This window comes from Sylvia atricapilla, chromosome 1 (assembly GCF_009819655.1).
Source record: "Sylvia atricapilla isolate bSylAtr1 chromosome 1, bSylAtr1.pri, whole genome shotgun sequence".
Classification (NCBI taxonomy): Eukaryota; Metazoa; Chordata; class Aves; order Passeriformes; family Sylviidae; genus Sylvia; species Sylvia atricapilla.
The window spans coordinates 91,146,166-91,287,888 of record NC_089140.1 but is presented as its reverse complement, the minus strand read 5'-3'; the positions used below and the strand labels follow the sequence as shown (position 1 = coordinate 91,287,888).

Below are 141,723 nucleotides of genomic sequence, written 5' to 3'. Positions count from 1 at the left end.
ACTTGCTTTTCATTCCACATGACAGTAAATGTAATAACCTTTTCTGGAGGCAATAGGAAGGTGCATGTCTGTGCAATGGTGAGAACTTTCTGACAGCATTGCTGAGCTCTCATTTTCAACTAGTTTTACACAATTCTCATTTCTAAGACTTATGTGCATAACGACATAGCAGTAGAATAAATCTAATGTAGTCAAGCAAGAAAGCTTTCTCTATGCTCTTCATCATTATACAGTCTCTGCTACATTGACAACCACAGCATAAAGTTCATTTCTTGAAGGTTACAAACAGCTAACCTATTCATACAGACTTTCTGTTGATAGGTCTGGTATTCTTAGGGGATACATGTTTTAAAACAGGGCCAGGGGCCATTCTTTGCCTTCATGAGGACAGATGACTGTGGGAGCTGGGTGACCGGGGACCGTGAGCAGGTTGACTTTGGTCGACAATGAAGTGGGCATTAATCTAAGAACATGGGGAATGAGATGCTAGGAAGGAGAACATCTGGTTAGGTTATGGCAAGAAGAATGGATTTATGAGAATGGTTAGGTTAATGTAGTTGCACCACAAAAGGTTATGTTCTGAGTTCTTGTGCATGATTGGTTAACAACATTTTACATATGTGGTAATGCAATGTTCATTGGTTCACTGTCTGGGCTAAAGTCTATATATTGGTATGTTTGCCCCATTGTTTGGTCTTTTGAGGTTGCCCCATAGTGTGTTCAGCTTATGTTCTTTGTTGGCTCAGGCTATTATTAAAGTTATTTTCCGGGCTTACTTGATCATTCCCATCCCTATTTCAGTTGCCACCCTGGCTGGTCCGGTTCGTGTCACATTGCCAGTGACAGATGACACAACATGCTTCATCTCCAGATGACTCTCTCTGCTTCCCCTAAACAGAGTGGCTTTGTCTGAACTGCCATTGAAGGATTTGGCACAACTGGAATCCTGTGCTCTGTTTTGGGCCCCTCACTACACCAAGGACACTGAGGTGCTGTAGCATGTCCAGAGAAGGGTAATGAAGCTGGGGGAGGATCTGGAGTCTAATGATGAGTGGCTGAGGGAGCTGGGGGTATTTAGCTTGGAGAAGAAGAGGCTCAGGGGGGACCTTATCACTTGTCTACAACTCCCTGAAAGGAGGATGTAGCCTGGTGAGGGCTGGCCTCTTCTCTAAAGAGACAGAAGTAGGACAAGAAGAAATGGCCTCAAGCTGGACCAGGGAAAGTTTAGACTGGATACTAGGAAAAATTTTTTCACCAAAAGGGTGGTCAAGCACTGGAACAGGCTGTCCAGGGAAGTGATGGAGTCACCATCCCTAGAAGTGTTCTAAAGACACGTGGATGTGGCACTTTGGCCCATGGTTTAGTGGTGGACTTGGCAGCGCTGGATTAACAGTTGGATCCAATATTACAGGTCCTTTTCAACCTAAATGATTTTGCTGTTCTATGGTTACTTCCAATGCTTCATGTTGAATACTTAGCATTTATTTATGCAATGGTATTTCCTCTAATTTTTGATTGAATTTCTGTTACTTTGAAAGAACGTGAATCAGGTTGGGATGAAATTTTGCATTTCAGTGTTTGTTTCAGTTCATGAGTCGTCCCAAAACAAAGCTGCCTTTCTAGTATTGGTCTCATGATGGTGCTGCAAGGTGTTGTGGTTTAAGGCTGAACACGTCTCACTTCATCTGCAGTCCAGTCACACTCCAAAAAGGCCAGTAACAAGAATTCAAGCTTGAATTTAGCTATCACACTCTGCATATCATCCAATGCCTTAGCCTGGGCTCCAAGTGTTGGATGTTGTCAAGTAGGGGCTCAAATGTTGGCTTCATCTTAGGTTTATGTATGTCCTCTCAAAGATACATGGAAACACTGAAAAAGAATCCATTCAAACATGTTCAGGAATTGTGACAGTTGGTTCAGCGGCGCTTCAGTAGTAGATAAGACCTTGTTGCTTTTTTGCACTTTCAGTAGTAACACAGGATTGTGCAGGGGCTGGGTCTACCCAAGTAGGTTTCCACAGCATGGGACACACTGGTTGTCATTGAGCTGCTGAAACCACCTCTAAGAGGTCTTTGCAAACAAGCAAAACAAGCATTAATTAGATAAGCCATTAGAGGCTGGAGAGGCAAAAGCCATTCCCTCATTTCTGTCCTAACTGATCCTAAGCATACTGATGTCATTGAAAGTCTTTATATTGGTATTCAGTGAACTTTGGATTAGATCTTGGCTATAGTTCAGTTATGGCAGACAGTAATGACATTATACTTCTGTGATGATGTCATATTATTATGCAATATTGTAAACATAATGTAATAGCAGTGAATGCTGTTTGCACTTTCAATCTAAGTGTATATATAACAAACACTGCATCTGGTCCACCCTGCTTTCTCTCATATACATAATATTCCCATGCCATAACAGTAAAACTTTGCAATTCCCTTTAAAACCTGCTGGACTTTTTGACTCCATTACATTTATCAGAAATGAAGTGTTCATGTTGTCTGCAGTGTTCATGTTGCCTTTGACAATTTTAAATATTGTGCTTCCACATTTTGTGTTCTGCTTTGTTATTTTCTCAATGTTCACTACGTCTTACTTTACAGTATTTGATATATAGAACCTGCTCAATATTCCTCTTTTAAAATTCTTATTATATACAGGTTTCTCTCCTCTCCCACATTCAGTCTTAATTTTCATCACTGCTGTCAAGCTTGTAAAAAAAATAATATATATATAATACAAACCAAGGATAGAGACTGCAGATACAGTGTAGCAATATAACAAGTTGCACTTTGAATGTACTTTCTTAGGTAGATTTAAACCCAAAGGGATTTTCATCTGCTTAACCCCTGTGAAGTATGACAATATGTATTGTAGTTCATGGTTATGGTCCAGCATTGCTTTCTGCCCCTCATATATTAAGGCAGATCACATATTACTGTTGAAAACGTAGGTATGTTATGCCATGTGCTCTAAAACCTTCACACTTATACTCACCAGCCCCACTGAAGAATGTGCAGGAGATGCTTTTCTTCCACTACCTCAACTACGAAGTCCTAAAATTGTCTCTCCTATGCTGCTGCTCTCACCAGAACAGAAAAAATAGAGTAGATTGCCCCTTCCTGTTGGCACTGCAGCTGCCTTTAGAGGAAGAAGGCTGTGTAAAGCAGTGCAGGAAAAAGTAGGTAGGAAAGAAGACAGAGAATGCTGTGCTGTGAAAGATGTAGGATGAACTTAATCTTTGGCTTAAGCCTCTAACATCATCTTATCTTCTTAGAAAACACTGCAGTTGACTCTACAGGGAGTACACTACTGCACTGAACTTCTCCACAACTCACTGCTTGGCCCAGTAGTGTGTGGCATAATTGAAGGAAAAGACTACTAGAACTGGCAGAAGTAGAAAATAATCCTTCCAGCATCTCAAATGCATTTATGCTCCAACTTCTAGTAAAGGAAAATATAAGGAATCATGGCTGAAGCAACAGGATCATCTCTCCACCGTGGAGGATGCTAGAACAAATTCAAATTAGGAACTGTTCATTTTGCTCACCTTTCCAGCAGTGCATAGGAAAAGGAAGATGTTAAATCTAGTCTCTCAGTCAGTGAAGGCACAGTTCAGGGACTGGTCACAGGTCACAGGCTTATGCTCAGTTTTCCTTGATGATACTCAGGCACTGCATCTGCTGCAGGCAAAGAAAATTGTATTTCTAAAAGCTACCACTGTTAATCTCTTCTTAGAAAAGTTCATTAAAATAACCCTCATTAATCTTTTAATGAACTCCTTTAGAAGTTTTCAAATAGAACATGTATCTTCTGCAAGAATTTATCTCTAGTATGTGGTCAGGGTCAGTTGTATAATTTGGCTTTTCTTTACTTTAAAAATGTTATGCTTCTCTTTAGTTTTCTTACTATCTTTATTATCATATCTGCTGACTTAATTTTTATGTATAGTTTTAAAGAAAAGAAGTAACAGGTATATAATTCAGATATTTCATTCTACATTGGATATATTTGTCTTTTGGGTCTCCCTGTAATTTTAATAAGTTTGGGGGTGAAAACTACACTCCTCAAATTTCATTAGAATTATGATATTGCAGGAAGTGTTAGTAGACTTATCTCTGTCAAATGATGTAATAGAAGTTATTTTTTGGATTATTTTTCAATTCACAGTGTTTTTACAGAGCTGTGTTCAGAAGACACAATTAGATAAATACATTTCTTCTGATATGCTACAAAAACTTGATATTATTCAGTTTCTGCTCAAATGAAATGCAAAATCCTTCTCAGTGACTATTAAGGAATTAGATGGTTTATTTTTTACTCTCACAGCATCTGTCATTCCTTTCTTCATATAATTGATAGAATTGATGGGGTAAAATCAGCTGTTCTTCAGCAAAATTTTTTTCCTGCTTAGAAGAGGAGAATATGGGTAACTTGTAACTGTTATTATTTTTTTTTCTAGTAATCACAGAGTGAATTGGTACTTAAGTCAAACACATACCCATAACATCAGCAGCCCATTGGCAGATCCTAACAGGCAGCAAATTAACTGACAGAGGGATAACTATGTTCAACCAGTATTAATGGATAAGGATTAATTAATATGTAGGTCAATATAGCACGTGCAATTTTTAGCAATGCCAACTTTTAGCGTGTCAGGGGAAAAAAAGGGTAAAAAATCCTGTAGCACTGGATGGCTGCCCCAAGGGAGCCACTAAGAAAAAACAAATAACTCCAGAAGGGAAAACAAACAGACTGAGCCTTAGAAGAGCTCATGGAAAGAAATCTGACTGCTTCACACAGAGGTAGAAACACCTTGCTTTGCAGTATAGTTCTTCCATGAAGACAGAAATTATAGAGATCTTTTGCCTGGTCAAGAGTTCTTGTGTGCTGGGGAAATCTTCTGCTTGTCCATGGCCATCAGGCAATAGGTCTTAAACTGACAGGTTTGTTAGCCTCATAACTAGAGAAACAAGAATGCTCATGTAAAGAGATAGATAGTGAATGTTTCCTCTTTGGATTTATGAGCCTTTTCAAGAAAAGGAGAAAAAATACTATATGCTCACCTGAAAAGTCACTTGTCAAATCTCAGAATCATAATGGGCTTGCTCACTTGGATATTGTGGATTATTTAACTGCTGGTTTGTTCTGTGTGGGGGTATATATATATATGGATATGGATATAGACATAGATACATATATAGATACAAATACATTTATAAATATATGCATGTGTGCTATTCATATGGGCAGCACTACAGGTGTAGTTAAAGATGTTTCCTACATCCGAGGAAAAGTGCAAAAGATCCATTTGACATATCCTTTGAAATGGAAGGGAGAGGAGATTCTGCCACGGACTACTCCAAATGGTCAGGTTAAAGGGCTTACTTACCAAGCAACTTCTCAAACTTCTTATTAATGATATGTGCTAGGAGGGCTTTTTATATTAATACTAGGACTAAAGTGTTCTCAACAGCTCAGTTTTTAAGCACATACCACAACTGTGATGTGACTTACTAGGAACAGCTGTTGCTACTACTCTAATGTGACTGCTTTTCTCCACAAAGCTTGTGAAGCCATAGTTGCATTTGTGACACTGTGACAAGAAACAAAGAATGTTTGTTTCACATAAATCAAATTTTATTTAGATATTTACAATACCTGGTCAAATGTCTAGCTAAGGTGGCACACATTAAAAACCAAAACAAAGTAATAACCATTTGGAAATATAGTCTTTATTCTTATTTCATAACTTTCTTAGCCCAGGTAACTATTTGAAGTTCTCAATTATATCATTTTAGATTGTATCTGGACAACAACCTGAAAATCATAATTTGGTTTCCATTTCATTTGGTCACACATATGAAGCATATGTGAAAGAATAACCATTTTGACTGTTGTAAAACAGGAATAGTTTAAAAATGCTTTAATTAATTCTTAAGTATTTCACAAAAGATCTTACTTTCCTTGGTGTAGATTTACAAATCCTTAGTTTATGGGTGAGTCCAGTGTACTTGATGAATTTATATGATCCATTACTACCTATTCAAGTCCTGAAAAAGGAAGTTCTCTAGAACAGTGTTCTACATTACAATAAAAAATCATACAAACAAGCATGCCTCTGAACTTTATTGTTACTGGGCAGAATCTGCTATCAGAATGCTAAAATGCATTTATAAATAATGCATGAAATTGCCTCATTTGAACTATTTCCAGACTTCCAATGCTGTCAGAGTGAGTCCAACAGTCTCCCACTCAGTTCTTTTGGATATTTCACACAAGGAAGGTTTAATGCTTTAAGACAGAGTTTGCTTATTTGATGTATTTGGCGTTAAATGCCACTTGGTTTTAGAAGCATGAGTCAGCAACACGCTGAATACTCAACTCAAGCATCCTACAGAGTTCACAACACATGGTTAAAACCCCAGACAAAGAGCACAACCATTGCTGCTCCCTGTGAGCTCACTGTCATGAAGCAGAGCTACTCCTTTGAAATGTTCGGTGGCCTTTGCCATGAGACCTCCTGACATTCCCTTCCAGGTCACAGTAAACCAGGACTCAGGAAGCTGCAGACTGTTCCTGCTCTGCAGGGTCAAACAGGTACATGGAGGCTTAAAGGCATGAGTGTGGTATTTTTCTGATTTTTTTGATATTTGACTTTTCAATTCAATTGTCCTCTCACACCATTATCTCAGTACAATTTAAAATTTGCATTGCAGCAATACTCAGAGGAACCAAGTACCTTTGTAACCTCATTGTATTAGGCACTGTCTGAAAGCTTATGAATATACATTTCAGGTCTGTAATCTTAGGGAAGAAGTGACTAGGATATAGATTACATGTAGACCATATTATGCTAAATGTATGCATTTGCTTCCTAGGCACTTTCTTATTTTCCCTTTCACAGAACATTATTCCTCAGCACTGAATTTCAATCCAGTATATGTGCAGAAGTTCCAATTTTTTAGTTTCATGGGCTATCAAGATCCATTATTCCTGGAAAATTACCCATGTTTTTCAAAGGAAAAGTAGGATATTTTTCAATTATTTTTCAAAATTTTCAATTATTTTTCAAAATTTATTAAGGACCTGGCATTTTTAAGCAATTTATAGTGCAAATTGTATTTTCCCGAAAGATACATTCCTCAATAAACTTCTTGATCTGGGTCAATTCTCCTCATACTCTAATGGGTGCTCAGGACTCTACAATATTAAGAATAAATTAGTAGATCAAAGTCCAGTGACTCTGCTTCAGCATTACTCAACAGTCTGTTAAGCCAAGTGATGCCTCTGCCTGTGATCTCCAAGGCAGCCTATATTCCTCAACCTGTCTTTAATCTAGATTAACTTCCACTGAAAACCAACAGAGACTAAATATAACAAGCAAAGGTCTCGTTACTGCATTTGTCCAAGGGAATAGAAGTTGAACATCAGAGACAATCTATTTCCTCTGTCATGCACTGTCTTCTCTAGGGCACCTTTTCATTTGTGCAGCTTCAATGATGACTCTTTTCAACACCTTATTTTCTGGTTTGTGATATACCATCCTCATCCACAGGTTTCCTCTTTTGGCCCCCATTTAAATTACTTTCTCACAATTTTTATTCTCTAACAATAGTTTTGTCTTCTCTCAGGTTCCACATCTTTATCTGACAAACCCTTAAATTCAACACAAACAAAAGCTGAACTCAGCATCCTTCCCCTAAAACTCTTTCCCCCACTTCCTATTCTCTGTATCTAATGAAAGGGTCACATTTTTGCTTTAGAAATCATATAGGTGAAACTCAGTTGGGGCCAAAACCAATAAACAGAGATGTTATCGACTTGCATAGGAATTATCAGCTCCAAATAAGACATACTACCAAAGACACATACTATGAAAACATGGTAAGGATGAGTTGAGGGCAAAGAGTTAGGAGTTAAACTTTTCTGCCCATTTCACTAAAGCACAGAGCCCAGGGAGAGCTGAGAAGGGAGAGCTGAGAAGGAAGAGCAGGGAAGCTGCCCCATAGCTCTCCTGAGGTACCTCCAAGACACGGAATGTGGCTAGTCCTGGTTTACAAACTACTGGCCTCTGGAAGGTGAGAGGTGACCTCCTGATGCCTGCCAGCCCACTTCTGATAATTTAACCAATCTCTTGAGCTGAGTCAGCTATGAAGTACGGCTGGTGGAGATGCCTTTTGCCCATCTAGAATGACACTGGTCATTTTTCGATGCCTCAGAAACTCCTCCTGCGGTACCAGTCTTCTACTCTCACCACACAATTTTGAGTGTCCCAGCAGTGTTGGTGACCAGCCCCAGGAGCAGCCTTGGAGGCCTCCCTGTTCTGCCTGAGTTCCTGAATCTGAATGCCAGCTTCAGTCCCCTCGTTTAGTGTCACCAGCAAACTAGAGAGCCAAGCACTCCATTGCCTCCTCCATGTATTCAGTGGCACCCCATGACCAACCCCTGGGGTACTGCCATTCCAAGGGCACTACAATCCCTTCTCCACTCTCTTTGGGGATCTTTTGGCCATCAGCTGGCCCCATCAGTGTCTTGTGGCAGGGATTTCCAAGGGTAGAGCCAGCCCCTCAGCTGGGGTGGCACAAATGGCTGAGAAGAGGGAAGAAGCAATTTTCCCTGCCCTGCTGGCTCCCACCTTGTGCACAGCTGGCTGCTGCCTTTTCCACAAGGCACCTGGATCGGCTGGCTGAGCCTGGGGGAGTTCAGGTGTACTGCACCATGGGCACATGCTTCCCCTTCTGTGTTACACATCTTGTGTTGACAGCTAGATAGAAATGCTAAAGCCTTTGAAAAAATATGAAGAACTGAAAGAATCCTGGTAAACATAAGTAATGAAAAATGTAGGGTGAAACCCACAGGAGATAAATAAGACAGCCATCAGTTATGGGGCTTTAGGAGGTACACCCATCCCACACTCGTTAGCCTGAGGGTACACCTATACCCTGCTAGTCTGAGTGAGAAATCCAACACACCAGATTGCATCTACAGAGGTGCTAATTCATGTCTGGTTTCCTAGTTCACTCTTTCATGCAAACACATTAGTCCTAGCTGTTGTTTCCTCTGCCTCCCTGGTACTGGTGGAGTTCACCAGTTCAGGGTCTCAACTCAGATATGGGTAAAAAACTGAAGAGACAAAAACAACGAGGCTGACTCAGGAAAGAGGAGGATCTGAACTTTTACCCATCAGATCAGAAATTCCATGTAACACCTATATAATCTGGCTTACTAAAATGTCTCCAAATCTTAAACATTTACATGAAAAATTTAGCTCTGATAAATCAAAATTTCTAATGAAAAGAGCTTATGATTGTAAATACAATCCAGCCTTTCTTCACTGATTCCTGATGAGATTCTATGGCTCGCAGTGTTTTCATCTTAATGTTCCATTAAATTAATGGGTTAGTAGCCACCCCAGCTCCGTTACAGAGTAAAGTGCAGTCAGCAAACAGCTACACTCCTGTGTCACTTTGTGGAACTCCTAAGCAACTCACAAAGCCAAAAACAAAGTTGTATGAAATCCAGAAACGAAGCAATAGCTGTACCACAAATCCACTAAAGGCATAATGCTATTTACCATGAAGATGGCTCCCACAGTCAGTGGCAGTACAGAATACCAAGTGACCAAACCACCCCTACCTCTGGCTTGTATCCTTGTGGAGGCTGCTGCAGATATTGCCACTGAGTTGATCCCTGTAAGTGTATACAGAACAAAGGGGAGCTCTCCAAAGGAGCTTTTTCAGGGTGTCCTGTAGAAGATGACATGTCTCTCTCAATCTGAACCTATTTGTCTGGGGCAAGTTTCAAGGGCTGTTTGTATTCTGCCTGAATTCACAGTACAGTAGCCGTGGTGTAAACAGTAAAGCAGCATGTGACACCTGCCTGAAAGAGTTCACACTCTAGCCTTCAAAAATTTAAATAGCCCCCCAAAAATTTAAAGAAATTTAGAGTAAGTTAGGCTGCTGCAAAAAAAAACCCTGTAAGACATCACTCCTTTTTAATAACAGAGACAGAAACATAACCAATACTGGCCCTTAAAGTGATTTCCATGATTTTGACTCAGTGATTCTCACCCTGATCACAGCATGAGAAGACGATTGTGCCTACAGCCCTCCTCTCTGTCCTGAAAGAATCATGTTTGAAATGTTTAGTATAAGGAAATTGAAGTGCAAGCATTTTCTTCATATTAATATTATTTAAAAGAGTAATTGGTAATGTTAGTGATGGTTTTCCCCTTTAATTAGCAATGTATAATGCAACTTTAACGACAGTTTAATTACATTATGAAAGCAGAAGGTATTTTCTGAAAGCTCTTGAAGTTTTTTTCTCTTGCTCCTAGGGAATTAATCCCATTAGTATTAATGGTTTATCTGCTTCAAATCCTCATATATTATGAAGACTGAGCTAAAAGTTTAACTATTCTTAAAAATTGTAATGCTGGTAAATTAGACATGTTCTACTAATCTTAGAGACATTAAAATGGAAAAAGATGTATGGATTTTCAATGTGGTTTTGGCTGTGTGAGAGAAACTGGACTTTTATTTATCTTAAGAAACATTATAGTAATGTAGATGATCAATTTTATCAAACTGAAAATAGGTAGTATATCACTCTCTGGGAAGATTTTGACATTGACAGAGAACTCCACTTTCCTGCTCAGAAAAGAAGGTGTGAAAGCATTCTTATTTACACTCTTCAAGAAAATGAGCTGTTTCTTCTCCCCTTGCCTGCAACAGGAAAGTTTCTTCATCTTAGCTCCTTTGAGTTTAGTTTAGATTGTCACATGTACAGTATTCTCTTTCAGGGAGGTGTCAAAGAAGTGGCTTTTGATCCCTGTCATGAAAGAAGCAATTCACTTCTCAAAGTAGCTGTTTCAGGCTGTCATCTTAGGCAGATACATTTATTTGGTTATACATAGGTCCTGGTTCCAACTAATCTGTGGGCTAGAGATGCACATATACAGAAAAAAAAAGTCCAACAAAAAATAATGAATTTCTGATGCAACTATCTAGCTTTCAAAAACAGCACAAAAGGTAGGAAACGAGGTCTTAAAATTCATTCTAAGCTAACCTGCCTCAGGCATCCACAGCGGGCTATAACCAGGCCACTAGCAAACCTGTTACATCCCCTCAGAGGAGAAATTTTAGAGTAAACACCAGAGGCAAACATCAGCAACAGAGAGTGGGAAATGAAACTCTAGTGAAAGTTTCATTTTCCTTTAAATGTACAATATGCAAATGGATGTTTTGAGTGTGAGTATATTTGCATTCTGAGTCCAAAGTTGTTGTGGTTTAAAAACAAACCAAGTAAGAGGCTCTAAGTCAGCAATAAAATTTAATGAGAAGAAAAGGAAAATAAAATAGAATAAAATAAAATAAATACAAAAAGAAAAACCAGTGACAGAGTCAGAATACAACCTGATCAGGGTGATGGAAACAGTCCAGACGAGGTGGTCTTCTTGAAACAGAAATCTTGTAGAAAGGTCTGGTATCTCCGGTCCTCTGGGAATCCAGTGGAAGAGGGCTGCTTCTACTGTCCCAAATCCCAGCTTATATCCAGGTGAGAATGCTTGGCTCTTCCCCATGGGCGGAGCATCTCACAATGGGATGATGAGTCATGGAAGAGAGCCTTAATGGCCCATTAAAGAGAGAGATAACGCCCGGAGGGAGTTATCTCTGAGTCATGCAAAAGGCATTGATGGGCCATTAACTGAAGATGGTGATAGAATACACCCTAAACTACAACCCAGGACAATCCACCCCTTATTCTATTACCATCTACAACATGCCTAAATCAATACATTCTTACAGATGAATGCATATATACATACAGAATGAAACCTTACACACTGCTCTCACTTAAAATTAAGTCTCCCTGTGGTACACAACGGGTTTCTCCATCTTTCTGCATTACCCACCAAGTGTAGCCAGGTCCTTGAGCAAAGACAATCCCATGGACGGGTCTGCCTTTGCCTGAAGTGGGATTAATCCAAACACTCTTTCCTAAAATGCCCTTCATGTGTACCACAGGTACTTTGTCTCCATCCACTGTGTGTAAGGGTTCAGACTGGGCAGGACCACCTCGATTGACAGACCCTCGGGTGTTAACTATCCATGTGGCTTTGGCTAAGTTTAGTTCCCAATTCTTGAAGGTTCCCCCACCAAGTGCCTTCAGGGCAGTCTTTAATAGTCCGTTGCACCGTTCAACTTTCCCGGCAGCTGGTGCATGATAAGGAATGTGGTATATCCATTCAATACCATGTTCTCTAGCCCAGGTGTTTATAAGGTTGTTCTTGAAATGGGTCCCATTGTCCGACTCAATTCTCTCAGGGGTGCCGTGTCTCCACAGGATTTGTTTTTCAAGGCCCAGGATGGTGTTCCGGGCAGTGGCATGAGGCACAGGGTGGGTTTCCAGCCATCCAGTGGTGACTTCCACCATGGTCAGCACGTACCGCTTTCCTTGGCGTGTTTGGGGAAGGGTGATATAGTCAATTTGCCAGGCTTCCCCGTACCTGTACTTCAGCCATCGTCCACCATACCACAGAGGCTTCATTCGCTTGGCCTGTTTGATTGCGGCGCAGGTTTCACAGCTGTGGATGACCTGTGAGATGCTGTCCATAGTAAGGTCCACCCCTCGGTCACGGGCCCATCGATATGTTGCATCTCTTCCCTGATGACCAGAGGCATCATGGGCCCAACGAGCTAGGAATAATTCTCCCTTGTGCTGCCAATCTAGATCCACTTGTGATATTTTCACCTTGGCAGCTTTGTCTACCTGCTCGTTGTTGCGATGCTCCTCATTAGCCCGGCTTTTGGGTATATGCGCATCCACATGTCGAACCTTCACGGTCAGCCTCTCTACTCGGGCGGCGATGTCTTGCCAAATGTCAGCGGCCCAGATGGGTTTTCCTCTGCGCTGCCAATTGGCCTTTTTCCAGCGATTCAGCCATCCCCACAGAGCATTAGCTACCATCCATGAGTCAGTGTAGAGATAAAGCCTCGGCCACTTTTCTCGTTCAGCAATTTCCAAAGCCAGCTGGACAGCTTTAAGCTCTGCAACTTGACTCGATCCACCTTGTCCCTCGGTAGCTTGTGCAACTTGTCGTGTGGGGCTCCATGCTGCAGCTTTCCATTTCCGGTTAGCTCCTACAATTCGGCAGGAGCCATCAGTGAACAGAGCATATCGTCTTTCAGTCTCCGGTAGCTCATTATATGGTGGGGCTTCCTCAGCGCGTGTTACTTGCTTTTCTTCTTCTTCTTCTTCAGACGATAATCCAAAAGTTTCACCTTCCGGCCAGTTCGTTATAACTTCCAGAATCCCAGGGCGATTTGGGTTTCCAATGCGGGCGCGCTGTGTAATGAGGGCAATCCATTTGCTCCATGTGGTATCGGTGGCATGATGTGTGGAAGGAACCTTTCCTTTAAACATCCACCCCAGCACTGGCAGTCGGGGTGCCAAAAGCAGCTGTGTTTCAGTGCCAATCACTTCTGAGGCGACTTGAACTCCTTCATAGGCAGCCAAGATCTCCTTCTCTGTGGGAGTGTAGTTGGCTTTGGAGCCTCTGTAACTTCTGCTCCAGAATCCCAATGGTCGGCCTCGAGTCTCCCCAGGCACCTTCTGCCAAAGGCTCCAAGACAAACCATTGTTTCCAGCTGCGGAGTAAAGCACATTCCTCACATCTGGTCCCGTCCTGACGGGGCCCAGGGCTACTGCATGAGCAATCTCTTGCTTGATCTGAACAAAAGCTTGTTGCTGTTCAGGCCCCCAGTGGAAATCATTCTTCTTGCGGGTCACCAAGTAGAGAGGGCTCACGATCTGACTGTACTCAGGAATGTGCATCCTCCAAAAGCCTATGGCACCTAGGAAAGCTTGTGTTTCCTTTTTGTTGGTAGGTGCGGACATGGCTGTGATCTTGTTGATTATCTCTGTGGGGATTTGGCGACGACCATCCTGCCATTTGACCCCCAAGAACTGGATTTCTTGAGCTGGTCCCTTAACCTTGCTTCTTTTAATGGCAAAACCAGCTTTCAGCAGAATTTGGATAATTTCTTCTCCTTTCTTGAAGACCTCCTCTGGTGTATTCCCCCATATGATGATGTCGTCAATGTACTGCAGATGCTCTGGAGCCTCACCCTTTTCCAGTGCAGCCTGGATCAGTCCATGGCAGATGGTGGGGCTGTGTTTCCACCCCTGGGGCAGTCGGTTCCAGGTGTACTGCACGCCCCTCCAGGTGAAGGCAAACTGAGGTCTGCACTCCGCTGCCAAAGGAATGGAGAAGAAGGCGTTGGCGATATCAATGGTTGCATACCACTTTGCTGCTTTGGACTCCAGCTCGTACTGAAGCTCTAACATGTCTGGCACAGCAGCGCTCAGTGGTGGCGTGACTTCATTCAGACCACGGTAATCCACTGTCAGTCTCCATTCTCCACTGGACTTACGCACCGGCCAAATCGGGCTGTTGAAAGGTGAACGGGCCTTACTGACCACCCCTTGGCTTTCCAGTTTGCGGATCATCTCATGTATGGGGATCACAGAGTCTCTGTCTGTGCGGTATTGCCGACGGTGTACTGTTGCTGTGGCAATTGGTACTTCTTGTTCTTCTACTTTCAGCAGTCCCACAGCAGAGGGGTCATCTGAGAGACCAGGCAAGGTATTCAATTGTCTGATGCCTTCTTTCATCACTGCGGCTATCCCAAAAGCCCAACGATATCCTTTTGGATCTTTGAAATATCCATTCCTGAGATAGTCTATGCCGAGGATGCATGGGGCCTCTGGGCCAGTTGCGATGGGGTGTTTCTGCCACTCCTTCCCAGTTAAACTCACTTCGGCCTCTAATACAGTCAGTTCCTGGGACCCTCCTGTTACTCCTGTAATAGAAATGGATTCTGTTCCTACATACCTTGATGGCATCATGGTACATTGGGCCCCAGTGTCAACCAATGCCGTATATCTTTGTGGGTCAGATGTGCCAGGCCATCGGATCCACACAGTCCAGTAGATCCGATTGTCCCTTTCCTCTTCCTGGCTAGAGGCAGGGCCCCCCTATTCCTGGTCATCGCATACGTTGTTCTCTTCCTGTAAATGAGTTGCTGAGGTTCCTTCAAGAGGATCAGTCATATCATCATTCCTGTAACGTCTGGAGTTCTGTGCACGAGAGACCGGAGCAACACTGATTCTAGATGAGCTTTTTGTTGTAGGCATTTCTCTTTTCAGTTCACGTACCCGGGCTGCTAAGGAGGAGGTAGGTTTTCCATCCCACTTCATATCTTCTCCATGCTCCCGAAGAAAAGACCAAAGGTTACCTCGGGGTGTGTATCCTCTCTCCCTGGCTGGGGGACGCCTGCTCCTAATCGCCGAGACTCTCGTCGGCTCTGGTGAAATATCGTAAATTTCTTCCTTAAGTTCTTTTTTCAGTTTCTGATGGCCTTCTTCAATTAAGTTCCTGACTTGCTCAGCCAGTCTTGTTTCCACAGATGAGACATGGGCACGAACTGGGGCGGTGACAGTGTCCTCGTAAATCCTTAGTTTATTAGCCAGGACACCCACCTTGTCCTCACCTTCTCTCCATTGCAGTGTTGCCAGGTAACGTGAGTACATTTCTGGTCCAAGCCGTGCAAATCTCAACCACATCCGTGATGTGCACTGGACATCATCTGGGCTCTTAGGAAATCTCTCATCTTCTGCAAAAATGATCTCCAGCACAGCCAATTCCCTTAGGCATCGGATACCTTGTTCTATTGTGTTCCATTTTCCTTGGTGCACTAGGAGGTCTTCTTTACAAAGGTATCTGTCTTTCACACTTGTTAGCAGTCGCTGCCAGAGGCTGAGAGTTTCTTGGGTTTTTCCAATTCCCTGGTCAATGACCACATCGCGGGACAGTGATCCCAGTTGCCTGGCCTCAGTTCCATCCAGAATGGTGTCATTGGCTGCAGCATCCCAGATGCGGAGCAGCCAGGTGAGGATGGACTCGTTGGTCTGACGGGTGAATTCCCTTCGCAGGTCACGCAGTTCACCCAGAGATAGAGAGCGGGTGATGATCTCTGTCTCTGTCTCTTCAGCTGAGTGCGAAGGTCCTGCTCCATCCTCGTCAGTCGCTATGCGGACTGATTTGCTCCTTGATTTCTTCTTCTGAGTGGTGGCAACTGCTACTGGTTTAGGCTGTTCCGGTTCAGTGACGGTTTGTGTGGAGATGCTGACAGCACTTTTGGTTCCTTTTTCCTCTGTGAGAGTCTGTGTAGTCGTCGATGTTATTGCTTTGCTTCTTTTTACCTCTTCTACTTCTTTAAGAACATGCTCCAACACACCATGTAGTGTTTTGATTCTAAGCATGGTGCGGGCCGTACAGAGAAAACCAAGCAAGACTAACAAGAACATCATGCTGTCCTTGGCATCCAGAGGGTACTCAATATTTTCAAAAACTGCTGTGTCCTTCCTGAAAAGCTGGAAAAAATCATTCTTTACTCCTCCCCACAGGGGCTGGGTGAGATTGTTGAGGCTCCAGACGTAGCATCCTAGACTAGAACAAGAATACAAAACTGGGTATATATTCTGAATAATGTTCATTGCCTCAGATTTTATCAAGCAATTGACATAATAGACCAGTAAAGCAATTTTAGTACCATATCCTGGTCTATGCAGGAGCATTAATGCCGGCAGATAGTGCCCCACGTTTGGAAAAATATAGAGAGATAGGTATAAGACACATGTAAGCATGTTGGGCATCATAACAGACAGGTGTCCTCAATAAGATTGTAATTTCTGACTTTTCTTATTGCCTCTGCCCCACGTTGGGCGCCAAAAATATGTTGTGGTTTAAAAACAAACCAAGTAAGAGGCTCTAAGTCAGCAATAAAATTTAATGAGAAGAAAAGGAAAATAAAATAGAATAAAATAAAATAAATACAAAAAGAAAAACCAGTGACAGAGTCAGAATACAACCTGATCAGGGTGATGGAAACAGTCCAGACGAGGTGGTCTTCTTGAAACAGAAATCTTGTAGAAAGGTCTGGTATCTCCGGTCCTCTGGGAATCCAGTGGAAGAGGGCTGCTTCTACTGTCCCAAATCCCAGCTTATATCCAGGTGAGAATGCTTGGCTCTTCCCCATGGGCGGAGCATCTCACAATGGGATGATGAGTCATGGAAGAGAGCCTTAATGGCCCATTAAAGAGAGAGATAACGCCCGGAGGGAGTTATCTCTGAGTCATGCAAAAGGCATTGATGGGCCATTAACTGAAGATGGTGATAGAATACACCCTAAACTACAACCCAGGACAAAAGTTTAGGCACAAACATTGAGTTGTAGAAGCAGAGGAGTAAAGAAACAAATACCACAACTTTCTCAGACAAAAACTGTGGAGTTAGCCTATCTTGGATCCCCTGGCTGAGATCAGCTAATATTAAGAGGAAACAGGGTACCTGGTGGAAGACACTCTGGGTTTAACTGAGAATGAGAAGTTCCTAAAACATTTATTTTTTTAATGAGATTGATTCAAATGAGTGGTTTCCTACCAGAAACCTTTTTTCCTTTTTAAAAAACAAGTTTTACAAAGGAAGCTCAAAGAGCTCCATTGTTTGTGCATGCAAGGGGAAAAGTACAACTAGAGAGACATTTATCCAAAACAAACTTTCCCTCAATTTGTCTAGATACACTTGAAGAACAATTGCAACAAATATGAATTTGTATTTAGTGGAATGGTAGACTTTGACAAAAGTTCAGAAAACAGGACTGATGTTTTTTTCATGCAGTCAGGATTCCCTTCAAATTTCTGATCCCACTTAGAGGAGTCTCTGTCATAAACAATGTTGGAAGCTGCAGCAAGAAATCTGAGTAAACTCTGGTGACACCTTTCCTACTGAGCACTACAGTAAAACTGACTATGAATTAGGTGGGAAATAGCCTCAACAGAAGAGAGGTCTTCAAATCAAGCATGTAGTGAGCAATGACTTTCTAGTGGAATCTCAGCCAACTTGTAAGGCAGGAAGTTCTTACAAACCTTTTCCCTCATTTCTGAGTGCAGAAATCATCTTGATTATTTTTGAGCAGAATACTTTAACTTACTGACCCTGGTGAACGTGTAACTGGGACACTCAGGCAAAGTGGGGTTACAGGGAGATTTAAAGCACTGTAGGACAAGCAGCTCTTGCAGAGTAATCAGTTTGGTACCTGCTTTCTGTGAGCACTTCTGAATAATGCCAGTTTATGGATGCCTAGGAGAGGCACTCAGAAGAACTGACCTTTCCCCCTATAATTTCTTTGAGACCTCAGGGGACAGCCCTGAAGGTAATTTGCAATTTTCCTGCTGCCAAGAATGTCTTCAGAAATGCTGCAGTATACATCCAGGGAGCCTCAAGGCTATAATGATTTAGAATAACTCAAGGTTTGTGACACATTTTTGTTTAAAATCTTTTAAGCCAAGTCTTCATCAGCTTTGAACGTTTCTAATTTACAACCTACATCACTATCCAATGAGTAAAAAGATGAAAAATGAAATGTACATGGGATTTATGAACTCTTAGGTAGTACAATAGTTTTCATCAATAAATAGTGGAAAACCCTTTACTATACATATTCAGAACTATACTGAAGAAAAAATCTAAGGATTAAATTTCATGACATACAGAGTTGATCTTTTCAATTTTTCTGTAACTTGATTAATACACATTCCCTGCTATTACCTTATATATTTTACTTTTTTTCCTGTACTTATCATTCTGCCTGTGCTTATACTAATCAAGGCCGTAACTATCCATAAGGGCCTCTAAATAATTAGGGTGGATAGTTAAAGCTTCAACGAATTCAAAGCAACTGAAACCTAGAGCAACTACTCTGCAATTTGATTGCAGCAAAAACCATACAGGATGTATACAAATGAGGTACCTTACCAGATTACCTTCTTATAAGTCATGGGAGCACTAAAATAAAACTTGACTGTAAACCTAACACTGCTGATTTATACACAGATGTGATGAAAAGACAAAATAAGCCAACTAAAGTATCAGCTGAGTATATTTAATACTTACAGACAACACTGCAATCATAACTGAGTAAACTTTTTTTTTTTTTTTTTTTTTTTTTTTTTTTTTTTTTTTTTTTGGTGGTGGTGGCAAAGAATAAAAAACCTTCTAGAATAGCAAATGCAATACAAGATGATTTTCCTTAAGTATCAGATATATATTAGCTAAGATTCAAAGCATAAGGCATATAAACCCCTATGACATAATTAAAAACAAAAGCAGATCTAGCACTGAAAACAATCAAGAGGATTTTATTTTTAACACCAACAAAAAACTTAATCAGGTTTCTATTCATTTGTGAAAAGCTCACACTCTCAGGCAATCTCCTGGCTTCTATGAACCACACTTTTGAACAAAATTCAGCCAAAAAAGGTGCCTGGACAAACCATCAGTTGCAATGCTGAATTCAAGCAAGAAATATAGAAAATTTCTCATATGCAGTACTGAGCTGCAAAAAAGAATGACTAAATTAATACCAGTTCTTATTTGACTCTTATGAATACAGCTTCTTGGTATTTTTATTACAATAGACCATTTATCACTTGCTTTCCTTGTACTGCTTAAAAACTCTTACTTCTAATTTACTAGTACGGTTACTTGAAGATATATATCTTCTTGTCTTTAATCTTTTGAGAAATCCCCTCAACAGATTGTCATCCTTCCACAGCTGGGACTCGTAATCATTGTACCTTATTGCAATGAGATAAAACCAAGGCAGGCAATATTGGTTTTACAGATATTGGAATATGGGGGGAAGAACAGAATCAGATTCACAAGAGTACTAACATTTTGTATTTGTATTTAGAAGCCTTATTTTCTGCGAAAGCAGGAAGTGGCTGGTGTTGAACTTCAGTCAGATATGAGAACATATTCACAAGCACTAAGAACTATAAAGAATGTGGGTTGTAAGATCTGAGTCACCTCTTCAGACTTTATTCCACTTGTACTGATATTGCCCACGTAACACTGGAATTAATTATTCTAATTTTTTCAATTCTTCATGTAAAATTTCCTTATGATTCTATCTTGTCTCCACTGTTACTTTACAAACACCTAATGATTATTTAACCTTTCCTCCTTCACAATCCAGATTTAGTCAAAGCAACTGACTAATGTTTCTGAATACTTACTGTTTTCTTACTGAAAGCACTACAAAACTTAAAGTCAGTATTGACTAAAAGCAACATTCCTACTCCAGCCAGGGTCGACCCTCACCATTTACCAGAACATCAAGCACATGCACAGTTTCCTTTCCAATTTAACCTTTTGAGAATGTCAAAGAATACCCAATACTTCTCCTTGAGTTACATTTCAGAAATTAGCTTTTGAAAAGAGTTCACTGAAGCAACTAATCCTTGGAAGTTCAAACGTCAATGTTCTAAAGGCTCCCTTGGTCTCCTGTTTTTTTCTTAGTCTCGGTCAAAGCTAAACAGAGATGGTCAATCAAATGCCTGCTTAACTTTTACATTAAAGATAAAAATAAAAGATGAAGGATCTTTAGTACTTCAAGGTCTGGAAACTGAACCAACAAAAAACCTAGGAAAAAGTCAACTGGGTTTTTAGTTTAGTGAATGAGATAAAGTTGGTCATATTATGATAAATGCTGAATTTCAAGAGACATTTTCAAATAATAAGACCTATTAAAATGTGCAGTATCTTATGTGTAGGAAGAAAAATCTTCACCAGTGTAATTAAACCTTGACTAATGTGGAGAAAATGATGTCTGTAGATGCAGAAAGATAATATCACTTCCTCAGATTCCTATGCGAATTAATTCATGTCTTTCAAGTATGTTTAAAAATCCCAATATATACAACCTGGAAAAAGCATAAATCAAAGCACAAATGACATGAATTTAGTTAGAAGTTTATATTAATCTGGCTGAAGTTTATATTTTTCTTAGTTATCAAAACTGCTACAAAATCTGTTCTGATACACCACTGGTAAAGAGAAATGCATGGTTATTTAAATTAAATTTCTGTAAAATAAACTTAATTATTGTAATATATTTCTTGAATCTTTGAGAAGATGAAATGGGTGAAAAACAAGTCTCTAAAAATGTTCAAGGAAATTATGATTTTTTTTTTATAGTTGTAAACAGCATCTTTTAAGTACAGGAAACATCCTGGACAAGAATACGAGTAGCTCTTCTATGAGAAACAGCTCTTGGCACTGAGTTGCTGGAGAAGCATGAAGTTGTCACAAGCTGTCTGGAGACCAATACTCTCTCCTGCAAAGTTATGACCACATGTGTGCAGAAGTACACATTTCACTTCAGCACATCAACGTTTTTGAAACTCTCAGCCCAAAGAAGTAGAGAAGGGCATATCTGCATTTCCAAATGCACCTCACTGGGTCATTCCTATTGAACTCTATCAATTAAGTGTCCATGCTGCTTGAGCCTTTCGAAAAATAACTCACTGCACCACTTTCAATCTCTCTGTGTCCAAAAGTAATTGGCAATTTATCCATAATCAACTCTGTAGGCCAGAGTACATGCTTCTAAATGACAATTACAAACTTTAATTAAATAAAACCGAAAATTATTTGGTGACCTCAAATGTGACGTTTCAGAGAAGAAAAATAGGTTAAATATATGAGATAATAAAGCACCAGTGCAGAAGACAAGCTACATCTTTTTGGAAGTGTCTTTATAAATAATGAAGTTAATTGTTAGGAGCAAGAAAGGATTTCTCAAATAGTGAGCTTTTGGCCAAGAGTTAAGAATTTTTGTAACAGGAAACTGGGTTTAGCTCATTCATTAACTTACAAAAAAATTGTGCAGCTTTTGTGACACATTGAATCTGCTTAAGTAAGGGTTTAGACTAGTTTCAAATTGCTTTGGTTTGAAAATAGTTTAGATATGAAAAATGTTCAAACATATTCTTACCAATATAATCTGTGACAAAAGGAGTTTTTTATCTGTTCACATTTCACAGAACTTTTTTGCGATCTTTTGCTGCTCTGTAAAGCTGCTTCTGGGACTCAAAATGCTACATAAATTCATCTTACACTTTACATTATCTCAATCATCGTTTTAGCAGTTCTGTCTCCCAGAACTATGCTTACTACATTCATGGTGTTTAATTCTGTGCTGTGTTACTGCACAGCTCCTGGTCTGGTGTGTGATTCACTGGTGAATGATTCTGACCCTGGTTTCAAGCCTGGCTGCTGCACTCACAAGAGTTAATCTGCAGAGCTCCCCTGCCAGTCAGCTTCAGCTACTCTACAGTGATCTGGCGTGTTAAATACATTCAGGACAAGAAATGAGCCCCTACTGCTATGACAGCTCCATGGTTTTCTGACATCTTCACAATGATTATGAAAAATCAAATCCTGTAATTCAGAAAATCGGCTCCATATTCAAGTTACTGCAAGTTTATTGACCAAAATTGTGTAACACTCTCAGATAGAAATTTTTGGCTGTGATGCATGCACTGACTGGTGTAACTCAGATTTCTTTAAATGTCAGATTGATTTATAATAGCTTGCTATCTCCTTTAATCTTTTTTTCTGGTTTTTTGGGTTTTTTTGTTGTTTTTTTTTTTTTTTTTCCATCAGCAGACTTATCTTCTTAGCATTGGAGGAATAAACATTAGTGGAATATAAACTTGGAGATCTGCAGAGGTTAATAATATCATTAGTTTAAAATGGGAAATTAAATTTGTAGATGTTCTGGAGTCCTACAATGCCTAGTTATTACATCCACAAAAAGGTTTCCAAGCCATGCCAGACTGACTTTGGGTTTTTTCCTTTTTTAAAAGGTTACTTATATCTGACCAGTCTTGTTTTAGTGGGCCGAACAGCCAAGGCCAAGGATCTCTAAGTAATGCTTGCCTTCTGTAACTTCACAAGTAGCTTGTGTATCTGTCTAGATGTTTTCTTGCTCAAGCTCATGTATATTTTTTGTGAACCAAGAGATATTTTTATTAATAGGCAGAATCAAAGGCACAGATCATACCAAAGACAAAAAGTTGAGGTACAGAATGAATTCATTACTTGATGAGTTCCTGTTCCCTGAAGGCTTTCTAAACAGGAAAAAATTCTTTTGGTTCATGATCCATTCAGACTTTAAACTCTGCATAGAATGATGACTTAGGATGGCTTCCTGATATGCACACTGAGCTCAGATGTCAAGGGTTTTGGCAGGAAGTGCAAAACTCTAATCTGTACAATATACATTATGTGGGAAAAATTATGACTCCTGACAATTTGAAATTCTGCCAATGCTATAGAAATTTTTATAATGGCACTAAAAGACACCTTTCTAACTCAAAGACTCTTTCTTGCCAAGCTCCCAAAATATGCTGCTAATCATGATGGAAGTGGAGCTGTTAAAAGTTATAACCATTTTATTTTATTACAGAAAGCACTAGACAAACTGTGTTAGAGGCTGCTACTCCTTCTATCATAATGCCTATATGGTAATGAAATAATCATCTCAAGCAATTACTTCAAAAAACATTCTTGCAAATTTTGACTATATGGTTCTAAAAAGCTATCTATACTGAAGACTGAAAATGCAGTGCTCACACTTAGTTTGATAAGTTACCAAAGACTTACAAGCTTCTGACAGGCTGGAATTTTTCTTTTTCTGGGAACAAAAATGGGGCATCATCTTTGTAGCCACCATTTAAGTACTGGAATGTGGTGGTGAGATCCCTCCAAGTCATCTTGTCTCCAGGGAGTGACTAACTCCAGTATTTCCTGAGTGGTCAGGTTCTCCAATCCTTTGGTCATTTTCCTGGCCCTCCTTCAGACTCTCTCCTGTCAGTCCATGTGTGTCTTGAACTGTGGGGACCAGAACTGAACACAGTATTCCAGGTGTAGCCTGATGTGTGCTGCGTAATCGACCATGTGAATTTTACAGGTTGGTATGATCATTATTAATGAAAACCTTTATTGCTGGGGCTTCAAACCCTACTTTTAATTATATAAAAATTAAGGAAAATGCAAACAATCCACTGATCGTTTAAATTAGTGGATTTTAGGCTCAAGTAAAGAGCTTTGGGAAGACAGGCTATGCGTCAAAGGAAACAGTAAACCATGCCATTTTTAAGACACAAATCCTGCAGTTTATATAAAAATTTACTGAGAGAAAATGTCCCCAGAATTGAGAGTTGCAGATCTGGATCCATGCACACCATAAGCAAAACTACCTTGGGAGCAGAAAAGATAGAAAGGAAGAGAATGACGCTTTGTCCCTTTTGGAGTATGAAGTGTTAAAACCATCAACCTTTCTATATAGAGACATCATAAATTACACCGTTGTAACAGCAGCAAAGGGACTGATGTTTTTAGGAGATAGATAACTCTCATCCATGAGATAACTCTTAGCCATGTTTTTCCTATAACTGTAGAGAAGAAGCTTTCAGTCAAAATAACCACTGCAAATGTGGTTAAATACACCACAGATAAAGTGCTTTTAGAAGATTTATTTGCAAGAAAAAAAACCCCGGAGTTTTAGATATTAACAACGGAGACCTACTAAAGCTTCCACAAGATTACAGTATCCAAAATACTAAAGACTGGCAGTAGCGTTTTTTTCACTTCTTTGATGCACAATATGTGTCCTTTTTGCCCACTGTTCAGAAACAAACCTTCCAGTCTATAGAATTTATTACTATCTTAGCATTTTTAAAGCTCTCAAACCCAGCAACTTTTAAAGCTGCTTTTCTGGTTTTGCTTGCTACTTATCTGTTTCCAAGGAAGATGGTAGAGTTGCTTAAACTCTCCTCTTGTCAGTTCCTAATGATAAGCTTTTGCCTTGTTAAAATGTTTGCATACATATTCTTCAAAAATTATTATTTTTCCACAAAAAGGACCCTAAATATAAAAATGTTGTGTCCGGAGCCTGTAAAATTTAGTTTTTGAAAATAAAGCTCAAAACATCTGCAGAGAGATAGAAGGAAGAGAGAGAGAGCTTAAAATACTGCATTCTAAAAATTAAAAGACCTTGCCAGTAATGAACACTGACAGTAAACTGAATGATATGATGATTTTGCAGCTGCATTCTCAGCTGTCCATAATTAGAATAAATACTACACATATATAGAACAATAATTATTGAGAATCTGTCGCAACATTGTGCCTCAGCTTCCAGTGAACAATGTCTATCCTACATGGACTTGGAGGATATGCATTCAGGCACAAAATCATCACCACAAAAAAGTGAAAATTAACATCTTAAATTAAGAGCTGCTTCATGATTAACAATGTTATTTACAGTAGGATTTGGAAAGCTAGGGTACCCCATAAATAATAGTCTATTCAAAAATGCCATTTGGTTGCCATTATACTATTAGCAACAGTTTTCTTCCTCTTCCACTCAGTAACAACATTGTGTATTACTTTATTTTAGCAAGTTTAAGAAAGACTAATGTCCAGAACCTGCTGTTGTGTGAGTTAGGCAACCAAATACAACAGGTAACTGAGTGGCTACCATGGAACAAAAGTTAAGGACACATATGCCTGTTTACAAAAAACTTGTTCAGAGGACTATGGAGCAAAATTGTGTAGGGCTTTAGGGCCCAGGAAGACTTTAGAAGGTGCCAGACTTTAGAAGTCAGGTTAATTTCAGATTCTCCACTTATTTATTTTATGTTAAGTAAATGATCCAATCCATCTCTTCAACTACTCGGCAAGAGACAAGTTTTGGACAAGTTCTGGGACTACCACCCTCCCTACCCTAGGTTTGATTCCTGACTAAGGCACAAGATAAACTTCTGCTGGCAGAAGGCACAAAGTCAACACTAGGGCTCCTGTTATTTTGATGCTTGAGCAATTTTCCAGTAATAACGATTCAGCGGTTAAACCCTTGCAGCTCACAAAGGTGACAGGAAGATCTTACCTAGAGTCAAGAGGATACTGACATATAACTAATACCTCTACATATTAACTCATATCTCTATATCTTCAATCAAATCATCCCAAGCAATATGCACATACGTATGTATGACTGCTTGCTTACATATTTGACTGTTCAAATTGCTTCAGCTCCCAAACCCACTGAGCATAGCTTGTAGTGCCTGAAATGGGCTGTCTACATAGAAGAGTTTAGTTTTAATCTTTGTGTGTGACCTTGTGGACAGATGCAAGCATAATGACATATGACATAATGACATAGACACACATAGACATAGACGGGACCGCAAACATCTGAACTAATAAGCTCTTCAAGAAGTCTGAAGAGACAAGTTCTGACTTAGATTGCTAACGTGGTCCCTGGCTCATTGACTAGAGTGGCCATGTGTGCTGTTTACTCAGAAAGCAGAGAGCTTGTTTGTATCTACCATCCATACATCAAAACAACTCAGATAAAGAAACACAGGATCACAGAATATCCTGAGCTGGAAGGGATCCACAAGGATCACCGAAGTCTGATCCCTGACAAAAGAAGACAACCATTACATCAAAAATCACACCATCTTTGTATAAGGAGCATAAAGTAGGTATAATAGAAGACTGGAATATGCAGGTCACAAGACAAAGTGACGAAGGAAATCTCTGCATAGAAAATAATACAGCAAACATTGCTCTATATGCAGTATTAGATGTTTCTGCATTTTGAGTCTATCTTTCTCTAGGAGCCTTCTCTGGCTTCTGAGTGCAGAGCTAGAGATTGTGGAGATTTTATCATGAGTCCAGAAATACATGATAAAGTGTGAAATATGGTCCAGAAATATCTGGTGTTCAACTTTGAGTTATTTGAAAAAGACTACTTTGAGTTTCCAGGCTCATGTTTGCAAAAAAATCCCTGAAAGCAGAGGTTGCTGAATCATCTGATATCAGAAGCCAAATTTTATTTTTACTTTAATCTTAAAAGTATGGAGACTTTTAGTCACTCAGGTCAGTTTTCAGCATTAGGCTCACTGTTTTTTAACAATTATGATTAGTAATATTTGTCCTTCTCTTTTCCATGCTCATTTCTGGAATACTAAAGTGCATGTGAATCAAGTTTTCTTTTTTTCCCCTGGAACTGAAAGCATTAGCAACGTATTTTGAAGACACTAACACTGATACTCATTTCCAAAGACATTAAATAAGCACTACCTTCAGGTTTTAAAATAAACACCAAAAAACAAAGTTCCATATGGAGTCATGAATTCACAACAGGTAGATATTAAGATTTTAATACCAAACACACACATTAAATGTAAATTCTTACATGTCTCCATTCCTCTCTATGATTTAAGCTGTAACTGCTTAGGAGACATAGCGCACAGAATACCTAAAGGCTTTTCTGATCCACCAAATTTGCGTTGGCAGTGTAAGAAATGAGATCATGAAAACACACCTTTCTCCTTTTCTCACAAATTACACTGTTAGTTAAAACATTCTCCCTGGAGGACAGGTCTTCTCTCACTTCAGGTCTCACTTTTGCTCCATTCTTTCACCAACCTCTAAAAGTTTGTACGAGTTAATTCTTGGGCATTGGGTTGGTGGTTTTCACCCCTCATCTCAGTGAAAAATCAGACTTAATAGTGCTGCACTAAATAAGTACACACTCCCATTCCATCAGGGACACCCACCCAGGACTGGCTCCAGCTGATGGAATAGGCAATGTTTGTCATGTATCTGTGGTGTCCAACCCCAACATCTGATCTCTGCATTTGGTGAATGAAGCAGACTGCATGCACCATCCTTTCTCAGGACACCACTTAGGAGGGGATTATTTCCAGGAGGCTCAGAGACTACAGTCAAATTGTAGCCATATGCTGCACCATTTTTTTTTTTTTCTTCCCTGGTTAAAACATTCCAGTGACATTCAGTAGAAAATAAACATTCCTCAGCTGTGGAGGAGGGTGAAGAGATATGGTCACTGGGTCAATGATTCTACAATACTCATTTTCTGGATGCTCACTTGCTACCTGATTTACAGACAAGCCAAAAACCTCACACGGGACCGTTTACCATCAGTGCAAATTTTTCCTTTTAAGAACTTAGTCAGAAAAAGATTACAAGGTTGGTGCCTAGACTATATTGCAGCAAGGGTAAAAATCCTTTTTTTCCTGATTGTTACCAACACAGCAGCACTGCAGGAGTTCTCACTGTTGATAATATTGTGGAGCAAAATCAGTGGAAAAACTCAGCACAGAAAAAATTGCAAAGACTTGAACTGAAATTCTTACATACAGAGGAGGATTATTTTTGGCTGTCACTCATGCTCTATTCCAAATTTTGTTTCTCTGTTTTGCCTTTGCACAGACATCTTAAAAGCATAGGAGAATTATTATCAGTACAGAGTTTTGTTACTTTTTGAAGGTTAAAAACGTTAATACATTTTAGTAGCTTTGTGTGATTGACTGAGATCTGTGAATAGCACCATCCAGTTATACAGTTGTAACTGTATTACTTTGGAATTTTGTGAAGAAGCTTGCTCCCAAGCTGAAGGAAGAGAAACAGGACAGGCAACTGCCCTCACAAGAGGAAAGTTCAAAAGTGAGTAGGATGAGAAACATGAGAAAGCTAAAACCTGGAAATTTCCTTATGTACCAAACAGAAGAGAGCACTGAACTGCCCACACCTCACAGCAGAACATGAAGTGTAACAACTCAGAGAATCCCAGTGATTGAACCCAGACAAACTGTAACATGTTAAGTAAAGCATCAGCACCCACTTTGCAGGGCTAAAGAAAAACCATTCAAGGCATTAAAGGACAGGCTGCTGTTTTTCCTGGAAAATATTGTTAAGAACTAAACCAGCAAGCACAGCGGAAAGCAAAGGAAAATGTACAGAATTGACAGCTATGACATCAAAAGTACCTGTGTACTTGAACATTTCAGGCAAACAGAATTGTATCTAAAAAGTTTAAGTTAGGAGACATACTTTTAGCAACAGCTCTCAGGCCATAGGATCACCTGAAACAAGGCAGAATGAAAAAGAGAGTACAGCACAGCATTTAGTGTGCTGTCAGTGCCCAATAACAGATACACTACTTACTGAGCTGTGGGTTTGTTGTCATTGTCTGGCAGCAAGATCATTTGTTTTAATGACCTTCTGCCATCATGTGAAAGCAATAGCTCTTTTGATTGGTCTTGTGGTAAAATTAAAGGCTAATTGGTATTCTACTGACAATATACAGTAGGTGCCTCATTGTGCTGCTGACAAGATCTGATGGATGCTGCTTCAGGTTCAAAGGAAATTAGTTTGATAGGAAAAAAACCTGGCCGTGTCGCGTTTTCAAGTTATCTACTAGTGTTCTGTTTCACAAGAGATATTATACCGTCCAAATTTAACACATACTGGCCAGAAGAAAACATGACAATAATGCTGAATATTATTGTGGCATCTGTCGGCTGTATGAGGTTACTTTTGTATCATAGTTTCGAAACAAGCACACCACCAGGCAGCAGCAATTTAACAAGAGTTGAGGACATCAGCATAACAGTTTATCAAAACAGACAAATCTTGAGACCAACAACAAGTCTCTTACTGTTAGAAATGTTAAAGAAGTCCTGAAGAGTAGAGTTGGGCTGCTGGATATTTAGAAGCCCTACACATGCCAAGTAGTTACAGAGGAGTAGCTTATCTGAAGTGTTGTAGGTGCTACATGCAATTTTAGAGTTTATCTGGTTAGGTACAATTAGTACAACACACTTTGGACACTATCTGTTCTGCAGAATGCAAACAAGCAGCTGTGGCATGTCCCAAGAGCTACCCAACACACACGATGCTATTTCTTTCCAGAAAGTGCCAGAGAGAAAGACAGCAATACTTGTAATGTAGAGATTTTGCAGTAAACAACTCTACCCGTGAGCCAGCCTTTGTGTCAGAACAGGTTTACTTCTTACATTGCCTTAATGGCATTCATCAAACATTTACTGGTCAGAACTCCAGGTTACATTAAAGACAGGCATTTAAAATGGCATGGGAACACTGGATCTGGACTGAAGAATATAAATAAGCAGGCTTGGATTCTGATATGCTGAGTACTCATTAGCTTCAGTGATTTCAAAGGCATTTGGGCTTGAAAACTTACATTTAAACTTGGGATTAGGAAGACAACTTCCCAAATGCATGCCTTCCAATTATCTTCTCTATTCAGCAGAGAACCTAAAATACAGCAAAAATTGCAGTGCTCATACATGCTTTTTGAATCTAGCTTTTAACCGCCCTTTGCCAAGTAACATGAACTCCAAAAATTTATTCCAACAGTACAGCAAGCAGCTATGCCTTCCATTATTACAATCCATTTTCAAAATACACAAACTAAAGTGGCGTCACTTTTCCGCTAGGACAAAGCAAAGCAGGGTAGAAAAAAAGAAGCAGGCTGCATCAAAGGGAAGGGTGGCCAGCCATAAATCCAGTCCTGTGTTCAGCCCAAATAAAAGAGCCACAACAGAGGTCATCCTAGTGCAACATCCCTTTTACAGGACACTGCACCCAAAACTGGAGGGAATATGCTGCTACCACAAACATCACTCTTCATCACGAATTTTCTCATTGCAAGTGAGTGTTGCATTGTTGGCTCAGGTAAAAAAGTGAAGGCAATGAGTATTGAAAAGCCCAGTGCTAACCCAGTGAAGTTGGCAGCCCACCTTTGCTGACTGAGCCAGGGCATTAGAGATTCAGGATTCTATTTACACAGTCAAATGTGTAAAAAAAACGAACAAATGAGGAACCTATTGCTTCTGTGTTTTTTAAATGTAACTTTTTCTAAATAAGCAGAAAGTTGCTGATTAAATAATTGCTACCCTTGTATTTTAGGCACACATGAAACATTCACACTCTATCACACAGAATCTCTTTGGCAACTTCTAGAACTAAATAAAAGCTCTAAGCACCAGATAATAACTGTACTCAGACACTTTAACTATTATATTTCTATGGCACAAAGGAACAGAATCTCCATCCTGGGATACCTTTTAATTATGTAGTAAAATCTCCAGTGAAGATATATAATAACTTATGCTACTGAAAAGCATGCCATGCATGAATAAATGCAGTTAATCTCTTCCTTCAGCATCTTCCAGTCAGTGGCACCTACAGGAATGTATAAAATTTTTGCATATTATTGTATGGTGTACATATAACCTTGCTATATAACAAAGTGCATTTTTTCTGCAATTCTGAATAGATTTCTCTGGAGTGTTTATATATTTTTTTTTCTTACTCATTTTATCCATATTCTTTTCTAGTATACTTTGCTGCTGCTAACACTCTTTTCCTGAAAACTCAGCCTTTCTGTATCTGAGACCTAATGGCACCACAATGCTCAAACAACAATAATTCCTAGAGTTCACCAAACTTCACTACCCAGTAGAGGCCAGGCTGTTGCTGCTCTGGATCCCTCAGCAGTGAGGCTGACAGGTTTCCTCAAAAAAATGGTGGAAGTGCACAGTACCCACACAGATCCAGTCACACAGACACACCGACCAAAACCCAGCCCTCACACGATCACAAACAGCACCGGCACCCACATCCTGTTCCTCCATCTGGCTGATTAGGATGAAAGCCTGTGAGCAAGGAATGCATACATGGATAGAATACAGATCCCCCCAGCAGCTGCTCTTAGACACTCCATCTGTCTAGTTCCTAGCTGCTGGATCTTCTAGTGCCTCCAGTTGCTGGCACCTGGACATAAAAGCCTCTGAGGCCCAGAGCCCCACAGGCTGCTGGCTCCCAGACCCACTGGAGCTTGTGCACACAGGCACACACTGACATGCACCCTGTGGCTCTCTCCAGTCTTAGTCAATCTGTACCCAGCTTCTGAATTCCGTGGCCTGACACTTGCCTCACGTACAAACAGGCTCTTCTCTCACAGCCTCATCCCCTAATTCCATGGGTCCTTCCAACAGCTGGCTTGGACCTCCAGCCTAATGTTCATTAGTAATTAATTACACACTCTGATGTACACACCCACGTACTCCAATCTTTTCAGTTGCTGTCACTTCAGAGACACAGACACCTATTACATACTTATGGCCACCTGTCCAGTTGCTGGCACTCAGACCTCCACATATTTGTCTTTTCAGCTGCTGGTATCACAAGCAAAGGTCCCTGTAACTCCTGGTGTCCCCTCCAGCCACTGGCACTAATTTATCCATCCACACAGAACAGACAGATCCTCATCCACAAAGTTACCAATGGAATTCAGGAACAAGGCTGGAAAAGCAGCAGAGCATGTTCAACTACTTGCCAGCAGCCTTGCAACCAGCTCTTAATGTTACCTCTTCCCTATCTTCTCGTCTTTGTCCCTTCTCAACTCACCTTGATCCTTCCCCTAAACATTTCATAATAAGCCTTGCACAATCCCAAGAATCTCTGTCCCTGCATCCCATAATGACCTCAATATCCCTCTCAGGATGATGGGACATCTGTAGCGATCCAGACAGCTTCTTCCATTAAACTTGTCCGGTGAATTTCACACTTGGTCCCAAGGCCGATCCTTCTCCTTTGACAGTCCCAGATGCAGATGAGTGCTTTTCCCTTGCACTTACCCAGTGATTGGTCACTGGAGTTTCCCCTCAAGTCACTGCTCCTCTGTGCTCACGGCAATGAGCCTCTGATAACCCCGCACACAGCTTATGCCACGACACTTCTCTGTTATATTGTTACATTATCAAGCAGAGCTTAACAGTTTACAAATTATTTTCAATACTGATATTCTACATGCATCGTAAGCACGAAGAAGACAAAATACAATCAAAATTACTGAACATAAAAATTGCAGCAGACCTAAACTGCAAAATTTTTGGTTTATAAGTATCTGTGATCACATATTCAAATCCCTAGAGAGCTTTTCCACGGACTTCAATAACTGACAGATCAGGCTAAAGGCAAAAGATGCTCTGCAGGGAGAAATAACATAACTTTAATATTTTATTTCTATTCTTTACTATTTCAATCATTTCAGGGCTTATTCTTCAGAAATTATTTGCAAGCAGGTCATGTCTCTAGCCACGATTTTTAAGAAAACTGATGAGACAAGTCAAAGCCCCACCCTGGTAGTTAGCACTTCCTCAGACATCTGTGCAGCTAAGCACAGCACAAAAGGATCCAATGCTCTTGCTGTGAAGCTTCCAGATAATTATCTCTTCAGCTAAAACCTTTCTGTTTCAGAGAGGTCTTCAGAAAAGAATTTGTTGACATGAGAATGAGCCACTAAAAAAAGACAGGAGCACAGGAAAAGGTCATGGTGATTCTTACATAAGGAATTCTGTACTGCCATATATTCATATATTTTTTTTACTTAAGAAATTACTGTTATGTATTTATGCTAATTAAAAAAAAACCCCAACAAACCAAAACTCAGCTTGTAGGCTGCAGAAAATCTGTAGCCATTTGGGAGACATAGCCAGTAATGGCAATTCTTTTTCTTCCAGACAGAATTCTAAGGATTTTGAAAACCACCATAGAATGCACACACAAACAATTTGTTGTTCAGCATGGTGCCGAAAAGAAGAACTTATTGGAACCATAACAGCTGATTCCTGATTCAGGGATTTCTTTACAATTGTGAAGTGCAATTAGAATTAAAGGATCACTGGAGATTTTAAAGAAAGATATGGGAGTTTTGTGTGAGATTTCAGCTGTCCAGAAATTGTATGGTAACAACTTCGCCATTCAAAATAAAATATTTTAATTTTCAGAGTTTTCATTTATTTTATAAAACATCTTATATCTCTGATCACATAGCTGTTCTCAATAAAAAGTTAAAAGGCAAGAATTTTAAAAATTTTCAAAATCTCAAGAAACTTTCAGGGGTAGAAGCTTAGAAGGACCACAGAAGGGTGGTTCTCAGCATCATCTTCAGGCCCTATCATTCCCTATCATTGCCTCCATTAAGTTCATAATGTTGAGCTCACACAACACAGCTGTGATAAAGCCCTGCTAAGAAACTGGAACTACCAGCTCCTTACTGGTTCCCAACTGGTAAGTCTTAAGGCATTTGCATTGGCACACACTCAGCACAGCAATCAAGAAATTTCTGGGCAACACCGAGATGTGGTATTATTTCTCAAGCTTTTCCACTTCCATTCTCTTCTTCCTCCGTTTTCCATGCTGAAAAGGCTGTCACCTCCTAAAAACAAACAAACAGACAAACAGACACCCCGCCCGTCCCCCCATCCCCCCCGCCCGCCCAAATCCCAATAAAGATGATCTTTCCAATTCCAAACATACCCTTTTTGTAACGGGGTCCTGGAGCTACAGGGTATAGTTAAGACGCAGCTCCATGATGGAGTAAGACAGCAATCAAGCTGCTTCCTTTGGTTTGCTCTCCACCACCTCTCTAATTAATGCTTCCCATTTGTCCATGGGCCATACATTCATTGAGCCATCCACAAGGGTGACCAAGACCTTTGTTCTATGCAATCACAACTGCTCCAGAGCCCACAGCCGGACATGTGTTCAGGCTAAAACACTAAATAACAGAATGGGAAAAAAATTAAATACTTTAATTTTACCATGAGATAAACATACTGACATCAGTTCAGGCAAAATAGACCTGACCTCAAGTTTTACTGCAAATAAGTGTTTTAGGTGAATTGTTTTTACTGTAATGGATTCTCATTTTTTTTGCCTAGCTGATGTGTGTGTACTACTCAAATTAAATAAAAAGATAGCACTGAAGACCAGTTCTGTGCAACCAAAGCTCTGATACTCGGGTTTGTAAATGACCTTGACAAGACGAGAGGGAAAACTCCAGATTTGACACAATGAAACAAGAGGCTAGAAAAAGAAGCTGCATCATGTAGCAGCTGTAATTTTGAAAGATTAAAAAGAGAAAAAGAGAAAACAATCCACAAACAAATGCTAAACATCAGCATCTTAGGCATAAATGTTGTGTTACTGAAATAATAGAAAGGCATCTGGTAAATAGTATGCATGTAAAATGAATTAGCATTAAACAAAAAAATCCAAACACACTAACCCCACCCACTCCTGCATTTATAGCCTCCCGCCCTTCCTTCGGGGGTAAAAAAAAAAAAAAAAAAAAAAAAAAAAAAAAAAAAAAAAAGAGTAGGGTTGAATGACACAGAGGTTTTTTTCAATACTTCAAAAGTGAGTGCATGGAACAAATCTATAACCTTCTGATGTGTTGCTCTCTATTTCTGGAGCTGTTCACAATGCATACTCCCCTTCTGTCCTTCAGTCAGCTGAACTCATGAACAAAGAGGTTTAATTCAGTCAGCGAGTGGGAGGTATTAGACATAAAGAAGAGACATCTGTCACCTCCTGACTGGTGAGCAAGGTGGCACTGTCAGCAGTGCAGGCAGCGGGAGAAAGATGGCTGAGAATGGTTTGGATGTTAAGTTTAAGTCACTGTCATAACACTCAGAAGTCATCAGTAAAGCCAGACACTAAGGGCAGGAATCAGTACTGCCTTCACACTCCAGCAAGCTGGAAAACCTTGGCAACTGATCACACAAGAGAGGCCGAATTCCAGAGGCAGCAGGCATGGGTAAGTACAACTGCACCCACTTTACCAGCAACATTAATCATGCGGTGATAGAGAGAAAAACTCTGGGAATGTTGGAGAAAGAAACAGGAGGTGTAAGAGAGCCTGTGCCTGGGACTCAGACTGGTGAAGCTCATGACCAGTTAATTAGTATAGCAAAGCAACATTTGAAAAATGCATTAGGTTTTTCAGAAGAAAGCAACATGCTTTTAGCAAGTTTCAAGCCTTTCCCCATGGTGATCTCAGTCCTTTCTTACTGCCTCTTGATCCACTCGTGCACAGAGTGATTCTTCTGCCAGATCATTAATTATAATGACAGGTCTGACCAAAGAGCGCTCACCGCAAACACTTGTGGATGCCGTGGAACCCCGACATTGGACGTGAATCGCCATTTACCCGCACCCTTTGCTCACAAGCGGCCAGCCCAACCCCGGCCCTGGCTTGCCCACACACGCACTCTTTTCCAGACCGGGAGTCCTCGTACAAAAAACCCTTTCCCAGCCTCCGAGGAATGCTGCCACACCCAGCGGCATCGCCCAAACCACCGCCGCCAGCCCGGAACGACTCGTGTTTTCTGAGGGGAAAAGACCTCTCTGACTCTCATCCTTTTAACTCTTTGGCGATTATTCACACCTCCCACGAAACACTAAATCCGAACTTCAGTGTTTTCTGAAACAAGGAGTCTCTCGGGGTCCGGCCTTTCACCCGGGCCACCTCCTTGCTGCTGACCCTGTCCCGGGCCCCGGACCGGAGCAGTGGAGGCGATGGGGCCATGCGGTGATGGAGGCGGCGGTGAAGGCGGCCCCGGGGCCGGTGGAAGCGATGGAGGCTGTGAAGGCGGCCCCGGGGGCGGTAGGGTAGGTGGGGCCGGTGGCGGCGGAGCCGATGGAAGCGATGGAGGCTGTGAAGGCGGCCCCGGGGGCGGCTCCGGGCGCCGTCGAGGCCGCGGCCGCCCGGGCCCCACGTGAGGCGGCCCCTCCTCCCCGGAGCCGGCGCGCGGCGGCCGCCGTACCCGGAAAAGGAAAGGAGAGGGAAGGGCCGGGAAGCGAAGGGAAGCGAAGGGGCGCGGCGCGGCCGGCGCGGGCGGGCAGCGGCGGCGGCGGTGCGGATGAGGCCGGCCGGGCGGCGGGAGAGGTAACCTCGGGCTTCTTTTCCTCCCCCTCCTCACCCCTCTCCCTGCGGCGGCCGCTCGTGGCGCGGCGTGAGCCGGGCCCCGCCACAGCCACCGCGCTCGGGGCCGCTCCGCCCGGGCGGGGGCCGTGGGCTCCGAGCGGCTCCTGCGGGACACAGAGGGACACAGAGGGACAGGTTGGGAGGGACCACGGTGGAGCGTCTGGTGCAGCCGCCCTGCTCCCGCAGGGTCATCCCAGAGCACGTGGCGCAGGATTGCGGCCGGACGATTCTTGAGTGTCTGCGGTGAGGGAGACTCCACAGCCTCTCTGGACAGTCTGTTCCAGTGCTCGGTCACCCGCATAGTAAAGCTCTTCCTCATATTCCGGGGCCGCTCCCTGTGCGTCACTTTCTGCCCGTTGCCTCTTGTCCCGTTGCTGGGCACCACCGAGAAAATCCCGGATCCATCCTCTTGGCGCTCCTCCTTCAAATACTTACAGACAATGACGAGGTTCCCTCGTAGCCATCTCTTTCCAGCGGCGGTGCGGGGTTTTTCAGGCTGACTAGTGTTTTTGGAAAGGGAGGTTCTCCATGTCTGTCTCCCTGGAAAAGAGCTGAGGCAGCATAGCCCTGCGCACGGTCTCCATAGCAGTTAATTCGCTGCCCTGCTGGAGTATTTATGGAATGAAACACACAAGCGCTCACACCTATGAGCATCTGGTCCACAGCAATAGTCTGCCCGCCCAGTGAAAGGAACCGTGTGACACTAATGTTAAAACAAAGACAGAACGTGACAGCATAAAAAACCAAATTTTTGTGGAGTGCTGGAAACACTTGCCCTGCTGGTTTGCCAAAACCTCGGGGAAATCCAGTGATGAAGGGTTGGGAGTTTCGATTTTTTAAGCAGGAACGTGTAATTTATACGGCTTATTCATTGCTAAGAGAGAAATTACAGGGCTTCTTTTAAGCACGTGAAAACCCTAACCTAGAACTTAGTTGATGCGCCCTTGAGGGCTCTAATTGTCTAGCCCGTATTAGCAGTGACTCAGGCTGAGCTAAACAAAGCCGAACTGGCACCTGGGGAGGTATTCGTGGTCAGTGACCTCACTGTCGTATTCAGCTTCTTCTGTTGCCCGAGGCAATACATCTGGGAGAAGTGCTGAATGTGTAAGAAATATAAATTTCTCTTGCTGCATTGGTACTTCGAGCAGGGTTTGGTTTTGTTTGTTGTGTTTTTTTTTTTTTTTGTTTAAGTAAATTATGGTTGCGTGTTACAGAGGACAGTGTGATTGGTTTTGTGCAAACTATTTAAATCTTCCTTTTTTTTCCAGATTATTTTCACTACTGAAAAGGAACTGCCATGGAGAGTACGGTATCAGTTATTTTCCTTGTATCGTTTTCCATACTACTGTGTGAAAGTTATCACCGAGTGGAGACAGCTACTGTTGTGCATACATCCGAGAGAGCTTTTCCAGAAAAGACAGTGGGAGTTAATACTGACTTGGCAGGACTAATACAGAAGTTGCACCTTCAAGAACTTTTTAATCGTTATGGAGAAAACAACTCTCTGTCAATCGATGGGTTTAGAAAACTGCTACAGAACATAGGTATAGATAAGATGAAAAGGATTAAAATAAGCCACGATCACGATCATGAGCACACTCATGACCACCATGACCATGACCACCATGACCATGACCATCATGACCATGATCACCACGACCACGACCATGATCATCACTCTCGTCATAATCACGTTTCATTGGGTAAAAGCTCTGAGAAGACTGCCTGTCCAAGCCACGAATCCGATGCCGGCAAAGAGCACAGGAGCAGCCACGCAAAGGAGCCTCACAAAGCTGAGGCCGTGGAGCGGCAGCAGAACTTTGTGCGCAGCAAGAACGCGGTTCACGAGATCACGGCGTCCGTCGTCGCTGCTGCCGCGGGCGGCCACGCCGAGCTCCAGAGCCTGCAGCCCGGAGAAGTCAGGACTGTTGTCCGTGTGGGAGCGGCTGGCCCTGCGGCTGGGAATGCCACAGGGGCCCGCAATGCCACCTGGTTCAGTGCCACAAAGGGAAACGAGTCTCGTGCTGCTCCGAAGGAACTGGAGAGAGGGAGCTACCTCTATTCTAAACTGAAAAAACAAAACACTCAGGAGGTGAGGCTGGTTCTGTTGTGTTCTCAGGAATCCAGATCCACCACGAATGCTGCCATGGCTTATTTTTCAGGTGCTTATTGTTTACCTGGACGCAGATTTTGTGGTGTAACAATACCCATAGCCAAACACATGCAAACAACTTTCCTTGGAAATTAACATTTTGAGGGAATATGGTGTTATGTTCATAAGTTCAGAGGAAAATTAGGTATAAACATACACTTGGTTTATTGCATTTATGATTTATATATTAAACTTATTACATATTAAACTGTTTCTAAACCTGAAAATCATCTACAGTTTTAAACTTGCAATTCTGCCTTAAATCAGGAATCTGTCTTGTTTTCCTATTAATAGAGTGAAAGTTAAAAAATCCATTTAAGGTACTGTGATTCTTATCAAAGCTGTCTCACACTGTGATAGTGTAGAACCATCCTCCTCTTAACACCTTCCCCTCTCCATCTAACAACTGCGTATAAAAGACAACTCTAAAAAAATGTCACGTGTTACTTCTAAACAGTATAAAATTAGCACTGATAAAAAGTATAGTTGTGTTGTAGACGTTTTTCTTAAACAGTCAGATCCTTTTCCATTAAAGGCTTTAAAGAGCAAGCAGGATCTTAATGTTTGCAGCCATGCCAGGTAACTCTGAGTGGGTGTTGTGTGGCATGTGATGGGGGTGCTGAATTCACAAGTTGTTGCTGTGTTCTGCACTGTTGAAGCAGAAGTGCTGCTCTTCTCTAAACCCACTGAGACTGCGTGTAGGCTGTACAGTGGGGAGCTATTTACTCGAGGGAGTGTATGTACAACATGCTCTGTACATGACATTCCAGAGCACTCACTGCTACAAAGAGGTGTTTGACCTTGTTAATGCTTCCTTAGGTGGCCTTTAAAACCGACTGAAAAGTATTAGGCTTTTTCTATTTGTACATCAAAGCATTTGACCTGTTTGTGCTGAGAATGAGTAATAATTAAATGTCATCTACTCAGACTCTCAAACTAGCTTTCTGGAGCAGGATGGAGGGAAAGTAAATTTTTTACTAAATGGGTTTGTCACTAGTTTTTGAGTTGTGTTGATATAGCTGCTTTCATGGGATGCCACTGCATTTCAAGTAGGATGAGATGTGCAGACCTTTTAAGATGTATTGTGGTATTTTGATTCTGGTTAATTTTCAACATGTCTCTTTCCACAGTGCTCCAACGCGTCCAAACTGATGCAGTCTCATGGAATAGGCACTCAAGTCTTGTTGACTGCTACAGAATTTAGTTATCTCTGCCCTGCTCTTATTAATCAGATCGATGGCAAATACTGCATAGTCCATGCTACTAGTGAAAAAGCTGAAACTCCTCCAAAAAGTTACTCTCTGCAAATAGGTAGGCTGGAGGTGTTTTTTTTTTTTTTTTGTAACATCAGAGCTTAATGGAGAATTGTTATATTGGTTATAAATCCAAGAGACCTATTTCATAGTTGTAAGAAGTGTCATTTTCTTTTGGCACTTCACCAAGGTTATAGAGAGAAATCTTTGTGGCAAATCTTTTGTTAACATCTGATTAATTGAATAATCAGGCGTGTTTGCTAACAGAAATATTAAGCAAACAAAATCATATACCTCTGTTACTTATTGTTGTTACTATTTTTTTTTGCCAGCTTGGATTGGTGGCTTTATATCCATCTCTGTCATCAGTTTTCTTTCCTTGCTGGGTGTTATATTGGTACCACTGATGAATCGAGTATTTTTCAAATTTCTTCTGAGTTTCCTTGTGGCATTGGCTGTGGGGACCTTGAGTGGAGATGCCTTCTTACACCTCCTTCCACATGTAAGTAATAATTACTGTTTCATTCATTATCTCAAAGTACAGAGCTTGACAGCTGTATGTATTAGTGCCCTATGAGTTCATACCCATTTGATGAGTCATTTCTCAACCCTGTTATGCAGGTTGTTTGATGGAAAGGTTTTCCATTTGGAGCATCTGTATTATTCATTTCACAGTCTTTAGAAGTTGAAGAGCTTCATAGCATTATCCTACTCTCTATTTCTGTCCTTAGTCATGTGCTGCCACATCCCCTTATTGTTCCTTGAACACAAGAATTTTGCATAAATTTTCTTAGTGGTTTATTGCAGTGCTGCCCCCCCCCCCCCCCCCCCCCCGTTTTTTTTTTTCTTTTTTCTTTTCCCAGTTTAATGGACTTTAGAGATAGTTGACTATTCATTTAAAATTTAAATCAGTGAGCAATTTCCACTATGTTTTGTTACAAGCTACTTACGTTGATGGCTTACCCATTGTGATTTTATTTTGTTTTTGTTACCAGAATCTATCATTTTGGAATCCTGGGGAAAATTCTACTTGCTAAATTTTGGAATTGCTGTTATGTAATAAGGAATATGGGAATATGATTGTTAAATTTCTGCCTTTCTCGAAGTTCTTGAACAGACGTTCTCCTCTCACTACCCTCCCAAAAGTAACTTGTTCTTGCTTTCAAATAAAATGGATAAAAATGACTGCAGATTCAGTGGTTTCCCAGTCCTGCCTGTAATCCACCAGGTGTTTTTTTCTCCCTTTCAGTTAATTTTGCATTTGCTGTGTGAGGTTATGTAAATCAAAACACGTGAATGTGATGTGAATGAGATGTGCGTAAAGATTTTTTATTTCTGAACAAACCAGTATCCAATAAGGAGAGGGAAAGTTTCAGACTTTCTTTAAAGAAGGAAATTACAGCCAACTTCCTTGTAGAAAAAGTTGTTTGACGTCTGTGAGTTTTCTTAGATGGGGAGCTAACTGGTGTGCAGGCTGTGACCACTGCTTGAAATGTGGTTTCCTTGGTGGTGTCAGGAGTCTGTGTGGGGCCAGCTGTACACCTTGGATTAAGCAGTGTCCCTGCAGCTTCTGTGTGTGGGCCAATGCTAGCCCTCTTCTGTCCTTGCAACGTTTCTTCCTATCAACAAATTTCCAATCAACTGATTCCTTTATAATTGTTTAACTCTGTAAGCAGAGCATTTGTTGAGTCTGGACTCTAGACATGAAAAAAATGATGTGAAGAATACTTTCTGTGTTTCTTACATTACAGTTCTTTTGAATATAAAGACCTTCCCCTTTGAATATATGACGTTCCCCTTTTTGTTCTCCCGTTAGTCGCATGGAAACCATCACCATCACCATGAAAAGCCTCTGCTTGATCAAAAAAGCTCTATGTACAAACACCTTGTTTTTCCAAGTACAGAGGAGAGTGCTTACCTGGATTCTACATGGAAAGGACTTACAGCACTTGGAGGCTTGTACTTCATGTTTCTAGTAGAGCATTTGATCACTTTAATAAAGCAATTTAAAGACAAGAAGAAAAAGGTAGGGAGACTATTACTTTCAATCTCTATTGTATTGCATGCTCATTTCTGAAACGCTTATTAAAAAACCTTCCATGAATATCATATATCTTTCGATTTAATAGCAATGGCTGACTGGATTAGTGTTAGAATTTCATTTTTATTGGGCATACATACACTATTAAAGTCTGTGATAACCTTTTTGTATGATCCTTTTATTAAGGGCTCTTTCCTATTTCCATAACCAGGCAATATAGTACAGGCTTTGACATTGCAGTGAATTGTTTAATAAGCAAATGTCCAGTTGCATCTTTAGTTTTAAGAGTCATTTAAGAACTCACTTCATTACTGACTTCCTTCTGACATCTTGAGACATTCGTAACTGTCTGAACTGGTTTTATTATTATTTTAATTCCACTTCTGGATGCACTAAGTTTGCATTGTACAGTTATTGTACTGCTGTTGATGAGGGCACTTGCACAGACAGGTAAGAGTTGGCAGTAAGTGCTTACATCATAAATAAGCATCCAAGAATGCTGTAGAAAATGACTTTTTGGAATAGCATTCCATAAGGAAACACTGTCTGTCAAGCCCCTTGGTGCTTTCCCCTGTCTCCCCCCCAAAAATGCAGCTCTCAGATTGTTATGCTGGTTTTTATGTGTAAGGAAAGTAACTGAATTTTGGCAGGTCATTAGTGTTAACTAATGGTAACTTGCCAGTTACTGGTAACAGTTCTTGAAAGACCAGTGTAGGCAAGAATGAAGAATAATATCAAAGTTAACTCAGTAAGAAAGATTAAGCAGAAGTTGGTGATACAGTAGAGTTGTGGAGTGGTTTGAGTTGGAAGGTATCTTAAAGGTCATCTGGTTCCAGCCAATCCTAAGCCTTGCTTGAAGAAAGTTAGTAAATACTAATTACTTAGTTTAAAAATAGCTAATTGCTAGGCTACCTCAAAGACTGATAATCTCTGTTTAGTTTTCTCATTAAATTGGTCATTAAGGCAGTAGTTGCAGGGCAGATGCCATGTAAACTCTTTGATCATGGGAGGTTGTGTTGGTGTGGTTTATACCGAAGCCAAACTGAGATTTCCCTATCTCTAGTTAAATTTGTTTGACAGGATAGAACATGAAGAGTTTCAAGCAAAGCAAGAATTTTGTCTCCTCCCTGCCACAAGGAATGGATTTCCTGTTAGACTAATTATGCCCTCCTAGATAATGAGTCACTGATCATAAATTGTTGTGATTCAGCCTTTAGTGGGCAAGGAGGAAAGATTTTACTTGGTTTTCCTTCTGTACATTATTAAAAACGTTCTGTTGACATTATGATAGAAAAGAGTTAGTGGAATAAATTACTCACCATTTGATGTGTTTCACTTCTTAGATGAAAAACTGCTTATTTCTTGTAAAAACTGTAGGGCATTTATGTGTGTGGGTTTTGTTTGTTTGTGGTCTTTTTTTTGTATGTTTTTTCTCCCTTCCTATGGAGCCTGAGGAGCCTTTGTCATATTACTTTAGTAAGTTTCTAATATTCCTTTTCTACACTCTTCATATGGCTTCCATGTGTCCTCTTTCTGTGCAGGCTGCATAAATGTTGTGAATATAATGTTGCTCATGTATATCCTGAAAAATAAGTAAAATATTGATAACTGCAGTATTTTCTTTTGGAATAAGAAAAAAAATGAAGATGATGGAGAGAGTAAGAAGTTTTCAGCAAATGAAGAAAAGTTGGATACAGATGATCGTAAGTCTCATTGATATCACACAGTTGTTACTTTGTGGCAGCACTGTTTAAAAAACACCTGACTGATGGCAGGTGGTAGATCTGCTTCTTGCTGTAGGTTGGATCCCTGCCTATTTGAATTATTTTCAAAACAACCTGTCTGTCTGCTGATATGTAGAGCACTGAGGTCGATTTGCTGCTTTCCTTTGAAAAGGATCAGTGGGTTAGAAGTAGTGAATTCACAGTTTTGGAACTTTAAGCCTTTTAATTCTGGATTTAGCAACAGGAGTTGAAGTCACTATGTGAAAGTTGCAATACAGCTGTACCTACTGACTTCTACACTTCTCTTTGGACTGCTAGATGTTATATGCATGACTCTTTATTTAGATTTCTGTGTTTTGTTAGTTTGATTATGTATTTATAAGGGTAATATTACAAAGTTCTAGACAATACTTGAAGTTCAACATTCAGAGTGCAAATGACCACGTATCCTCAAGATCATGCTTTAAGCCAAAACACACCAGATTAATTACTCCTTAGCTCTTGTAGCTAAAAGAGATGTTCAGTTTTTCAGAGTAATTTTATAACTAACGGAATACTTGTCTGTAATGTTTAAAAAAAAAAAAAAGTATTTATTCATTTAATTGCAGAGGAAGAGTTTATCAAGTTTCAGAAATTAGTTAGAAGAACCAACTGTGGTGTGTCAGCAGTGTTTATATGAGGATATTTCATGGTCTATTGGTGACTTTTTTTTTTAGTGTTTATTTTCCAGGTGTTAAACACAAGTGCCTGTATTTATTTTGAAATATAGGTGTTTCCAAAATTACCTATAACATAATCTTCTGTATCCTTTTTCTTCAGCCCTGAGGTAACTAAATGGCACATGCTTTTCAGATACTTGGTTTTTCTGAAGCAATTGAGCTAACAGTTTTCATGCTGTGCAACTGGGACTTGGAGCTTTTTGCTGTTGTGTTTAAATTGCAGCGAGTCTTAGATGAAAAGATTTTTTGCCTTTTAGGAAGCATTTGTGGCTATAATGTAAGGACTATTTCAGCAGTAGGAAACAGAAACTAAAAGCTTTTCTTATTTTGAGGTATAGTAATTATCTCTGAAGTCTGAGTAAGTTGTGGAAACATTTCAAAAAAATCTTCTGGTTCAAGAAATTGGATACCAGTCACAACTTCTAAACTTCTTTACTGCTTCACATAGTCAAACTGTTTATTTTATCTTCACTTCTTTGGTGATTTTAAAAGTGTGTAACATTGTACTCTGGGTTTTTGTAACAGGGCCTGAGGGCTATCTAGGGACAGACTCTCAAGATCCATCAGCCTTCATTTCTCAGCAGCCAACTGTACAAGAGGAAGAAGAAGTGATGATAGCTCATTCTCACCAAGAGGAGGTTGACCATGAATATGTGTCCAGGGGCTGTAGAAACAAGTGCCATTCTCATTTGCACGATACCCTAGGGCAGACAGACCGCCTGAGTCACCATCACCACGACTACCATCACATCCTGCACCACCACCATCACCAGAACCATCATCCCCACAGTCACAGCCAGCGCTACTCGCGCGAGGAGCTGAAGGACGCCGGCATAGCAACTCTGGCCTGGATGGTGATCATGGGAGACGGGCTGCACAATTTTAGTGATGGACTGGCAATTGGTAAGTGCGCACTTGGATGCTGCAGCTTTCTTGGATGTGAGGGCAGTGAAGTCTTCTGGCTTCCTCTTACCTCTGTTAGGGGTGTAGCTAATTAGCAAAGGGTCTTTGAAGCCTGAACTTTTCTCTGAGAGCATCATCTTAATAAGAAAAATCTCCAGCTTAACAACCTGGAGGTAAGTGATATATGAAACAGAAATTATGTGTTTGCAGCTGTGTTTCTTTAGAAAATCTATAAACTGGGCTTCATTTCCTGCTTTTGAAGAGTTAAAGCTAACATTTTTCAAAGCTAAAGCTAGGCTTATAAAAATATGTAAGACTGAGTTTGTATTTCAGTGCCTGCAAGTGCTCAGCAATTTTTTAAAATTTTAATTGGTTTTAAGAGAAGGTCGTATTTTTCATCACATACAAAATAACTGTGTTTTTCACTTCATTCAGGCCACTGGTATCATTGGCTTCTTTACTTTTTTGTTCTCTTTCATCTTCATTTGTGATGCTGTCAGGTTCCATACTTGGTGTATCTGCCTGCCTGCCTGTACTGGGTCCTGGTCACACATCAGTGTTCCTCCAGAGCACTGATGGGTAGGGAGATGAGGTCGTGGTTTTAATCTGTTTTAGCCTGAAAATTTTGTTTTCTGAAACAGTGGTCCTACTATACTCAAAACCTTATTCCTAATGTTGAGCATAATAGTCCATTCTTAAAAAATTTGAACAAGTATAAACAATTATTTTACTTGTAAACAAAGCATTTATCTTTTTGTTCTTGTTTAGTTCATGCTCCTGTTTTTCCCTTAATGCAGGTAGTTGCTCAGTCTTCTTTTGATAATGCTTCAGTGAAAATATTTCTTTATCACAAAAACAGTAGATTGAATATTTGTTTTGGACTTCTGTCTGGGAGGTCAGATTTGGGAACTCTCTCATATTTTTCCTAGAAGGAGAACTAGACTACTGGTATATTGAATTTAAAAGGTTAAAGTAAGTTACAGAAAGTGAAGTCAAATCAATAATCTTCAGTACTTATGCTAATCTTTCCTGATCTTGACTATCGTATTTAAGAGTAATCTTTACAGGTATTGGATTCATTTCCAGGCTGTTTAGCATACTGGAGGCAGCTCAGCAGTATCAGTCTTTCTGTAAATTTTATTGTAGGAAAAAATTTCTTCTTGTTTGAAGAGGAAATGCAATAATAACTATTTTCTCACAGCAGTATTTGCAGTTGTTCAGATTCAGTCAATTCAAAGTGTAATGTGAAAGGAGACTTTCTGATTTAATCTCATTCTTGATGAAAGTTGAAGCATGAAATGTAAATTTTTGAGCAGATCAGTAGTGAAAAATGTGGTAGAAGGAAGATTTGCATACAAATGACACAGAATCAATTACCTCTTGGCATTAGGGAGATTTTGGAAGGAGCTATGACTTTATGGTTAGGAAGGGAAAAGTATGAGAAAGGTTAATAAAGGCTTATTGAACAAGTGAGAGCAATAGCTTTCAGAAGTCCTGCTGTGTAGCTTGTTCAGGCTAATGGAAATGTGGATTTCTTTCAGTTCTGTGTGTGCTTAAAAGTGTTATGGGAAAACATCAATTTGATGGTGTTGTGAAAATGCCAGTGCTCCTTGTGTAGTAGTTCATCTGTATTTTAAAGAAGATGTGAAAGCTTCTGTAAAGATAGCTTTAGCCAGCATAACCCTTCATTTTAAGTTCATTCACTTCATGTGATTTGTTATTCATAAGTACCATCAGTCACTTTTTTTTTTCTCAAATCTGTTGTGCTAATTATATTGGAACAAGATTTAAAAGTGCTTATTTTTTTATTAAGGCGTGGAACTGTTGCATCTGACTCATTTGTGCAGAAGGATCATCTGTGATTTGAACTTTTATATGTAATTACAACTAAATAAGTAAAATGCAGAACACTATTTTTACACTAGTTTTGCATACAGGTTTTTTTTTTTTTTAGCTTTTGAGAGAAGTCATGTCTTAAAAGTATATTTTAAGATAAATCAGCATCTTGAGAGGGGATAATGCCAGATATATTAATTTCATCTTCAGTTTGTTAACATTTCAGGACTTTATTTTAGCAGTGAAAAAATAAAAGGAGACATTCTTGATATTTAAGCTTCTACTTAGATTACTTCTTCCTTTTCCTGTTTGAACTTCATAAGAATTAAGTTTGCCATGGTCTTGTCTAAAGCTCTAGTGCTTGGTGTGTCACCTCAGCCCTTACTTTCTCCCTGCTTTCCCCTAAATTTGCTGTTGGTGCCATCTGTTTTATCCAGATCATTAATGATGATACTGAAGAAAATGGCCCGCAGATTTTTTGTCCTGGTGAGCTCTACTTCTCGCCAGCCACCAGCCCTGTTAGCCCAGCAGTCCAGTCAGTGTGCAAGCCCATATTTCCTCTTTGCCCAGATAAGACTGCTGTAGGAGATAGTGTCAGAAATCCTACTAAAGTTCTGTTATATTCACCATCTCTATGCTCAATTATCTCCTCAAGCTAGATGCAGCTTTTGGAGAGGGATTTTAGGAGGATGTTCCACATGATCTTTTCAGGAACTGAGATTACACTGACCACTCCTAAGTCCTGTTATTTGCCTTTCTTAAAGATGGGAATAATGCTGTCCATTCCCAGAGTTCCAGTGGGGCCTTCTATAGCCATGGTTTTCCACACATGATCAACAGCAGCTTTTTAGTCACGCTACTAACTCTGTCAGTACCCTCAGACTCAGATGAGTCCCATCTTGGGATGCACCTGAGCATTTCCAGTTTTTTCTGCATTTCTCGGAACTGTTGCTTCTGTGGTTTGCTGTCTCTTTCTGGAATGGAGCTGGGATCTGGCTTTGTTTACAAAAACTGAGACACTGAGATTAAGGCTGTGCTGGTGCTTTGCCTCTTGTTTCTCCTTATTTCCCTTCCTCATCTGTCAACAGACCCAAATTTTTCATGAACTCTGTTTCTCAGCTAACATTCTTGTAGAACTGTTTCTTGTTATCCTTGGAGCCTTGTTAGTTTTAGATCAAACTGGGCTTTGGTCTTCCTCCCTTTTGTTCCAAAGCTTTTAGCTTCCTTGTTGCCAGTCTTTGATCCTGTTTCTTGTGTGCTCCCTTTTTGAATCTTAATGTATTAGGACACATTGCTTAGCTGGGCACATCTTCTGCAAGTGTTCCTGCACTAACAGGCTTGTTTGCCCATCTCTGTGCTTTGCAAACTGGCCACCCCTTCCCTTTTGACTGATTCCTGAGGTATTCTACACTGCAGTTCCTTAAATAAGTCAAAGTCTGCTTCGTTAGAGCCTAGCATCCTAATTTTGCTTCTTCCTCTTTCAGCCTCCTCCTGTGTCCTGGACTCAGTTACCTCGTGCTCACAAGATGTCATTTTTTGCTGTATTTGCTATCAGTTTTTCCTTGTTTCTGAGCAGCAGGTCAATTTACATTGCTAATCCTGGCTGGCTTTTGTGTCCCCTAGAGTAGGAAACCATTACCAGTACAATTAAGGAACATCCTGGTTTGTGTGCCCAGTACTGTTACCTCCAGAGCTGAAGACTCTGTGTGTGAATGGTGATGTCCTGTGTTCATAGGTAGGCTTATCCACTGCCTTTCCTTGGTTAGATGATTTATAACCTTATTCCTGGTGTAACTCTGATTGACCAAGAGGCTGAATAGACACGGGGAACTGCATTTCACACATACTTACATACTGGAGCTCTGTGTGGTGAAAGAATCTCTTTATGGGGGCAGCCAAAAAAACCCCCGAAGTGGATTGTATTTTGTCCCTGTAGGCAGTTGGTGTCTGTCCATGACAGGCCAGACAAGCTTTGGTGGTGTCTCCACAGCATCATTCAGGCAGGCTCTGGGCAACCCATGGACTTCCCTGGGCAGCATGTCAGCAGGTCTGTCTTTGTCCTGCATGGGAGGGAATCTCCTGTCACTAAAAAAAAAAAATAAAAATCTTTTCTTTGTTTTTTACTTCTAATCTGATGTACTGAGCTGCTGGCAAGGCAGGACTCGCTCATCCTCTTACTGCTGCCAGGGTCAGGGTCATGGCCATGCTCTTCAGATCAGTAGCTGCAGTGGGGACAGAAGGTTCTTCCTGTCACCAGACCTCACTGTTTTCAGATCTCAGAGTTCATATTTCCTGTTCCAGTGCTACTTTGGTCTTGCCTTCCTCTTTAGTCTCATGGGCTTGGGTTTTTGCCTGTTTAGAACCACTTCTGAAAACCCTCCTGATTCCATTTGTTACCACTCATCCAAAGGTGCCTGCTCACCACGTCCTGCATCCTCTTGCTTGGATGCCACAGCACACGTCCCAGACATAATGTTGCTGCTGCTGTCACCACTTCAGGGAGGAGTATCAGTCATTTCTTGCACTTGAAGACCTGGATAGCAGTATCTCCCTCAAGAGTTAGCATGTAGTTTCCCCAGTGAAAAGAAGGGACTGTCTCCAGTGGAGTCATTGCCGTTGTATTGCTTCCTCTTGGAGCAGTACTCGTGGGTCCCTTGTGTGCCAGCCACTGTGACATGGCTTTGTGTCTCTTTGACTGCTTGTTGGCAGCATCTTGTTTGCTGGCAGGCTCCTGGCAGCTGAAGAGGAAGGTGGATGTGACTCTGCACCCTTGGAGAGGCTCTCTCCATGCGTCTGGGGACCTGACAGGCTGTGTGTGAGCTGTCGTGCAGCCCTGCAGTGTCCTGTGTCCTCCCGAGCTGCTGCCAAACAAGAAGAATGGCAAGCAACAGGAAGAGCAGAGAACACGAGAAAGATGAGGACTGTTGGACTAGTTTAAGGGGCTTTGGTTCTCCACTTAAAAGCAAGCTGCTCTGGTATTTGCTTATAAGCAAGCTGCTTAGAAGTTGATCTGTCACTGTTGATTTCGTAGCTTGTTTTATTGTTGTCTTGCCTTTCCTATTCTAGGGTGTTTGACTCTCAGGTACAGTTGAGCTGCTTTGTTCCCTTTGTATCTTTAAAAAAAAATATTTTTGGATGGTGTTTCCATTTATTGTGGTTTTTTGGAAGGGTTGTGTTGTTGGAATTTATTTGACTTAGTTCAGAAATAAGATAGTGAAATGTGGTTTACTTTAATGGCATGATTCTGAAGAAGAATTTTGTGACTTAAGAATCATAAGCAACTGTTCAGTTAAAGTTTAAATGCTTCCACAAAGAGAAATTTGAGTGAAATATGTGTCCTAATATGATACAAAGCATGTACGGCAATGCTTCTGCACTTGATGTCTGAATATGTAGTAATGTTTTGTTTGCTTTTTTTTTCTTGTCTCTTCATAGGAGCTGCCTTTACTGAAGGGTTATCTAGTGGTTTAAGCACTTCTGTGGCCGTATTTTGCCATGAATTACCTCATGAGCTAGGTAAGACCCCAGCATTTCACATATGCTACACGTGTATGTACTTACAGGTGCATGGGGGAGAATAAAATTTGATCAGAAAACTTAATCTGTGTCAGGTTGTCTATTCAAGGATAATTCTGATTTACTTTTGGACTATTTAACCATTTCTTAATTGAATTAATAGTTTAAAATTCTAAATATTTCAGCTACTTCTTTTAAAACTGTCTCTTGCAGTTACCGCTTTTTCTGTCTACTTTAGTTGTAGTTTTTATTCTCCTGGTATATAACATAAGTTGTGAATTGCAGGAGTATGCATGACAGAATTCGCTTTTCACACATTTCTCCTTAATTTTATTCTGGTGCTTGTGCTGCTAAAAGGAAGGTCACGATTAGTCAAAGTACTTCACGCATAACATTTGCTGCTATTTCATTAAGTCTTGCAAAGAACTGCTGTAGCTCTAAATTAAACTTGAAACTCCTTAGAAATCTTTCTGGAAACAGTTTGTCTTTCAAGCTCAAGTGATTTAAATTCGTGTGCAGTCCCATGAGAGATTGTTGTTGTGTCTTACAATATGAGTTCAGTATTTGGCCCTTTTGAAGGGCAGCTGGTGAGAGCAGGATGGATGTGCTTAGTTGAACTCGAGATGAAGCTGATCTTTCCAGTTGTCAAATCGTTTTGGATGTTCAACTTGTGTTTATTTCTTAGCTGTCATGGTCAGAGTCATACTTGGTGCATAGAATGAAGAAAGAAGAGTTTGCTTTCACTTTTTCTAAGGTTTAGTTCTCCAGAGGGGAGAACATTCAGTTTCATTTAATGGAGCTTGTAAACCAGTATGTGTAAACATTAAACCCTCTATATAAACAGTTTGATATATTTGTACAGTAATGTTTTACAGAAATACCTTATTGTGGAGAAAACATACTTGATTTTATGGGTTGGGAGGAATTGAGTCTTGTTCATACTAATCATGGAACTTGTATTAATTAAATGTACTAAATGTTCTTAGTTCAGATCTAAGAAGTAAATTCATCTTATGAACCTGATAATTTTAGGTTTAACTTATGTTGGTTTTAGAAATAAGAAAAATCATTTAAAACTTCAATCATACTTCTTTAATCAGAAGAGAAAACTTGACAGGAAATACCTTCTTTACCAGAGGACATGAAGTGGCATAGAAAAATTGAAACAAATGGGAGTAGTTGAAGTTAGCTGGGAATAAAATTGTATCGTTGTTACTGCTAAGCAATGTTTTTAATATACCAGTTCATCTTAATTGCAACAGCTTGTAGGAAAAGCTGTTGTTACACATTACTTGAATCAGCTTTGAAAGTCACTTTGTTTACTTTAACTGGAGTTAACTTATAAAGAATCCATTTTATTTTCAAATAATAAGCTTACATTACTCTGGTTTAGAAAAAATATGTTCTGAATTACTGAATTACAGAAAATGTGTTTCTGGCTGGTGGCCTATCATTCCTTCAAGTAAAAATAAGACGTTAAGGATCATTTGCAGAAATTAATAAAGAAATTATTTTAAATTTATAAAACAGATTAGAAGTACAAAGAGCAGTTACAGGATAATAAATTGAATATGCAATTGAGTGAGAATTTTATTTCAGGAATACTCGGGCATATCAGGTACTGCAGCATTTTACACTGGTGGTTTAAATTCAAACTGCTTGAAGATATGAAGCCATTAGAGACCATCCAAAGGAGGACAATGAAAACGGCAAAGGGCCTTGAGGGGAAATTTGAGGAGTGGCTGAGGTCACTTGGTCTGTTCAGGCTGGAGGAGACTGAGGGGAGACCTCATTGCACTCTTCAGCTTTCTCATGAGGGCAAGGCAAGGGGAAGTCACTGGTCTCTTCTGTCCTGTGACAGGACCCAAGGGAATGGCCTGAAGCTGTGTTAGGAAAGGTATAGGTTGGATATCAGGAAAAGGTATATCACTGAGAGGGTGTTTGGGCACTGGAACAGGCTCTCCAGGGAAGTGGTCACAGCACAAAGGCTGAGCATTCAAGGAATGTTTGGACAGTGCTCTGAGGCACATGGTGTGACTCTTGGGGTGTCCTGTCCAGGGCCAGGAGTTAGATTTGATGATCCTTGTGGGTCCTTTCCAAGTCAGAATGTTCTGTGATCCAGCAAAAAGCTGCTTCTTTCAAAAATGCAAAGACTCTGTAGATATAAACCTACAGTATTGGCTGCTGTGTTGTAGTTCATGTGCACCCTTTAAGTTTCTGTCCCTCAGTGATTTCTGATTTTATGAAGGAAAAAAATAAGGCAGACAACAGCAGAAAAGTAGCTTAGTAATCTTGTAAGAGATCTGTAAGTAAGACAACACTGCAGTACTTACCCAAGAATGAAAACTTGTTTTTTCCCTGTTCTAGGAGATTTTGCTGTCCTTCTAAAAGCTGGTATGACTGTCAAGCAAGCTGTGCTTTATAACGCTCTGTCAGCTACGCTGGCCTATCTTGGTATGGCCACTGGGATCCTTATTGGCCATTATGCAGACAATGTTTCAATGTGGATATTTGCACTTACTGCTGGCTTGTTCATGTATGTGGCTCTTGTGGATATGGTAAGTGCCTAGACCCATTTGAATTTTGTGTAACAACAGTTTAAGAATTAATGATTTGAAGCAAGTGTTTCTTTTGAAGGAATTTAACACTTTCTTGTTTGTTTAGGTACCTGAAATGCTCCACAATGATGCCAGTGACCATGGATGTAGCCGGTGGGGATACTTCCTGTTACAGAATGCTGGGATTCTCCTGGGGTTTGGGATAATGCTGCTTATCTCAATATTTGAACATAAGATTGTATTCAGCATAAACTTGTAATCCTGGTTGCCAGGAGGACACCTTGGTGTTAAATTATAAGTGGTAGGGTTTTTTCTACAAATTTCCTTATTGGAAAGGTACATTTGATATAGACTAGGTATTTTTATTGGTGTGCTTTGTTGTTGTGTACTTCCCTCCCTTCTTGCCTGATAGAAAGGAACACTGTAAACTTTGGGGGTTGTTGGGATTTTGTTTGTTTGTTTTTTGTGGTTTTTTTACTTGGGATTTAGCATTGCTTATGGTACTGTGGAAAGTGGTACTTAGTAAAACATGGCCAAATCTATATTATTTGTATTGTTTGGGGGGTTATTGGTTTTTTTTACTGAATTTATTTACTGTATGTAATTATATGTAATTTTTTTTACTTCAGTGTTTTTGTTAGTTTAAAGAGGTAAAACAACAGTGGTTTTTATTTTAGCACAATTAAAATCAGTGGATACAAAGCACAGTGAGCAAAGTAAAGCAAGAAAAACACATGCAGTGGTTAGCATGGGTTTATTGATACAAACTCATCTTTTCTGCATCCATTTGGTTTATACAGAAAGGCAGATAAATCCTTTCCATTCTTTTGTGGTAGTGCTGGTTCTCTGTAGCTTGTGGATTCCTGTGTCTTATTCCAATTGGTTTCTACTGCAGATTAACGTAAAAACCCTGTTCTAAGTGTTTACATCGAATGTTTAACTTGTTTCATCCCTTCTGAGTTGCTCTTCACTGATTTCTCAAGTCAGCAACAGAAGTCCAGCTCTTAAATTGCCAAAGCTTTAAGATATGAGAATTCCATCAGAAAGACTTTCTAAGCAGTGCTTTATCCCACTTACACTGCCTGAAGTGACAAAGGTGTATTAAAGCCTGTTTGATATCAAGGAGGAGGAGTGCTACAGGCTGAGATAAACAGTCATTTCCTACAACAGCTTCCTGAAGTGAAGTGTTGATTTACTTTGAGAAAATGAGCTGAGTGGGAGAGCTGCCTACTTCTAGTTCAGTGTGATTGCACACAAACCTGGGTTATTTTTTTTTTTTTGCAAGAACTGAAGCAGAGAAATCCAAAATAACAAAATTTCTTTGGTAGCAGCGTATCTAGAGAAGCAGCGTGTTAAGGATAATAAATGTATCCTTAAGTATGTAGTTGAAGCCTACAGTCTTAATGTGTTTAACCACCCTGAATGTCACTGAAGAAAGAAGGTTGAAAAAACCAACAGCAAAATAAATTCTGCGTTTGCAGGGAAGGTGAACATGTCAGAGTTGTTTAATGATGAATAAATAACAGAATTATGCTATCTTACTAGCTAGCTTTAAAAAATCTCAGAAATAAGACAGCTAGAACCTATTTCTGATCCACTGCTTCAAATCGTCAGCTGAATAACAGACTTGAACAACAAGAGAAATGTTTGATGATACCATGTATGACAGGTTAAAACAGTTTATTGGTCTGTGATAGAATGGAAGCCAGGAACCATTCTATCATCTCAGAGACAGATGTTTTCAATTAATTGAGAGGTTTGAGGGGTTTTTTTTAGGAGAAATAGGTACCACAGGAGTTCTTGCAGCCGGTGGACTATTAGCTTCTCCTCCTTCAGCCTTTCCTACGGTTACCAAGATTGATATTTACTTTTCTGCTCACAGTGAATAAATCCTATTCTGCACCTCCTTTAAAGCCAAGGATTGAGAAAGGTGTACTTCCTTCAGCTCTGCTAATGCATCCCTGTGTCCTAGTGGGCTTTTTGGGGCTTGGTCACGGTGTTTACCCATGGTGTGGGGAAACTCCATAAATGTGCTGCACTTCAGCCCATGAGACTTGCACTTTACACACTACAATCCTGGCCGCTACAGAAACGAGGCATCTCTGTACTCCTGTGGGATTTCATACTTGGATGAGCTCAGTTTGCTTTGAATTTTTCACTGCTGGTTTCTGTTTGCCTACAGCCATAATAGCTGCCAGTTCATCTGGACTTCTCTCGTCTGGATATGACAGAGGAAGGAGGCAGGTAGCCTGCTGTTGCTCAAGCGATTTTAAGATCAGTGACTAAATGACTGAAATAAATCTACAAATTTCAGTGTTTCCAGTGGGTTCTTGGCTGGCTTTTGATGTACTCTACTGACATTAAAATATCCACATATCAAAACACATTGCTAATTTAAGAATAAGAAAAATTAATTGCCGTTAGAGCATGTGGGCAGGAATGTCTTTATCCTGTACACAAGCATATTCCACCCATTCAGTGCTCTTCAGTCATTGATGGAGAAATGTCCATGACAGGCGGCTGTCCAAACTCATAACTGAGAAAGCTACAGACTAAAACTTGCTGTAGTTTTGTATCAGCAGGATGACAAAACATTGGTTTGTTATTTTTGTTTGTTTTGAATTGCTTTGCTGTTGTTTCTCTTTATCATCCTTATGAAGTAGAACCTGCATCTGTTGCAATGTACTCTTGTTGGAAATACTCATGGTTTGGAAAACTGGTGGGGCAGAGCCTCTAAGTAGCCCTTTATTTTTGTGCATATATTTTCCTGCAGCAGTTCTTAATGTGCTTGGCTACTCTGGATAATGCAAATGTCTGCTTTGTGTATTTGTTTGTGGCTTAATAATGGTACAGACCTTGATTTTTATGCTGTTACAGTTGCCTTTAATGCCTGTGCTAGGTGCTGGTAAACAGAATAGGCAGATAATGCTGGAATCAATTTTGGTTTGGGTTTTTTTTCTGTAACATATTCTTCTAATGGTTTTGGCTTGTATTTTTACAGAAGGGGTGGGCAACAGGAATTAGAGCAAAGGTGTGGAGGTTCTCAACTCCCCTGCCTGGCCTGTGGGGATCAGGTGCTGGTACGATTTCTCTGCATTCTTTGTGCCTAAATATGATGCCACATATGTTGTGGGAGTGCAGCTCTTTGATGTTTATATAAAACACAATCCAGGAAATTCAAAAACGGAATTCAAAGGCTGAAATTGAATTCACAGAGGCTGTCCTGCTGCCTGAACTGAGACACCAGAGCAATTAAAATATCTGTGGAAAAACTGAACTGGGTTGTTTGGATTCCACAAGCAGGAAACAAAAATATCTTTTAATGGAATAGGGGTTGGGATTTTTTGTTTGTTTGGGGCTTTTTGTTGTTGGCTTTGTTTTGTTTTTTAAAGTACGTTTTTGGTGTGTGTATACGCAGTCACTGTAGCTGTTACTGTATTGCTGTGTGCTAGAGAAAATAAACCACTGAACCAAACCGCAGGCGTCTGAGCGTTTTTCTCAGTTATGCGGATACGGCGAAAGATGTTGCAGCCTCGAGGGAAAAAAAAAAAAAAAAAAAAAAAAAAAGACAGAAGGAAAAAGGGTAATACTGTATTCTCAGGGGTTTGATCCTCAGGGTTTCCCGGGGCGGGGCCGCCGCTGCCGGAGCCGCCCTGTGCCGTCATCGCTCCGCGCCGGCGGGCCGGGCCGGGCATGGCTGCGGGGGCGGCGGCGCCGGGCGGCGCCGAGCGCTACTTCACACGCTGGTACAAGCCAGGTACCGCCGGGGGCCGGGCCGGGCACCGCCGGGGCTGGGGCTGGGGCTGGGGCTGGGGCTGGGCGGCGGCGCGGCCCTGACTCCTCTTTGTGCCCTTCTTGCAGATGTGAAGGGGCGGCCGTGCGAGGACTTCTGCGTGCTGCAGCACTCCAACAGGCGAGTGGCCGCGGGGTCGGGGCCGCCTCTGCCCGCCGGGCGCTCGGGGGCTCGGGCGGCGCCCGCACGGAGCGGCGGTGGCTGCAGCGGCCGCGACATGGACACGGCTGGCCGGGGACACGGCACCGGGCGAGCCTGCGGTGTCCGGGGAGGTGGGAGGTTGGGAGAGTGACAAACCGGCCTCGGCATCCTTTAATTGCTGCTCCAGTGAGGAATGGTGAAGCTTGGCCCCTTTCCCCGTGACGGCCCCCGCTCACCCCCTGGCACTGCTCAGCCGTGTCCGTGGTGCTGCCCTCGCTCCCTTGCACCCTCTCTGCTGGAAGGGCCGCACACCCCGTCCCGGGGGCTGCTCATGGACAGACGGGACGTGGCGCTCCGTGCCACGGTGGTGTTCGGTCAAAGGCTGGACTCGATCGCAGAGGTCTTTTCCAACCGGATTGATTCTGTGATCATCAGTAGCAGGAGAGCAGTGTTCCAAAAGGGCTTTCTGTAATGACATTTTGAAGGAGTTTGTTTAACTTGATTTAGAACTCCTTCAGTTTGAACAAACATTCAGCTTTTTCTAGATAAAACTTAATTGCTTCTCCTTGTACACGTGTGCAGTAATGGATGGTGGAGGCAAGACAGGAAAGTGTCTAGCTTCTGCTTGGATGTAGCTGGATATTCACTTATTTGGAGTAAATCAACCTGTACCTCACGTGGAGTCTCCTTCCATCCCTTACCTCCCCCTGCTGCAGCCTTTTGGGGCATCAGGAACTTCAGGCATTTCTGGGGTGTTTCCTCCCAGAGGGAAGAACAGAACCTAACCACTGTCCACACAAAACCTGGCAGGGCCAGTGGCTCATGAATTGAGGGAAGGTGAGGCAGCATTTGTGTTCCCTAGAGTTGCCTGCTCTAGGAATTCAGAGGCAAAGGAAGGGCATGCTTGGCACAGGGCAGAACCATCACCTGGCTGCAGCCTTTGGAGTTGGAGCTCTGTGTGACTGTTTCCTGCAGTTCTTCCTCAATGCTTTCAAAGCAGAAACCAGAGTACCTTCAAATAACAGGTGTGACAGTAACAGCAAGGAAGGACACCTTTCCATTTGTACTAAGTATAAGGTTACTAATCTCAGGTGTCTGATATAAACAATCGTTTAAATCCTGTTGATTTGTTCAATTGTCTGTGAACACTGTTCTGCTACTTTGAATTCTGCAATATCAGGACCCTTGGATTCCACAGCAGCCAGATGTTCTATAAAGTATTTTACCACTGTTATGTATGGGGCTGTGGCTCAGTTTTCTGTTTACAGGCAGTGTAAAGTTGTAGTTTGGATTTTTGTTTTGGGAGGTCTCAGCTCCATCAGGTGACAGCTCGAAGATGTGTCGTTTTCTCCTTAGAAGGAAGCTGGGGTGAAGGGAGGTAGCTCTGCTGCTAGGACACGCTGGATGCATTCACCAGGATCCAGCTCCCTCTTGTGGGAGCTGCACAGCCAGAACTCCCCAGGAGGAGTGTGGGGAGATGGATACAGCATCCACAGGGAGAGATCTGGGTCTGTGCCCTGGTTTTCTCTGCAGTCACTCTTCTGTGGATTCTGGTACTTGCTGTAGGTTTTATACTCTTAAACAGAGTATCTTCCACTCCTCATTCACTGCCAAGTTCATGCTTGTGCATTAGGCATGGTTCTGGGCCAGGCAGGCTGACTCTTCAGCTGGGCTAGTCTCAAACTGTACAGTGTCATGGTAAGAAATAAAAGTCCTTTAGAAAAAAATTAAACAAGCAGCTAGTTAACTAAGGCCCAGATCACCAAAGGATTCATCAGCTGTAACTGTTCACCACAAAGAACCTTTAGCTGTTGAGAAAAACTTTGTGTTACGTTTTGTGATGAAAGTACACTGTGTTTCACTTGTTTGTGTCAAACTGAGTGTCTGCTTCAGCTACTGGTTGAAATGAACCAGCCATACTCTCCTGGCGTACAACTGACAGAGCAGCACTGTCTTATATAAAAGCAGTGGTTCTTTTTCAGCAAGAAGTGTAGGGCTTTTGGCAGTCCAGTCTGGTATCTCAAAATGAAGCATTTTCTATGGGAGTGGCTATAGGTCAGAATGCCATTTTCATTCAGTTTGGTACAGCACGTGTCAAATAAGACAGAGATGGTTGTGGGACTTGCTTAGAGCACAAAGGTGTGGCTTCTTACAACTGCAGTGAAATAATTGTATTCTTTTCTTTTTTTTTTTTTTTTTTTTTTTTTTTCAGAATCTGTGTCATCACCTTGGCAGAAGCCCACCCACTTCTTCAAAGTGGGAAAACAATTAAAAACATTAATTACCAAATCAGTGCAAACTGTAGCAGACTTCAGAATAAGGTCTCTGGAAAGTCAAAAAGGGTATGGCTTTTTGATTTCCTTAGTTTTCAGTTTATTCTCTCACACTGCCTGAGAGCTTTCTGTCCTTTCTTGGACAGAAATCCAGCAGGTTACTTTTGTATTTCATTTAAAACCAGCCCCTCTCTACTTGAAGAATTTAAACTTCCTCAAGAGGTGCCTGGCTGCCTGTCCCAGCCGAGGTCCTGCAGTGCTCCTACAGCACTGGTGGTTTCCAGTGTTGCTCAAACCCACTCCCTTCTAGTAATCTTTTGGCAGTGTAGAGAGGGACATACACGTACGTAAAATAATGAAAATTTATTTCCAAGAAGATATAGAGGATTTGGAGACTACTGGTTTTTACAAGGAGATCTAGATAGTAGATGGGGCAGTTTAGTGTGGTGGGGTTTTGAAGGTGCAGTTTAACTTGCTTACACCAAAATCAGTGGTGCTGCTCCTCTCCTTTCTCCCCTGACTTCAGTTTCATCAAAAAACAAGTTTGCTAGTTGGCAAGAAACTTATGACTAAATCTGTAAGCTTGTAACAAGCTTCTATTTGATTTGTGCACATAACTAATTTAGCATCTTCCCTTCTGTAGAGAAGCACAGCTCTGGAATTTGGAATGATCCATAAATATCACACATCCTTCCTTTTAGACATTGCTGATGGTAATACTTTTAGAAGCCCTGTGTAATTAAAACTACAGACATGTTTATTTATTTTCCAAATGCAGGGAGCTCAGTTTTTAACAGAACTTGCCCCCCTGTGCAGGATATCTTCATCAGATGGAGAGGAATACACTATTTACAGGTAAGGTTTTTCCTGTTTTTCCTTACCTTGACATACCACCCACATGTACAGAATCTGACCACTTTTGCAGTTGCATACGAGGGCGGCTGATTGAAGTGAATGAGAACATCCTTAGTAATCCTGCTCTTCTGCAAGAAAAGGTAAGACACTTTCTTGTTCTTTATTTTTCAGCTTTTATTTCACTGCTAACTTCAGTCTCGCTTTTTAGCCATCAACTGAGGGGTACATCGCAGTGGTTCTACCCAAATTTGAAGAAAGCAAGAGTATAACTCAGGGACTTCTGACACAGAAGGAGTACGAGGAAGTTTTGTTGAAACGTCGCAGTTCTGCTTCCTGAAATCAATTCTACACTTCCTGTCCGTGTTTGATACTAAACAAGTGAATTCTGTTGTACACTGTGAGTTTTATAGTACTGAAAAGGCCCAGTGCCAGTTTTTAAAAGTGGAACTAAACTCTTTGATTCATAAAAGAATAAACCAGTAAAATAATTTCTATATTAAAATTTCTGTAAAAACTTGATGTAAAATTTTTCATTTTATCTGAATTCTACAACTACAGGTTTTAAAATAAGCTCAGAATGACATGGTGGAAATTATTTATGTTCCACAATCAGCTTTGCTTCTGCTTAATGCAAGCATAGTACATAGAAAAAATCATAGCATTTAGCTACCATGTAATTTAGCTGAACCAATACAATGTGGAGTTTGACACAGGTGAATGGAAAACAAAAATGCAACAAAAGCCTGTGTACAAAGAGCAGATAAACTTGAAAATACATATTTCACACCAAGTTGTACTTTTGTAGTATCCTGAAGTCAAATAATGCCCTTTGTACAGAAGTTCTTAATAATCAGTGTCTATTTTCTTCTATTTTAAATGGCATAATGTCAAGTCTACATAATACTTCAGTGGTTCTACAGGCAATTCAAATTCTGCTCAGTAAGTTTTAAGAAAAAAGCAACAACTGCCATCTACAAATAGGGTAAAAGAAAAAGGGTTTGAGTTGAGACTATTAATCACTTAGAAATACACTTTTTGTAGAGATGAATCATGTCAAGATTAAAATTTAGGGGTGCAGCTATTGAAAGAGGGCTTTTTCCCCCTAGAACTACTTCATTGCAGGTATAACTTGTAGCTAAGGTAACATTTCAGTGCTTCAGGCCACAGCCTTTCAGACTATATTCCTGATTCTGCTTTATCAAATACATAGACTGAAATAGGCCAGAGATGAGTGTACAGACTTCAACAGTAGTGTTACATAGAGCGTATACAGCACAGGGGTCTTTACATAAAATGTCTATTAGCAGCATCTTTGGGTTGACACATCCATTAAGACATTCATAAGCGTTAATTACAAAATCTGTATCAATAGTGAGCATAAGAAAGGCATTCACATTATAAAAATAGAGAGCATTTGGACTAGCTGGTGTTTTAATGGCTAAGTAACAAGACATCTATTAGATGTGACAAAGGTCAACAGTTTTATATCAAAATTAACCTGGCTTGACTTTCCACAAAAGAAAGCACTATTGAAACTTCAGTAAGTGTTATTCTCAAATGGGAGTTCCTGCATTTCTCAGTGCTATGATTGATTACTTGCTCTCTAAAAACGTCATGTTTGTTACATGATTTTCTAAAGACTTGATGCCAAATGCGTCCACTCTTCTTTCTGGAGTACGTGCATTTGTAGCAGTTCGTATTCTGTCTTCTTTCCATGGTGGAGCAGGCTTAAGACAACCATTTCCTGCTTTAGTCTGTGTATGTATATAACAAAGATTTCTTAAACAAATAACAAAGATTTCTTAAACAAACAACCCAACCAAACCAACCCCCAAAATTTTAGATACTGCAGATTAAGCAAGTACTCACCTTTCTCAGTAATTTGCAGCAAAGTGGAAGAAGCTGGCATAACAGAGTCATCACATTCCTTGTTTTCAGAATGCATGCATCAACCTAAACAACACAATTAACAGCAGAGTAATACCACTCAATACTTGTGTTAGGCAGTTGTTTTTGGCATGAGATGGTGATCAGCTTTCAGCTGGGTTAAGTAATACTTGTCCTTTTGAAATATCTCCTAATCAGATGTGTTTGCCTGCCTCTGTTTAGTACATGTAAAACAAGAGCATCCCTTCCGTTAAGCACGATTTGATACAGAGCTATGATGCAGACACATCCCAAGAGAACGAACTACTAATAATATATTAAACAGTAACAGAAGTCTTTTGGAAAGGAACTCTTACGATCTAAGTATGAATCATCACAATTCTTCATGGTTTTCCTTTTATTTTGTGTCTTGCCAGCACGATTTAGACAGCCATACATCATCTAAGCCTTAGTTGGATGTTATAAAATAGTTATCTTAAATCTTGACACTCAGCACAGGTCACAAGTCTGAGCCCTCAAACATTAATTTGAGAACCTATTATTGCTATGTACTGATGCATCACTGTATAAACAGACTGGAGTCCCCATTTAACATAAAATGTAAAACACTCAGTAGCCCCAAGGTGCTCAGTTTGGTTCTGAGTGGCTTGCATGCTTCAGCCAGTTTCACACCCTGCTGAAAAACTGAAACACCTTTTCCACAATCCATTGGAGACAAACATCTAGGTGCATAGAAATGGTCTTGCTCACACTGATCACTGCTGGCTCAGGGATACTGATCCCCTCTGATCTTTGCAGATCTACCTCTTGTGTTAGAGGGATGAAACTTTCATGGCAGCTGTCTATGTCGTTATTTATAGCAAATATGAATATTGGAAAAAAAAATCTGTGCAGTCCAGGGTAGACACTACCTACTGAGAAGTAAATGTTTCAGTAGTGGAGTTGGAGGTTTGGAATTTGTCACATTTATGTTAATCATCAGTAACAATGATAACAGTAATTATTACAGTGAGAGAAATACACAGTACCTTCCTTAAAATTTTGATCCCTGAAGTCCATACTGAGGTACACTTAATTACAGTTCCTGTTTATCTGAATGCAGTTCTAGTGGGTTACAGTACTACTGCAACCTAATTTTGTATTTTAACTAGAGCATAAATTATTAAATTACTTCATTTCAAAACAAGTTAGGTGTTATTTTGAGAAATATATAATTTTTACCTTACCTTTGTAAATGTAGCACTTTTACCCTGAGCAGAAGCTTTAGCTGTAATCTGGAGCTGTTTGCACATAGAGATGAGTTTCTCAGCCTCCAACAGAAGCAAAGGTTTGTCATCATGTACCTGGTATGTGGTCCAGGAAGACAAAATAACTCTGTGTTAAAGACTCCAATGTTAAGGGAGAAGACAGCACAAACAACTTCTAGGCAATATCACTGATGTCATAAAATACATCACCTGATCAGAAAGAGCATGGAGAGCTGATGCAAGCTTTGTGCCCTCTGTGGCAAAAATCTGAGAGGAGAAAGCATGTAACAAAATGAAACACAACAGAAGGTAAGGCTTTTCCCTTCCTGTTGTAATAGTGGGCTTTTAAGTAAAAAGGTAGCAGGAAATACTTGTAATAATTGCATACATCTGTAATTCACAAGTCAGCAGTTTGCAGTGACTTCTGAAATAACCTACGCTACAAACTGCCATCCTCACAGATAAGCAGAGTTTAAAGGCTTTCCCTTTGCTTACAACAAAACCCCCAACTTTCAATTACTTTTTGCACTGTGGCAGCTCACAAATGTTTTGTGCGTAGATGATAGCTGCCCTGTTTTATTGTCCTTTCAAAGGTAACCAGTATCCTGTTACACAAAGGCATGCATCCTGGAAATGGCATCCCACATCCCCTTCATTTAGGCCCTTACCTTGTTTGCACTGTGCAAGTTTTTACATCTTTCTTCTGCATGAAAGTCCTGCTGCTCAGGTTAGGATTTAGTATCTGTTAACTCTAGCAGGGACTAGTGACACAACAAATACTACAATCCTACAAATGTGTTTGCTACAATGGCAGTTTGCTATCCCTCCTCCTAGCTGGAATCTATCAGTATAATAATCTTGTCTGAAGCTACTACTGGAACACTGGGAAATTCATTTTCAGAATGTGTACCAGAGTTAGGCTGCTCAAAATCTACAGCTGCCAGCCAAATCATGATAAACAGTACTTATGTGAAAGGAATCAGACACTGAAGTTCCTGACTGGCTTCACTCAGAGTGTCTGTGTCCTATTTTATTAAAAAAAAACATTACCTCTGCCTGATGAAATAAATCTTGAGTAGTTTTCAGAAGTCCTTCTCCTCTGTGGAAATAACAAAAACAGAAGATATGCCATTTATAGACTGTAAATTGTTTTGGTTGCTACTTAAAAAATTATAGTCTCACCACTGAACATTTTACACTTCACACCAGTGAACTGTAAATATCAGTCTTTTAGAAGATACTAGATACAACAATAACTACCTACAGGAACTGCATTAAAAATATTACAAAACCACCTCAGCAACTACAGCACTGTTGGGGTATTAACAATGGCTCAGTTCTCATAAGCTGAGCAAGATTAGAAATCCATGTCTCTGGCACATTGAGTATAATTGGACTAGTAGGTAACAAAAAAAAAAAAAAATCTCAACTCTGGTAAAAAAATCCCCAGCCAAACCTAAATTCTTCAAGTAAGAAAGCTGACATTGCACAGGCAAGTTTCAGATAAACACTTTTCACTACAGCAAGGATCAGTAATTCTCATCTACAGTTATATCTCATCTTCAGGTACATACTTGTGCTTTAATTCCCTCTAGTTTCAAAGCATTTATGAACATACTTCATAAAATATTTTCCATACCACAGAGACATTTAAATAGATGCCCTCCAACAAAACAGGTGTTTAGCCCTTTAAAAATCAAAGAGGAGTTTAAAACTGGGAGGTTTTTAAACAGCTTAGAAATTTACAAAAATTTATAGTCTACAGACAGAATAAAGTTTTTTCTACATGGGTCCTAGTTATTATGCTCTGAAAATGAAATTTGTTTTTCCTTATAAACACTGCTAATGCTCTTTTTCCCACCAAAATTTGCCATGTGCAGTGTAATTACCTGGTAAATAAATACATGGAGTAAGCCATACTTGACATGCCTTGCCCATGTTGCACAATCTCATTGTCCTGATCCTCCCATTTCTCTGTCTCAGAATCCACATCAGATGTTAGCAGATGCAATTCTAATCCAAGTTTTGCAATTTTCGCCTGTTCCTGTAAATGGTAACCATATTTATGGCACTTAAAAACATATTCCTCAGACAAGATAAAAATATGAAAGGAGGTTTTTACTAAAATGATGGTATCTTACCTCAGAATCTAGTTTGACTGGCTTTAATGCTTTCAGATTTGCATTATGCTTCTGTTTCAAACAAAAAATAATATTTTTAAATAAAACGAATTGGTCATCATTTTACTAGCAAATCCTAAAGAGGTAGCTCTATATTCAGAGAAAGACTTTGCAGGAGAGTTCCAGAGGTCCAAATAAACCTCTCAGCAGAAACTGAGAGACTGTTCTGATCTGTCTGCCATGAAATGGCAGGTGTAGATGTCCTGAAATTGCAAGGGAAAGACCTCTTCCACAGTTTTCAGGCTCCACTTCCTAATGTAATAAAGTCTCTTCCCTTTACCCTGTAAATCCTCAGTAATACTCAGAACTAAATACACTTAAGCAAGTACTCCTGCACTGATTTTTCTATTATTGATGGTACTGATATAAGAAGGATGCTGATTTGGCTAATAGCAAGCTGATGTAGGCAACAACCCATAGGAATGCTGGTGTGAGGAGGCTGCCCATTATTCTCTGTCACTCTGGGGAAGCAGCTGTAAACAAATACTGACACTGTGCTCTTTTAATAGGTTTCCTTATTTTATTTAGGTCATGAACTAGCCAAAATATCAGCTTGGCTGCAAGCCAAATACTAACTCATATTAAACAGTAATTAGTGGTACTGATGTGAGTGGACTACCTGGTAAGGCAGTGCTTGCATGGACACACTTAGGCAGTAATTCATCATTTACTTCATAATTATTTGCTGTTCTTGGCTTTAATTTCCTGTTCTGGTGCTGCCACTGTGCAAAGACAGCAAAACCACCAGAAGTGGGAGGCACAGTCCACGTTCAGAAACCACTGGTCTGCAGAGGAACAGTACAAAGTTGGTGTCATAACTTGGAAAGGTGTGAGGCACAGGAGAAAGCTGGATAATCTCAGTGCCCAACTGAGAGCCTTGTCTGAGATTCTGAAAAACTCTGAAAAAAACCTGCTGCTATTTATTAGTGGGAGCACTTGGGCAAATTAGGCTCAGTAACGCCTGCAGGGGAAAAAATAAGAAAGAAACAACACTGTTCATTGTGAACAGCATCAGAAATGCGATTCAGGTGCCATCTCCATTTTTCACCTCAAGAATCTGAGCAAAAGTACTTGTAACTGAAGCTGGTAGTGCAATTTGGTGCTCAGTTTAGCTTTCTGCCATTTCTTTTCCCATCCAAAAATGCTTAAATATTCTGAATCTTATGAATGTCTACCCAGATTAGACACTGCAATTGTGCCTATGTATTAGAAATGCTGATCTCATATCAAAGAATTTAGCACAAAGGACTGATGCTCCTAACTGTGATTTGACTATACTGCATATTAGAATTACAGTTTCAGAAATGCTGTTTTTAAGGCAATGTCTTAAAAAGAAGAAAGAAGACAAAACCAAACTAGATTTGTTTGTAAGCACAAACTTTAATCTAGAAGGTATGGAAAATATTTAACCTGCAGAGTAAAGAGTGCTCAAGAAAACCAGCGCTGGTTACAACAAATAAGTTTTTCCATTCACAAATAACTAAAGAAAGCTCAGAATATTTTTGCAGTTTTCTCCACTCTAGTGTTCATTTGCATTATCTGAATAGTACTACTGTTAGAAGTCAGATCAGTAGATACGTTATTCTGCTTTTAAAACACGATTCAACACTTTATAGAGAAAAAATATGCATTAAGTACACACATAAACCATCACTGCTGCTCTGGTTCTCGTCTACAGCATGGTCTAGGGTGCCACTCATTACCAGCAAACAGCAATTAAACAGATTTAACAAAATATGTGATCTAATTAGATTGGCAGGAACAGTGTGGCCTCTGTGCAGGGACAGCGTGGGTGTCTGCCAGGCACAGCAGATCTGTGGTGGCAGTAGTGGCTCTGCTGAGAGGAACAGCACCAGAAAGAGAGGCAGTTCCAAAGCTCAGAGCATCAGCTAGGCAAAGAAATTACTCTGTGAAGGAACTCTGGTGGTCCTGAGGATGCAATCTGCATTTTCTGTCTACTTTCAAACTGTGCATTTGTAACTCTCCACAATGGTATCTTGCAAAACTCTAAAAGAAGGCAGCAACCTTTCAAGCAATAACAAAGCAGAGCTGTTTAAATGCTGACCACAAAACTTTTATTGAATTATTTTGAAAATCATATGAATTCATAAGTGGGACTCTGACTACAAACATTTAATCTCTAAATCATGAAGTCCAAAAGCTATGTCATAGTCAAACTGGTCAGAGACAGAAACCCTATTTGCCCATGCAGCTGAACATATTCTATTTAAATCTGCAGATTCGATGTATAAAACTTTTTTTAAAATATTGAATTTACAAATATTTTTTCATTAATGTCATAAGCTGTATTATGTTTGAAGCTGTAGAACTGCACAACAGAAGACACAGAGACAGAGGACCATTTCAACCCCAAATTCCTCAACAGTACAGGTTAAGGAAAGAAAGCAAGGAGAGCAGGAAACAAGCTAGAGTTTACTGTATCTTTTGAGACCATTCTTTCCCTTTTTCCTACCCATGGAAAGATCCAGTTCATAGCAGGTGGATCAAATGACTGATTACATGACACTTACAAGGTTTAGAGGCTTCCTAGCATACAGATGCTCCCAGAAACAGTGCAATATAAATTATAATCAGCTAAGGAGGTTAAATACCTCACACCTAAAACCAGGGTACTTGGTGTAACTTTTTTTCTGTATATTAAACACACTTAAGATCAAAGAAGGAAACAAGAACCCATTATTTAAAGAGGCTACAACAAGCTCGAACATGAACCCTTGTTCCAAATAGGTTAACTCAGGCTACAATGTCTTGGTAGCGTGATTTATTTTTTCTTTTAGTTTTCACTATATTGCAGCACATTCCTACTGTATTAATAGCAATAACAATGCACTTTTTTATTATATAGCATGACAGTAAAGTATGTGGTAAAAAGGTAATGAACAGGAATTAAAGTTTAAGTACAATTAAAGTGATTAAAGCACATTACATAACTAGTTACATTGGTTTTCAGTCTGTTTGTTATTCATTTAATAAACTGACAAACTTTGATATTATACTGTCAGCCACCTAGTCAGGATGCATGTTACCAAGATATTGTTATGTCCCCATCAAGCTGTGACAGGGAAAGAAGTCAGAGAACATCAGATACAAAGTAAACACAACAAACCCAAAAGCAACTTACCCCTGGTCTGGGCAGTGATAGGTAGACACGCTTCTCTCCTATGAAGAACACACAGGTTTATACCAAAATTTGTATGCAGATTTTAATCAATGGGATCAAATGCCTTACTTCATCCTTCCTTCAACTGCAGTACTATAAGAGCAAGTTACTTACCTGTAATTCCTCCTCTGAATACTGCAGAAGATCCTCTGTCTCATGCTTTCAGAGACAGGCCAAGAGCTCTTTACTGCTCATATTTTAGCAGCTAGCAATTAGGAAAGCTTCTCTGAACATTTCCCTCAGTAACATTTCTAGTCTCCTGCATGTATTTCACAAAGAAGTAAAGCAACTCTCTCCAATGACTCTCTAGCTACATGCAGTTATTTTGTCACAAAACACAGAACACAAAATTGTAGCTCAATGTATGACTTTTCTTGGCATGGGTTGAACGCGCTGAAATTTGGAGTAGACAGTGCCACTAGTTAGAAATACCTAGGCAGGTTTTCCTAAGTAATGCAAATAAAACTCTCATGTTGTACTGTACTATATGTATCCCATGTGAGCTGTATTTCATATAAAAGGAAATTCTACAGCATTTTACACACTTATTGAATTGTTTCTTGTATTGCCAGGAGCCTACAATATGCCAAGTCTGAGCAAAACAAATTAAGAAAGAAAAAATCCTTTTTGGATGTTTCCTAAAAGTTGATAAGACAACTTTGTTTTCAAAAAGAAACAGTGCCTGGGCAAACAGCCTAAGATTAGAGTTTCAATTACCAGAAGACACAATAGTCTATGAAGACTTGCATTTATTACCATAGATTCAGGAGAGCAAAGTCTTCTAAACTAAATTAGAATAAGTAAAACCCTTAAGAGCTAGTAAGAAATCGGTACTACCAAAAACCCCAGAAACAATACAAAAATAACCCACCCCATCAACTAAAACCCAAGGGCTACTACAATGGATGTCAATACAGGTTTACACAGAGAGGATGCATTGCAACAAAGGACAAGCAACAAACCCCTCTAGAATTGCTGATTCCTCCTCTTGTATCAGCTCCTAGAGAAATTCCATTCTGAGTCCTCAGAAGAAAGTTCTTTTGCACATTGAGGATTTTTTAAAAGCATGCCCCTTTATCTCCTGACACAACAAGAAGATCATAATCTCCATGTCTGGACAACTAAAATTTTAAGAAACCAACAAGTGTCCTTCAATCCTCTTAAAAACAAACAAACAAACAACAACAAAAACAAATAAACAAAACAAAAAAACCAACAAAACAAACAAACAACACCCCCCCCCCCCCAAAAAAAAAACCCCACACCCGTCAATTCTAAGACCACCTTTTCCTTCCCCTATGCCGTTTTGCAAAAGATGAATGAACTAACAGGGCACAAGCTGCATAACTTTTCTTTTTCAGAATGCAGAGTTATTTGGATATTAATTGCCCAAACATGTATCCAAGCAAGATTTCTCCCTAAAGACTGATACAAATTATGAGAAGTCGTTTACAACATCCTATACATCAAAACATCAGCTAAAGGGCATGTAAGAAAGCATGTAAGACATACCAAGAACAAAAGTGAACTTCCAATTTTAAATGCTGCAGCATAAAAGATCTCCTTGGAGCTACATAAAAACTTTTTGTGCCTCGTTAAGAAGTTCAAACACAAAAATCCTTGACATAATAAATGGAATAAAAATGCTCACTGCAATGACACAGTACTCGCACACACAAGGCAGGCATTCAGAATTATGGAAACCAAATGTAAAGTGGTGGCAAACAAGAAAATAAAAATTGCCTTTGCTCTTCTAGTAATTCCCATTATTTGCCTTAGCAAGGTTTAGTTGCTCACGATATTCAAGAAGAAGAAAGATCTAACTATTTATTTCTTGGAACATTTTAAAAATCCCTAAAGACCACAAAATACTCACACAAAAAACACTTCACTGGACATGCAGATACCAGACCTTTCAGAAGAGCAGATCAACTCAGGTCAGAGATAATCCTACTTAATCAGAAAATACTTAATTCCATCAGTGTAATCACAAAACTCTTATTTTATTCCATTAACAGAATATACATGTATAATTTTTTAGATATTTGATTTCCTTAATTTGTGTGTCAGATCTTTGCTCTTATATCAAAAGGCTTTTTTCACAACATGATGGTCTACTTTTTATTTGACTCTGCCTTTGTTTTTCCTAATGTGTTTTCTTAAACATGTTTTTCCTATTTTTTTCACTTAAAATTAATTTTCATTATTTCATTCTCTTTGTCTTCAAATTTTCTGCATTCTAGTACTCCCAATCCTGTTCTTCCCTCCATAACACCCCTATTTCAACTTTTAATTCCCACTTTTGATGTCACTTCTTCTCTGAGAGTATGGCAGCATGCCTGCTTCCCTCTCCTTTCTAGAATTTGAGCTTCCTAATTCTGAAAGTTTGATCTGTACCACCTATTCATCACCTACAGCCCTTCAAAAACCTCATGGTCATTCAACTCCTCTCAAATCAATAGGGCAAAACAGAAGAGAAGGGCAGAAAAGTATGTTATCTTCAGAAACCATTCTCGCACTTCTGACCCAAGTTACAGGGGAGCAAGTCAGAGGATTATTTATTTGCATTCTTCTCTGCCATGTTCAAACCAAAACATTACAAAAAGGGATTAGCTGACATCCAGCAGCTCAGACTGATGAAAGGTACTTTTGTCAGGTGGTTCCTCTCAAAGTTCAAGAGCTTCAGAGTTAAGCATCAAACAGAAATGAACCAAACAATCCCTTTGTGAGCAGAATCAGACTTCCCATGCCTGGCAGGAGCCACTGTCTCGAGGAGCCTGTCACCCTCCTCATCCCAGTTTGGACACTAGCATTGGAGAACGGGCCTCCTCACCAGTGGATTAAAAAGTGGTTTAGGATTGAGCAAAAGAAGGACAATTCTACCTTGCTGTACAGTTCTGCACAGCACAGGCATATTTCCAAAATTCAAATGAGGGTTACTGAGCTGTGGTGTGCTCACCAACCTCCCCCACCCCATTGTACCTGTGAATTCTGCTCCACTAGTGAAGCCTTTTTTTAATTTGGGCATGTTCTGGTCAAATTTCATTAAAATTGAGTAAAATATTGCTTCACTTTCAAGCTAAATCTAGCTCCTCTTTCCAAATATGCATTTGGAACCTCAGCATGAGAAATACATAATTTTATGTTATTAAAAAACATTAAGCTGTGCAGTTGCTTGTAAAAATAAAGAAATGAGTATAACAGTATGATCTAGTGTAATCAGAAAAATCCTTCTTTTATTTGATGTGTCCAGCACATTTAGTCACCATTCAATTTTTGCATCTTAAGCTGTATTCTGAACTCTCTAACAAAGCCAAACATTTAAATTGGTAGTACAAAAATACAAGTTTTTAAACTGAGGAGAAAAAAAATATACCTCTTACTGTAATTCTATCTCTTGTTACATACAGTCACAATTTTACTAGGAATAAAGCACTTGATACATTTTAGTCTGTAAAATAAAGACACTTCTACCAACTTCAACATTAACAGACAAGTATCATGAATTACAAGAAGAATAAACTCTTATCAAATATTGTGAAACTCCTTTGTGTTTGGAGGCAAAAGTTTTGTGAATACCACTCCTATAATCTCTGAGCAATTAAATACGTTTGTTTCATTTATTTACTAGATCCCTAGTTGTGCTTTCTTGGAGAATGAAAATGTTTGAAGTGGCAAAGTAACTTCAGGATATTTTCTGGTAGAAAAAAGGCGAGGGTATTTGGGTGAGACTTTGTTCCCCTCCTCACCCCCTTTTTTAATAACAAGAGTCACTCTTAAGTCCAACAAGAGAACACAAGCAAACAAAATCAGATGAGCCTTCAATACAGAGGAAAACCTTGTAGAAGACAGGTGGATATAAGAGACAAAATGACCAAATTACTTCTAAGGACATAATTGGTGGCTACTATGAAACAACACAGTTTGAGATGAAAGTCTTTAACTAGGCTGGGCCATGTGACTAGAAAAATGGAGATTTCTTAAGAGTGTTTTGGCAATACAAGGTCTAATGCACCCAAGCCCAAACAGAGAACACAAGCTATGGTTAGTATCTTAACAGTGGTGGTATCTGAACACTTTATGCTGAAAGAAAGACTAAAGAAATGAGAGACACTACCAAGAACACACTTAAGTGGTTATGCCAAACAAGAGAAGTCTTCACTGCATCACTCACAATGGCCTCCAACCTGCTCAGCAACACCTACCCATTCTCCTTTTCCTCCTTCAACTAAGGACACTGGGTTGCCCTTGTGAAATGATGCTTTAAAGAAAATGGAAAATACCTCTTATGGAAAATGTGTTATCTGCCATCAGCAGCCCCAAGAGGAAGTTATTAACTACAGAAGAGGCTGGGCATCTGACATCAAGAATAATTTGTTTGGAGAGCCAAGGATAAGCTTTGCTGTGGCTGCATGATTCTCATCCTCCTATTTTTACATACAGTAGTATCTATGTATATAAGTATCACACACACAGATATAAATATATAAAAAGGTTATCATTCAACCTTGCTAGACCATTGTATGAATATGAAAAAAAATCAGATACTGCATGATCAGCCCTAAAGATTCTGAATTTGTTCTAACACATCAACAATAGCATAATACCACAATTTAAGTTTCATTTTATAAAATATTCTCTTTAAGTAAAGAGAGTGTGACCCTGGCTCCCAAAACAAACAAAAAACATGCTGAAAGTTAAAAGGCCCATGAACAGGCTCTCTGATTGCTGCGCATATATATGTGGTATTCCAGACCAACGTGGAAGAACAGTTGGGATAACAATTATGCTTTTCTCAAAAGTCTCAAACTGCCAATAACCTGCAGTACACACAATTCTTGTAAATCCACTCAGAATTTCAACCTACATTTTCTTCTTACAAGTCTTCAGGCTCAGGCACACACTCATTCACCAACCAGCAGCAACAATTTAAAATACTACACCCCGTGATTGGATGCTACTGTGCTCAAAATACTAGCAGTAAAGAACTGCTCACACAAAAAATCAAGAACAGAAAGTTAAACTACAAAGTAAAGTCTGAAAATGAAAAGAGGTTCTCAATATCAAGATGAAATACTGTATCACTGATAAAGTGTCATCTAACCTGATTAAGGATTTACTTTTTCTGTATTTTGGATACAAAAAATTAAGTGCCTGTATTTAGCTAAATCTAAGCTTTTGAACCTGAGCAATTTTCTTAAAAATACAAGACATTCAGTATTATTATATAATACATTCTATCTGTATGCAGTTACACCTCAAAGACTGAAACAAACACGTAGATCTAAGAAGTATGACAGGCTACACTAAAGACATAATCTGAAAGAAAATTATGTGGTATAAAAATGAAAACCAAAATGCCTTCCATTTTAAAGGTAAATTACCCTATGCTAAAAGTAGATGCAGATTTTTTTTTCTTAAGATTGCAAGCTTTTCTTCTACATGTTGTACAAATACCAATAAACTTACCAACCAGAGAAAATATCCCAAGATTGTGCAGAGTCGTCAGAAATTCCATCCAGAAGAAAGGACAGCAGTTTAAAAATCAAATAACTACATTCACTACATTATGAAGTGAATACAAGACAAGCTGACAGTATAGAATATATATGCATGTATGTATTTTCCACAAATATGGGACATTAATTAAACATATCACAATTCAAGTTTTATCTTGACTGTCATAAATTGATGATATGTCCTAGATAAAACAAAGGGTGGGTTAAAGTCTTACAGCCCTTGTATTTGGACACTGCTGGCAAAGAGCTGTGTCTAACACTTTTGTGTCCTTTGAAAAGTTCCATTTGATTTTGCCAGAATTAATCCCAGTGCAGAGAATTAAACACAGCTAATCTTAGTATATCAGGCCTTTAAATATTCAGCTGCTTTTATGTGAAAAAACTAACAAGCGGCCTGATTTAACATCTGTACAAACCCAATATATTTGTGTACTACCTAGATCCCATGGGATGTGGAACTGTTTACTGGACTCCACTTTTAAGAAAACAGAATTTCCTAAATCGCACTTAAAATTCTTGGATTTAAGGTTATATTTTTCTATTTATACACAGCATTCTTACCTCTTCTTCCTTCAAACACATCATTGATTTCTCTTAACAACAAAGACATGTCACTCAGTTGAGACTCCCAGGCCTCGCAGAACACCTCAAGATTTTCTTTTGCAATCTTGCTAGATGGATGTAATGCCAGGGTTTCTGCAGCAGAAATTATCTGGACAAAGAACAAAGCGTTTGCTATTGCAAACCCTGGTACACAGTGTTCCACATGAATTCACAAATGCCTCCACAGGCAAAACACAAAATTAAAACTGCTACTATTACATCTCTGTAATGTATTCATCTGACATTTGCAGGCTTGATGATCTTTCTTGTGCGTTTTTAGCTACCACCCAGCATTAACAGCAAAATTCCTTCCTAGAAATGAATGCTTTGAATACGTAAACATTAGGTCTCCTAAAGATTCACACAAGTAATTTTTGATTTATGTGTAGTACAAGAGGCCAGTTAAAAGCTGAACATACCTGTGGGCCAGTGACCTGAAAGGTATCTTCTGCATGTATGCAAGTAATCTCAAGGGGCTCAGTTCCAGAAACATGCCTCAATAAGCGACACATCTGATTTGAAAAAATATGAAAATAATCGTAAAAAAATGTGCAATTTGTAATGAAAAAAAGGTGCACATACAGAAATATACACAAACAAACACAAAGTTATTGATTGTCCTTTCAAAAATTTACTGGAGACTGCACAGCTCGGTGCTTCTCAGGGAGAATTAAAGGTAAAAATGGGGCTAAATCCTTACTTGAAAGATGTGGAAAACCACTGAGAGAAAGGAAAGTCTTAATAATAAATTAAAGTGAAACAAAAACAATTTCACATATTTATGACTGAATAAAACTGAAAGTAAACACATACATACAGAACCTGGAAAAACTGTAGCATAAGTAAATTTAGCAGAACAGGCATATTCAGCAATTAGCAACTGTGGGAAAAATCTAGGCTTTCATCATCCAGGAGACTGAATTATCTTTGAGCAAATCAGTGTCAAATTAGTTTAGGGATACTGTTTCCTTCATCTTTTTTTTTTTAGGAAGATTAAGAGTGAACCTCGGGTCGAGAAGGAGCATGGAAGTTTTCAGATCAAAAGGAATTTTTAAGACAGAGCCAGCATGTATGACTTAACTTATTGCACTGTCCATCATCAGACATGCTGTAAGGTCTCACATGCAAGCACTCCTTAACCTCGTGGCTATGCCTGAAAAAAAAATTAGTGTCTAACTGGAACACTAAATAGCCACAGATCAAGGGGACATTAGAGCTGAAATTAGGAATTAAAAGCATTGTTCTGCCAATCCTGGAAGTTCAAGAGGGTTGTTTCTGCATATTCATAGTTCTGGGAGGAATACTCCAGCCCTGTATATCATAATTTTTAGAAATGAGTATTTGATACCATGCAAGTACAGTCCTGGCATCACCATATTTCAGATCAAAGTGATCTGTATTTCTGTATGTCCTGCTTGCATATGTACCTCTGCTTGCTTGTGAGAGAGAGAGAGCAACAAGGTACATGTGGCTGACATCTCCTCCACACACTGCTTTTCCACCAAGGAGGAAGATTTTCAGTGGTCCTCTTGACTGATCTTCAAAAAAATCAAACTCACTGTGTTTCAGAAACTTAACTTATCTTCTATACCTGGATTCAGCTATTGCTGGATGCCTGTTGCTTGAAAGAAAGCATTATCATTTACTCTTGGACCTAGAAACCTACTTTTTTATTAATATTTTAGGCCAAATGTCTACATACAGATTGAGTCTAGATCCATGAGGAGAATTTGGCACAAATGTAAATCCCTTCTACAACACTTGCAAGCCACAGTGACATCTCTGGTGCAGATCTGGACAAGAACAATACAAAATTCAACAGCATACTAGGAAAATAAAATAAAGTTACAAAAACACAGCTCAAAGCCTTCCTAAAGAACAGATTGATGCAGATCCAGCCACTCATTTCCTAAGTGTCCTGTACAATGAAAGCAGCTGTGAACTCACCTCAACAAGCTGTTCTTTCTGCTCTGATAGCTTGCAAGTATATTCTGCAACAGCTTCAAGATTTCCTTCTACTCCTGTAATTTTTAATGCTTTGAGGACCATATGATCTGTATGGTATTTCAGAAGATCTGCTGCCAGAGATGTTGCTGCACTGTGGACCTTGAGTAGCATTGAAAGAAGAAGAGATAAACCATGGAATGAAAAAAAAAATAAAAATCTAATACCAAGTCAAACAAGCGTAAGAGACAGAATAATTTTTTTAAGAAGCAAAACATTTACTACCATGAAAGCTCATACACATCTTGCTTATTACCTGTAGTTTTTATTTCTTCAATTACTATTCAAAGAACAAAGATAAAATCCACCACAATTAAAAAAAAAAAAAAAAGCGCCAAAATAAAAAGCCAAAAAACTCCCTCCCCAAACAAGAAACATTAAGTTCACAACCAAATATGGGGAGAAACAAAAGACCAGCTGGGTAAAAGGAGGCCATGAAGTTATCCCACTGCTGCTTTCTGATTATGTTACAGCTGGGGAAAAATCAGGTGCATGAATCTGTAGGTCACCAAGTTCAGCATAAGCCAATGGCCATTCCACTTCTCTTAAAGAACACACATTGAACTGTGTGAATCAGACTGAAGCCACACAAAACTGAATTTACAATATATTAGAAATTAGAATTATCAGTGACACAAAGAAAAGCTGAATACATTCAGCTTGTGACACAGCCTTAGGAAAGTATAAAGCACCTTTTCTACCAGGAAATGTATCTTGAAGAAGTCTCAAACAATCTCCCTACACTCCCAACAAACAAGAAGAAGCTTCTGATTTAAACACATCCCTAAATCCAGACACACAGAGAGAAACTGTGCTGTGAAGGACTCTGGCTGACAACAGCTATCAGTGACAGCTGTTGCTAGTTCTAGTAACCAACCACTAGGTTACCTGTGCCCTGCAATCAGCCCCATCTTAAGAACAGTGGTAAAACCAAAATAGAAACCTCTTCAGAAACAGTAGAGTATGCTCATGGGACTGTTTTAAGTTTTGTAAGACTGCACTTACTTGCTAGACTACACTGTGTACAGAACAGATTTGCTGTTCAAGAGAATGTATTTTTCCTGCTCTTATAAATGTATTGAGCTTGGAACTCACTTAATAGAGAAGAATGTTTACTGGAATGATACGTTGGGACTTTTAATTCACTGGACTCCATTTTTACCCCTTTCCTCTGGCAGTACTTCCCGTGCAGCCAGAATTAAGTTCTTCTGGATTTGTTTTTTAGTTTCACAAAAGTCAAGACAACTGAATTACTGCCTCAAAACCTGCTGCAATTGTTTTTTAGAGCGGGAAAAACCAGCTATGACAACCTGTTATAAACTATTTATATAACATTGCTCACATGGCATTAAAAATTAGCACAAATCACTAATCTCAGAAATGAAGGCAGCTCTGCAGAAAGGATATCTGAAAAGCTTGTAATGGTGGAGTAGGAACTGGCAAATCTCATTTATACGTAGACTACACAGAGATCACCTTTTCTCTAGAGATTCTTTTCATCATGATCCAAAATAGAAATTTATTTCTACTTAATGCTGTCTCTGATCCTTAGCAGTAAAAACATCTCAAGAAAGGACTATAACTTCTGTTCCTGCCATAAAAAGAAAGAAATGGGTGAGAAGTGCTTTAACAAGGGTGTCTTTTGTTCTCAGCCACACAGGCTATCAAAAACATTTTAATTAGGGTCACAATATTTGAATTTAACCAGTAGAAATCCTGGTTGCTGATTGATACACTGCAGCACCCCAAGTCTTACTGACAGGACAGCCTTCAGCCATGTACAGAAGGATGGCCACTCTGGGATCAATTCAATCACTACACAGAGAACAGCAAAAACCACATGATTCTCTGAACTTCCTTCAAAGAGCATGAATCCTTTCTTTCACACAACATATTCAAGCCACCAGTGGCTTTATGATCTATGCAATTAAATAGTCACATCCTAATTTGACTGCGAACTCTTCCACCTCATTCAGCACCTGGAAACAATGTTACTCAAAAAGGATAATCTCACAGTTAAAGCACGGTGAAGTGCTTACATTCCAAAGGGAACACCACTTTGGAAAAGCTCTGCTACCCATTTCCTCCATAATGGTGACCAAATTACAAACCAGCACATTATCAAAGTGCAAATATTCTGTATCCTCCACTTTCTGGAGCCAAACACTCTGCCTGACAGCAGAAGTGCCACTGAACTGAAACAGATTGAAAGCACTGTTCAAATCTTCAGGACAGCTGCAGGAACTCTAGCCCAGAAGACAAAAATTCTCATTTTGCTTATGGTAAAAAAGGGCAGCATGATTTTTTCAGCAGTTCAGGTTTTCCAGTTACAGCAGCTGACAGCTCAGCCTTAGCAAGTTCACCACACTTCTCTAACATCTTTGCACTGCTGTGTTGAAACTCTCACTGTTCTTAATCTTCATTTCTCCATCTGTTTAAAAGAACAGCGACTTGAAGCAGTCGAAAAGATAGCTGAATGATGTGCAAATATTTAGGAAGCTGCCAAAAACCAGATTCTGTATTTGCTTCAATTCTGTGGAACAGACAAGGCAGCAATGCTATCTTTAATAGGAAGAGTGAAGACCCTGAGCAGCAAGCGCAGTCCTTCCCATGCACCAAATGAGGCAGCTATTCCATGTGTGCATGCAAGCTGACCTCAGCATACTTGCACTTAGGAAAAGAATAATGATTTACCACAAACAAATACACAGCTGCCAACTGCTGAGAAAAAAAGCCCTGAGTATAAGGCACTGTCATAACATATTTCTGCCAAGGAAATCAACAGGACAGGTTAAGTACAAGCAAACCGCAAATGTAATTTATTAATTCAGGCATACACCAGAAGAAAATGTATTCACAAACTGTTATGTATGCATCCCCAAGGGAAGTTTGCCTTTACATTTAAAATAATGATTACATACATAGTACTTAATTCCAAACACTTCTTTTTTGTGGGTTAGCAATGAGCCTATGCAGCCAAAAGATTTCTAATCAGTAAGGAGAAAGATGGTGTAGCTAGCGTCATGATCTAATTCTGATTTGGTTACTCTTGTCTATAAACAGACAACAGTCTTCTTGGGTACAGGATCCCATTTTACGACCTCACATATAAAAAGTAAGAAATTCAAACTTTTATTTACCTTATCTTGTTCAATTTGCACTTACCTCTCTTTTAAGATCATTCATGCACTGGCATGTTTTTAAAATGGCTACTTCCAAGTCTTCCATGAGATCCTTTGTCTTTTGGTTTTGCTACAAACCAAAGAAAGAAACCAAAAAGACATTAAACAAAAAACCCAGCAAACCCCACCTTCACTTCATATGTCATTAGCTCAAGAAGCTTTACAAGATAGCCTGTTTTTTCTAGGTGAAATACTTTTACTTGTGCAGCCTGTGCATATTCTACTTGAAAAAATCTTTTATAGAAACATTTATCAACAAATTCAATCTAAAACCAATAGTGAAGCAATCTGACTGATTGCTTGCATTCAACAGGAATATCTTTCTAAACCTCATTAAGCTTTTAGGAAAAGTGTTTCTTTGACATCTGCCAGAAATTTTCTACCTGACCATCCTAAAGTAAAACACGAGTTTAAGGCATTTTTTAAAATATAAACACCCTTTTAAAATAAAGTGGTACCTAAAATGTTATACTAAATGTTCTATATTGAATTATAAAATAGTTCTTCAGAACATTAACTTTCCAATGAAGCTGTTGAGCTGAAACCAAAAATCCACCTCAGTGAGCTGTTACTATTTTTCCTGCTACTGTGTCTTTAGTTACAACTAGGCTGAGTTATTTATTAATGAAAATACTTAATGTGTAAGCACACACATGCATGCCCAAGTATTTTCACAGATCATATATATGCATAATCTTGTTCTAGGCTCTCATTTCTATCTTTTGAAATGTAGCCTGTAAATTATTTAGAGGTGATTATTTTCCACCAGTAATAGAGCTTAGAAATAACCAAGTGTCCCGGTTTTGGCTGGGATAGAATAAATTTGCTTTATAAATGTGTCATGCTGTTACTTTCAATTTGTGATAAAAACAGTGCTGACAACATGGTGTTAGTTATTGCTGAGCAGTGTTTGCACAGCTGCCTACCAGGGGTAACCACCAACACCAAGCTAAAAACAAGTTTAGCTCCGATAGTTGAAGGGAGTTTATGCAATTAATATTCTGTAAGTGTCTCGTTTGTCCTAACAATATTCTCTATTATCAGTAAGATTTATATGCCCTTCAAACTACACTACTGCATTAAAAACATCTGACTGCAGTACCTGATTCAAAAAGAAAAAAAAGGAACAAAAATGCTTTCTCATAAGAAATACACTCAGTTAAATAAATATCCTATACCAGGACACATCTGTCATATTTCAGAGTGTTGATAAGACTTTGTGCTATACATATGCCCAGCAGCAAGACTGAAAGCAAGTCAGCATCAAAACCAGAAGCTGCATTTTCCATCTCCTCTTTTGCTTCCCCTTTGCATGTACTTCCCCCTTCTATCATTTTCAAGGAACAACTAAGAAAAATTATAGAGGCAGGCTTAACATGCTTCTCTAAAAGCTACCATCATTTAAATCATATAAAAAAGGACAAACAAAAATAGCCGATCTTATTGTTTCTCTTCTTCCTCCATAATTTAAAAAAAACAGTCAATTTTTTACAGTGTTTCCTTTTCCAGTAGTTTAACAGTTTCCAATACTCCATTGAAAACAAAACAAAACAAAACAAACTATGGTCACTGCTATGGGACAAAGACAATTGAAAATCTCTGAACTACTCCACCAAAAGATTTCACTGTTTAGACTGTGCACTGATACTTCTGTTCATTGCCTTGTTTCCACTCACATTTTCATTAAAATTAGTCTACTACCATCAGTAGCCTAATTTAGCCATCAAAGAATCAGTGAAGCAGTATCACTGGGGTAGGGGGAGGACAGAACATATGGAAGCTGCAGAAGCACAGAAAAAACTGTGGCTTCCCTCAAAGCTTCCACTGTGAGAAATAGACAGTTCTCTCTTCCTAGATCAGAAGAAAGACTGCATTCAAAATTTCTTTTCAAAGTAGAGGTGAAAAGATTTACTTTGCTAAAAAGCTCTTACAGCTTGCATCCACACTGAAACCAGCTGCTCTAGTTCCATTTTAGCCTGTTTAGACAGCTCCAAAATGTGTTCTCTGTGCTCATGACTGGTATAGGCAGAGTCTGTGAAGTCTTCTGTATGTTCCAGGATAACTTCCAGCATTGTTGAAAGGTTCTCTTTTGAGAGAAAGTAAAGATTCTCACGGAGACCTTCCACCTTATTCTGAAACAGAATCACATCATTTCCTTGAGAATTTACATGATTTAGTTGTGACACAAATGCAGAAAGCAGATCCGTCATTTTACATTTTATTTTTCTCCTTTGTGCTTTTTAAAATTATTCCCCTATTTTCAAAGCAATCCAACAATTTGCTTGTGCCCAGACCTACAGTTTGGGGTTTGGGACGTTTTTTAAAAGTGACAATACAATCAGCAGTTTACTAGCCCCTTAACAGGAATAACAGCAAACACATCATTGTTCTACTGGTGTCAATAAAAAGTTTCTAAGTTCAGTAAGTTTCAGAAATTAAATATGCATTCCAATTTTGTTTGATCCTTCCACATCCATGTAATCCATTTTGAATACTTTTCTAAAAATGTGTATGTAGCAAATTGAGTACTTTGGGGCACTCTGAAAGAATTTCAGTTGAAATTCAAAGAGGGGAAATAGATAAACAAATAAATTGAATCAAAGCGACAGGCTCAAAAGCAGTAAGCCATGGTTGCTCATTAACTGTTTTTAATGGAGTATGAAATTTAGAAAAGCCTTCATGAGGAAAAAGGTCCACTGAGCTACAGGATAAAATTTCAATTCAGAACGTTTTTCTGAATGACAATTTCCTCTTTTAAATGTTTGTATAAATATTTTTGCTGAAGTTTTAAAAACACTAACACTTACAAAGCAAGAATGCTAAAACAACAACTATTTTAATGAAGGTCTGATCAGATCCTAACACTTCAGTTTATTCAATATCAATGCATCACCTCAACAAAATATTAGAGTTCTGAATGCACACTATTCAGAAGGAGAGGTGTATTTTGGCAATGACTATTAAATTATGGTCAACTCTTCATAGATTCTTTAACATTTTGGGACACTTATTTAAGTCAATGCTGCTGAAGAGATGCAGCTCCATGATCTCAAATCTAAACTCACCTTTTCTTCCCCCAAATCTTAGTTAAGAGCTACTTTACTGGCTGTAGAAAACAATATTATTTCTACTCTTACCTTGAATTCTTTGATGCCAGAATATATGCTGATGGGGGCCATTTCGTTTTCTCCGTTTGGTCTAGAGTCAGTTACAATTTCTATTACCTGTTCCAAAGCTAATCTCATCCGATGAAAAACTCCATCTTTGTTAATACGAGCAGATTCACAGTCTGGATGCCTCAGACAAGTCTTTTTAAAGAAAGCAGAATAACTATTATGAAAGAGTACATATGCAGTATAGTGAAATGAATGCTTCCTGCTAAAGCAAGTCTAAAAAATGTGTTTAGAATATGGGGAATTCTTTCTGTTAAACTGCTGTCACATCAAATTCACAGTTACTCAAAGTACAAAGATTTTCTTTCCTCATTCTTTACACTTTTGCTCTTCTTTAGCATGAAATCTAAGGTGGGGCTGAGAGAGGACAGTCAGCTCTCCTGGCAGATGCCATGCTTTTTGATTTTGCCAAGTTGTGTAGGGGTGCACAAACTCACTCACCTTTGAAGCAGTCAGGAGCATCATAGTGCACTTCTCAAGAACTGCCCTAGATGCTGCCATTCTAGCCTTTTTCTTCTCATCCTTCAAATCCTAAACATACACAAAAAAAGGCACAAACGTTATACACAGTATCTAAAATGTTAACTGCTTGTGAGACTGGTAAAAGGAAACTCTCTTGCAGGTGAATGGGTTGTGAGAAAGTTTTCTAGTTTCTGACAACTGCTATTTTCAGCCTAACTCATGATCTAGAACTTACTTTTCCAACAGATTATAAATTATGCATTTATTCTTAGCTCTATTCAACTCAGAGTTCAAAGAAGGAAGATCTCCAAGATACAGAGCATGTTATGTAAACTGTTGCTAATTCTGATACCTTTATCATAAAGCATTATTCATAAAACAGAAAAATGAGGTGAGAAAGAACAGCTGTCAACACGTGTTTTCTGAAATGGAGGGGAGGGTAAGGTAGAAACAGAGAACACCTGCTTTTCATTGTACTGCAGTGGAGGAAATGTAAACTAAATCTTTTTTTCTACTTGGGTGTTACATTTGCTACATACCAGTGATAAAAAAGTCACAATAGGCTGAAAAAGCAATTCCTTGGCATTTCTCCGCTTTGAGTAGAGAAACTTAGCAAGAACTTTCCTGGGAAAGATGAGTACACCTGCAAAACTGAACTACACCCCCAGCAAAGCTCATCAAAACAGAAGAGTTTAGACTTCAAACCAGGATGTGGGAAAGAGAGCAAGACATGAATCCCTCAGCATGGAAGAGGGTCTAACAAGGGGAAGAACTTAGAAAGCTGCAACTACTATCTTCTCACTGCTCACAAAGACAGCTGAGTGCTGAGTGTCAAACAGGCAACTGAATGAGACCAGCTGAAGGTTTACAGGATGTAATTAATCCTAATATACCCTAGATTAGCAAAAACACCCAGATAAATCATGGCAGCAGTCTGACATTTTTGTAATGTTTGTATTTAGCAACTACAGAAAACCTTTAAGATCAAAATCACATTAAAAACCAAACCAATAAATCAAACCAAACAAGTAAACAGTTAATTTCTGAAATTCTGACATTACACTCTGATAAATCTGATGGCACTCAAGAATTTATGGCACACTTAAAAATACTGTGAGGGATGTTTCCTCCTCATGAAACCAGTAGTGCCTCACAGCAGTCCACGCACCATAAACTGAGCATATAATGTAAGTCCTGACACAATTGAAAAAGTGGTAAGGTGGGCGCTCTTTCCAAAGCAGCCAAGTAGGCAAGGAGGGGAGGGCAGAAGACCACTTAACACTGATAATCCAACACAGTTGAAAAGACTACAACTTCCTAATAATGCATGTTTCCCTTTCAAAAGAACAACTGCTTCAGGGAAAAAATACTTCAGGGGAAAAAAAAGAGTTCAGTTCTAAGCAGGTATTTCCTTTGGTTATAAGTTGCTTTCCCAGTAATGGTGCTTTGACACCAAGCATCACACATTAACGGTAAAAGGAAACACGTGATGGTGGATGGCTAGTTTGTTTATAGAAACTAAATTCTGAATTTTGCTGTATATTAGGAACTCTATATATTTATATCAAACCCTGGTTTAGCTCTGAACAGAGGATTGGATTATCAAGGGAAAGCAACTAGAGCTCACAGCAGAAGTCTTAAGCCTCAGCAAACCCTTAAATTTACATGGAAGTAGTGAAAAAGAAGCTTCTGGTATGAATGAAAGGCTTTGAAAAGTAGCTGCATGTGATAACTAAAACTCACTGCCCTAACATAAGAAGTTTTCAACCTAAACCTAGAAAAATATTCTAGAATAATAATAAACCAAACTCTAACAAGTCACCAAGAAGACGCTTTATTAGAATCCATTTTGAGTTTTCTAAAACAGTTACATCCTTTCACTACATGCAAACATCAAATATTTCTGTCAAGGAACAACAGACAAACTCTCTACCAGACTAATGTGCCAGAAAAGTCAGAGCCAAAAGATGTGACTGAAGCCTAAAGACAATGCAAATAACACACGCCCAGGCTTCTAGAAGATATGCAGGGCAAAAAAAATGCAACCATATTTCTCAGGTTGAGCTTTAAAACCAAAAGATGTGTTTTGGGTGGAGTAAGGAGAGGGCAGGCTCCAGGACACCAGCAATTGTTTTGTTTTCTTTTGTCATCCCAGAAGAACCTATACCTTCCTGATAATAAGATGAAGATGATACTGTGCAACATCTCTCAACCTTTTACTAACACTTACATTTTGCCGATCTCCAGTTAAATGGGCAAACTCCACCATCTCATTTCCAAACTGGCTGAATATTTGTACAAACTCCTGGAAACTACTGACTTTTTCTAGTTGGTCCATTGTCGCAAGAACCTGCAAGGTAAGGGAAAACACTGTAGATTATCAAGATGCTGAACAAAAACCATTATCATTGAACTAGGAGTACTATTATTTACGGACACTTCTAAGTTGTGTAGTTTAAAATGTATATATTTTGTTACTATTTAAGCATTAATAACTCAACAGCCAGAAATCAAATGTAAGTTAATTATCATGCTTCATTCAAAGTGAGTTGTTTGTTGTCAGCCGTCAAAAAACATTTTCCTTGCTCCTCACAGTATTAAGAATAACAGTATTAATGGATTCAGCTTCCAGAATCAGGAAAAAATATGGTTTTAAATTTAATATGACAGTAACAAGTGCAGATTATATCCCCTGGTTATATCCCTGTGTTGTAACTCTCCATTACAGATGCCTAACTTTTAAAGGCTAAAATCAGAGTTATAGAGACTTGTGTTTCAGTGGCTCTGAATATTAAAAAAAGCAAGAGAATTCAACAAAATGGAACAAAAAGTTAAAAATAAATGAATATATAATTTTATACCTTCCATAACAACCTACTGTGACTCTGGAGATTTTTATTAGCTGCATATAAAACAAAGAACTAAATATACCCAAGTTGCATCAAACTCTTACTCAAAATACATTAAAGCATGTAAAATCAGCATTTTTTTAAACATTCAGCAAAGACTATAATAGAGCTTATAAATTACTAATTACTGAAGGTATCCTATGAAGTCACTACAGTATGATTATAACAGAAATTACTATCTGCTTTTTTTAGGTTAGATATATACTTGCTAATCTCAAAGTGATCTTTCAAATCCACTAAATGTCTTCAGAAGGGAAAACACTCAAAGCAGTGCTATACTGTCTTTCAGACTGGAGATAAGACATGGCATGAAAATTTAACAGACTGTACCTGAAAGGGAGTAATTTCAACTGATTTTTCCTTTTCTAAGCCAAAAGTATCTTTCCCCAACTATAAAAGCAGTGTACACATCTGATTATGCCAAAGTCCCCCTCCCTGCAACCCTGGCAAACTCTCCTAGGAGCACCCATTTGTTTGTAGCAGAGCATCCACTCAGTTGTAACCTAAGTAAAGTAATTATCCCACTAAACTCTGCAACTGCTGTGGAATTCACTGCTTTATCAGGCAATATTAGACTGCAGCATCTGTTTGAGTATATGATGTTGGGCAGCCACTTCCACAAAGGCTGCAGAAACAAGGATTTTTCCTCACTGAGGTGCTGATGCATGAGAAAGGCTGGAGTACAAAAGACTTGGAAGGAAGATGCATGAAGATGTGCAAACAGCAGTATGAGAGTGGAAGAAGGAGAGAACCACAGGACTGGGAAAGTGAGGATGCAGAAAAGTAAATGTGGATAAAAGAGGAAAACATACAAGCTAAGGTCCAACTTTCTCTTCTAAGAACAGAAAAAACAAAACAATAATGATGCTCAACCATTCTAGGTTTAAGCAAAAGTAGTACTTTATGAGTATGACCTTGGTTGCAAACAACTCTGTTACAGTTTTCTGTGTTTCTCTCATGACAAATTTCTTGTCAAATAAAAATTTCAGTGAAAGCACATGCATTTCCATTACATTGAATAACTCTAGACATCTCAGGCAGAGCTGACATTCTGAAAAACTGTATAGACAGCTCTAAATTTGTCTAAAGCTTATTTAAGATGGTGATACAATGCAAAATACCTGTGACGACCTCACAATTTTTTGTTTTAAAACTTTTTCAACAAGAAGCATGCAAATAGTAATGAAGACATACATTTTTAATTAAAAGGCTAAAAAAATGTAAAGAATGCAAGGCTTTAAGCTCTTATTAACATCTAAATTAGCACTAGGTATTGCACAGCTACTGCTGCAGGATGAATGTTGCCTCACAGACAGCAGTGTAGGCTGACATCACTTCAGGGCACATCCATATTTTGATCCAAAATGAACAGTGCAGCAACTCCCCCACTATCTGTCACTTCCCTGCTTATTGTTCTGGCTCTCCTAACCTGACTGGTGACAGTGAGTGGAGCAAAACCTTAAGCTCACTGATGCAGACTAAGTCTGACGGACAGTGAAACTGATTTTGTAAGGTAGGAAAGATGTGGGCAGGAATGGAAGAAAATGTATGCAATCCAAGAACACAAGGACAGCATATATGGTGCAAAGAATGGGGAAGCAGGAACAGGATCACTGGGGACCATCAGCCAGAGGTTGCATTCCAGAACAGATCACCATTCTGGAAGATCTCAATCACTTCATTTGTCTGAGGGATTGGATGTCCAACCACTCATCTGTTTTTCTATCCTTTGGCCTTGATTGACTCCTTTTTCACATGAAGAAGGCTGTGAGAATGGGAAAAAAAAGGTGTTCAGAAATAGGCAGGGAAAAAAAAAAAAAAAAAAGAGCAATAGAAGTTTAACATTGGGCATTCAGTCTCTAAGATAAAAATGGAGCTGAGATCTTCTGGAACAGTGACGCATTTCAAGAAGCCAGAATCTTCTCCAGTTGGCAGTACTCATGATGCTCTTCCTACTTTTCCATCCTCTTTGCCACATTATACTACACTGTCTCAGTATTTGTGCGCACTTCTTAAACCCCTGTCCACATTATCCCTCTATCGCAGTGTCTCCTACAGGAAGAACCTCATTGCTATCCAGCATAGTAGCATCTGACACACTTTTCAAGAGTGTACAAAAATTAGGGCATATATAAATATTAGGCCTGTATAAGGCACCATCATTTGTTTAATCTGGTCCCAGAGATGTGAATTGCTCTACTAGTACCACAGACAAAATGAGACTTTCCTAAACATGTGTACTATGCACAGAAAGGAGAATACAGTAAAACCCCGGAGATAACAAAGACTAGCTGTGTCCTGGGGGCTATCAGGCACAGCACTGCCAACCGGGCAAGGGAGGGGATTGTCCTGCCCTGCCTCACCTCCAGTGCTGGGGGCAGTTCTGGGGTAAGAGGGATATTAAGTCACTAGAGAGTGTCCAGAGGAGGACAACAAAGATAGTGAAGGGCCTTGAGGGGAAGCCACGTGAGGAGGAGCTGAGGTCACTTGGTCTGGAGGAGACTGAGGGAAGACCTCATTGCAGTCACAACTTCCTTGTGAGGGGAAGGGAAGGGGCAGACACTGATCTCTTCTCTGTGATAGGACCAGTGAAAAGGACCTGAGGGAATGGCCTGAAGTTTTATCTGGGGAAGTTTAGATTGGGTATCAGGAAAAGGTTCTTCATGCAGAGGATGGATACCCAGGTTGGACACTGGAACAGGCTCCCCAGGGCAGTGGTCACAGCACCAGCCTGACAGAGTTCAAGTTTGGACAGTGCTCTTGGACACATGGTGTGACTCTTGGGGGCCAGGAGTCGGACTTGGGTCCTTTCCAACTCAGGATATTTTAGGATTCTGTGCCTATGGCAGTCAGAGTCAGATACACCTACTCTGGATTACAAGATTGCTTGAAATGCTTTCAAAATTAAATGCTGCACCTATGCTTACTATATTCACATCGGTGTATATATGACAATATTTTCATATATATTTAAAATTATCAGAAGCCTAGTCTGCTCCTGAAAGGCTATATCCCTCCTTATCCTTTGATGATACATGCATTTGCACAGCTGCTCCACAGCCTAAACCCCACCACTTTTGGAAAGGCAAATTAATTAGGATTTACTGCATGGCTGCAGATGACAGCAGAAAAGCAGCAGAAGGTATTAAATGCACCATTCTGGTCTTCAGAGGAAGAAAAGACCAAAGTTGCAAGGAATTTCAGCAAACTGATATTGGTAAAACTGCTGCCAACTAAATCAGCCACTGGGAGAAGAAATGAGCACAAAGACAGCAGATCAGTGCTGCCAAGTCCAACACCAGAGAAAAGCAGGTAATTTCCTTAGTTTTGAATCCTGGACTGAACTAAGTGTCTTGGATCTAGGTGCTGCAAAACAGAGACCAGGAGGTCTGGAAAGTAAACTGAGATGAAAGAATAGAGACAGCATGAGGAGTTAAAAGTGGCAAGAGGGGCACTGCTCCGGATTACAAACTCAAAATTAATGGAAAACTCCAGGCCTTATCAGGTTCTCATTTTTCAGACACAGGATTTTTCTATTTTTGTTTTAGCACATTGTGAAGAAAAAAATGGAAGAATACCCTACAGGCAAGACGTGAAGTCTGCACTGCATGAAATAGATTACATTTGAGCTTTAATGGGCCTTCATACATTATTTAAACCAACCAAGTTGTTTCATCCTAAGTTAAGACCTAAGTTAAATTGCAGAAAACCTTTTAATCGGTAAACCTCACTTCACTGGCACAGACTTTTATGTGCATTTCTCACATCTTTTCGCTTAGATGCCATAATACTCTCCTTCTCTTGATCCTGACAGTACAAACATCCTGTCATTAGCAAGCAGATTTATTGGCCATTTTACCAACAGACATACTTTTCACCTCACAGCAAACTTAAAGTTAAATAAGCAGTAACACAGCATCTCATCCAGCATAATAAGTGAATAAAGCAATGTAGGTGACATGACTGGTAGGTAAACAGGTGCAAAACACTCATTTTTATCTCCTTATTTTATAATTCCTCTAGAGAAACAATGACAGTATCACATTTACCACCACTCTTTTGCACTGTATCAGTTAAACAAAACAGAAAAGAAGGTACAATACCTTGTTCCTGGAAGTTATAATTTGCTTAATAACAATTCTGTCTGCTAACACCAGCACCTTTGTGACAGAAGAAAGCAACAACCTTGCAGCTTTTACCACACCCGTTTTGTCAGTAAAGATTGTTATGTGGCTATCAGATTCCGGATGATCCAAGCTTGCCACATCTGTGAGCTGTGCAATTGTTTCACCTAGAAGACAAAAAAAAAAAAAAAAAAAAAAAAAAAGTGCCTTTCCATACTTAATAGAAAGATACTGGGCTATTAAGCATTCTTAACTTTTACCTTTGAGGGATAAGACAATTTCAGACAACTCTTTTTATTTCACTTCACTTCCTTCGACTGACTGTTGGTGGCACCCTCTCCATATTTAAATGTGGATTACTATTCACTACTACCTTATTCCTCCATTTGTGACATACACTAATTTTCTTACAGTAATCTACAGCTATTTGAGGGGACAGTGATGGGCAGAATTAGGGAGTGTGGAGGGAGAAAACACTCATGGGAGGCATTTTTCTGATTTTAATAGCAAAAGTCAAACCACTGTCCACACCTGCAGTATCAATCCACTGAAAGAGTGGGATGCAACAAGGAAGAAAGAACTACAAATTCTCCTCCACTTTCCACATTTCAATTAGCATTCTCATAATTTATGGGTTTTCTAATCCTGTAGAAGTCTCCAGGCATGAATAATAAAGAGATTCCAAACAGTAACTTTACAACTTGGAGAACTAAAGCATTATAGTGAGACTATACATTCAAAGTCACTAAACAGGGCACTCTCAGAGAGAGGAGAGGAAAAAAAGGCAAAGAAGTGCTGATTGTCGGTTCATCACTGTTTTTATTCCACTTGCATTTAGTTAAATAGGCTAAATTGACCAAATTTTTATTTTCTATGCACGTAAAAAACTCTAAATCCACTGCAGCTAATGGATTTCCTTATCTGAGAAAGAAATACAGACCTCATCCAACTGAATCTTCTGGAGTACTCTAGACAGTAGTGCAATACAGGAAAGCAGAGCAATTTGCTAGTCTGTAACCAGAGAAGGGCTGCTGGGAGACGGAGCTCACACAAGCTCTGGGACACAATTTTTGTTAGCATGCAAGACAGGATGATCAACCTACAGCTGACCTTATAGATTGTCCTTAAAGACAAAATCTAGGAGATTTGATCAAATTCCCTATGACTCATCTTCAAAACCTCAGCGAAGGTAATTCACTTAAGCAGGCAAAATACTGCAAAAGCCTGATAAAACCAGTGTTCTCATTTGAAGAACCTGCATTATTCTGGTACTCCACACTATAGGGCACACGCTATAGAACAAGGAAGGCCTGACAGTCTTTCAAAGCAGAGCTCCACATTTCATAGTGCTTCTCTCCCCTGATAATCGTAATCCTTTGTGTTCTTAAGGTGCCAAAATAGTATTGCAGTATGGAAAGGAACTTGCAGTACATTTGCTGGCACTAGGCCAGGTCACAAAAGGCATGCTCCAAATAATCAGAGACTCACTCCAATATACTGTACTATACTGCAGTCTGAGACAGTGAGTTCCACAGCTGAAGGCCCTGGAAATGGATAGAAGCAAGAGAAGTTATAAAAATACAGCTACAATTCAAAGAGTGAGGGACAGCCAGATGCCCTCCCATAAAGCTGTAGGACAAATCTCCAGTTGGTAAGGAGATCATCTGACAGTAAAACACACTGGACATTGTCTTCCCCACAGTTTCCTCCATTTCACTTCACACCAGTCTCTGCTTGTCCACCTTTGTCAGCAGATTTATCTATTTCTTTGACCTCACAATATCTGTGCCAACATAAAATGCTGTAGAACAATTAAAACTGATGCAAAGTTCTTTTGGTAATCAAGAAAGGATGCACACCATTATCCCATTTCTTATGCTATGGGATTTGAGGATGAATCCAGTCATAGGTGAAGCAGCTAGTCATACAAAGAGTTATCAGAGAACACTGAAGCACCTGCAACATCTGCTTGTCAAAAGCTCCAGACAGCCACAGAAACTCAAGACTTCTGGTAACAGAACAAAGGCTTCCTTTTCTGCCTATAGAACTGCAACTACAGGAACAGGAGTTACCCTGGGAGTAAGCTATGAGGAACAAGACCTGTTAGGGTAAAAAGACGGAGCTAGGGAAGCTGCACCCAGCTGGGTGTACATCAGCCCATAAAACATCTGAGCATGTTGAAGAAACAGTTCAATGTCACTGTAATTCTCCTATCATGACTGAGAGATTATGACAATTGGGTGATATTTCCAATGATAGAAAGACAACTGTCACATCCATCTCAAAGAAGGTTAACAGGAAAAATTCAGGCAATTGTGGGCTAGTTAGCCTCACATCAGCCTCCAGGATTACCACTAAAATAATCTTGGAAGACATTACAACATTAAGCAGAAAAAGGCAATCAAGAGGAGCCAGCACAGACCTGCCAGGCTGAACAGTCCCTTATTGATCTGAATGCCTTCTATGATGAGATGACACCGTTTTCATAAAAGGAAGTAATGGATTCTGTGCTTCACAGCTTCAGCATGGCCCCTGGCATGATCTCCCACAGTCCCCTTGTAACTTCATCAAGGGATATGAACTAAGTGAACAAAAAGGTGGGCAGAAAATGAACCTGACTGTTGGGCTTGGGGATGCTGATAACAGGTACAAAGTCCATGCGGCAGTCAACTTCCAGCAGTGTTCCTCTGAGACTGACAGGAGTCATCCAAACTATTCCCTGGATAACGACTCAGCATGTTCAGCAAGTGTGTGAACAATAATAAAGTGAGTGAGTCTCTAGTACTGCAGAGGGCAGGGCTGCTAGACAGAGGAACAGGCTGAAAAAAATGGTCTGATAGAAAATCTGTGAAGTCCAACAAGGGCAGTAAATACCACATCTGTGCCAGGGTAACACCACTCAGCCCTGATCACATGCTGAGATCAGACGTCAACAAGGAATATTTGTGGGAAAAGACATGAGGGGCCAACCAAGAATTGAACAGGAGTCAGCAATAATGGCCAGCTGCACCTCAAAGGCTGCATTAAAGGCTGATTCTTCCCTTCCTTTTGGCATTTGTGAGGCACCATTTGGAGTATCATGTCCACTTCTGGGTTCCTCAGCAGCTCAGCAGACATGGTGGAGCCAGCGACGTTAAGGGGAGAGCTTGAAGGGGGGAAGTTTATTCTGCCCCAAGAAGAGCAAGCTAGTGGCAGAGCTTTCTGTGCCCTACATCTATCCCTGGAGTGGGCAGGTATGGAGAGACACAAACAGAGTGATCCCAGTATGTGTGATGATGGAACAAGAAGCAAGGAACAAGATGAAAGAAAATACTTTCACCACAGCAAAGGTGGTCAAACACCCTTGAGTAAGGGCACAGGAAAGAAGTAAGAAATGAGAAGTGTACAAGAAATTGCATGATCTGTGCTCTTGGGAATTAAAACGTCCCTTACAACTTCAGTTATTCTGTGATTCCATTTATCCATTTAAATTTCCATTTTTCAGACCTCTTAATTTAGCCCTCTCTGTACCAAAACCCAAGGCAAAAATAGGAGAGAGCTATTTATTGCTTTTATTTTACTCTATGTCTTCCTTTAGGGCTATGTAGTCAACTGGAGGAGAATACTGGAAAAGCTATGACACTTATTTCTGACATGTGCTTTCTCTTTTAAATTAGCCACTCTTTCCTACTTATAGGAAAAAAAAAAAAGACAAAAAACAAAAGGCACAGATGGACATCTAAAATATGCTTCTTTAAGTAACATTCCACTACTATACTGTCATTATAAACATTGATACAGTGCAAGAATAATGTTATGCAAAATCTGCTACATGACCCTCTGCAGTGTTTTAGGATTCTATTTTGAGTCAATCAAATTACAAGGTTTATCACAAGGAAACAGTCATAACAAGTCTGAAACACTTCAGATCACTGATTATACCCTTCAAGACAGATACAACATCTGTCATCCTTCAAAGCCTCTGCAGGATACGCAATTGATTTAAAGACTCCCTACTTTTCTCAGAAATTGAGATGCTTAATGTTCTAAATCCTTTTGCGTTGAAATCTATCTCTTATGCCTAACAAAATCTCCATTTCTGAGACACAATCTAATTTATTGGCTAAAAAGAAGTATGAACAGCTCTACCAGAATCCTGGCTTAAAGAGCAAAGGCTTCCTCCTGCCTACGCCCTCAGAACCTAGGGTTCCTTAATATGGGTCAATATTCTTGGTCATAATTTTTTTTGCTTGCTTGGGAACACCAAAGTTATCAAAAATGGCACTTGAGTAACCATGGTCAGAAACTGAGTTCAGGTGACATTTATCCATAAGAATTTATCATCTGCTAAAAGGACTATGTTACTTTCTCCAGCACTGAAGAGTCCCCAGAGATAATATTGGTACAAAACCCTCTCCATCAAACAAATAACCAGGAGCAAACGTTTGCTGGCTGTACTGGATTTCCCATGTAAGCCGTCAGATCTCAAATGCAGGGAACAACTGAGCCATGCCAAAGTAAACGTGAGGCTGACAGAAATGTAAACAGCCCATATCTTCACTCCTCTAGACCGAGGCTATCACTGCATAACAGGAAATAAAACTTACAATGCAAAAGAACTATAGCCTTTTGCTGTGATAAAGTACCACAGACTATTTTTAGGTTCTGAGCTCCTCCTGCATACAGTGATAGGGAGAAAAAAAGTATTTAACCACAGCATAACTGGCAAGTCAAGAAACAGAGATTCAGACTGCACTGCTCTTCCAGCAGCTGAGATTATCGATGTGAACTCTGGCAATTTTGGCTTGTCAGCATTTTACTTGGATCTCTGAAGAGAAAACACATGCTTCACATAACAAATGGAATGTTTTTTAAATTAGGACATTTCTGTTTGCAGCCAAGTTTACTGGAGCAACTAGGAATTTTCAGTCTAAAGTTTGTTCTTGTGATTTGAAGGACTATTCTGGATAATCATTCATCAGCAGCATGTTTCTAGGCATTGTGACTCATTGTTGAGGGATTTTCAGAGGATTTCTTACAGCACCATGCCCAATTTCTAAGACAGCAAAGACAAGTTTTGCAGGACTCTGAGGTCATTTCAAAGATAAAAAACAAACACCCACCCAGGCACCCTTTTTAACGTAACACATCAGTTTCAAGTACAGTCACCCACATCTTGGAGTAGAACACTGCTCCATCCTGCAGTAATCAAGACATTAGTGTTGAAAAGTTGTTCAAGGGTCATTTATTTGTCCCCACAACAGAACCTCAAGACTGTCTCCCTGAAGCCACAGCAAGCAGAATGTCTGTCACACTTGCAGGTTCATCCACCTGCTCAAACTGGGAAAGCTGCAAGTAGAATTTCCCATCAACCAAAAGTATTTGAAAGAAAAAACAAAACCTCATTAACAACTAAAGGAACATTCTACTAGATGCCATCTTGAAGCCTTTACTGCAGATCTAAGAATATGCATTTACTGAGGGCCACTGAAGTATTATGCAAGGAATAGTATTTAGTATCTAGGAAAGTAGTTTCCAGCATGACATTGACATTCTCTTACAGCATCAAAGAATGCAACCCCTATTTGCCTAGACAGAGTCTTCTGGGGGAAGGAGAGTGACAGCAGGCAACTCAATTATCCATACTTCACATTCAATTCACACACACAGCGAGTTTGCAACTAAACTTGAATCCAGCAAAAAGACAAGCACAATATGATTTTCATTCTACTGAGGGGAGTCATCAGATGACTGATGTGAGTCATCTTACGGAGTTCCTGATGAAATATGGGTTGACACTGACCTTCATTCAGACACTGAGATTTGGAATGCAATGACCTCAGTAGCATAACACTCCAATAACTTAAAATACTCCAATGTTTTAACTTGGCAGCAATAAACCCTAAACTTATATTCCCAACACTCTGTTCTTTGTCTGCAGTAACATCATAAAAAAAGAGCAGTCAGGTAATTCCTAGCGGCAAATGATCCTATAAAAATCAAAGCCAACACGCAATTCCATTCCCTATTCGTAAGATGACAGTAATTTAAGTAAGTGACAAAATCAGGTAACAGATCAGGCCTTGAATGAACGAGCAGAGGAAGGTTAAGCAATTAAATAATAAAGTTTTTACATTATGCCTGACACTAAAGACAGCGTGCCAGAAATGGCACAAGTACAACTTTGTGAGTATCTACAAACCTGCTCTCCTTGCCTCAATGCAGGCAACGCTCATTTCCTCCTTCAGCTCATGGTTTTCGTTGGCGATGGCTTCGCCCACCGTAACAAACCTCCCGACCGCCAGGTTAACGGCTTGGCCCACGCGCTGGATTGCCTGCAGAGTCTTGTCGGAGCGCTTCGGTTTATCCTTGTGGTTAATAAGAGTCGTTATCTGCAAATAACAAGAATCGTTTATTTGAGCATTTTAACTTTAATACTAAAGGCAAGTTTGGAATTGAACTCACTAGTAGATTTTTACAGTACTTCACTAATAAAATGTAGCTTTGTGCTGTGTCATGAGGTATCGTTTAACTTCTCAAAGAATGAAAAAAATTGAAGTGTAATTAGGGTTGCTCATCTGCTCCGTTTATCTTAAACGAAAAGAGGGATTTTTATTTTTATTCCACTCCCATTTGCTGTATAAAAATAAGCTGCCTTTTACACTACACACACAGCCGTTCCCCCATTAAAATATCCACTATACTCATAACTTAAATATGTTTTCCAGAATTTAAAGACAGGTTGCCATTTAGATACAAGTCATCAGTAAGACAATTTGGGACGACATTCCTATTTTGACCTCCTGACTTGGCTTTTCTGCCCACTGCAAAGGGCTATACATTCCCTCTCAGATCACACAGACTGGAGGTCAGATGCACACTGGCTGCAGGAGACTGAAGATTTGTCCAAAACACCAAACATGAGGAAACGAAGAGATCCTTTCCCCTCAGAGGAGAAAGGCAAGATTGCAGAAGCAGCTTCTCAACCAAGGCATTTGGTAAATATAAGAACAGTATGCAATCCTGCCACTCACAATTAACTAACTACAAACTGCATTACAAACATGAGCTTTACATTTTTTGCTACAACTCTTTTCCAGTGAGAAGCAGGAGAGAAATTAAACTTTGTAGTTTCAAACAACCTAAACCAGCATAAAAACCCAACAAAAATAGTCCAGCCTGCCCTTGTCTTCCACTCTCACACTGGCAATAAATTTATCTGATGTGGGTTAAACCTCAGTTGTGGAGAATGTGATGCTTGTTTTAATTTTCCCCATAATCAGGACCCCAGTCTGGTTCATTGCATAGCTTCATGAATATTTTTGGTGGCAAAAGGGAAACAGTACAGCCTGAGGAGAGAAAGACAGGCAGAACCGCTCCTTTCAGCAGGAGTATCATTTAAAATGCTCACAGAACTCCACTGTAAGCCTCATCCCCAGGAGCTCAGAGATGTCTGTTTAGAGAATCTCAGAACTACATGTAAGTGTCTGAACATCTCAGCTACATTAGCTTGATCAGAGATGTCTTTGCTGCTCCTCAAAAAAACAAATCATCATTCACTCATTCCTCTACCAGTCAAGCCTGTGGTGGGACAGGAGCATTCAAGGTGTACCTGTAATGCTCACTACAGATTCAAGGACATAGTAGGAAGCAGTGTAGAAACTGTTCTGCTTCATGATTTGATCAATATCCAAGATTTACCCTTCAGGTATCACTGAGTCGTCTTTCTGGGGAAAAAAAAAAAAAAAAAAAAAAGAGTGTAGTTTAGCACCTTGCTGAGGCTGGTTTTCAGTGCCAGGAGCTGTTTTAGCCAAGTTTCCAGTATTAAAGTCTTTGCAGTGGGAAATATCAACACTTCATAGAGCGCTTTGCACACACAAGAAAAATAAAAAAGCCAAACAACTTAAGAACAGTGCTGCCCTGTGGAAGAACTGCTATGAGAATGGAAGAATATTTTGTTCTGGTATAAAACACCAGTACAGAAATGCATTGTCTGCCCACTGCTGTCTTACATACACCCTATTTTTCTAATTTGTATCTAAGCCATGAGGTCTAATGGAAGGCCTCTTTCTACAGTTCACAGAACAAATCTGTCACTGTAAGAGTCTCCTGGATCACCAAACTTCAACTTCAAAGCCTATGAACCCCAGATGCCTTTCCAGTGAAAAGATCTTCTTATGATGAAAAGAGTCTTCATAGAGACTAAACTGAGGAAACATCTGAACATCTTCAAATTTGTTTTAGATGAGGAATGGCATTCTTCAAAGTACCATCACTTGAATAGAATTTCAGACCAACATGAAATTCATGGTAAAAACAACTGCACTATGCAGCTCTCCTGAGCTCTTGGATTGTAGGTACTTCAGGTATACAGAATTAAAGAATACCTGTCAGCAGCTAATCTAACAGTGCCAACTGCTGAATTCTTAAATAGGCATGGCTAGCAAGCCAACTGAGAGCATTAGTCCAAATGCTGAAGAAAACTAAACTGATAGAGGGTCACAACTTTGTTTCTTCAACTGCTTTTTAAGCAAACAGCAACCCAACACTGGGTTGATATTAGACTGATACAGTTATTGGCTTCTCAGAAGCATATATAAAATAACACCGGCCTAAAACAAACTGTAAGTTTACATACTGGCTGCAAGTTTACCTCCCACAGCATTTTACACCAGTAGAAGTTTAAACATGTTCTGCATAACCCTGAAAAAAATGCATATGCAAATAACACTGCAGAGTGAAAGGAATCCCACTGTCTCTTACAAGTCATCAAGGGCATTTATTTTAATTCCCATGTTACTGCAGAAGTATGCAAATAATAAAAATCATGAAGATATCACAGCTTAAATTGCTTTATTAAAGTCTTACAAAACACTCTCAGGAACACGAGTGCCTTTTACATTTCTGTCATTTCTCTGGCATTCTCATCAGAGGGCATCACAGTTTTTGCAGGAAAAAACAACCCCTCTACTTCCCCTGCCAGGGTTAAGCAAGAACAAGCAGCTGTTTTGCCAGGTCTATCACCAGTGTAATCTTGACCTCATGAACTTCAACAAGGCTAAACACAAGGTCTTGCACTGGGGCTGGGACAATCCCTGATACCAATGCAGGCTGGGGGATGAATGGATTGAGAACAGCCCAGCAGAAAATTACTTGGAGGTACTGGTGCAAGAAAAATTGGACATGAGTCAACAATGTGCTGGTATCCTGGGCCACATCAAAAGCAGTGTGGCCAGCAGGCTGAGGGAGGGGATTCTGCCCCTCTGCTCTGCTCTGGGTGAGACCCCACTTGGAGAGGGGTGTACAGGTCTGGGGTCCCCAGCTGAAGAAGGACATGGATCTGTTGAAGACAGCTCAGAGGAGGGCCATGAAGATGATCAGAGGGATGAAGTGCCTCTCCTGTGAAGACAGGCTGAGAGAGCTGGGGTGGTTCAGCCTGCAGAAGGCTCCTGGGAGACCTTAGAGTAGCCCTTTAACAAATTAAGGTGACTTAGAAGAAGACTAGGAAATACTTTTTACCAAGGCGTGTAGTGAAGTAGAGAAGTTGACAGTTTTAAACTAAAAGAGGGCACATTCTGATTGGACTTAAAAAGGAATTTTTTACCATGAAGGTGATGAGGGACTGGAACAATTTTCCTGAGCTGCGGAAGCTCAAGAATTCCAAGAGTTTGAACCACCTGGGGCTTTGGTGAGTCTTTAAGCAATCTGGTCTAGCGGAAGGTATCCCTGCCCATGGCAGGAGGGTAGAACTAGATGGTCCTGAAAGGCCCCTTTTAACTCAAACCATTCTCTGATTCTATGATCTACTCTAGACACCCACTAGAGTAGCTTGTATATGAACATTAAACTCAACCTATGGTTATACACAGCAGTGGAGCATTTGCAAATACCTCCTGGAGTAATGAACTCCTGGCTGTGTAATACAATCTTTTCTCAGACTTGCTAACTTAGGGCCACTAAGTAACTATCTTTAAACGCTGGAATGGAGGAAGTTGCTTGAGCTTCATTATTTTTTCTTTTCAGGTAAGTCAAAAAACTGTATGGATTGACAGTTAAAAGCAACCATTATGAGAGAACCAAAACAGAAGTTGGTCAAGGAGTTTGAAACATCACAGCAAACAGCTTCATGTAACACCTCTTTCAAGTGTGATCAGTATTATATAGCAAATGTAGCCTATATTGATATCACATTTGCATAAGATGTTTCTTATAAAAAAAACTAAGTAATGAACAGCCCTGAAACAGGTAGGTCATGATAAAAGAAAGCAAGATATGAAAACTAGATTAGTTAAAGAAGGGCTGGGTTTGTTTCTAGAAACATGAGTTACACATAAACCAAATGTAATAATGTCAAAGTCAGGAGGAAAGCTGTTTAGATACAAGATGGGCTTCTAGAAAACACTGCTCTACAACCAGCGAGAAAGACATTTTTCAGAATTAAGCCTTCTCATTCCCTCACAGAGTGTTAAGAGTGACAGGTACATCCTCCACGTCAAATAAATCTTAAAAAAGCAGGGACAATGGCAACTGCAGTTCAGGATTCTTTTCAAAACTTAATTAAGCTTGTAATTACAGTCAGGGTTAAAAAAACAAGATCTTAGCAAGGAGAGGAATTTCACTAGTACATTAAGTGACAAACTGAAGGAAACTGTGATGCTCACAAGCAGAGCAAAGATTATTTAACCAGTCCAGCACTCAATAGTAATTGCCTCAGAACACAAATACAGCAGTGAGCATTAAAACGCCAATAAGAAAGACTTCTAAGATAATGAATAAGCAAAGGGTTTTCTCCTGCCTTTTAAACAACATTTAAAACAAAGATAAAAAATTGAGATAAAAATTTGGACAAGTTAAATGGAGAAAAGGAAAGGCACAGAAGAAACTTAACAAGGAATTTTCTCCCCAACAACCAACCAAAGAAACCCTAAAGAACCTATAAAAAGCTGAACTAGTAAAACTTGCTATATTTAAGATGTTTCAGATTACAAGAAATTGCTTTTCCCCTGCAGTCCATCTAGTTGGAACCAGACTAGAACTACTACCGTGTTTTAAATGTTTTTTAAATAAAGAAAACCCGGCAAGTGCAAGAACATCACCTAAGACCCCCCTCAAGTTTAACACCTCCCAAATATTTAATCTGTTATATTCTGATCATGTATTTCCCAGTTACCATCAGTGATGTTTGGACAGGAGTTGGGAGCTGAAAAAATTACCTGCAAGTCTCTTTGAACAAGAGCAATACGTTACACGCTGTTTACTTAAGGATTTACTGATCAGGTCCTAGAAAGGAAACAGTCCTTTTGATGGTACTCACCCTCTGATTAATGTGAGCTCTCACACTATTTCCATGGAATGTTTGTCTGAGATTTGAGACAACCAGTTTAAGGAGTGTCTCAAGAATCTGTCAGCTACAATCTTTTGTCATTTGTTATGAGAAACCACAGAAAAATAATGGCCTTTTCTCAAGAACTTTACCAAAACTAACAGATATAGCCATAATGTATCAAGATGTACTTCATATTTAAGGAAACAAGCTCAGTTGTGGCAATTTTTGAGCAGCTGTTTTCAGATCTTTTTGAGGGCCTTCAGATACTGACATTTAAGTCATTATATGCTTCATGCTCAGGAAGCATCATGACAGCACACTTAGCTAAAAATATTCTAATGTCTATTTATTGTCAGTGTAATTAAGTCCTGCATGACAGAATTAAGCGATACTTAAAGAGACTGGGTTTCAGGAAGTATTTATAGACATCTATAAATAAAACCAGAGGAAACATAACTATTTCACAGTCCCTGCCACAAACACAAGAGTTAAACTGACAAGCCATGTTGGAAGACAATTTGCCCACCTCTCCCAGGGAAGTACACAGGATGATTTAGACTCTCAAGAGTAGTATTTGTTACTGCCTCTTGTGTGGTGGGTTGATCCTGTCTGGATGCAAGGTGCTCACCAAAGCCACTCTATCATTCCCCTCCTCAGTAGGAAAAGGGAGAGAAAATACAATAAAAGGCTTGTGGGCTGAGATAAGAAACAGAGAGATCACTCACCAGCTACCATGGCCTAAATAGCCTCTGCTTGGGGAAATTAAATGAATTTATGACTAATCAAATCAGAGTAGGATTGTAAGAGGTAAAACAAGTCATAAAAATACCCTCCCTCTACCCCTCCCACTTGGCCTTTATTCCTGATTCTCTACGTCCTTTCCCCCAGCAGCACAAGGACACGGGGAATGGGGGCTGTGATCAGTTCCTCACATGCCGTTTCTGCTGCTGCTTCCTCCCCAGCAAGAAGTTTCCTTCCCCTGCTCCCACATGAGGTCTCTTCCATGGAAGACTCCTCCATGACCTTCTCACAAATGTCCTTCCCACAGGCTGCAGTTCTTTACTAACTGCTCCAGCATGGGCCCTTCCAATGGACTCCAGTCCTTCAGGAACAGGTTGCCCCAGCATGGATGCTCCTTGAGATCCTAAGTCCTGCCAGGAAACCTGCTCCAACATCAGTTCACCTCCATGAGGCCACAGGTGCTGCAAGGAGCCACTCCAGCACAGGCTTCCTACAGGGTCACAGACTCCTTCAGACATCTACCTGCTCCAGCAGTGATCTCTGCATCCCCACGAACCTGCATGGGCTGCAGGGGGACAACTGCATCACCAAGGTCTGCAAGGGAATCTCTAGTCCTGCAACTGGAGCACCAACTTCGGTGTCTGCAGAATTGGTTGTCTCATATTATCACTCCTCTGTTCTCTGGCTGCAGCTGTTCCTGCAGAATACCTTTTCCCTGCCCTTAAATACATTATCCCAGAAGCACTGCCACCATCCCTGACTGGCTCAGCCTTGGCCACTGGGTTCATCTTGCAGCCTTCCGACACTGGCCCTGTCAGACATGGGGGAAGCTTCTGGCAGCTTCTCACAGAAGCCACCCCTGTAGCCTCCCCAGTACCAAAACCTTGTCACGCAAACCAAACAGACTCATATTTGCCCTGGAAAAGTGAAGGTTTTGAGTGATCTCACTGTGGCCTTCAGTGCATGACAGGAGCCTAAAGGAAAGATGGAGAGGGTCTATTACCAAGAGCATGTGGTGACAACAGAAGGGGGAATGGCTTCAAACTGCAAGAGAATCTGTTTAGATTAGATATCACCAAAAAAATCTTTATTCTCAGGAGGTGAGGTAGTGTAACAGGTTGCCCGGAGAAGTGGATGCCCTATCTCTGGGAGTGCTGAGGCCAGGCTGGATGGGGCTGTGAGCAACCTGATCTACTGGAAGGTGTCCCTACCCTTGGCAGGAGTTATTGGAACTAGATCACCTTTAATGTCCCTTCCAACCCAGGCTGTTGATTCTTTAATTCTAAATTGATCAGCTTTCCTGCTAGAAAAAATTCAAGATGTTATCTCTATGCGATGAGGATTAGCTACCTCAGAGTAACAGCTCCTCTTCCATTTAGTGTATTTTCTGCTTTCTACCTTCCATTAACTTTATAATGGTAGAAAATTTGTTTCTTAAAAAAAAAAAAAAAAAAAAAAAAAAAGTAATACCAGGAATGAATAGTCTTTGCTAGGAAAATGTAATAGTGCTACATACTGGGAAAAAAGTTACAAACCCCTACAAGAGTGCTGTAAGGTAAATTTAGCTACATTTAATACAATACATAGAAATCTTCATCAAAAAGGTCATTCCCACATTGTCTGTACTTTCATTTTGTACTTTCAATAGTCCATCTCGAGTTTGGGGGCAGAGAGGAACTTCTAATATTACATCTTAGGCATTCCCATTAGGTCTTGCATACTCCTTGAGGACGATCAGGTGTTCAGACTCATTTAGGCAGACAGCAGCACACGCTGTTCCAACACCCACACCTGCTACAGAATACAGCCATGTGTCACAGAGAGCCGAGAAGCAGCAGCTGGCATTTGACATCCTGTCCATAAGGGCTACAAGCAGAACTGCCACAGAGACTTATCACAAGATGAGCCTCAGGCATCTTAGGAAGCGAACAAGGACTACCTGCTTACCTGTCCTAGAAAACAAAAGTCTGTTAAGATTAAATGCCTGTCCAGGCACTAATGGAAATCTTAAGCATTTTGCACAATTTCAAGCACTAAAATATTGTTTTAAAGTTCAGCTATTTTGTGGATTTTCAGAATCAGAAAATTTGTATCTTTCTATTCATATTTACTTTTGTAGAAAAATTCAACAAATAAACTTTGCAGAAACAAAACTTTGAAAGTTTTCCAAGGCTGGAAAAGACTAGCCAAAATGAAATTCATCTGCACTAACTACTAATGCACTACTTAACTGTAAGAACCCATATTTTTATTTTTTTTATGCTGAGAACGTGATTTCAGACAATTGCCCCTTGCTTTATGGACTATTGAACCAGAACACTTTCTTCTACGTGTTATTATGCAAAGGGGCAATCAACTCTTCTTGCAGAAGTCACACAAACCTCAACACATCGTTCAGGATGCTGAGTCAATACTTTTGAGACAGCTTTCCATGAAGTGATGTAAGCCAGCTACCCCCTATTTATGAATTTTCCTCATAGTCCCTCTGGACTGGTGTCTAGAAGAGCAGTACAAATGCACTGCATATCCAAAACTGCTGAGTACTGAGCACTTGTGGCATTGAAACTGTTGTATTTTTACCTTTACCTGGAGGCTTTTTCAAAGTATCTTCTCATTGGTTTTATACACATCTTTTATAAAAACCTTCAGGGAAGTAAATTAAATAAACAACTTTAACAACCTGCAGGCTGGTTCACTTATCTGTGGGCAAATGCTGACACGCTTAGCACAGCCTCAGGCAATCTTTCACACGGAGTGTCTGACAAACTGGTAAGCCACCTCTGAAAAGGAGGAACAATCCATGACCTGCAGTGACAAGCAGGGGCTGACAAGCAACACAAGAACAGCCCTACCAGCTCAGATCACTGGGGTACCTAACCCAGTATCTTATATCCCAAAGTCCTCCACATGCCTGCCTAGAAAAGATCATGAGAGTTAAACAAGCAAACGCGACAGGAGCTATAGTGCACTTGCTACCAGATTTCCAACTGGCTAACTGCAAACTGTACGCTCAATTTTAAAACACCACAATACCTAATGGTGCACTTCTCACAAGCACAATAGCTTCAGCAGATAGAAATATTATCTGGAAGGGGTGAAAGTCCTCTTGACCTCCTTCACATCTACACTTCAAAATCTATTCTTTGTAAATTTCACCAGGAAAGAGAAGAGTACACATTTGAACTTCAAATTCAAATACGCACCTCAGATTATTAGTACTATTGCTATGTACTTTAGTTAGACATTCTTGGAATTCCTAAGAGATCAAAAGAAAGGATTCAACTCAGAGCAAGACTGTACTGTAGTAGTGAATATCCTTTCTTTGTGCTGAATGCATTTCGAGAAAACCAAGGAACTTTTTAACTTCAAGTTCCAAACCAAAACCATGGAGAAAATTATTAGCTAAAATGTGACATAGATGCACTTGTTCAAATGCAGTGCAGCAACTTGACGACATCAAATTATTTCTTCCAGTGCGGGTTGTTTTGGGTTTGGAGATTTACATGGTAGGTTTTCTCTGTTTGGTTTTTTGGGTTGTTTTGTTTTGTTTGTTTGTTTTTTTCAAAGAAACAAAACTCTGAAAACTTCAGGACTTCCCCTCCCCCCCCCCTTTTTTTTTTAATTATGAAAAGGAGTATCAGAGGGGAAAAAAAAAAGGAATGATCACAGCTCACTATTCTTGCAGCCTGTGGATTCTTGATATTATGTAGAGGACTGAATTACTTTAATGATGTCATTAATGACCCTACTGTAGAGGAGAAATATGCTTTCTTTTTATTGTTCTCTTTTCACAGATTCCTTAAAACCAGGGATCCCTACTGATCTGCAGAGGTGAAGCAGGAAAGTACACAAAAACCAACCTGCACTGCTGCTATCCTCTTGTTTCTGCACATGGAAGAGGAGACCAATCACTGGAAAATCCTCAGTGAGGTTTAACCAATCATCAAAGATACTTTGTTTAGTCTTATTGCCACACGCTGTACAAGTCAGAGGATTGCCCCATCTTTCACCCAAAAAAGGCATCTTCAGAATTTCTATAGCAATGAGTGACCATGAAAAAGATCATCATTTTCAGACAATTAAAGTTCAACCCTTCTTCTCTTTTCTAAGAGATATATGCAAGTTCAGAGACTGAGCTGGCACCAAAATTTGTACCTTTGAGGAACTTGACATGAGCTGGCAAAGATAAGTTGGACCATGTTTGAAAAACTAACTTCTTCTGATAATACAATATGTGCCTCAACAAGCACACTGGACACCATAAAATATGCATTTACCTGTTACAAAATGTGTTCAGAAGTAAAACTGGCTTTCTAACTCAACTGCTGTCTTGAAGCTTGAAATGCACAACTACCTCACTAGGAAAGATGAGCATAAGCCTGCAAATCAAATAATTGGGTTTCAAGGCATACAAGGCAGTACACTTTCTTCCCCTCTTGTTGACCTTCAATATCTCTTAACCAAGAAGACAGATTTTATAAACAAAGCAATTCCTGCTTTTCATTCCACACCTAGAAAATCTGGGCAGGATTAAGCCTAAGAAAATCCAGCTCAGAGGGAAGTTCCTCAGAAGTGGTCAAAACAGATGCAGACATGTTTTCAGCACCAGAGAGATGCAAGTCTCAGAAATAACTCAATTTACTAACATAATCAGGTAACCTCAAAACCAGAGACTGGCAAACAATAATTCTGGCTTTTCCCCCTAACTTGCTGTTGTTAATGTACCTCATTTTGTACTGCTTGTGCAAACAATGCCTGAGCCAGCTCTGAGCTGCTTATTAAAAAAAAAACCCCAAAACACCACTGTTGTGGAACTAAAAACTCAAACATTCTAATAAAGGATGTAGCAGGGACAAGACACTTGTTTCACCTGCAACTAAGAATTCTTTCTATTTGAAGTGGGAGCAGCTCCTGAAGATGTAGAAAATGTTCCTTGTTAGTTCAAAAGCAGGTGGCTTCCCTGCCATGAATACCAGCTATTCAATCCTTCTGACATTGCGTGTTCCCAACAGAAGAGCTCCTGCAGTGTCTTTCAGAGAAGGCTTCCTGAGCAGCATTTTGACATCCCACTTCAGAGCAACACCTGGTATTCCATTTTGAAAAGCACAGACTTGCTCTAAGGATTAACTGAGAAGTATGACTGCTTTGGAAAAGGCTATGCAAATCCAACAACTATCCACCTACAGGAGTGCAAAACAAAAAAACCCTTCATATAATCCAGGAACTATTATCTTATTTATGCTAAAGTGCCTGTATGTTCTTTTGATTGCTTCATTAAAGAGCTCCAGGGCAATAAAAACTCATTCAGTCGGAAAATTTAAGAATATTTAAATGTAACTCAGAAATACAACACAGAATCTTTGATAATTAAACGGGAACACTCCATGCACCGATCTAACTCCTACTTGTTAAGTGCTTGCAACGTTGAACAATATTATCCTTCTGCATGGTAACATTTTTTTTTCCTGTGAATAAACAAACAAACAAAAATACTATCACAATCCCCATGCTGAAAAGATTATGTTACTACAGAACAACTTTGCTTTATTTTTATTTGAAAATGGCATTTGTGTGGTTCCAAATTGTTATATTCATTCTGTTTCATATTCATTCTGTTTCATAAAAACATGTTTCTGTAAGACAAAAGCAACAGCACAATTTCTTATTCTACGCATATCCGAAAGAACTTTGGGATTTGCTCATAAATTACCTTTGCAATTTGTGCTTAGGAGTTATCATCTGAGAATTCATTTTAGGCATACAACTAAGAAATAATCCAATTCAGCATCTAAATTAGAGTAACAGTTGTAAATTTGCTCTAGAGTCTATATCACCTCTCATTTACCCCATTAGCTTTAAACAAGGCTATTAATGATATGCAGTACAGCTCAGTAAGTAAAAAATCGACTTTAAGGTTCTATCTAGCAAGGGTTATGCTTTTCTAATGAATTAAGAAACATAAAATAAATCCATGCAGAAAGCCACAGGCTCATAGTACCACACAACAGTTTTACTAAACTATAATCAGAGTTGTTTGCAATCATTAATTCATAAATCATCCTTTGGGGATTTCCCTACTTAATCTGTCTAAAACCATCTGTTAACAATGCTGAATAGCAAGAAAGCTGCTCTAATTCTTCTTGTGCAGGATCACAGAGAGGCAGTTTTGATTTAATACTTATTCTACTGGAGAACTACAAAAATTAATTTAATCTGCAGAAAAGTCATTAATCAGATCTCAAAAATATGAAAGATACCACTGAAAAAGAGAATTGATTTTCAGCTATGTCAGTAAAAAGCATCTTCCTTCAGCCACTTGAAATGTTAGTCTGACTCATTAATCACATAAAAGACTAAGGTATTGAACATTATAAAGCAGTAGCCAAGCTTAAAGCCAATTTTACTATCCAAGAGTTCACAGAAAAAAAGCCTGAAACCACAGCTGTGTCATGATAGTGCTGTCGCTCGTGATAAAATGTTCAAGTGTAATTTTCCTTGTGAAACAGAATATAATTAGTGATAGTAACATTATTAATTTTTAATGTAACACAACAATTTAATTTACCACTTTAAATTATTCTAAGATACTCCTGGGCTCCCTAGGATACCTTATAAACCACAACTGTAAATGATTATCTATTTCTCTTTAAGTGTTTCACAATGACCTAGCTTCAATGACTAAAAGTTGTCAATTAAAAACTAGTCTCATTAAAAGGAAACCTGCAACCACATCAACCAAGAAATACAATGGATACTTTGAAATAATCACCTTTTCTACATCTAGTTACAATCCCCTAAGATTAACTCTTCTGCTTAAATCAAAGTGAAACAATCAGGCTCCTTTAGGGGCACAGAGCACCAAGTGTAGGCTTAGTAACAGCTGAGCTTCTGCCAGAAAAAGAATTTGCACGGAGCACAAGCTGCTTAACGCAAACCAGGAGCTCACAAGTTAACCTGCAGTACCTACAGAACCTCAGGGAGAAGAGTCACTCAGCCAGTGACTAACTGGAACTATGGAGGTGCAACTCTGTACCCAGGCAGCACCACATGCTTCCAGACCCACAGCAGTTACAGCATATGATCCACAGCAGAGTTTCTCTGCTGTACAGGATGTAAACTCTTCTGAGTTCAGGATGAGGTTCGCGTCCCTCCATACAAGTTACAACACAAGCCTTTACACCGCAATTCATAATTTCATTACTCAACAGCAGTGCCGAGTTTCAAACCTAAAGTGAGTACCAAATTAATTCATAAGACAGAAAACTCTGGAAAAGAGGAGAAACAGCTTCTCAAAGCTTTTAAGTTACCCGGATTTTTAAAGTACTAAAAAAAAAAAAAAAAAAAAAAAAAAGACAAGGTCCCAAGAAGCATTTTCAAAGGAGTGCATGCAGATCTTTTTTGCCTCAGATGCAATGAGCTAAAGACAAATATGGATCATCCTACTTTTTCCAAAAAAGAATTTTCCCATCCTCCAAAAAAGAGCCATAAGGGGCAATGCACAAGCTCTGGCACCATACTGGAGAAACAACAGCCAACAATGTAAGAACCCTTTAGCACCTTAGACATATGAAAGAGGAAGACCTAGAGGTACCAAAAAAAAATGCCCACTAAAACAAGGCAGCCAAGGGATTTGCTGGAACAAATCTGTCAGTGCATCTGCTACATTGGAAATGCAAATAAGTTGAAATGGATCTGAGTTTGGACTCAATGCTGAAGTTCAGGAAGAGAACGATACTACGCATATTCCTTAAGATTACGAATATTGTCCAGAGAGTATATGAGACAATTCTGTTTAAGACTCTAACTGAGAAAGAGAGAACACATGTGATTAACAAGTTCAAAAGTAGGTATGTAATGAGCCTGTACTGCAATACAATACTAAGGCCACAGACATTCAAACATTAGCTTATATACAAGACCAATGCATGATGCAGAGGCGAAAAAGACAGGGAGAATATGGTGGGATTTTCCCCTCTATGTTTGTGGACTTCCAAGAATAAAGAGCTAGTGATAAATAAATTAGAAGCCTAACAGTTCTTTTAATACAGGACTGTCTGCTTTAAAGCCGTTAGAATAAAACAACTGAATTTCAGAAGGTTCCTCTCTTCCAATCTCTCCAACCTGTCAAGGTACCTCTGAAGGGCTGCACAGCCCTCTGGGGTATCAGACAATCCTGCCAACTTTGTGTCATCTGTTACTTTTCTGAGGAAGCACCTGCCCCTTCAGCCAAGTCACTGATGAACAATTTAAACAGTACTGGGCCCAGTGCTGAACCTTGGGGGACACCACTTGTGACAGGCCTCCAACTAGACCCTGTGCCACTGATCACAAACCCTCGGGGACCTGCCATTCAGTCAGTTCTCAGATTCCACTCAACCAGCCCACGCTTCCTGAGTTGGCCTATGCTGCAACTAGGATGTTGCAAGAAACAGTGTCCAAAGTCTTGCTGAAGTAGAGGTAGAAAAGACCCACTGCTCTCCTCTCATCCATTCAGGAATGTTGTTTCATCATAGAAGTCAATCAGGTTGGTCAAGCATGATTAACTTTTAGTGAATCCTGCTTGACTACTCCTGAACCCCTTCTTGTCATCCATGTGGACAGAGATTGCTTCCAGAATGAGGCGCTGCATCACCTTTCCAAGGATTAAGGTGAAGATGACTGGTCAGTAGCTCCCTGGCTCCCCTTTCTTACCCTTTTGGTAGGCTGGTGTGACACTTGATTTCTTCAGTCCCCAGGCACCTCTCCCAATCACCCTGACCTTACAAAGATGCTGTGAGCAGCCTTGCTGCAGTTTCTGCGACCTCTCAGCACTCATGGATACATCCCGGCAGCGCCCATTGACTTGTGGATGTAAAATTTGCCTACGTATTCTCCAACCCAACCTTCCTTGACGAGACAGAAATCCTTCTTCCAACATTCATTTACTCTGGTCTCCTGAGTCAGAGATTCCTGAGGGGTGGTGTTGCCAGTGAAGACTGATGCATAGAAAGCATTCAGTAACTCTGCCTTCTCTGCATTCTCTGTTACCACAGTCCCCCCTTGATTTAGCAACAAGTTCACATCCCCCTTAGTTTTTCTTCTGTTATTGATGTATCTGAAAAAACTATCTGAGGACTTCCTAGCCAGCAAATCCACAAAACAGCTTCCCTAAAACACTGCTAGCCTATGAGCAAAATCCAAAGGCCAGTGTCAGAAGCACTGACAACAGCACACTTGAAATCCACATCTGCAGTTTTACACTTCTCTTAAATCTCTCTCTTGGACAGTACATGATTTTTCAGTTCCATGGAGAACATCAGTTCCACTAAAGATACAGTAATGTACCAGCCATTTCAGTCCATTTCCTCAGGAGTTATAACCCTGATGTACCCTGTTACTTCCTTACCAGAGTTTTGTCCTGTTCTTTTCACAGAAAATAAGAACAGAGCAGAGCAGCTATTCATAATTCTATTCAACTGCAAAGAAAGTGAAGCAATCCCTACTCCAGAATGTACCTCTGTGAGGTACTCGGAGAATCTGTGTGGAATCAAAGTGATATGCAGAACATGATACAAAAACTTCAGATAAAATGAATTGGAACGACTTGCCAAGATTAGATGTTATTCACTAGGATTTCAAGTGGCTCAAAGATACAATGGATTGCATCAACTTTTTCATGCAATCTGCTGCCTAAAACCAGGTCAACAGCAGAGGTACAAATGTTGCCCTGGCACTTGTACAATGTCAAATCAATACAAGAAGGTAAAAAGAAGTAGGGGACACCCAAACAAATATGACATATTGGCAAAGATTTAAGAAAGATGTTTGTTAAAGCAATTATTGCCTCACAAAACAAGCAGATTTCTCTGCAGACACCACCAATTACATGGATAAGGAGGCATTCTGCTGAAAGAAAACTAGGAACCAAAATTCACACCAGTCTCCAAAAGACATCAAGCAAGAAATCAAGTCTCTGAGAAAAACAGAAGCAGAATTTTGGTATGAATATTGAACCCATCAAGTGATAGAATGATGAGAAGGAAGATGAAAGATATCAGAAAGTGAATGATTACTTATTTAATAGTTACACAGAAACCTGTACTGCAACATGGATTATTATATATAACCATAAAGAGAGAGGAGAGATAAGCAAGCAGTAAAATGATGGAAGTTTGTTGGTGATCCCAAATTATTTGAGACAGTAAAGATAAGATCTGACTACACAATGGCCAAAACATCTTGCAGCACTGACCAGGGAACAAAATGTCATACCAAAAAATCCCTGCAGATCAAAGTGACAGAGATGGGAAAGTACATTCCTAGCTGTCCTTATAAAAGCTAGGTCTGAGCTGACCATTACTCCTCAGCAGCAGAATCTTTTGATTACAAAACAGACATTCATGAAAAAATCTGACTTGCTTATGATGAAAACCATTTCCAGGATCATCTAGTCTAGTTCTCTGCTCAAACCAAGTCCAGTTACAGTGTACTGTTTATACTCTTATCCATTCTGAACATTTCCAAAATTGCAGACTCTGCAGGAGCTCTGCACACCTCATCCAGTGTTTGGCCTCCCTTACACTGTAAAAAGCCTTCTTCTATCTCATTAGACTTTCTCATGTTTCAACTTCTGTCCATTGCTTCTTCTTGTGTCCCCACACATGTCTGGGATCAGTCTCTTTGTCTTCCCCACACCTGCCATTAGGTGAGTACATATAGACTGTGGTAAACTCTGCCATTGTCCATACAAAAAAGAGAATAAATCACCATAGAATCAAGTGAGACAGAGAGGAAAGTACCATCCTAGCTTTCCATATGAAGCTAACAGACCATTACACCTCTCTCCTTGAGGTGGAACAAGCCCACTTCTTTCAGCCTCTCTCCTTATGTCACATATGTCTCCACTATTGTCAGGGTTTTCCCTGGTACTGTGGAGCACAGAACTCAACACAGTACTGTACCCCACGCTGCCTCACAAGTGCCAAACAAAAAAAGAATCACTTCTGCACTCTGCTTGCTACATTCATGCTACCAGCCCCATGTGCAGCTGGCAATCACTGCTGATCCCCATTTAACTTGTCCTCCAGGACTCCCATGTCAAGTTTTCCTGTGGACAGTTGATCCCAGCCTGTACTGCTGCATGGTGTTACCCTGGCTCAGCTGCATCACTTGGACTTCACAAACTTCCTGTCATATCATCTTTACAGGCTGGCCCTCTGTCTAGCAGCCCTGTCATCCACCATGTCAGACACTCCCCAACGTGCTGTAGGGAAGTTCAAATGCCTGTTGAACATGCTGCTCCATGCTCACCCCAATATTCAGATCATTAATAAAGATGTTAAACAGTACTGGCTCTCATATCAGTCCCTTATAATTGACCAAAAAAACAACAAAAACAGAGAGAAGTTTACAGATTATATACAGACCTCAAGCTTGATGCACAATGGCTGTTGTAAAGTCATACCTTCAGTCAGAAAACTGCATCAGTGAGCTTTTCACATTATTTGGAACACATCACCTGTGGGTTCTTCTTTGGGCTCTAATACACAACTCCAGAAACTTCTGGAAAAACAGAACACTAGCAGAACATTATGTAATGTTACATAACATTTACTGAAATGGGAATTATTTTAGCTAGCTTCAGAGAAAGCAAGGAAACAATATGACAGTAAAGAACAGGTTTGTTTCATTCACCTCAAGGCACTGTTAACTTGCGTAGAATCTAAGATTGACAACAACAGCATTCAGAAGCATTGGTATCGTGGGCTTTTTGTAGCTAAAATAAAGAAAAGCTTAAAAGCTTATATTTTTTACTATATAGGTCAAGTCAATTCCAAAACCTCTGGCAGGATTTCCTATACCAAGAAAATTGGAAAAGCATGTTCAGTAACATATGGGCACACAATCATCCTTCAAATTGCCTATGACAAAATGGGCCTTCTGAAAGTTGAGCAGCTGTAATTACATTGTTCTGGATGCTGGAGGTCACCTTCAACTCTGAAAAGTGACTTTGTTCTTTTGGGAATATAAAAGTCTAGGATGATTTGGGATGCAAGCGAAAGGTCACCTAGTTCCACTCCTGCTCTGCCAAGGACTGGGACACCTTCACTAGATCAGGTTGCTCAGAGCCCCATCCAACCTGGCCTTGAACACTTCCAGGGATGGGGCACCGACAGTATCTTTGGACAACCCACTGCACTCTGTGCACCCACTGCAGCTCCACAATTCACTACCCTCATAGAGAAGAATTTCTTCCTAACATCCAATCTAAACACATCTACTTTCAGCTTAAAGCCATTCCCCCTGGCCCTGTATCACTACACACCTTTGTGGAAAGTCCCTCTCCAGCTTTCTTGCAGGTCCTCTTTTAGATACTAGAAGGCTGCAACAAGTCTCTCCAGAGCCTTCTCTTCTCCAGGCAGACAGATCTCAAAGCTTCCTTCTTTTTCCCCAAGTACCTGACTGTGAAGGTTGACAAATACCTATTCTGCTGTTTCTCAAAGTGCTTCCCTAGAACAGATGTAGACAAACTCCTACAGCTGTGAAGGTACCCGACTGCTCTGACACCAGCAAACAGGTACAGAATGGCAGCTGCGGAAGCCACTGGTGGAGCCACATCCTGAAAAGTGCCTTTTCCCTGCCTTTGCTCTTCCTCAACTGCTTAAACGACTTGTTATTAAATGAGTCAGCACTGACCACTTCAAACACCCTTCCTGACGTGTGTTGCCAAAACCTTTCCATTAAAAAAATGAACCCCAAAATAATTAGACTGGAAATGGGTAGCAGCAGTGAAGGAGATACCTAGACTTTTAAAGAATGCCATAGTATTTATGCACGGAAAACTGAACTAAAGACACCTATGTCAGAGACGAAAATAATACTTATGTTAAAGAAAATTGTGGTGCTTGACCCCAGAAACCGTATTTTCTGAGCTGCATGCCACCTGCTTTGCAAAATACTGTACAATATTCTTTTCACAGCTATGTAGATAGGGACAAAGGAATGTTAGCAAATATGCTTAATACTGTGGCTTAAATTTGTCATCTTTGTCATCTCTGGCACTCTTAAAAATGGGCCACATCAGGGTCTGAACAGATCTAGTTTAACTCTGTAAATACCTTAAGTCCTAAAACAAATTTTAATTGGTTTAGTAAGTACATGCAGTAATGACTCTAAGGGTTTTTCTCCTGCTGGAAAAATAGGAATCTTATACCACTGCTGATAGCAAAATGTACTCTCTTACAACACAGCCTATCTGGAAAAATAACCAAGCTGCAAAATGCAATTAAAAAGAATCAAACAAAACCAACCCTCAAAATTGCTGAGGAAGAACAAGCAGGTAAACACACGTTTACAATATTACAATGAGGACTACGGACGGCACAGTGCATGAATTTAAATAATAATCAGTGCAGCTCTTTTTTTTTTTTTTTTCTTAAAGAAAAGATGTAGCCCCACATGAGAGATTGAAAGTGAGTTTGTCAGACAAGGCACCTTTTGTTGCCTCTTTACTTAAAATAAGTAGTGAAAAGCAGCAGGAACATTCTGACTAATTTTTTTTTCCGTAGTATACAAGTATCACATAGCGCTTCTCAGATTTTAACAAAAGGGTAAACTGTGAAGTTAACTTCACAGTAGGAACAAAGCCCTTCACAAGTGTTTTTGGACAAACAGAAAAACAAAGTCCTGAGGGCTACTACAGCTTATGCAGAATCTAGAAGCAAAATCTGAGACTAAGAAGTACTCTATAAACACCATGTTGCATAAATTTCCGAACAAAGCCAGCCAGTGAGATCTCAACTGAGCAATCCAGATGGAATGGTACAGGCAGAACCGATAAACCACTACAGTAAGTGGGGCATTTCACCAGGCAGGTGTAGGGAGCTATTGCTGACACCATCAGCAACTTCAGCCTGAATCTGAACAGAGCTCAGCGCTCACGCTCCAAGGAACATACAAGTCCCAAGTCTGGAGTAGGAAAACAGTGAGCTCTGAGTGCCCACAAATACTCAGGCACCCCGTATACAGCGAAGTGAGAGCTGCTGAGCCCTTTTGGAAGATGTTGTCATGGACTGTGTTGTCAATGAAAAATCACACATTACACACTTCCCTGTGGGTTTGATGCAAAGGTACTAAGATCGTTGTCAGTAAAGGGTACTCCAGAGAAACAAGAACATCTTCACATAAATCTGTTGAAAGTACAAATTTAACATATGCAACTAAATTCAGCTTCTGCAACTGGATGTGTTTCTGATTGCTCTCAAGCTTCCTAAAAAAGGTTTCCCTACTTTATCTCAGCTGTTTCAGGACTACAAAATTCATTAAAATTTATTTTGCTTTGGAGCATGTGGTTGAATCCCTTTGAAGAGCTTTGCTGTACTGACTGCGATTTCTCCAAACAGAAAAATAAATACACGTTATCATGATGGGTACAGAAGCACAATTACCCATCAGTCTTCCTGCAGCCCAGACACACAAATGCACAACAAGGCTTACTACAGTTTGTTTCCAGATGGATCCTAAAGGATATAAACGCAATTTGACCTCACCAGGACTCGTTATTTTTGTATAACTGTTACATATTGTTTAAAGATTTTGTAGATAGGTTTCGACTTGCTAACTTTATTGATCAGCGCTCAAAGCACAAAAAAACCTACACAGCAAACATTGTGGTGCTTTCAGACATTCTTTTTCACGAAAAAATTCAAATGAGTATGTCAAACGCCAATTTTGTAACTAAACGTCTGAAAAAAAAAAAACCCAACAGCAACAACAAAAACATCAACGCCAAAGTGACTGGCATGCAATTACTTAGCAGAGCACAGAAAAGCCCGATTTGGGAGGCTTTTACTGTCATTTAGCACCGCGCGGGACCCGTTAAAAGGTCATCTAGACAATTTGCCTATTATCGAACCTCTTAAAAATGGGGCACTACTCCGGGGTGCAGCAGGAGCTCCAACCAATGCAACGCCCAGGGCCGGACCGCGAAAACACAAAGCTCCGCCAAAGCCCCTGGAAGAGGAGCGCTCCCGGGGCCGGGAGGAAAGGAGCGCGCTCCCACGCGGGCGGCTCGGGGAGCCGGGGCAGTCCCTCCGGCGCCCGCCCGCCGCGGCGTCCCGGGGCTCGGAGCGCCGGCGGCACCGCAGCGCCCGGCCTTACGCAACGCTCCCCCGCGACCTTGCGGGGAACTTCGGAGTGTTTCTCGGGGAGCGACGCGCGAGCAGCATCACGCACACGGCTCCGGCTCCGGCAGCCGCCCGCGGCCGGCGGGACCCCGCGTCGGGCAGGAGGGGGCGCGGCTCAGGGAAGCCGCCCTCGCCGGCGCGGCCGCGGACGGGGGGCTACGGAGCGCCGCGACCCGAGCGCGCAAACTTCGGCGGCGGCCGAGCTCCGTCCCGGGCGGGCAGAGCCCCCCGGAGGCGGCGGGAGGAGGGGGCTGGGAAAGCGTTCTCCCGCGGCGGTTTTCCTACCTGCGACACCAGCGGCACCAGCGTCTGCTCCACGGAGCGCGTGCGGATCTCCAGCCCCGCGTCCGCGCCCAGCCCCGACGAGGACGACGAGGAGACGCCGCTGCTGCTGCACGGGGACGTGGCCATAGCGGGGGAGCGGGGCCGGGACCCCCGTCCAGCCGCGCCGCCGCCGCGCTCCCGCACGGGCGGCCCGCGCCCCGCCGCTCCCCTCACGCCGCCCCGCCCCCGGGCCGCCGCCCCCGCCGGGGCTCCGCTGCCGCGCCATGCCGCGCGCGCGCGCTCACCCCCTCGGCGGCCCCTTCCCCGCCCCTCGGGACGGGATGGATTTAAAGCGGCAGCTCCCGCCGACCCGCCTCCCGCCCCGCCGCCCGCCGAGCGAGGGAGCCGCCGCCGGTCCCGCCGCCACCGCTCCCACCGCTCCCACCCGGAGTTTGCCGTGCGGTCTCGCCTGGGGCGGGGGGCAGCCGGTGCCTGAGGGGCTCCGTGGCCCCGGCGGGCGCGGGAAGGCTGGGCTCGGTCGGGAAGTGTGGGGCGCCCGTGTGGGGCCAGGGAGAGGCAGCCGAGGGGCCGCTCTCCTCTAGGGAAGGGCTGCAGTCACGATTCGCCTACGTTTAGCATCCGCGGGGCTGATGAGGCGTCTCAAACTAAAAGCCATCAGCTTCTCTCCTAGAAGCCTCGCGGCCGAGGGGGAAAAAGGCTTCTGGCTTTGGGCGATTTGTATTCCACGCCTGGCCGCTCTTACAGAACAGCTATCGTGCTTAGCCGGGTTTGCCCAGCCCTGGTGCTAAAGCAAGAACATCTGTGATTGATCTAGCAAAAAGAAGACAAAAGTGATGCAGAGGAATAAAAGTGGTTTGTTTTGTGTTGTGGGGTTTGTTACGGGCTAAATTCACTTCTCCACTTTATTTAGTAACCTGTTTTTGAAAAGTAACCGCACATGGATGCCTACGGCTCTGATTTGGCTTGCGTACGGCTGGTTTTTCTAGAGGCTCGTCTGCCCAAAACTGCGGACAGGGACCGGAGCTCCCCTGGCTGTTGCCCGAACCACCAAGGAGCAGAGCAGCCCCAGCGCAGCACTGGGGCCGCTCCGTGCAGCGCTGTGTGGGGACAGGCAAGCCTTGTGTAGGGTCTGGGACAATAAATCATTTCCACATAACCACCTAGTTTCCCGATCAGAGCTGATCATTTGTGTTTGACTGCTCAGCTCTCACACAATACAAGCCTGTAATCGTGTCTTTGGCTTTTTTATGTTTTAGATCAGGGACTTGGTGTTATTTTATGTCTTCGAAAAGATTTCTGACCCTTTTTGCACATAGCATCTTTTCCACAGTTTTGAGACAGAGACATAAGATAAAGGACAATATTTGTTGTGCTTTAAGAGTGCTATGGATTTATCCATATTTATTAAAAAAGAAAATTGCAAGAGCTGCTAGTGTAACACTAGATAACGATATGACCCTATTCCTAGCTCTTCAGGAAATTGGTTTCCAACACAGTCTCATATTTTCTAAAATGACATCTTGCATAACATCAAGTGTTTCAGGAGAGAACTGAAGGCTTAAACCTGCCATGCTACAAAAACATCTGAATGACAGCGTAGACTTGAAATAAATACTAGTCATGCTTGATCAAAGGGGTTTAGAGCACTCTTGAGATTCCTTGTTTTGTTTTTCTCAAAAACTTTTCGTTTTCTTGCAACAGCTCTTGTTCTTTTTCAGGTAATATGTTTTTCTTTTACTTCTTGATAGCCATATTCTAAGCTTTGGCAACAACTGCTTTCTTTTACATTTTGATAGGGTACTGAGGGCAGGTATGGTAGCAGCCTCCTCAAGACTCTACACTGGTACAGGAGAGTTCTGGATCATGAGCAGAAGCATCCACCGAAGTGCCAGTAATAGCAGAGAGAAGTGCATTCCTTTTCCCATTTGCCATTTATTGACTATTTTATGAATATTGCTATAATGCAAATTAACTGTCATCAGCATCTACAGATAAAAATCTATGATTCACATCAGAAATGCACTAGAAGGATGTGAACACTTGGATACACAGGTGGTTCATAATTTTACAACTTGTGTCACTTAATTTCAAAGACAGCTGCCTGTCGTCTTCAACGGATCAGACATTCCAGGAATGGCTTTTTCTGATTCAAAGCAGTGTTACTAGCAGAGGTTAATGATAAATTTTGAAGATTGTAACTTTTTTCTTTTTTGAAAGAGAAGAGACGTTGAGTTCAAAAGCAGCAAAAAATAGTTTAAAAATAATTTCTTACACTTAGTGGACAAATCATGTGAACATTGCAATGCCTTTCTGCAGACTGAAGTCTGTTCCAAATCTACCGCTTTGTTTTACTGCTTGCATTTTGTTTTCACTCAAGAAGCAGCATCAATGGGGTGGTGCTAGTGACAACACTGTCTAGCTCTCTCAATTCTCCTCCTCAGGTGCTTCCAGTTTTAAGCAGGAAAACCACTGCTCTGCTTCTGGAGTCCTGTGCTAGGCAAGCAGAGAACATGTGTGATGTTTTTAATATAACACAAGTTGAAAAGCTCTAGCATGCTGCAGACTAATACCTTTGAAGACACCTTGAGGAGATCGTCAAACATCATAGCCTGGAGCTTAATTGTGCTTTTTAATTATGTTAAGACAATTTGAATGAGCCAGTGTGATAGATTGCAACCACACCTTTGGCACGCGAACACATACCTCTGAGGGAGCACACCGTGCAAAGCACAGCAGGAGAACATTTTGCATACAAACATCTCCAGCTCACGAAAGCAGTAGACCATCACCCCACAAAGAACATCCCTCTTGGCTGCAGGGTGTGAGGACCACCCACTGGCCATGGCAGTCTCATGTTACCACTGTTCAACTCGGCTTTTGAACCTGTAAAGCTCTTGAAGTATGCAGGACAAGAGTAATGCCTAATGGACTATATTTCTAACTTCATAATTTAGTCAGTGGTCAAGGGGAAGGAAGTGATTCATATCCTCATAGCATTATGAACATGTCAATGTATTGTTTCCAGCCTTCACTCGAGGAGGTGACACCTGCTCCTCTGTCCACGATCTCCCATGAGCTTGGGTTCTGTGACGGGTGACAGGTTCCTACACAGACTGTAAGCCAGTTTTCCCTCATCTATCTCTTCACTTTTATTGTTCCTATCTGAAGGGGTTTTTATAGGAGACAGCATTACTACCCAGCACAGTGCTGTGCCAACGTTCTCAGACAAAAGTGCTGTTCCTCACATTCTGACATTCTGCCAAGGATGGCTGCTTTGAGCCTTTATGTGTAGTTAGGCCTCTCACCATGGATGCTGACCTCTTAGCTTTGATGAGAATTATATGAAACGTACTAATGAGTGTACTAAGCATGCTACCTGTGCCATGGCTTGTTTGAAGAAGCTGTCAGTCAGTCTCAGTTTGATGGAGCAGCTAGCACCTGCTCTTGCCTAAGATGTGTGTGTTCCCTGGTCTGTTTAAAGAAAAAAGAGATGGATGACGCATAAATGGTTTAAATTATGCTTTTGCTAATTCTGGTCATTCTGACCAGCATAAGGTTCAGCAGTGAAGATAGAAGCCTTTTCCACATGGAGAAACCTTCCTTAGGAAGCAGGTTATAGTTGTTCCATATGTGCTGTTGAGGCACATGCAGCGAAGCAGATGCCATTTAACCGGTCAAGACGGGTTTGAACTTGTGAGTGTGAAGAGGAGCTTAGCAGTTTCTGTCCACAAGGAGCAGTTGGTCTAGGAAGCACAAACTGCAGGGAGAATAGGGAAATACTAGTGAAGGCCAGCTGATGGGATCAGAGGGCTTCTTAGTCAATTTTGATAATGAGCACTTTTCAACACATGCTTATAATGAATAAGAAATAGGAATTAGCTAAATTATTAACACTTTGAGGATGAATTCCAAGGGGTAATTGGTCTTTCTCCTCCCACAGAGAGCATCCCAAATATCCAGGGGTGAGAGGAAGCAATGCCTCCATTGCTTCCTTATCTCCTAGCTGCAGTCTGGAAAGCAGAGCAGGAAAGCAGGAAAGCACTGGGCTAAGTGTCAGATTGCTCCCTTTCTCTTTCCTCCAGGTGAGATTAAAGTTATAGTGGTGGGGGAGGGGAAAGCACATCAATCATCCTTCCAGATGAAATTTAGAAATCCACTTTAAGATTAAGCTTTTCCCTCAATTGCCTCTAGTTTCCTCTAAAATTTGACAAAGTCATATTTCTTTTTTTTTCAGTGGGGATGTTTTGCAGGCAGCTTGTAAAATCAGTAATTTTAAAAATGGCTAAAATATTCTTTTAAAAAATGTCAAAAGATGGGAGACAAGCATTGCATGAAATGTCTAGTCCTGATTGTTAGTGGTTATTAACCCCAAAGTACATTACTTCTTTATAAAAACAATCAATCTTTTATGTTTGCTTCATGCCCCATAGTAAAATACTCTTTACAAAGACTGCCTTTTTTTTCTCTTTTTTTTTACATAGAGACCATTTTATGTGACTCTATAGTGACTATATCTGTCATTTTGCGAATTTAATAGTTTCACAGTGGGATTGCAGCAGTTATTACAGAAGGTATGAAGAAGAGGGGATATTAAAGTAATGGATAGACATATCTGAAGGACTACAAGCTAGTGTCTATTTTTATCTGAAGGTTTATCCAGAGTAATGATATAATATATATATATATTCAATATATATAGTATCTGTGTCCATACAGCCAGAGGGTGACTTCAAGCTCTCCTCTCCTTTTGAGTTTATGAGGTGGTAACTGTCAAAATCTTCAGCAAGTAACAGCTATTTGGCCATGCTACTGAATGTGGTACACCTCCAAAACACTTCTGTCCCCTTCATCTGAGAAAAGTGAGGAATCTTGTTTGGATGGTCAGACACTGATAGTCCATCATGGCTTCACTGCCTCTTTTACAGAGCTCGAAAGAATACAGTTACCTGTGCAAGTTCTCCAGGAAGTCTAAGGACATGGTATTTTTCATCAAGAGACTTCTGTAATAAGTACAGCAGTTTTTGAGAATTACAGTAATGTAGGCACAAAACATATATTTCCTGTATCATGCTGAACACAAAGAGCACAGAAGCTTCAATCAACCAATCAAAATTAAAGAAAACATTGAAGTCAGGGTCTGAAGGTTATATCTCACTTTTTCACTGATATTTCCTACCCAAGCCACCTGCAATTGTAAAAGGTGTGTGTCTGAGGTAGGGAAGAGTAAGGGAACAATTTTAAATCTTGTAAAAATTTGCTTTTTTAATGATAACAGGAGACTTTATTGACAAGGAAAGATGTGGTGGATAATATATAATGGATACTGCTAGAGTTACCCAAGACTTTTCTCTGTAAGACCCGTGCTTTTGGTTGAATAGGAATATGCTGATCTTTAAAACAGGTACTGTGTACTGCAGGAGAAGTTGAAGCTGCTGTGTAATAAAGCCTGGGTTTTTTTTAGGTTGGGTTTTTTTTGTTGGGTTTTTGTTTATTTGTTTGTTTGAGGTTTTTTTGTTTGTTTGCTTGGGGTGTTTTTTTTTTTTTTTTTTTTTTTTTTTTTTTTTTTTTTTTTTTGTGTGTGTGTGTGTGTGTGTGTGTGTGTGTGTTTATTTAGAGCTTCCTTATGCTGTCCTTTAATACATATTACTGATATATAGACTTGTGTCTAACCCTGACATTGGTGTGACAGCTTTTGGAGGTGAAAAGTCTCATCAGTTTAGCTTCAGCTGTGAATTTGGCCTTATTTCAAAAGGACATCTGAAAAATACAGTTTCAACTTGACCTGTAAGTAGGAATTAACATCCAGTTTTCTAAAATCATACCCTAGGAATGGTAGAGTGCAGGATTCTTTTCAGACAGTCACTATATAGATTTATCAATGTGTTGCTATACTCTTTGAAACTCAGAGCTGCCGTAACATCTCAGGCAAAATGTCCTGGATGCAGTTCCTAAATGTTAAGCAAAAGTTTTTCCTTCTTTCCTTGCAGTCTGTGAAGTTCTTTTGCACATACATATTTTTCAAAGGACTGTGGCTTAGGCTTATTCATCACATCAAGGACCTTGTTCTAAACAGGAGCTAACATCAGTTTTAGAACAAGGCATGAGCAGCCTCACAATATGCAGATAGAGGTTAATCAACCCCCATGAAAGTCTTAAACTGACCTGTAGCTAGCATTGGGAATAAGCTTTTGATGCCAAATCTTTTATCTCTTTCAAATCTGTGATCATCATAGCACTGAGTGGTATTTTGTTGTTTTTTTAACAGTTCCTATGGGTTATAAAATAAATATGGAGGATTAAAGGTTTGAGGAAATCTCTAGCCTGCAAAATCTTTAAGAGCATTTGCCACCTAGCAACAGCCAGGAACATGCATTTCCTTCAAACAATCTGCAATTGTGTGATTCAGAAAAAACCTCCACAGTGTTTATAACTGCAATTGTAACTTACGTAGGAAGGAAAAATGCAGCAAAAGGCTCTGGTTGCATCACTGACAAAGGATTTCATTACCATAAGTAGTCCCTAACAGGGTGACAAATAATCAAGATTAAAAAGAATGTGTGAGACCAGCAGAAAGGGAAACAATGACTTCCCATTATAGCTGTGGCCTTTGCAATAAATGATATGTCAGCTTTTTCATTTTGAATTGTACTGAATAACTTGGTGATTTTAATTCATCAGCAAATGAATACTTAGATTAGAAGCTATTTTCTTTTCAAATGTGCGTTTGCTAACTTAGTCATGCAATAAACACCAGACTCCTTGAAAAGTGTGATAATATAGATACTGCTTATAGATGTTAATGATTTAAACCACAGATACTCTGTTAGTTTGCTCAAATATGCAAGGAAAGTATGGGAATTATATGAGAGGAACTGTAATTGCAACATGCACGAGCTGGCTAGCTATCAAAATCCTGTTGGTCTGCATGTTGTGATGTTAATGAAATAGTAGGGGAAAATTACAGAGAAGCTAATGCACATGGGTTCTATTTAGATGATTATCATGCATAAGTCTTTGCAACATCTAAGAATATACTTTTTTGAGTATCAGTTATCACAGTTGCTTGGTTTCCCCCCTTTTTAAAAATCTCCTTAAAGGAAAGAACCTGGGGATATCTAAGGACGCTGCAATTTTCAGACCTCCCTGACCTCGAAACCACTGTCATTTGTTAAGGAATTTCACCATGTGACATTGTTAAATTAACCTGGATCTGTTCTAGAAAAAATGAGCAGTTTCTAGACTTGTGTTCATATCATTACTTAAAATTCCTCATTAATAGGGTACTAAACCCCATTTTGTTTCAGTGTATGTTCTTTTTAAAACATGGGTTGTACTTTCTCAGTTAACAAACCAACTTAAGCCTAACAAAGACATTACTAATACACATTACTAACAAAATACTTTCAGTGCTAAAAGATATTGTTTCTAACCCCTTACAGGCAGCTGGTAGGATTCAATTCTGTTCCTGGCAGCAGGAGAGTACATGTTGAAGTATCAGAATTGGAGCAGAAAATTGTAAGTGCAGCTGAAATGGAAGGGGAAGCAGCAAGCTATTGCCAAGGGAGCACAAGGATTTTTGAAATAAGTACATTCAGTGAGTTTATACTAAATATTAAAAGTTCCAGAAAGCATAATATAAATAACTGAAAATTTAGAAGCCTCTCCTTTTCAGTCCTGTTTGAAGGGCTAAAAGCATTTCTTAGAACCTGACATTTGTAATGAATTGCCAGTGTAATATCAGCCATTTTTTGAAAACATCCTAATGTAGACAGGCCCTAATAGGCAAAAGTTTTGAAAGCAAAATGAGGTGTTGCAGTGCAAGGAGAATATTGACCGAATGGATTTTTGCTGTACTCACTAACAGTAGTCCTGACCTGGCAACTCTTCCATTGATGTACTTAGGAGTGGTGCCACATGAGGACTGCATATTCAGGTATGCTTGGGACACTGTGCATGTTCCTCAGCAGGAACAAGTTTGCAGATCACAGGTGGAAAACACTTTGAAGTCCCAGTTTTTCTTCTTTCACTGTTGGTTTATTCTAGCAATCAGAATGTGAAATCTAATTGTGGGCTTTGGATAAGGAGAAAATAGTTTCCTGATCAATGTTTCTTTGATCCTGCCATAAAGGATGACAAAAAACCTGCTTCTCTGAAAAGAGGAAAAACCAATCTATGGGAGACAGTTTGTGTTTTCAAAGTTCCAGGATTCATGCGAGCTATTGAGCCTGTAAGTTGCTTCAGGATTCTCAAGACTTCATTTATTGTCTATGCCTCTGTATGTATCCATTTTGATTTCTCACCATACAATGTGTCAAGCAGCATAATTAGAAAAATATCACTCTACTTCAAAACAGTGTATTTTTTGAAACTTAAAATATCACAGAGTGATATGTAATTGATAATTAAATCCTTTTTTATGGAATTGCTTCCTACTCTGCCTGCCATGCTGAAATACTGGTACACATTGGGTACAGAATCTCAGACCTTCCAGCAGAAACTGCAACAACTGTATTTTATCTACCTCTGTGTCCTTCTCAAAAGTTATGATCAAGGTGCTGAGGGGATACAGCAAATGATTATATTCTTTTAGCTCTAGCAGAGCTTATCCTTGACTTTGAAAGATAGATGATTAAGATTCACATTTTTTAAAAAAATGGGTACAGCAGAGGCAAGACATAAAGTGAAAATCCACCTAGATTACTGTAGCCTGGTGTACAGGTCACACATGCAGCTTTCATAACCTGATTTAAATCCCTGCTTAGCCAGCTTCTTTCATGGTCTTGAAAGAAGACATCCCATCTGCATGTTTAGCTGTGGATGTTTCAAGGTGGTGTCTTTTTTTGAAGAAATCTCAGTCAGGCTTTGTCTTCATTCAGATACAAAACAGAAACTGCTGTGTTCCCCGCAAGTAATTCTTATCTAAATTCAGGGGGGAAAACAAAACAAAACAAAACAAAACAAACAAAAAAAAACAAAAAAAAAAAAAACAAGATTCGATAGTATCTTTCCAGTCTTAACATTTAATTAATGTACTTATGATTTACTGCTCTTTTTATTTCAAAATAGAGTTGGGACTTAAAAGTGTGATCTGGAGCATACTATGTTTAGCAATGTTTCTGAAAGTTTACCTTTCATCCTAAACAGCGAACGGTAGAGTCCACTTAAGGTTTTAAACATAAGTTTCTTTTGTCCTTCCTAATGTTCTTTTCAGTATCTGAAAGTGCTTTAAGACATTTCCCTTGGAAGTCTTCATATTGGAAACTGAATTAATACTTTTGACTCCTAAATCATGCATCATTTTGCTCCTTCCTATAAAAACTTTCTTAAAAAGAAGTCACATATTAAATATGAGTTTCAGAGAAAGTTCAGTGTTCTAAGGGCACTTTATAAAAGGCATGAGAAGCTGTCTTCAGACAGGGATTTTGTGTATATATGCTGATCCCAATAGACTTAATGTGCATGATGGAACTGTACTGTAGCCGTGCAATTTGAATTAGACTGTTACTTTTATATCCCTTATCACAACTCCTTTCCAGTTAACATTCTCCTCATTTAAAGCCGGCATTTGTAATCCCTTGGGATATTTTCCCCCCGATTTTTACAGATCAAAATATTCATAAGATAAGAATCAGTAGTTTGTCATATTCCTCATTTAAATACAGCTAACCTGCATACAGTTGACTCTGTTGTACTTGGTCACAATTCTCTAGCAAGGAAGAATAAAACCTTATAAACTGTTTTGTTGCCTTATACTTCTACCATTAGGATTTCATTGAAGGAAATTCTTTGGTGAGAGTCAAAACCCTTCAGACACTGGCCTAAAACTGCTGCAGTGGAAGTCAGCTGTCACCTCCTGAGTCCTCTGGCTCAGGCACAGGTTAATAAAAGGCACATTTGTGAATTCCCATTTACATATCCAAAGTTCTGGTCATGAAGCTATATTCTGGCTTCCCACCACCTAATAACTTTTCTTATTTATCCTCTGTTCAGCACTATGGATGTTCTCAGTTTTTGGCAGACTACTGTGGAAAGATTGCTAGCAGGAATTAGGCTCAGGGAACATGCACCTATTGAACCTTACTATAGTTATCATGACTCTATTTTTGTCCTGTTCTAGAGTTGATAGTGAGAGACAGTTTATCCCTATTTACTCATCTCTTTTTACATTTACTTCCTGTCTAATGCGATGGATGCAAATTGGGAGGGAGGGAGGGGAGGAATTCCTTTGCTGCTCTTTGATTATGTGACCCTGAACAGTACTGATCATCAAGTATCCCAGTAGTTGAATTCACCTTATAATGATGAATTCACATTGCAATGATACATATTATTAGTTATTCCTCTGCTTTTCAGAGATATAGACTTTTCTAGTCAAAGATCAATGACAAACTCAGAGAGAGCAGAAGTAGATTTGTTCCCAGTAAGAAGGTACTATGTTCTTTTCCTTCCTTGACAATTTTCCCTCAGAAGAATCAGTCACTGATTTTCTGGGGTTTTTAAGAGATTTCCCTTTGATCCTAACAATGTACTGAAAGCTGATCCAACCATAGTTAGTGTTCTCTTTTCTGGATTATTTATGTGAGGCTGCTGGGAAAATTGGTGTATTAAATTCTCTGGCTTCTGCTTTCTATAGATCCCAGCCTTGGAGAGCATCTTGGAGAGTAAGAAAAAGTAACAAAGTAACAAATGGTCTTATTGTTCCACAAGACCTCCTATTACTCCAAAAAAAAAAAAAAAAAAGAGGATTTGCATGGTTTAGCTGAGTAGGTGTTTTAATGATTACTAGTTGAAACATGTTGCTGTGTAAACTTTTATCCCTTTCCAGTGGATGACAGACAAAATTTTGATACTGTTAATTGAAGGGTAATTTAGAAGAGTTTTTTAGGTGGGAAAGTAGGACAGTATTAAGTTCAGCCTTGGAAGAAGACAATGCCAGGAACTAGGATCAAGGATAAAAAGGCAAAGTTTAGGCCACTCCTTTCAATTTTTTTATCTGAGGTCAAACTCTTATTGTTAACAGCTGCCTCTCTTTGTGCTAAGTCATGCACATATTAAAAAGTACCATCACAATCCAACATTGCCATTTCAACTCATACTCTTCCAATCGTGCAGCTGCTGAGCTCTAACCAGTTCCTTCGTAGCCATTCAATCTGAGAAGGAAATCTCCAGCCAGCTTTAATATTACTTCATGGAGGGATTCCATGTTTTCAGAGGAATGTTTAAGATCAATGCCTGTTGGCAAATGGAGACGGCTGAGCCTCCTCTGTTCCACAGCCCTAAAGCACAGAGGGCAGGCAAGGCCGACAAGCTAAGCAGGCTTGTTAAACACAACTTTCTTTTTAGGGCAATTTCTCTAACACATTTTGCTAAGCTCTAAGTTGAATATAGGTGGAACGTCTTGCTCCATTATAATGCAGCGCTAGGAACCTTCAGCTATTACCATTTTTGACTTAAGACTTAAATACTTGGAGAAAGCTGTTGATCACTAAATCAGAGATTAGAACAGGAATCTGGAACCATATAACGAGCTAAGCTTGAACATACTCTTGGAATAGGAGTAGGTTCCCTAATGTTCATAGGTAAGTAGCACATATTAGTTTAATAAAATAAAGGGATACTGGATTAAGCTACGATATCTATTATAAGTCACAAAACTGGTAGTTCCTGAAAATGCCTTTGCATTTGAAAGACTCAGGAACCATGTATTAGTCATTGTAAGGAAAACCTGAATGAGCAATTTCATAAAATTGGAAGAGTTCTTGTGCAGCAGCATTTACTTGTACACCAGTAATATGTTCCAGGCAGCTGTGATCTTTTGGAGAAAGCTATAAAGAACACTAGTCTTGTTTTCTGACAGCCTGACATATAATTTCTAACAGCCTGATGCAATGAGTATAATTTCTTTTAATTTTTTTTTTTCCAGTGTAGGCTTTACTGGAAAAGTTTTAAAAAAAAAAAGGGTTCTTTAATTTCTTATATTGTGTTATTTGTTACTTGAAAGCCAAAAATGAGGCTAATATTGTTGGTTACATATTTTCTGGTAATTTCATTCACTTGATTGAATACAGAGCTTTTGGCAGATTTCTACAGTGAATATTTTCCAACATAAATTCAGAATTATTTTCAACAAATGTTTTGTAGTGAGACTGAAGTTCATTTTATGCAAACGTATCACAGATGGTACCATTCAAATGAATGAGTGTAGAAAGTAATGCATAAAATTGATTCATCGAATTATTTTAAATACTTATGGGAAAAAAATTGTATCCAATACTATTTTCAACAGATTTTGTATCATCTCATTAAAAAGTGCAATTCCCACAGACTTTTTTTGTTACGGATTAGGAGTGACGTTGTTAAAGAAATATGTCTTTTTGTCACAAAGTATAAGCCTGCAGCCTCTAAGCTTGCCCTCCCTATTAATTTTTCCTAAATGTATTTTTAAAAACCTCTTAACCTGTTTTCTTTCATCAACTAATGTGTTTAGCTTGTATTACTTTTTTATAATTATTTTCTATGTTTTCCTCTGTAATCATTGTATGTGTCATTTATCTCAAGGGAATCTCAATGATTGAAACAAGCACAGTCTATTTTGTCATCATTTTAATGATATAATTTTGAAAATTTCTGTAATATTTACCATTTAGTTCATGGATCCAGTCATCCAATAATGCACTCTGCAGTAACCAGAAGCCTGCTGATGAAATATCTGTGCTCAGATTAGTTTGCTGACGTTTGTCACTTTTCCCATGAAATGAAATTTACCCATTTTATCTGAAATATTAGCTGGTGCCAAAGGATGGCTGGAGGGGCAGAGTCTGCAGTGTTTCCATCCCCTGCCGCTGCTCTGATAATCAGGAAAGCAGCACATCCATCACTTTTAGCAGGTGAGCTGCTGCCTTCTGGAGTGAGACACCTGAAGAGATCTTACCTCCAAAGGGCTATTTGCACCCATGGTGTAGGACTGGTTCCCATATGCACTCTCTTCCAGGCACAGCTTATGGCTTCCAGCTTGGTTTTAATAAAAACAGTACTCAAATTCTAAACACTTCTGACTTATTTTAATTCTGTTTATCAACAGGTAAACATAGGTTCAGGTATTACTGTCAAGTTAGAAAAGCTGCTAATGCCAGAATACTGAGGTGGCTTTTCTATATTTTAAATATATAAAACTCACGAGTACTTATAAGTGATGATGCATCCCATACTTTCTAATGAAACTCTATTTGACAGCATTTCAGTGTTTACTCAGTTCAACTTTTCAGGTACCCTTCATGTCCTAATTCTGCCAAAGTATTTATTTTTTAATTGTAATGTGAGAAAAACTTTTGGGTTTAGCAAGAACAGTTTTTAACCAAAATGACACAGTTCGCCATTCTTTTCAAACCTATTTCTCAGACTGCAATGGGGTCTATGCAGTTAAAAATGCGGCAATAAAGCAAATAGTCTTATAAATTCTTGTACAAGATGTTCCAAGAATGCAGTCAGAAGAGAAGGAGACAAAGAGGACTGGTGAAGGATAAAACATTGTGCAGGCTCATTTGCAGTTCTAAAGTGAATGCCTTTATGTGGCTGGTGCCTTTCCTTTCCCCTCTTTCTCAAAAGCAAGAGACTTCCAGGAGAGACTGAACTTTAAATTCGTTTTGGCATTTCTTACTGGGAGGAATTTACCAGTAGCTACAGCAAAAAGAGTTAGTGATTTAGGACTAACTTTGACGTATTTGCTTTTCTTTTAACTCCTTAAAGACAAGACTTTAATTTTATAACATAACTAGCTGGGTTTTTTTCTTTCTCTAGTTTGCAGACTGAGTTAGGGGAATATAAAGAGTTAACTGTACTTGGACTTCCAGAGCAAATCTGTAGCTAAGTCATAAACAGATGCCCGGGTTCTTCTGTCCCCTGCTCTAACCATGAGACTCACTGTGTGTTTTTGCCAATACATATGTGATAGCTCATGGGTTTGGAACTGAGAGCATTCTGGATAGTTAGGAAGCTGCTCGAGGAGAAGCTGAGTGATTGGTGGATTATATTTTTTAACTGGTGTCGTCTCACCATCCATTCTACCCAGCATCAGTTTGGCTGTGTCTTTACTTGCAGACCACCTATTCCCTTTTATTCCAGTCCTCCCAGAAAGCATTTCTGAGCTGCTCTGCAGTACACTCTGCCACTTACACAAATCCCTTTAGGTATTACAATATACTGCTTAAGTGAAGCTAGGAACCTGAGCACTCCATGAGAAGCAGTTAGACTTTGTTTATATCTAGAGTATAATTCTGATTATAGAGGCAAAATATGCCAAACATAGACACAAAGGTAACAGATGTCTTTTTAACAAGTGTATTTTTTATAGTAAAGCTTGAGGATGCTTTGGGTTTACTTTCACACAGACTACTGTTACTGTTAATGCAGTGAGAAACTATTCCAACCATAAAATTTGAGAAGTTACCAGTTCCAAGACATTTAATAAAGTTTCACAACTACAAAAACAGGAGGATCTCTGCAGAGTCAGATAATAAGGAAAGAAGCACAGAGGCTGAGTTCTGGCAGGGTTTTAAATTTGCCAGGCAAATTGGAAAGTTGACTAATACACCAGTTACACTTTTTGTGATGCTGTGCTAAATGGAAAACCACCTTTCAAACATTGGTATTGTTGAATGTCATAGGGAACCACTCCAATCCTTGTGTAACACAATGAAGAAGCTTTACCACCCTAAAGCAAAGGAAACACAGGGCAGATACTTTTAACAAAAGGATTTAACTGTTTCTCTCTTAAACAAACCCAGAACATTGGCTTTCCACCAAGCAATTCAAGCCATGTAAAGGAGAAGCACAGCTAAACCGACCTGGGAACTCTGACTCATGGGGTCAAACGTCCTCCTTGTTGCAGAGGGGAAGTGGTTTGCACCACCCTTTTTCCTGGCAAAGCCCATTTCCTGCTCTCCTGCTGCGGGATGCAGCCCAGCCCGCTGACCCACGAGCCCATGGTGTTTTATGTACTCTGCCCATCCCAGAAACAGGATAAGTCAGTCCACCAACAGCTCCTTGCCATCCCATACAGGACAGCAGCGTTCTTGCGTGCAGGCATTCAAAAGGGCTCATGAGAGGGCTTCAAATATTTTTGTAGGTGTTGACATTTTGGGTGATAAATTCTTAACTTCATAAAATAAAATAATCTGATTAATACTTTCATACATTTGCTATTACTTTTTGGCACATCACCAGCAATTTCAGAATGGTGAGAACTTCTATTGTTCATTTTATCTCAAATGCACTCTGTTAAGGGTTCAAAAAAAGTTGTAACTACTGATTAAATGCACTGAATACGGCTGTGGAGTCTGAGAGTGTGCACAAGGTTCCATGCTAGCCTTCTCAAACCTGTGTTCAGTTCTGGCTTACTAGTCTCCTGAACATTCACGGAAGAAGTTAAATTGAAGGGTACACCCTCAGTTCTGCTGTAATTAAGTTCCAGGAAAAGCATGAATTCAGCTACTGATGTGTACTTGCAGTACAGACTTCACTGTCAGCCCACCTTCCAGGTCATTCAATCTGTGTTCAGGTCTGTAGCAGACCTCACTTTGGTCCTAGTTTGGTAAGTTTTGGCATTTGGACTCAATGATTGTTGTGGGTTCCTTCCAACTCTAGATATTCTATGATTCTAAATTGGACCTCTACCTCTGCAAATTGCATCCCTTTGTTCTTGTTTTCCTCAAACTTGAAAAAGTACTGCAGGTACACCCAGATCCTGTCTTTCTCTGGGATACTCCTGTCCTTACAAAATGAATGTCCTGCAGTTACCCAGAAAAAAGGCTGCCCCTTCTGCCCTGCTCCTTTAGGTGTCCTCCCAAGTGAGACTGACCTTTCTGCTCTCCTATCTGCTGGTTTTGCTACTGAGTAAAACCTGGCATAGATCAAATGGTGATGGTGATCCCCCGCAGCAAATATCTACACATTGCTTGTGCACCTCAGAGCTAGACTACAGCAAAATACAAGTCACCGACAGACTCAAATTGGTACAAGATGGAAGGCTTCACTAACTGGGATATTTTACTGTTGAACCAGTGTACTAGTGCTGTTTTGCAATAGTGAGTTGAGGATTATGTTTGGGGATTCAGAAGTGTTGCTTTAGATATGTCAATTTCTGGCTGGCTCATAACTTATTTTCATGAGACTGCTATTTTCTCCTGTACTGTGCTACCTCTCAACTGTCATGTCCAAGTGAGAGACTTCAGCTGAAGGATCTCGAGGCAGTGCTCTCTGTGCCTTTGTTATCAGTTTGGAAAGGGATTTCTGGGCATGGGGGAAACTGTCATTAGTTCCATCCTTGTATTATGTCCTTTCTTTCTATGTGTACAGAACAGAAGGGTCAACAAACAGTGAATCAATTCTTTCAGCAACATTCCATTGCTGCTGTCTTTAAAGAGTGTTGGTATCAATGACTGTCTCCAAATCTCAGAATTCTATTCCTGTTTCTGTTGTTCCTCAAAGAGGGGAAAATCTCCTTCAGTTTTGTTTTTTTTTTTTTTAATCCAGTTTATGCATATTGTAGATAGATGACTAAAACATACCATGGGTATGGCAATGACTTCACAGTTACTGCTTCCCAGTTTACATTGTAAAACTTATGACTGCTCCATAAAAATATCTTGTAAGTTTTTCTCTTAAGGTGAATTTTCATTATAAACTGCTTTATAAATTCAGCCTGAACATAAAAGGAAAAATTCATGAAAGTTGAACACACTCTAAGCTGAACTTGGCAGCTGCACTGGGTAATAGACATGACAGAAAAATGGAAAGAGAAAAGTTAACAGGCAGTGGATATGAATATGAAATATGTCAGAGTTGTTCTAAATCACTAATGTTTAATAAAATATTAATTCTCCAAAGATAATATTTAAATTATTGGATTTCCACCACCTAATAAAAATTATAATTTCTTTGAATGTTTTTTTTGAAAAAAAAAAAGAAAAAAAAAAAAAAAGAAAGCAGAGTAAGGGAAAATTATGAGATTTACATTCCTGTTAAGCTCCAGTAATGAAACACCTATCTAGAAATTAATTTCTTTCTCAATGTAGGCCAGGGTAGTAAAATTGTACACGATTTCTTTTCTCAATAAAAGATATGTAGGCCAAAAAAAAAATATTATTTCATTAGAAGAATTCAAGGGTGTCTGTCTTGAATTGAAGCAGTTTAGCTTGGAATCCCCCCCCCTTTTTTTTTTTTTTTTTTTTTTTGTTCTAGTTACTCTAAGTCAGTCAGTGTCCCCCACCATTAAACTGATAGAGTTCACTTGGGGACCGTGGGCAATGGCACAGGCCACCTGCCTGGGAAGCCCAGGCTGCTGAGAAGAATGGGAATATGAGTTGCATCTGAGGTACCAAAGGAAGGAGGAGGGACAAGTTCATTTCAAACCAAGACAAATTATGTGGTTTTACATTTCTCAACTGACATTTGCTAATTGAAAATTATTAATTCAGTATTTTGGTTTTTGGTTATCACCCATTTTTCAACAGTAGAATTCCCAGGAACTACAAATTATCAGTTTTAAGAAATACTCCTGGAAAAGAAAATAAATGGTGGGCCTCTTAAATGCTTCTTACGGGAACAGCTACCTAAGACTTTCCTCTCATTTAGACTTCAGCTTTACAGATCACAGGGGCACAACAGTAATAGCTTTCTGAATCACACAGTTGCTAGTGCTGCTTCAGAAGATATATTTCAGATTTGTGAAAGTTCTGGGTCCTAAGCAGCTGGGCTGGTATGTTGTAGGAACTTAGCCTGAGATAAAATGTCAGGTCACCGAGCAAAATGGTCCCCTGTGATTTAGACAATCTGAATTCCAGTTTTGTCTTCTGAGGCTTGGCTGCTTGCTGACTTCCTAAACCTGTAATTCCTTTACAGAGAGATAAATTTCATATCCGCGACTGTGACAGCCAGTACGCTTTGCCTATTGGAACAAGCTAGCAGTACTCTGTATAACGCACTTCCCCAAGGGGCACAGAACATTTAGGATCAGTGCCTGGGCAAAGCAGTGCTCTTGTTGCTACAAGCAAAATAATCCCATCACAATTATTCTTCTGTTCAGAGTTCTTTTTTTTTCTTCACTTTCTTAATTTTCTTCAAAGTCCTCCCAGTTTCTACGTTCTAGAATATAGAAGTGGAATGTAGAGTGTAGAATGTAGAATGTAGAATGTAGAAGTGCTAGCATAGTCAGGACTCTGTGTTATTCCAGAGCATTTGCATTTTGGTGTGGGAATAGTGCACACTTCTTTTCACAGTGAAACAGAGAACAGTCCAAAATATGAAATTAGAAAAGCTTTAATAGATGTGGGTCAAATCCTATCCTGAAGAATTTTACCTCCATGCTTGTGATACTACCTTCTAAGCTCATGAATCCAAGTGTCATTCATCAGGTATGTTGTTCTGTAAAACTGATGTTAAAAGAAACCATGACATTAGGAACTGGCACAGTTTTAGGGCAGAAAATTGCCATAATTTGCCTGTTTGGGGGGTGTTATTTGTTGACTAGTTTAATTTTACACAGATTATTTTTGCCATTTCTTCTGCATGCTAGTATTGTTCAGTAGCATTTTATTTTTCCAGTATTTCAGACCTGGTCACTTCATTGCTTGAAATTTAGAGCTGTTTTATCTGTGTATATATTGCTACTGGCAGATTATTCTTCTCAAGCTCACAAAACAAATTCCACTCATTCTTTGTGTTCACAGTCCCATATATTTTTGCCATGTAAATGGTTATGTGGATTTGAAGAGAACCTCACAACAAGGAATAACAGAGTATGAGGGGACACAATATGAGTTAATCACACCTTACAGCAGGCAGCTGGCACCGTTTATTTCCCAAAAATATATTTTGGTACTAAGATGTGGGAGATGATACCAGTTATTTCAAATATTTCAAAGACATGGACACTTTGGAGGAACACAACTATTTCCAAGCACTCACTAATTTATGGATTCAGTTAAGTTGTCTCTTCCCCTGATGACTGATGCTGCTGAGAGTTAAATGGATGACAGAACTATTCAAAGTAGCAGGAAAAATAAGTGTGAAATCACTAATCACTGGAGAGAGTGCTATGGCTCTTCTCCCATCCTGATAAACCTGAGGCACGTTAACTGGGATGCCTGCAGGAAGGGCTCAGCTAAGAGAATTCCAGTGGCTCTACACTTCATATCTATTGCTGCTGACCTGTATTCAGACTTTGCCTCCAACTTGAGTAGTTTGAAGGGCTGCCATCCATGAGAGTATGGGGAATGTAGTATTTATGCAACTGAGCAGTTTTAGCTGCAATATATTTTGTGTCCTCACTGCTCTGCATTACACCAGAGTGACTGCACTGAACTTAACACACAGCCTCCTCCATGGCAAATTCCAAGTGGTTTTAGAAAGCTTTCTCAGGATTTAGGTGGCTGTGGGTTAAATGCCCCAGAACATGGTGCTGTTTTCTTCTAAAATTGGAAACAGGAATGAAATTGTGGTTTTCTCATATAGCAAAACAGCTTCTGTTAAAGATTTTGGAAATCACCCACAAGGTCTATGCAGCAGCTGTTGTGAAGCTGGGGGAATAGCAGAGAACTGGGAACTGAGACCAACAGCTGCAGAATTATTTTTTATAGCTTTCTCATGCTCTTTTCCTTGGATATGTATGTTTTCAGGCATTTGAGAACAATTTCTTATGACAAGCATAAATTTATGGGTTTGGGGTGAGGTAAGCATCCCTGAGTAACAAGGTTTTCTGCTTTGTTGTGATGAGCTGCCTGGAGAGCACTTCCACTGGGTTGAGAGAAAACAACACATTTTCTATGGAAAAGAAGTGAAAGAAATAGTCACTGAACTATTTGAAGAGCCTTTGATAGGTGATGCTGCTGAGGAAGACTTCAGGGAGACACTCAGTGATGGAGCCCCATGTCCATTCTGTGTGCCACCTCTAATCTCTTTAAAGTCCAGAGATGCCATGCTTAATAGGAATGCAATAGTAACACATTGTGGTGGGTATTTGAAGAAAGACCATAAATTGCACCAGGGGAGGTTTAGATTGCATATTAGAAAAAGAAATTTTTCACTGAAAGGCTAGTTAGGTATTGGAATAATCACCCATGGAGGTGGTGGAGTCACTGTCTCTGGAAGTGTTCAAGAGGCATCTGGATGTGGCACTTGATGCTATTGTTTAGGGGTGATTATGCTGGTGCTGGGTTGATGGTTGAATGATGTTGGAGGTATCTTCCAACTGTGATGATTCTGTATTTAATGGTGTAGTTAGAACTCTCAAGCAAGAGTTAAAAACTGTGGACTTAACAACAGCAAATGAAATTATGTGATCACTTTGAGATGGAAGGAAAGAGGATATCGTGATAATATCACATAGTGTTTTAAGTAGGAACTCTGTAAGCTTTAGGTGTACATTCACAGTTTCCTCAGATAAATTCGTCATATCTCCTCAGATATTATTCTTCATACATATTATTAGTAAACAGTCCAATTCCAGTCTTTTGTCATATTTCAGCCCTTCAGTCCTACTTATGTTGAAAAGCAGTATTTTTCCAGAGGAGGTGGCTGAAAATTTGTTTACTTATACAAAACTGAAAAGGCTTCTGGGAGCCGAGGTATGCTACTGAATTTATTCCTTCTCACACACCTTGTGCTTTGTTTTGATGTGTTTCTTAGATAAAAGTTATTGCTATGACAAAAGAATTTGTCATCAGGTCTTGGTCATTACTTTGCAGAGAACGTATCATTTCAGAAACCTCAGCATATAAAGTTAAACTGCTCCAAGATTACACCATTAGAAGACTTTTAGCTCACTATAAAATAATATAAGCAGCATTTCAGTTACCAAAAGTGGTTTGCCATCATTCACACCTTCACCATCTTGAAGCAATTTAGAGACTGCATTTGATAAATCTTCACCTAACACACAGAGGTGACTTATTGGAAAGCTTTTAAGTGCCTTTTAATGATAACATATATTGTTGGTGAATAAACCTCAGAATACTTGTATATTTTGCTGACAAAATTAAACATACCTTGAAATCTCTAGCCTTTTCTTCGGCATAAATAGCAGTGACAAGAAAGTTTTGTTACATACCTTTAAAACCAAGAGTAATGTTATGCATGTTGTTATATGTAGCATATGATCTCAGCAGTTAGATAGAAGCATATATTCTTGTATTCCTAGTAGAATACAAATAAACCCCTTGCAAACTGATATTAATAATACTATGGTAACTATTTAATTCCAGCTATTAAAAGTATCAGAGAATACTGAGAAAAATATGTCCTTTTCATCAGTCTTTGTTTTCTCCTTTAAAAGAAGTAGCTATTAGAGTTTGTATACTACTTTAAACTTTTTTTTCTTCTAGTTATTAGAGAATGAGTCACCCACTTCATCTTAAATAATCTACTGCCACAATTATGATTTGTTTGCTTGGCACACTTTTTACTGCTTGTGGTACAGTCACTTCAGCTTTCTTTTCTTACCAACAAAATAAGCTGTTACTTAGCAGAAATTTTTGAATTTGTTTTTATGTTTTCTTTTTCAACATTCTATCTGACAATCCACCACGAAAAACTGGAGAGCTCTTACCTTTTCTGATATGTGCAGAATTCTTCTACAGTGAGTGTGTACCTCTTGTTTTACAGATGAGTTATTTTAGCAATCCTTAAAGTCATGGCCATCATGTATAGCGGTAGATAATTTAATAAATTACTAATTCACTAGGGCCATAGCCAACCCTAACCCACAATCAATTACTAACATCTTCAGTGCCTATCCAGAGACAGGCATCATGTTTGACTGTGTATGACATTTTAAACAGGTAGGATAGCAGAGTCTTTATTGAAGGCAATTCTAGCTAGAGATCTTGACAGTCAGCTAGAGTTTTTCTGGAATACACATAGGTAACATCTTACACTTAGGGAGCAGCTGAAATCCTTTCCATAGGAAGTTTATGAAGGAACATATGAAATTTGGGGTTCAGGATTAAATTCAATTACTTGGCAGTCTCTCTAGAAGAGAGCACTCATACTTCTTTCAATTATTTCTACTCTTCAGAAAACAGAAGAAATTTCCATGTCAGTTTGTTTTTAGAGGCTGTCTGGTCTCTGAAATGCTCACATGGTCTTTCTCTTTATATCAGAAGGGTCCCAGCTTGCTTCCAATTCCCTCAAAAGGCTGTAACTTTTATTTGTTCAGTGTGGTAGTCTGTGGGGATGAAAACATCAGTGACACAGTAAAACCCCAGTTGCTGAAGGTCTCCTTTATTTATAGGATGCTGAGCCTGTTATGAAACTCCTATAAAGCACTAGCAAAGCTTCTACTAAAAAAAAAAAAAAATATTATGGAATCCATATGGGCTGGTTTGTTTACTATTTCTGCCATTCCCACAGTACTCACTAAACATGTGCAATAATGCATTCTAGACTTAAATAATGTAAAGTATTTTCTGTTCATATAGTCCTACATGAAGCCTGAAGACTCTGAAAGGTTCCTTTTTTTTGCATGCCATTTCCCTAATTGGGTTACAAATGCATAAACATCACACTTCAATAGCTAATGGCTCAAATACAATTCCACACCCATGACTTTTTATTTCAAGCTAGTAATTCAGGATAGTCACAGAATAACAGAAAATCATATTTTTCTTAGGCTTTGTGTTTGAATATATTTTTTTAAAGATTTCATTTCCTCAGGCTGAACTACAGCCTGAAAAAAGGCTTTAATCAGTGATTGGATCTGTTGGTGTTGCCTGGCAAAACTTATGGTTTTAGTATCTGACTGAATGGTTCAACCTTCCCCATATCCTTTGGAAAAGTGAATGAAAAAACTATGTCCCTTACAATTAAGGATGTAGTGCACCCATAATGAAAAAGGTTCTTCTGCCATCAGGGAATGCTGACCCTGGTGGGGTCTCATCAGCCTTAACAGACTTGAGCACATTAGAAGCTGCCCCTCTTTTGACATCATCCTTAAAACCCACCTCTGCTTAGCTAAGCCCAGGCAGATGCTGGCTCAGTCAGAGTGTGTTGTCATTAATGATGTGGTTCAGATCAAAATTATGCTTTTTAAGTGATTGTCCTGATTATCTGCATTTCCACATTTTTATTTGCATCACAGAGAGGTCTTTGACATGGGTGGATGAGGTCTTCCTAAGGTCCCTAGAAAAGCCCTTCCTTTAGCATGGAAGTACACTGAACATTGGGTTCCACCAGACAGGATGCTTCAGGACTGCACTCCCTGTGTGCTAGCCACCACTGGGCTGTCAGTCCAGGTAACCAGAGAAAAGCCGAAACACTGAATGTCAACACTGGATCATCACCACAGCCTCAGATTGTGAGCTGCAAAGTTGGATTCGCTCCACTGGCGTTGCACAACTTGTTAATGCA

At 39.9% G+C, this 141,723-nt stretch overlaps 3 protein-coding genes across 3 annotated transcripts; 2 read left to right on the top strand and 1 right to left on the bottom strand.

Annotated features, from left to right (window-relative positions):
• Positions 1-37,774: 37,774 nt before the first annotated feature.
• On the top strand, positions 37,775-56,770 carry SLC39A6 (solute carrier family 39 member 6). Its single transcript, XM_066327684.1, has 9 exons — positions 37,775-38,685; positions 39,876-40,056; positions 40,331-40,500; positions 41,815-42,024; positions 43,673-43,742; positions 45,008-45,385; positions 50,657-50,737; positions 53,105-53,295; positions 53,402-56,770. Exons 1-9 carry the CDS (start codon positions 37,891-37,893, stop codon positions 53,552-53,554), a joined length of 2,229 nt encoding a protein of 742 aa, XP_066183781.1. The 5' UTR covers positions 37,775-37,890; the 3' UTR covers positions 53,555-56,770.
• Positions 56,771-56,979: 209 nt separating this feature from the next.
• On the top strand, positions 56,980-60,842 carry ABITRAM (actin binding transcription modulator). The gene is made up of 6 exons (XM_066327670.1): positions 56,980-57,052; positions 57,157-57,208; positions 59,442-59,571; positions 60,281-60,357; positions 60,428-60,497; positions 60,566-60,842. The coding sequence occupies exons 1-6, from the start codon at positions 56,989-56,991 to the stop codon at positions 60,692-60,694; spliced, it is 522 nt and encodes a 173-aa protein (XP_066183767.1). The 5' UTR covers positions 56,980-56,988; the 3' UTR covers positions 60,695-60,842.
• Positions 60,843-61,457: 615 nt separating this feature from the next.
• CTNNAL1 (catenin alpha like 1) lies at positions 61,458-118,534 on the bottom strand. The gene is made up of 19 exons (XM_066327658.1): positions 118,324-118,534; positions 97,010-97,199; positions 90,808-90,995; positions 86,026-86,145; positions 83,775-83,864; positions 83,298-83,468; positions 82,092-82,292; positions 80,144-80,230; positions 76,922-77,080; positions 75,394-75,486; positions 74,933-75,083; positions 68,814-68,851; positions 65,633-65,683; positions 65,381-65,535; positions 64,542-64,590; positions 63,702-63,758; positions 63,471-63,587; positions 62,227-62,310; positions 61,458-62,111 (listed from the first exon to the last, which is right to left on the bottom strand). Exons 1-19 carry the CDS (start codon positions 118,447-118,449, stop codon positions 61,950-61,952), a joined length of 2,289 nt encoding a protein of 762 aa, XP_066183755.1. The 5' UTR covers positions 118,450-118,534; the 3' UTR covers positions 61,458-61,949.
• Positions 118,535-141,723: the final 23,189 nt, after the last annotated feature.

Excerpts from the sequence above, each read along its gene's own strand:
- SLC39A6 (XM_066327684.1), top strand. The coding sequence starts at position 37,891 with ATGGAGAGTACGGTATCAGTTATTTTCCTTGTATCGTTTTCCATACTA. Across the intron at positions 40,057-40,330 it reads AAGTTACTCTCTGCAAATAG|CTTGGATTGGTGGCTTTATA; the intron begins GTAGGCTGGAGG and ends TTTTTTTGCCAG. Across the intron at positions 42,025-43,672 it reads TTAAAGACAAGAAGAAAAAG|AAAAAAAATGAAGATGATGG; the intron begins GTAGGGAGACTA and ends TTTTGGAATAAG.
- ABITRAM (XM_066327670.1), top strand. The coding sequence starts at position 56,989 with ATGGCTGCGGGGGCGGCGGCGCCGGGCGGCGCCGAGCGCTACTTCACA. Across the intron at positions 57,053-57,156 it reads CACACGCTGGTACAAGCCAG|ATGTGAAGGGGCGGCCGTGC; the intron begins GTACCGCCGGGG and ends CCCTTCTTGCAG. Across the intron at positions 59,572-60,280 it reads TCTCTGGAAAGTCAAAAAGG|GGAGCTCAGTTTTTAACAGA; the intron begins GTATGGCTTTTT and ends TTCCAAATGCAG.
- CTNNAL1 (XM_066327658.1), bottom strand. The coding sequence starts at position 118,449 with ATGGCCACGTCCCCGTGCAGCAGCAGCGGCGTCTCCTCGTCGTCCTCG. Across the intron at positions 65,684-68,813 it reads TATCACTGCCCAGACCAGGG|AAGCATAATGCAAATCTGAA; the intron begins GTAAGTTGCTTT and ends TGTTTGAAACAG. Across the intron at positions 64,591-65,380 it reads TCCATGTATTTATTTACCAG|AGGAGAAGGACTTCTGAAAA; the intron begins GTAATTACACTG and ends TTATTTCCACAG.